The sequence below is a fragment of the Pyrus communis genome, chromosome 1 (assembly GCF_041283825.1).
Source record: "Pyrus communis isolate YQ-2024b chromosome 1, ASM4128382v1, whole genome shotgun sequence".
Classification (NCBI taxonomy): domain Eukaryota; kingdom Viridiplantae; phylum Streptophyta; class Magnoliopsida; order Rosales; family Rosaceae; genus Pyrus; species Pyrus communis.
In genome coordinates this window covers 8,636,792-8,759,501 of record NC_142565.1, presented here as the reverse complement: position 1 = coordinate 8,759,501, position 122,710 = coordinate 8,636,792, and the positions used below count along the sequence as shown (strand labels likewise).

Sequence of the window (122,710 nt, the reverse complement as noted above, 5' to 3'; positions counted from 1 at the left end):
ATTGCATACTAAAATTCTACCCATGAGTCTTGAGTTCGAAATTTTTCTCATTTAAAATATTGTAATGATTCCAAATCATTCCTTGATAACAATATGTAATAAATCAGAGACGGAAAAAATTAATAAATGTCGTGAAATGAGGTATGTATAACAAAACCCTTGGCAGATGGAGGATTTGCACTTTTCTCATCTTTTCCATCATTTATTGCAAACCTCTTCAAAATTTATTGCATATGCAGCTTTATTAGTGACAGAAAATAATTATGCATTTGCATTTAGTATGGTTTGATCTCCACTAATTTTTTTTTTTCCTGACATATAACTATCTAAACCATTAACGTTATCACTCTATTAAATATATATATAATTACTAATTAGCCCATAATAACGGTCTTCATACTTTTCTTTTCTTTTTTAATTTTATCCCTACTAAGAAATAAAAATACTTATCCCTGTATTCCATATTTATTTCCTATCCTTATCAAACATGGTAAATTTAAAAGTTATTTTCTACGTATTGTTCTTCACATACCAAACTCAATAAAAACATATGTTATGGACCGAAACAGCAACGTTACATGACAGTGTTCGAAAGAGTGAGGCTCTACGCGCCAATCAGCCCCGCCACTTGGGTGTTCGATGTTCTGATTCGTTGGCGACCTTACCCTTTTGAACGTGGCGAATTGTTGGATAGCAACATTGGGATTTCGGACAACCTACTTTCCCACCGGATTTGTACTTAAACCACTCGGCTGTTGAGTGGACTGTGGAATCATACCCGTGACCTAGGGGAGTTCGGATCTCCTGTACCAATTTTCCACTGCCAACACAACACTAAGTTGGTGACATCTGTCCCTTCTCTTTAACTCCCATATTGAAAGTAAAATTAAAAAACCAAAAAAATTTAAATAGAAAACCAGAAAAGCCCTCAGGCCTCGGCCACTTCACTCCTCCTTGCCGCCGGCAAAACATCATTTTCATCATCTATTTCTTTCGCCGCGAAGAATTGGGTGTCTATATAAAGTTATAGCTTACTTTGGGTGTTCATGGTGACGGCGGCGACCGCGATGGGGTTTTGGTTGGGCCTTGAAGAATAAGTAATGACTAGTTTTGGGGTGGTGGGACTCATTTGGTGTAGGTGGTGGTGCGAATGAGTTTTGTGGCAGAGGTGGGGCCATTGAGCTAAAGGTTCAAAAGCTAAATATTCTTCAAAAACTGATCGCTCGCCCATTAGTGGGTTATATAATTTAATGAATGCTACAGACTATTATTTGGCCGAAAAGAGGATCAGGTTGGTTGTTTTTTTTTTTTTTTTGGACAAATAATAGATTTTGTTAGATTAGATTTTAGATTAATTATCGATAGGGTTTAAACCTACACCGTCATGCAAGAACTTAACACATTTTCATCACTGTGGTAAAATGTCACTTGCCATCAGGTTGGTTAAATATAGCCTCACTTTTAGTATTTTTGTGATCAGCTCTTCACTCACAATAATTAATTCAATTCAATGACTAGAATTTAATTGTAGTTTAATTAAATTAAGCAATAAATTTAGAGTATAAATTTAAAACTAATAAATTATTAAGAGAGTTATGTTTGACCTTTTCGGTTGAAGATGATATATGAGTATGTGATATATGAATATGAACTAACACTATTCATTCAAAAATAATTTTTTATAGGAGTATAATTTTGGACTAGGATACATGTAGCCTTTCGGTTGAAAATTGTTTAACAGAAATGGGTGTGTAGGGAAGCTTTGTTGGGTAGGGGTATTTTATTTTTCATTTGAGTTTTTACTTTTATATTTTATTTTACAAAGGATAGAGAGTTAAGTTGTAGTAAAGTCGTCACTTAGTACTACGATTTTGTGATATTTTTTTTTTCACTTGTAAGTGAGAGATCTTAGGTTTGATTGTCGCATTTGAACCATATTATTGCGAGCCTATTGTGAGGCTAAATTCACTTCCTCTCTCTTTGTATAGATAATATCGTTTTTTTTTTGTTTTTTTTTTTTTTTAAGCTGTAGTGAAGTCGTGGGACACTTGTAACAACCACAGTGCGGAGAGAATGTGGATAGAGGGGATTTGGAACAGGAGATCCGGACCCTATCCATGGGATGGTGAAGCCACCGCAATGCTCCTCACGAAGTCAACGGTGGCGGGACTTCCTGACCGTTGGATCCGAGACAGTGGACGAGATGGGAATAATTCGCGAGATCGGGTTGAACATTTTTATTCCATCAGATTTTGTGTTGTGGGGCCCCGAAATGCGACTGGTCATGGTACAGATGATGCTTTGGTTGTGGCCTTCCAGAATATCTGGTCCCCATCTTTTGTGATCTTATTGTGATTCCATATATTAATTATCTTTAATGTTGTGGCCTCAAATGCTGGGAATTAAAATACAAAGAACGTTGTGGACTAGTTTTTATATTTTTTTAATTTTTGGTGGGTGGACTAGTTATTCTTTAGCCAATGTTCGATATGGACGACTAGATTGACTAGGCTAAACTAATTAAGGACTCGTTTGGTATCTATTTTCATTTTTAATGTTTAGTTTTTCAGTTTTAAATTTTGAGAACACAAAAAAAAATTTACTTTTTTTGTTTTAATTTTTAGAAGAAAAAAAATTGAAAACGAAATAATTATTAAACGACTCATAACTAGATTGTGTGTGCAATCAAGGGGAAAATATGTAAATTGTCTTCTAGGGCTAGTTTGGGATTCTTTGTACTTTTTTTTTCAAAATTGCTTATGTTGTTCTATACGAATAAACAACTATAAAAAAAAAAGCATGTAAGTGTTTGGTAACCTATAGTGCTAAAAGGGCTTTTACCAAAAAAAAAAAAAAAAAAGGAAACGGAGGTAGGATTGTCAATATGAAAGTTTCATTAAATGATACTATTCACCAACCTCCTATAAAAAAATGCGTTTTTTTTATAAGCATGAGTATAGCTGCTTCTGCTTTGTGCTGTTTTACACCCATGATTTTGAAAAGAAAAACCATTTTTTTTTTATCTACAAACACAATTTTATCCCCAACTTTTTTAAAATACTACTTTCTAAAAAATTTAAGCAACCACAAACAACCCTTTAGTGAAAGGACATGAAAGTTGCCTTGTAACAAAGAAAATTATATCCTCAATAATGCCACCAGTATGATCCATTCCTCATGGTTCTTGGTACACTCTATACACAATGCATTCTCCATTCACCCAATTCACATGATTTACCCAAAAAAAAAAAAAAAAAAAAAAAAAAAGGCCCTCTATTCACATGGACCGGCTTATAGCTATGTGGACTGGGCCCAAAAATATTCTTGTGAGACTTGAACTACGTCCCAAGCCCTTTTCCGAGTGTTTTGGTAAATGGGCCCAACATGAAAACAAAATTGATCACACATATTACCAATTTTTCTCTAGTGCACCCACGGATTCGTACACATTTGAATAGGAACCGTTGGATGAAATCTTGATTGTCAGTAGAAAAATGAATGGTTGAGTTACAACCGGGTCTTTGATTTGAAAATGATGTTTAAGGTTTGGGTTTGAAGAGATATTAAAGCTCACTCTTGGATTTTTAATATTCTATTAGATCAAATAGATTCGGTAGTAATTTAACCACTGCTCTTTCTATTACCCGTCCAGAGCAATATGAAATGCACTACTTTTTTCTATCACGAGATTAGCATGTTAAACATTTGCATTGAGTTTGAGCCTACCCAAGTTTAGAGGCCGTTCTGCCTTTGTATCCAAGTTTGTTTTCTAAGTTACATTTAAATAAACTAACGATTTTATTAAATATCTCAAATCAAATAATTAGATCCACCCTCTAGTTTCATTAACATCTTCAGCTAAAACTCAAGCAAACGCACCAATAAAGTCGTACAAAGAGAAGAAAAACAGAAGTTGGGTACTTTGGTCGGTGGATTTGGAACCCTGTTCCGGTTTCGGTTTCCACTTTCAGTTTAATTTCTAGTTGAAAAGGAACTACCCAACAGTAAGTCGACTTTGCTGAAAACATAAGTACACATTATTTATTATTCGGTACCCCAAGTATTTTAACTAATAAAACTTAATTTTTATATATTTAAATAAAAATCTAACCGTTTAGACATTTAAAATACCAAATACTCCATAACACTAAAAAAAAAAAAAAAAAAAATCTCTTCCACCAAATCCTCCTAACCCACTTTTCAAAATTTGCTGCTGCATGTGGAGCACGCTTTCGTTCCCACATGCACAAATAATAGTGACAGCCTGCAGATGTACAAATTGAGTTTCCCTTTGTATATGCAATTCTAGTACTCAAAAATCTACCTTTAAGGTGTTTGTGTTTTTAAAGAAAGGCTAACTAAGGTGACCACATGGTCCATTTTTTTTATTTTTTTTAATTTAATAAAAAAAAAATCGAGCAGGTGGTGATCTTCCATTTTTGATCTTCCCTATAAGTGCTGCTTACTTTCGATTAAAAGTTCTTACCCTAGATCCCATACATGCTGAAGAATGTATGAAGTCCCATGTCCGAAACTTGACAACTTAAAAACATAATCTAGTGGTTTTACTTCTAATTGCATCGAGACGTTTTATGATGAAATTTCATACATGATGATCTAGCTAGCAGGTGATCATCAAATTAGAGACGACATTAACGCTTGATCCATTAGCAGTGGAAAGATGAACCCTCTCTCAATTTTTGACACTGAGCATGTGGTGATCTACGACATCCACATGCATTTAGTGGCAATGTACGCAGCATTATAAATTGGACCACTGCTAACATACTATTTATTTTTTTCTTTTAAAAAGGGACCAACTGATGGCAGTGCCACAATAATCAACCCTTTCGAGGACTAAGAAGACTCACAAAGACATTTCAACCTCCGTGCCGTGTGGAATACGGGTTTTGAATTCGTCTCCAATCAATGAACCACCTCGTGATGGTTACTGCTAACGTACTACAGACCTGATCATTTCATGATCCGCATGATCTTTAACAAGCTTGTACATCAAAATATATATACGATACCAATTAAGCAGGAATTGTAGCTGGGTTTTAGTGGGCTATCTACCCAGCTATCGCAAGAGGTCCTCATATTACATGCCAAAGTTAACTACTAAGTGAAGAATTATTGAAATTGTGTATATATTTTTCTATACCTAAATTTGTCACATGTATATGCTTTCCTATATGCATGTATCTATATGGGCCCAATTAATTAATCACATCCATGGAATCAAATGGTAATGTTCTTAATTATGTGTAAATATTAATTTGGATGGTGAAAAATGAGAAACAGCCAGTGGCTAGAGAAGTACTTTTCTTTACAAAACCGACTCTATAAGAAATTGTAGAGAGGTATTTTTCTTAAAATTTCGATGTATTCTAAATAAAAACGCTTTTAGTGAAAGAGTTTCTTAAGCGAAAGTGTTTTTAAATAAGTATTTCTAAATGGGCATTCTTGTAAATAAATATTCGTATAATATGTGACAGGCTTTGAGTGGAATGATAATGCTACATCATAATTAAAGGTGGTAAGTATAACTATTTCCTCTCCAATTTTTTTCGCACTCTATGCAGTTACAAGTTTATTATCAATATGCTATATTTGATGTATATGTGAACTTATATGGAGCTTGAAGATTTTCAAATCCATATCAATTTGTATTGTAGTGGCATTTTCTTCGTATAAATACATAATGTAATTAGGATATATATTTCTACACTGTAGTTACAGTTTCATGTACAAATAGTTTTGCACTGTAGTCACAGTTTCGTCATATATATTTTGTCGCATGGACACGTAGAATCACCTAAATTGAGGATGTACTAAGCTAAAAGTTGAATGAAGCTAGGTTTGTGTGTGACAAATAATGTGTTAAGTATTAATATTGAACTTTAGTAGCATTTATATTAGTTTTCTGTTTGAATTTCAATTAGTAAGTTATGCCATTAGGGATATCCTAGTCGTGAGGTTGTGTAGAGTAATGGGTAGGAGTATATTAGATCTAGGATCAAAACTCTCCATGTAACAAAAAAATAAGGGAGATTTTGGATGCGGTCTTTATTTATGAATAATCTTTGATTGAAACCTTGTTGGTTTTTAATTTTTGATCAAGGTTCTTGAAATTAATATGATAATTTATTTCTATGTACGTTACTATATTTTTTAAATTAAAAATTAGAAATTTTAGTTGTTTATATAAATGAGATTTTAAATTAAAAAAAAACCATAATTGTGGGATTAAAAATATTAAAATATAAATATACTAGTGTGTGTATATAAACATGGGTACATTCATCAAAATTAACCAAAAAATTAATTGTATCAATACATGGGTACATTCCTCAAAATCACCAAAAAAAAAAAATCATGCTTAATAACATTAGTAAATTTCTTCGATTAAACTTGGCATCGATACATTTTAAAATCAAGGAAAAAAGAATGTACCCATATAAGTTTAAAAATGGATTAGAAAAAAACTTGAATAGATTTTATATAAAAAATTGTACATTTTACATATAACAAATTGGTATATTTAAGAATGAGTACATTTTAAGATTAAAAAGTTTTACATGAATGGGTACATATAATTAGCATGGGTACATTTAGCAAAATAAAAAGTACAAATAAAAAAAATATATATGGGTACAAATACAAATAAACTTTAAAAAATATGGGCACAAAAAGAAATTAATATATGATTACAAATTAAAACTGAAAAGAAAATTGGTACAAATTAAAAATGGGTACAAACTAAAACTAAAAATATATGATAAAAAAATTTAGTCATAAATATAAATATACTAATTGTAACATTTTTAACATTAAATGAATATATTTAGAAATAAAAAAATATTTTATTATTGAAATAATTAATGATGTTATTAATACCCAAGGATCTTGATCAAAAATTAAAAATGAATAGGATTTTAATCAATGGAGTAGCAAAACGAAGGATAAGAACCTAATTTCTTCAAAAAATAAATTAATACGTAAACTAAAATGCTGGTATTTTATAAGTGTTGTGAGATTTTGTACTTTATCTCAAAGCTCTCAATTACAAAAGACCTATAACGTATGAATATGCGTAGTGAGCAAGAAGCTCCCACGAGTTACATCGTTTTCTAAAAATTTAAATATAACACACATACTTTTATATAGTTCTTCTATGTTGTACTTAAATATATATTGCACTTGCGAATAAAAAGGTAATGATAGGAGACCAAATTTTTAAATAAACTTTGTAAACTAAATGATGTAGCCGTTGATCACTGGATTATCACTAAAGTATTGATTAACGTGCTTATTTTCTATTTGTGACATATTATTTGGTTTGCAAATTTAGCTTAAAATTTTGATCTCCCTAGCATTATCCTGAATATAGTATTGACAACATATTGATCACATATTGACAATTGTATGTTCCCAGTATCGATAATATAACGACCAAAACAATCTCTTATAAACACTAACTCTAGTTTCTAATCTTCACTTTGTACTCTGTTTGTCATAAAAAATCATGTTAGCGCTGAACGGGTCACACCCCATAAAAACCAGCTAGCTAGCCCACCCATGTAAAACTTCCTGGTTCGGACGTGAAGGTTAAACCGTTGAAGTATTAGGGCAGAAAATATATGTTACACAATCGGGACTGATCAATTGGAAGACAAGTAGTTTTTGCTGGTTTCTTTCTTTAAACTAAATAATACAGTAGAGTACTGTACATAAAGGCATGGTATTATTCGGGATCACAGGTTGGCAGGTCATAGTGCTATATATGTTAATTAATCGATTAATTAAACATGAATAAATAGGGAGAGGTATGGCCTTAGCTACGTAGACAGGGGCCATGCCATGTGTAATGTAATGAAGAGGAAAACGACTTAACAGCCTGAGAGAGAGACTGAGAGCCCCAACGGTTTCTCAGAAAAGGCAGGGCGCGCGGGCAGAGAGGGGGAGAGAGAGAGAGGGCATGACTGAATAGAAATATTATTAGTCGCTAGCTAGTATAAATAGACCATTAGAGTGGGGTTACAAATAAACATACTTTGTAGGAGGGGAAAGAGAAAGGAGATAAAAGGGAAAGACAGAAAAGCAAGGGAATGGTGGCTTTGATCAGCACAGCAATAGGCTGCTTCTGCTTTCTGCTTTCTGCTTCTGCTGGTGCTTGAAAGTTGATGCTTGTTAATCCTTATAGTATATGATCTTGTGCTGTTTTAGGGTTGTAGCTGTGGTGCATCCCAGCAAGTGATAAATGTTGCCCCCACAATACTACTGCCTTTTTACACATTTCTAAAGGAATTATTTGGGTAATATCGCCTTTCCCATTCACTTTGATGCTCTTCGGTTGATTCGGTTGCGTCCCCCTTGCCTTACATCATGGTCCCACTTTACCCACACTCACATATGGTGTCTCCCATTAACCTTATATATATTATGTGTTATTTGATTACTTAACACAGCTAGCTAGCTAGCACCCTCCTCCTATATATTATGATAGGATCTTCTATATAATACATATAGGCCATAGCTTCCTATGTATAGTCCTACTCGATCATTAGTGGCAGAGCTAGCATGAGATCATTGGTTGTCCATGAGTTCAACAATTTAAAAAACCTTATGTATATTTGTATGTGTATTGTATTGAACCCTATAAATAGCTAAGGCAAACTAAATACAACCTCCTCCTACTTCTTTTTCTTCTATTTTTCTTTATCATTTATGTCTTCATTTTCTCTCTTCTTGTGTGCAACTCTATTGTGGACATCAAATGCTCGATGAAGTGCCTTAATTGACAAGCCTTGACAATCTTCAACATTACTTTATAGTTTCATATAGCCACCTTTGTCAAGCCTCTACTATGTTGGCATAAGCTTTTAGTAGATGTTGGCAAGAATCGACATATTTCTACCAGGTACTCAATTGAAATGGTCTAATGAAGTATTTTTTGGTAGAAATTATGACCTCATTATTTGAAAATCCTAACTTCATGTCATCATCTTCATATGAAATATGGATGCATGCCGCTCTACATATGGTTTGTGGCAAATAAACTACATATACTATATATGAAGGAATGAAATTTCTAGTTGATTTATATTGTAAAATGGGTTCACACACATAAAATCAATTTGCAATATAGGGAATGACCAACTTCTTATAAACCCTTACAAAGTTTTTCCTTTCACCGATGTGGGACTCTTTTACCTTTACAGTCTCACATCTAACGCAAAATTAGTTGTTACATTGAACTCTCGATGCGAGACTCTCTACGACTGTGTTTAGATGAGAGATTTTCAAGTGTGAAGAGATTGAGCCCAAGTTAATAAAAGGAATGAATTACAAAATGCTAGACATGAAGGGTTATAATTTAAATGCACCATATATAAAACCACAAAAGTATGCAAGAGGTTTTTGAAAATGATTCCCCTTGTCTAACATTTTGCGATTTATTCTTTAATTACTAATTTATCTTTAATCTCCCGAGACCTTGAAAATCTCTTATCCACATATAGCCTAAATATCAACTTTTTGAATTTCAAAGCTTTAATTTGGAATAAAACACACTCTCATGATATATGAAAGGCGGAGCTAGTTTTGCCGCAGTACATTAAATTAGGAATTTTTAGGACTTGGGCTAAGTTTATTTTAACCAAAAATCATGCTATAATTTTATGGAAAATTTTATTTAAACTCATATAACCTATTTATACACCCAACTTAAATTTTAAACGTGAATTATCTTTTCTACCCTATTGCATAATTACCATCAAATACAAGATGAAATTAACAATAAAATTAAATTTTATTAATAAACCCACTCAATAATCAAACTCTATGATCACATCAAACCTTACGATCACGCGATATTTATCATACATTCATTCTAGCTAAACCCTTAAAACGCTCTCATAGAGAAAAATATGATCTTCTCTTGACCAATGGATTATGATTTTGAAGTTTTGAATCCTCCAAGTAAGGTATGAATCGATTTATGCAAGTTTCTTTTCATTTGATTTCAAATTTTTTTAGGATTTAGAAACAAAATTAACGCCTTTTCTATTACACTTGCCCATAAACTAAATCTAAGTTTAAGTTTGTAACAATAAATGTTCAATTTATAGCCTACACTGGAGATGTAATTTTCTTGGCTTTTGGCTGACAACTACAACATGTATTATCCAAAGCCTTCTACTGGTTTATGTGAAAGCAGTTAATCTTTTGGGCAAATAAGATGCAAATTTGACTTAAACATTGACACACAACAAACTATTTTTATGATTTCTAAACTACACGTTGTCTATTTTATATAACTCAACCATTGAATATAATTTATACCGAACTCTAATTAATTAAGCTTGAACTTGACAAATGCAAAAGCAAGGATCAAACATTAGCACCGAGATATATGACACAATTATTTAAACTCAACTTAATTGTATATTTGAGTGACAAGTAGTGCACCATTTCCAGTACCCACTAGGTCCTTGCCCTTGTATATTAGAGTGGCAAATATGTAGCAAAGATTAAGTATGAGACAAATAGGTAAGAGATATTACTCTCTTTACACCTTGAACAAGTTCTAGAATATTGATTTCGGGTTTTTATTTTCTAAATGGGTGTAAAGATAAATTTAGATATTGAAGTGGGTTTATGAGGGTAATTTAGGTAGTAAATTTGGGTTTAAAGTTGTCACATCTCGGCCCGGGGCGGATCACTTCCCCGGCCCGCTCCACCACCGTAGCACGATATTGTCCGCTTTGGGCTTACCATTTCCTCAGGGTTTTGTTTTTGGGAACTCACGAGCAACTTTCCAGTGGGTCACCCATCATGGGATTGCTCTAGCCCCCTTCTTGCTTAACTTCGGAGTTCCTACGGAACCCGAAGCCAGTGAGCTCCCAAAAGGTCTTGTGCTAGGTAGAGATAGGAATATACATATAAGGATCACTCCCCTGGGCGATGTGGGATGTCACAATCCACCCCCCTTAGGGGCCCGACGTCCTCATCGGCACACCACGGCCAGGGTTAGGCTCTGATACCAATTTGTCACATCTCGGCCCGGGGCGGATCACTTCCCGGGCCCGCTCTACCACCGTAGCACGATATTGTCCGCTTTGGGCTTACCATTCCCTCACAGTTTTGTTTTTGGGAACTCACGAGCAACTTCCCAGTGGGTCACCTATCATGGGATTGCTCTAGCCCCCTTCTCGCTTAACTTCGAAGTTCCTACGGAACCCGAAGCCAGTGAGCTCCCAAAAGGCCTCGTGCTAGGTAGAGATAGGAATATACATATAAGCATCACTCCCCTGGGCGATGTGGGATGTCACAAAAGTGATATTAATAGTTTGATTAAAAGTAATATGGGTTTAGAGAGTAAGTTGGGTGTAGAAAGAAGTTACATGGGTTCACATAAAATTTCCCTAACTTTATTTAATGAAAAAGACTTAAATTTTAATGAAAACCCCTTAAACTTTAATAAAAATGACAAAAAAACTTAAATTTTAATGAAAAAGATATAATTTTAATATTAAAAAAAAAAAATTAAAGAAACTAACATGCGGGAACCGCGCGTCCTCACACATACTGTTTATGAAACTTACTACATTGTTTGTGAAACTTAACGATACTACACTGTATGAAACTTAACGGTACTAAACTGTTTATGAAATTTACTACACTATTTATGAAACTTACTACATTGTTTATGAAAGTTAACAGTACTACATTGTTTATGAAAGTTAACGATACGACATTGTTTATGAAAGTTAACGATACTACATTGTTTATGAAATTTAATGGTACTACATTGTTTATGAAACTTAATGTGCGATGGGCAATATGTTTATATTTTATGTTGCTCACGTATGTTTATATTTTATGTTTTTTTTCTTATCATTAAATAAAGTTATTAGATGATTTTTTTTATTAAAATGTAAAATTTTAAACTCTTTTTCATTAATTTTCCTTAACTTTTTAATTGGTTGTGAACTAGATGTGCATACCACGATGATATGGGACAATAGTTACGGTTTTGGAATAATGACAGTATATGTCTGAGGAGGAGGAGGAGGAGGAGGAGTCGAGAGAGGAGGCCGGGTGGGGGACAAAATGCCAGCACCAGAATAATGATGGCGGAAACTGTGGAAGGTAACCACCAACTGTATGTATGTAAGGTAGTCAGAGTGTTGTTGTGCGATTCTGGTTTGGTTAGAGAGAGAGAGAGAGAGAGAGAGAGAGAGCGAGTGGGGCATATTGTTGCATGCATGTGGTCCTAGAAACCCTAGGGCTCCTGCTCATGGCCCTCGACCTAGATAGCTAGCTATAGCTATCCGTAGATCATCGATGATACAGAAAACAGTAGTACGTTGCCCTAATTATCACATAATAAGAAAAAATCCAAAAGATGAATAGTGCTCGAGCAATTAGCAAGAGTTAGCATCACTACTGCAGGAACTGCACTTCTATATATGAATAAACGAAAAAAGAAGAGAGAGAGAGAGAGAGAGGTAGGTTCCCCGACCCCATTAGGATTAGGGGTTCTGAGATGTAGCCTTTAGCAATACCTAGAGAGAGAGAGAGAGAGAGGGCAGGGCGGCACCACTAAGCAGTGAGTGAGTCAGTGATGACCATGCATGCATCATCCCCATACCCTTTCCCTGGAGCTTAATTTTAATTTGATGTATACATGTGACATTTCATCGGAAGTTCTCGGTAAAAGGTTACCAACTGTTTCTGTGAAATGCTATGTATGCATATAAATAATCGATATTTGAAAAGTAAGCCGCTCTACAACGCACATGATATAGGGATATTTACCTAGTTTTTTTTTTTTTTTAGTACATCGATATTTTTACATTAGGGAAGATAGAGTTTGGCTAATCCATATAATATGCAGCCTAATTTGATATCGATTCGTTATTCACAAGATTTGAACCTAAGATCTCTCACTTTTAAATGAAGAATAATACTACCAGACCGTAGTACTGAGTGGTTTCTCACCCTTAAATTAAATATATCCTTATTATTCAAAACATGCTTGACTGGAACTTTGTATTGATCTTTTCTTGTTGAAATCAAAGGATAGATTTTTAGTCCTTGTTCAACTCAAGCACGAATGATGAGAAAGTTTTTAATGTGACGGACATGTTGTGATGTACTAAATTCACTTATTATCATATGGATAGACGACATAGATGATATGTCATGGATCTAAACTATAATATTAATAAATTGATATACATATTATTAGATAAGTGAATTTATAACACTACATGACAGTGTGACATACACATTGAAAATTGTCTCCTCAATCTTAAAAAGATGGTCAATTTTTAACAATTTAAACCCTTGCAATTACAACTTCTTCGCATAATTCAATTCTTTAGAATTCACTTTCGTGGCAGCTTTCTCATAGGCCCATACCACAGACTAGATTTTTCTCTCTTCAAAACAAATATAACTAAACCCGAGGAGAATGATTTATGTGTAATCAATTACTTCAACCCAATACATGGGAAGAGAATCTTAATCCAACATGTCAAACTTCTCCTAATAGCTAGCTCGTTTTGATAATCCTCTAAACATACGAATTAAGATATATAGGCCTGCATTATAAATTTCAATGTTCTAATTAAGAAGTGGGGCTGGTGATTAATGTAAATGAGAGTTGAGAGTTGCAAGCGCAATAAGAATTTTGGAAACCCGATTTCAAGGTCAGGAAAAGTTAATATGAATGTGGTACCCCCCGAAATTTTGTCCAAGCCATAACGTTGAAGATAATACTGGACCACAATAATCAAATATGGCCTCGTACAATTTTTTTTTTTCCAGATTTTTTTAAGATAATATATACTTAATAACCAATTCAACCGAAAGATGACTAGTTCTAAAATGTGTTGTGTCTATTGTGCATTTTTTTTGAGTGCCGATAATAGTTCTCTTTACTTGTTGTAATTGCATAAGTTAATGTTGAGTATAAGTCAAATCATTTGTATAAGGCCGCATGAAAACGATATGCAATTACCATGCACATATAAGATGTAACACATTTAAATATTGTGACAAAAAAAATGTAACCAAACTTTACAAGAGAGTTACCTTATAGCATTAATTAGAAATATCTCACATTAGTGAGCAATGTACTCACTTTTTTATTTTTCCCAATAAAAATTTCACATGTTCTTTTTTTTTTTAAAGGCCAAGAAAAATCAAATAACATTTCATTATTTTTAAAATAATAAAACATGTGTTCATATATTATTGAACAAAATGAAAAGGTGAATACCGATCACCAATGAGTACCCAAATATTATTCTTTATTTTATTTCGTTTAGAGTAATGTTCAAGATTTTTCTTTATATAAGGAATGCTACCTCCTCTTCGGATTGCCTTATTGAAAGTGATCTATATATAGAATGTGGTATTTCTTAGTCCTTTTCCCCTTTTTTCTTGCCAAAAGTCCTTTTTCCCTTTTAGACTACTATAACTTTGTTAAGCATTGATATTCAGATGCAAGGTTAAATTGTCCCGCTCTTCTCGATCATATGTTTTTCTTTTGGTTAGTCCTGACTCGTGAGATGCATTTTTCCTCTCATAAACCAAAACCCTTTTTTTGCTTGGAGATATGAGTTTAGGGTCCTATCTAATTGTGCTTTTGTTGCTATCAATTTATGAATAATACTTGCATTCTCTTTTAAGGGAATGAGTTCATTCCTCCATTTCAAAAAAAATGTATCTTCATCATAAATTTTTTATGATCGGAACTGTTCAATCTGTTAATCTTCATTTGAAGATTATTCCTACAAAAATTCATTCGAATCGAATAGTCATCCAAATATATCACATAAATCAATAGTGTAGGTATCAAGCAACATATTCATGATAAACCATTTTTTTATTTCATACATTTAGAAACGATTTCCTATTCGAATGATTTTTTGTAGAGTTGATTTTCAAATGAAAATTAGAAAGTTGAACGGTTTCAATTATGAAAGTTTTATGGTGAATATACGTTATAAGTAAGTGGGCGAATGAGCTTATCCCCCTTAACAGAGGGAATACAAGCATTATCCTTCAATTATAAATGATCTATTAATCTTTTTTTTTTTGGTCGAAATAAATGATCTATTAATCTGATAATTAAAAATAGGCCTTTTAGCCAAAATAGTCCCTGAAATTTGCATAACACATCACTTTGGTCCCTGAGATTTGAAATTAATAGAATTGGTCCCTGAGATTGTCCACCATCAATCATTTTGGTCATTCTGTGCAAAATTATGCTAAATAAGGATCAAAATGACAAATACGCCATCAATTTAATAAACAATAGGACAAAATGATTTGACAAAAATTAAGGGTATTTTGGTCATTCTATTCTTATTTAATGGAGATTTTTCAAGGAAGCACCAAAATGAGTTGTAAACACGAAAATTCTATACTGAATGAAACGAGAACACGTGTATAAAGTAAATTTGTATTAATTTGAATTTGTAGGTTACAATTTCTGTTTACAATTTTCCTCTGATTCAGTCTTCAAATTTGATGTAGATGCGTGATTGTTGATCCAAGGGTCGCGATGACTTCATCTCGGACAAACGGTTGAACAACTGCTTCAAGTTTTGAGCTTGAAAACAACGCGTGGATGATCTTCACCTCAAGGGTACGGCAAAGGGTAGTGTTTGATGCGGGATTTCATTGCTTCAAGGGTCTTGGTGACTTGATCTTGAAACGAACATTGCTACAAGTTTATAAGCTTGCAACAAAGTCTTGAAGGAATCGGCACGAGCACTTATTGATTCTTCAAGGGAATGCTTCGGCTTTGGTAGAGAGGAAGCTTTGGCTTTGGTTGAATATTCTTCGAAGAGAGCTTTGGCAGCGTATTAGTCTTCAAAGTTTTGGCAGAGGTTCTTCTGTGTAGAGATTTTTCGACCCTATGCTTGTATGAGGACCTTGTATTTATAGGCTTTTCAAGGCTTGCCTTTGGATGTATTTGGCTTTGATTTATGTCCTAATTCATCCATGGGAGAAGAACATGTGTCTTAATTCCCTTGCTTGGCCGAATTTAAGAGCCCTTGTTGCCTATTTTGTGAGCAATCTTCAATTCTTGCTTGTTTTATGAAGATGCTTTAATTAACTTTCTTTCCGGTTTGAGGATTAATTTGGACCCTTTTGCCAAATTTAAGGGAGATTTCTCCCCTTTTGCCGCATTTGGGGGAAGTTTTCTACTTCTTTTGCTTGACTTGTGCCACATGTCATTGATGACTTGTTCATTTGTGATGAGTTATATGCCACGTGGAGCTTTGTGAAGCATCATTTGTATGCAACGAAATTTACATATCTACATGAGTGATGGTGGACAAACTCAGGGACCATTTTTATTGATTTCAAATCTCAGGGACCAAAGTGAGGAGTTATGCAAATCTCAAAGACTATTTTGGCTAAAAAGCCTTAAAAATAGTATACCTGCTAGCTAGGCATTACTTAAGGTCAAAACTTGTGCATAATTTTGAAAGATATATCACAAATTCAATGGGCTTGACTAGTACACTTTTATTTTCAAAAATGGAAAATCCAGACATGTGCACTATAATTTGGTTCACATTAGTATACAACATAATATAGTGAAAGTCAAATAAAACCAAGAATTTCAGGCTCATATTCCACACGGCACGTTCTGGGTCGATTCCTGGCCCTGGTGAATCACATGATAAGGGCTAGGGGAGGCTGAAATGCCTTTGTGAGTTTTTTCCGGCCACCGGAAGAATGGACTGCCGTGGCGAAACTACCAGCTGGTCCCCTTCTTAAAAAAAAAAATAAATAAAACCAAGATTATCATATTAAGAATGTCCTCCATTCAAATTAACAACAAAATTGCTTGCAAAGAGAACCCATGTTTAACTTAATAAACTTCGTCAAAGTAATATGGATGAATTTAAATAGCGTTTAAAATAAAATTATTTGTACAATATTTACTCATCACTTTATTTAATCATTACAGTCGACGGAGAGGGTCGGAATTGTACGAGCAAGATGTGAACGACTCATGAAGCATTGGTCTAAGATTAAGGGGACTCCATCCGACCATATGGTGAGAAGTTTGGTGTAGTGTGGTGTGCCTGATCATCCCCTGGGCGCTTGGCTTGCCCACAGCTTTTGCCACTGGCTGGCAGGACCAGCAGCAAGCACTACACGTACAATCGATGACACCAAAAGTCAAAAACCCCAAACCTAACTATCTATCTGGCAATACAATACAAACGTGTCCTCTCTACGTAGACAAGTGGCCTTCAATTAAAAATAATAGTTAGGTACTCTTTACTGGCAAATTCATCTCACAGTAAATTGAGCTAGATCTTTCTCTCTGGTTCTGGTTCTTATTTACTTAGCACACGCAGAAATATATATACACATATACATATATATACATATAGAGGGAGACAGAGAGAGAGATTGCACCCAAAAAATTATTGAAGAAAAGGACAACCTCACATGACCCAAAACCTCATCTTTCATGGGCCCCTACGTATAAAAATTTCTTCTCCTCCTTCTTCCGATCCCTCTCTCTCTCTCTCTCTCTCTCTCTCTCCCCCGCTCAGACACAGTTTTTTTCTTCTAAACAAGAAAAATGGAAGACGGAATTTGATGTTTTGCTTCTCATTGTAAAGCTTCACAAAAGGTAATTAATTAGCTACTCAATTAACCTGTAAATTTAAACATATATATATATATATATGTGTGTATCCATCTCTCTCTTTCTGTCTCTCTCTATCCCTCTAGTTTAGTAGCATAGTTTGGTCAACACTTATATGCCAAGAAGCTAGTTTACGACTTCCTGACCTTATGGTTGAGCCGTCCATGGCTAATTTAGTCACGTTTTATTAGGGTTTGCGTTTTTCGGCTTTGGTCAAGGAAGGCACCGACCCTCTTTTGTGGATGATGGTCTCAGACTTTGGGGCCTCAGAGATCTGATCAGAAGCACAAAAAGATAACAATTTTCATAAAGGTATAATTTGAGGTGAGCGTTCTTACATGCAAGCCAGTTTTTAATACATAAAATTCCTTATTATTATTATTATTTTATTCAATTATTCATGTCCTACACTAATCAGGTGATAGGGTTTTGGATAATATTGCAAATCATTGTGATAGAATATAACAAGATCATGGACTTTATGCAAAGAGATCAAAAGGGGTATTCTGACAAAGAAGATCAAGATCAAGAACAAGAAGATCAAGAGGAAGAGGAGGATATAATCACCACAAGTAACAGCAATTCTGGGTCCTCACCAAAGTACAAAGGCATCCTTCTTCCTCCGCCTCCTCCGCACTACCACCAGCAGTACGGCCAGCAAAGGCCGTGGCTTGATGCTCAGAATCACAGCTCTCCGGAAGCCATCAACTTCATGGACTTATCACTAAACAAAGATCAGGTTTCTGATGGTGGTACGGACCCGAATTACTGGCCTCCTAATTCTGAAAGAGAGCACATGTTTGACAAGGTTGTGACGCCAAGCGATGTTGGGAAGCTCAACCGCCTGGTCATTCCGAAGCAGCACGCGGAGCGGTACTTCCCACTTGACTCCTCATCGAACGACAAGGGCTTGCTTTTGAATTTCCAAGACCGGACGGGAAAGCCGTGGCGGTTTAGGTACTCTTATTGGAATAGCAGCCAGAGCTATGTCATGACAAAAGGGTGGAGCCGTTTTGTGAAGGAGAAGAAGCTGGATGCCGGTGACATTGTATCGTTTGAGCGAGGGGTTGGGGAATTGGGGAAGGACAGATTGTACATTGACTGGAGGCGCCGTCCTCCCCCTCCTCTTCCGCCTCAACTACATCCTCATAACCATTATGGCGGAGGCAGGCTTTACTCGCTACTGCAGCGGCCGCTGCCTTCTTCTGTGATGTCATCTATGCCTCTTAGACACCACGAACATTTTCTTCACTCGAACAACAATGTTCATCATCCGTACCACCACCAGCATCACAACTATCAGATCATGAATCAACAATATTTACCGCATCAGCTTCATCAATTGCAAGATGGGAGGGATCAACATGTGATTCATCATCAATATCCAATGGTGATCGATTCGGTGCCTTTTTATCAACATGGTAATTATAAGAATAGTGCTACTAGTACCAGTAGTGCTAGTGTTGCTTCATCAGCTGGTAAGAAGCTTAGGCTTTTTGGTGTGAACATGGAATGCTCAAGTAGTCCAATTGAAGAGGATGATCATCAAGAATGTCAGATATTGTCTTCAACAGCAATACCCTATCAACCTCATCATCATCATCTTCCATCATCGACATCTTCACTGGCTTTTCCTCCACTCGAATTCATTAGGTTGCCCAGTACAAGTAGTAGTAGTACTCCACCAGATCATCACTTCCCCTCAAACAAAGGGAAATCTACAACTTCGTTTTATTTGGATCCCTAGAGAGTTTGATCGTTTGCTATGTCAATAACGACTTTTTGATCTTCACTAGTTCAATTTCCTCTTGAATTAAAGGTACCCCAATGGACATGGTCCCCCCAGCGACACAGGTCTAGCTGTAGATCAGCTGCCTTCCAAATAAAGGAGCAATCTACTTCACTTGTCGATTTATTTGGACATATATGATGATCCCAAGCTCGCTAGAAAAGAGTTCATTTGCCGTGAATTAGCAGGAAAATAAATATATAAACAAAAGTGAACAAGCATTTTTCTTTACATCAATTTACACTAGTACCCGAATTTGCAGTTTCAAATTGATCAGAGTACTACTACTACTATTACTACTGCATTTCTTTTTTCCTTATATATATAACTGGTTCGTGCTTGAGCTCTCCAGTATACATACATACATACATACATACATACATACGTACATATATATATATATATATGTGTGTGTGTGTGTATGTGTGCGTCTATTTTTGTATATTAAGGGCACCCTAGGTACTTAGTCCTTACTTTGACTACTACTGCACAATGCACACCTAATTTTCAATATTAGACCACAATTTAAGGAAGAAAAGGCCGATCCACTTTGATGATATAGCTTGCCCGTTAAAGATTGTACTTTTTTATTTGGTCTGAACAAATTAATTGTACATTTATTCTCTAGTAATTCGTAATTACATTGATATTTAGAGGTTCAAACTTTCTTCTACTTACTAGTTTGAATTAATGACTTTGTTATATATTTATATATATATATATATATATATATATATATATATATAGCTGTAGCTGCAACATCCTTGATATATATGAACAATTTAATTAAAATTAGTTTCTTTATTATGTATTACTATTTGCTGCTGCAGCTAATTAGATTAGGCACCCTTTACAGGTAAGGCTAGGTGCAGAAAGCTCATTGATGTTAAAAAGGTACATCTATCATCTATGTTCTTAACTAGTCCAAATTAATCAACTTTATTCAAAGTTCTTCCGGTGTTATATATGGCCAAGGACATATTGTTGTTGCCCTACTTTTTATCACCTTAATAGGTAATTCATATGTTTAATTTTTCTTAATATGTATCCAGCCTGTTTTGACTTTGTCTTGATACTGCAAAAACCTGCAGGTAGATAGAGTTTAATTAGGTGTAAATTAATATAACATACAGTCTGCCTCTATATATATGTGAGTAATTCCTTTTGTAAGAAATTATACTAGTCTAAATAATTTCTTCTGTAAATTAAACAGTGTATTTGTAATAACCTTTGCCAAAAAGAATCAATTATATTTTGTGCAATTCAGTCATATATATATATATGAGAATGTATACATATAATATAAGTATATAACTCTTACTTCCTAATTAGTAATTTGTAACTACTAATTAATCCCATCTCCTTTCGTTAATCACTTCATGCTCTAGCTATATATCTAATCTAGTTTCCAAATTAATATAAACACTGCACTCTAACAAGTTTCCTTGTTCTCTTCACTGGTATGCGAACGTTTGCAGCTGGTAATGGCCTGCCAAAATTGGATTTATAAACTGGTATACGTACGTTTGTAGCTGAGACACAAACTCCTCATTTGTGTCGTTACTTTTATACCCAAAGGCCATTTTTCTTGTAGGGTTCATTTAACAGAACTTATTCTATATGTAACGTAAATTAAATTGTTTGATGTCAGGGCTGATTAATAGAAATGCTGTTTCTGAGTTATCAGTAACAGTAGTACTAGTACTCTTTAACTGTTTGACACTCAAATTTTGTTCAAACAAATGGGGTTTTCAAACTTCGTGACTACTAATCAATAAGAAAATTAGAAAATAATACAACATATATATTTTCCAAAGGAATGGTACAAAGTGGCGGATCCAGGATTCAAATCTTAGGCAGTCCCAATGTTAAAGGTCCAAGTTTTTTAGATAAAAATAGAGCACGAAGTGTGCAAATTTTTTTTTCAAGTTTATCGGACACTTGATGAATGATATCGATAGAATTTGTGAAGTGTTGTCTATGCAACCTGCCAAGATATGCTTAGCAGATATTACATCAAACACTTGATAGGTACAAAAGGACCCGTACAAAACAATCTAAGGGATCTTAGAAGACCGTCACATGTATATTTTCTGAACTCCGAGTGGTCCTAGGACCTAGGTCCAAGTGTGCATCCGCCTTTGTGTACAAACTGAAACTGCATAAAGTAATAGTTTTTCTATTTATTTCGATTTATTTGCAGATTTCCATTGTTATAATATCAATCCCTCTCGTGTAACTAAACAAGATTGTGGTGCCGGCCATGAAAAATCTGGATTATGGTTGATTGTTTTCACAGCTGCAGTTACCCTTAATTGTTCGCAGCTGCTGTTAATCTTCCTGATCAACTTCAACTTGGACAAGGGTCACTGGGTTGCTTATGAAAGCCAAAACCCTAAATTGTTGGTAATATATTCATCTGGCAATCAACCCTAGCAATGTTGCTGGTTAATTTAACGATGCATCAACAACAATCCAAACCTGAAAAATGAAATTTAGAAGCACAACTAAACGTCTATATATCGACATTATGTATAGAAGGAAAAGCTTAATTATAGCAATTGGTGAGTTTGTTGGAACGATCATATACCATGCCAACTAGTAATCAAGTCTAGCAATGGTCTGAGAGTGCCCATCCTATATACGTTATCGAGGCTTAATATTAGAAGGCACAATGGTGATGGTGATGAACATGTCACATGGCTAAAGGTAGATCCACTACTACAAAAAACACTTTGCACGACGAAACAAGTTTGTTGCACAAAGTTCAAATTCATAGCGCAAAACCTTTTGCGACGAAAGTTTGGTCGCGCATGGTTCGTCTCGCAAAGCTCGTGACGATAGAGTTTGCGTGACGAAAATTAATCTTTGTCTTGCAAAGTAGCTTTGCGTGACAAAGATTAACGTCGTGCAAAACTTTGCACGATGAAATATTTAAAATTTAAAATTTTTGTTTTAATTAAAATAAATTAATTTAATATTTTGAGCAACAAAATATTTTGTCGCGCAATGTTTTTGACTTTTGTTTTATTATTTCTCTTATATTAATTGTTTACACAACGAAATATTTGGGATCGCAGGATTTTTCGAATTTTTACTTTTTTAATTTAATTTACTTCTATGATTTTATTTTTTTTAATTACTTTAATTTAAATTGACATATTCAAAATAATATTACATATGAAAAATAGTGATCAAATTATCTAATATTTATAATATATTCAAAATGTACACATAAATTAACAAAGTACAATAATAAAATCATAATACGAGTCTATTGTGGTGTTAGTGGTGGGGGATATGTTTCGATAGTGTCCTAATCCTCACCTTTAGTTGTCAAAGTCTTGACAATTCCCTACAAAAAAAAAAAAAAAAAAAAAAAAAAAAGGTCAAATAACAGAAAAAAAAACAAAAAATTGGCATAATCTCCCCTAAAATTGGTATACCCCAAATCCGATGCCAAATTCCACTTCTCATCTTATACTCGACCCCAAACCCCGCACCAAACTCAAAACTAACTCCAAACACACATATTAATGAAAAAAAAAATTTGGGGAAAATATTGTAATACCTTGAAATTTTAAATATACGAAAATGTGGAGAAAAATCGAAAATAAAGAAATGTAAGGTTATGAAAAATTGAATTGAGATTTTATATTATTTTTCAGGAATTTATATTAATTAATTTGAATTTAGATTTTAATTAAAACTAGTTATAAAGAGTGAAGTTTGGAAACTAATTGTTTAAAATCCATCGACTGTTCGAGGTCACAATTTATATTTTTGAATACAACTCAATCTCACGAACGCGTATGCGTATGCGCAAACCATTCGTGAAAACAGAGTTATAACGAAAGAGTTATTAACGTTTAAAGTTAGGGACATTTTTGTAATTTTGACTTGAACTAGAAGGCTCCAGAAAATCTGGAGCAATGGGAGTGCCACGTGGGTGGCTGAGATGAAAAAGGAAGGAGAGGAGGAAATGAGGGAAAGGAGAGAGGGGAGAATGAGGGAACCGGGTTCCCTTTGACCCGAGTAACCCGACCCGGAGGCATCCATGATTTCCGATGCAATCCATGGTGTTTTCCGGCGAGTTGACACCACTCACTATCAGGAAAACATTTCCCATCGACCCATCTACCATTTCCACCCCAAAAATGAGAAGAATTGGCCTTGAATCGGTGAAACCCGCACTAGTGGGTGCGGTGGTACCTTGTCAAAGAACCACCAATTCTGAAACAATTTATTTCAATTTCCACCACCACAACCCTCATCTTGAGCCCAGGAACAAAGCCCAAACAAGTTTGGGGGCATTGGAGTTGTTATGGAGTAGAATCGAGGACACCTAAATTCTAGGGTTCTGGCGGAATTGAGTGAAATTGGGGATTTTCCCAGCCGAATTGGATTTCGACCTAGGTATGAAAGTTGTTCCTCTCATTGAGATCTACTTTCCTGTAAAATTTGGTAATTTTAGTTAAATAGTTGAATGTTTCGGCGAGTCAAGGCGGCCGACCCCCATGTGTGGCGGCGCGTGGCCAGTGAGCCAATGCCGTCTTTTTACGCTAATTTTGATGTTCTGAATCCATATTTAATATACATTTGGTGTGATTCACTTGTTTGAACCTAGTTAGTGATTGTGAGTTACTTAAATATTTTTCAGAAATGAGTTAGGAAATGGAATGGTGAACTACGAAAGGTTTGATCCCGTTCAAGGGTACGTAGGCAGTCTAACGGGGGTTAGATGCAGCCTTAACATAACCGAGATTAATCTTTCGCTGAAATTTGTCTAAGAAGAGTAATTGGGTGATTAATTTACAAAATTTACCTTATATTCTTGGTAAATGAGTTGGGTTATATATTTTGGGAGTACCTCATAATTGGATAATCAAGAATTAAACTTTTGTTGAGAAGTTGATTTAATAGAAGAAATATGGAGATTTAATTGGTAATCCAAACATATGCTTTGGTAATTAAAATATGATTATAGTGTTATGAGGAATTAAGGAATTTAAGTAAAAAATCGTGATTAATAGTAGCTAAATAAAACGAAGTTTAGTTTGGGCCTATCACCAATATTATTTCCCGAAATAAATATTTCGGGGCGGGGCGTTACAACTATACCTTTTGGCAAGATTGAGAGTGAGTGAGAATGAGAGGAAAGAGTGAGTGTGAGAGAATTAGAGGAGATAGTGAGAGAGAGATGAAAGAGAAAGTGAAGAAAGAGAAGAGAGATTAAGTGAGAGGAGTGAGTGTAGCATCCCACATCGACCAATGGAGAGGGGGTGATGTGCCTTATATGTACTTGCCCACCTCCATATAGCACGAGGCCTTTTGGGGACTCACTGGCTTCGAAAATCATCGAAATTCCAAAGTTAAGCGAGTTCGGGCGAGAGCATTCGTAGGATGGGTGACCCACTAGGAAGTTCTCATCTGATTTCTCAGAAACAAAACCATGCCGGCGTGGCCAAGGCCCAAAGCGGACAATATCGTGCTACGGCGGAGTTGAGACTGGGATGTGACAGAATGGTATCAGAGCAACTCTGCTGTGTGTGCGAGTATGTCAACGAGGACGTTGGACCCCTAAGGGGGTGGATTGTAACATCCCGCATCTATCAATGGAGAGGGAATGATGTGCCTTATATGTACATGCCCACATCCATGAGGCCTTTTGGGAACTCACTGACTTCAGATTCCATCAGAACTCCGAAGTTAAGTGAGTTCGGGCGAGAGCATTCCTAGGATGGGTAACCTATTGAGAAGTTCTCATCTGAGTTCCCAGAAACAAAACCATGAGGGTGTGGCCGGGGCCCAAAGCGAACAATATCGTGCTACGGCAGAGTCGAGACTGGGATGTGTCAGTGAGTGTGAGAGAGAGGGGTTGGGTTTGGGGAGAGGGAAAGAGAGAAGAGAGAAGAGAGGTAAGAGTAGAGAAAGACATTAAGAAAATGGTGGATGAGTTATTTTGGTTTTAAAAGCCGTATCACTTTGCGTGACGAAGGATACAAGTTTGCACAATGAAATATTAGTCGCGAAAGTTCTTAAAAAAATTTCCCGCGTCCCATTATTGGTGCCCGCCCAAATTTTTAGAGTTTTGTGCAATGAAAATTTGGTCGTGGAAAGTCTTAAAAAAATAAATTAAAAAAAAAAAAAACTTCCCACGTCCCATTTTTGGTGTCCACCCAAATTTTTAGAGTTTTGCGCGATGAAAAATTGGTCAAGCAAAGTGTCACATCCCGGCCCCGACTCCACCACTGTAGCACGATATTGTCCGCTTTGGGCTTACCATTCCCTCACGGTTTTGTTTTTGGGAACTCACGAGCAACTTCCCAGTGGGTCACCCATCATGGGATTGCTCTAGCCCCCTTCTCGCTTAACTTCGGAGTTTCTACGGAACTCGAAGCCAGTAAGCTCCCAAAAGGTCTCGTGCTAGGTAGAGATGAGAATATACATATAAGGATCACTCCCCTGGGCGATGTGGGATGTCACAATCCACCCCCCTTAGGGGCCCGATGTCCTCGTCCGCACACACGCGACCAAGGTTAGGCTCTGATACCAAACTGTCACATCCTGGCCCGGGCGGGACCACATCCCGGGCCCGACTCCACCACCGTAGCACGATATTATCCGCTTTGGGCTTACCATTCCCTCACGGTTTTGTTTTTGGGAACTCACGAGCAACTTCCCAGTGGGTCACCCATCATGGGATTGCTCTAGCCCCCTTCTCGCTTAACTTCGGAGTTCCTACGGAACTCGAAGCCAGTGAGCTCCCAAAAGGCCTCGTGCTAGGTAGAGATGAGAATATACATATAAGGATCACTCCCCTGGACGATGTGGGATGTCACACAAAGTCTTAAAAAAAAAAAAAAAAAAAATTCCCACGTCTCATTTTTGGCTCTCATCCAAATTTAAGGATTATGCACAAAGAAAGTAATAAGGTTTAGGCGACCAAATGTGTATTCGTCGCACAAAGAAAGTAATAAAAAAATAAAAAAATAATTTAGTTTAACAATATAAAATATAAAATATAAAAATAAGTAAATAATGGTTAGGCGACGAAATATTGATATTCGTCGCCCAAATTTAAAAAAAATAATAATAAAAACTTATTGAAAAAAAACTATATTTTAAAATTTATAATATAAAATAAATAAAAAAATTGGTTTGTGCGATGCATGTATACATCTACACTTATATGAATAAACGAAAAATCACGATTTAACGATTATTTTAACTCCGATTTTGATGATTTTTTATAGCTACACTTCTTGACCCTGTATGAATACAATGAATGAATTCGATCTTCAATTTAAAATATTTACACTAATGTATACCACAAAATCTTATGTTATACTTAATAAAAGTATAAATAAACTCTAAGTGTTAGTGAATCTACTGTTTTGATGGAATGCGCATTCTACGAAACTAGTTTCAATGATCCAACCATCAAGCTTGTTTATATATACTTCGGGATCACATACGCCAAATGACACGCCCCGACCCCGATATTCCCCGAATACCAGGATAGGCACGTGCTTATCCTGGTATTCGGGGAATATCGGGGTCGGGGCGTGTCACCAAAAATCACAAAAAATAAACATTCAGAAATCAAGTAACGGGACAAAAGTTTTCGACGATTAGAAACGAAAAATCACGATTTAACGGTTATTTTAACTCCGATTTTGATGATTTTTTATAGTTACACTCCTTGACCCTATATGAATACAATGACTAAATTTGATCTTCAATTTAAAATATTTACATTAGTGGAAATGAAAGTATAAATAAACTCTTAAGTGTTAGTGAATCTATTGTTTTGATGGGATACGCATTCTACGAAACTAGTTTCAACGATCCAATTGTCAAACTTGTTTGTATATAATTCAAGATCATATACGCCAAAAATCGCAAAAAACAAACATTTAGAGATCAAGGAATGAGACAAAACGTTTTTACGGTTATAAACGAAAAATTATGATTTAATTTCAACTTCGATTTTGATGTTTTTTACAGCTACACTCCTTGACCCTATATAAATATAATGAACTAATTCGATCGTCAATTTAAAATATATTTTTCTAACAAAAATCCGATCCGAACTACAATAATATATTTTTCTAACAAAAACCTATCCAAACTACAATAATAACTTTAAAGCTACTTAATACATATATATACCGTTCAATTTCTTAAGTGTTATATGTACAAAATAAAAAACAAAAATAAATTGGTTTAGGCGACAAAATATTTGAATTACGTTGTGCAAAGATTTAAAATTTTTTTTTTTAAAATTTTATTTATTTTTGTGAAGACTTTGTGTGACGAAATTTAAGGCTTTGTCACTTATAGTCACTTTGCGCGATGATGTTGTTTCGTCGTGCAGGACTTTGCGCGACAAAGTTTAGAGTTTCGTTGCGCAAAGTGACTTTGGACGACGATGTGTGTTTCGTCGCGCAAGAGTTTTTTATTACTAGTGAAAAGACAAACCCTAATATAATGCACGCTAGTGCACAATTTTTCAAACTTATTTCTCAACAGTTGATTGCTATATATAGACAAATGTCACTGTGCACCGCTCAACACTACTACAAAACCATTTATTAGTGTCACTATGATAACCGACAAGAAACATATAGTATTGTCGGATTTTAAGCAAAATTTGACAGAAAATGAATGCAGTGGCTGATATAATAAGCGACAGAATTGCCGACGTCAGGAAATGAATTTTCCGACATAAAATACTCTAAACTCGACAGAAATTGTGTCAGATAACCGACAAATAATTTATTAATAACGAATAAATAAAAGCATTATCTGTCGGATAAAATCGACATAAAATATATTAATAATAAAAAAAAATAAACCTCTTTCTGAATCATTTCTTTCCCTTTCAAGTTGGCCTCCCCTGCATTCATTGCATTTTCCAGCGAACGGATATCGAGTATTCCTGTAACAAAACAACCAGTGAACGGATCCGTGAGCACCCTACACAAACTACCCCCAAACTTTATCATCCTTGCAAATCAACAGATCTTCGACATGCAAAACCAACACAGTCAACTAAGGGCATGAATCTTTTGGATTTTGATCTGTCTTTTGTCTCTTTTGCGTAATGCAATTGTCACGCCGAGGACCTGAGATCGGCAAAAAAAAAAAAAAAAAAAAAAAAACCCGCGCCCGATGCGCCAATGAATGTAAAAATAAAAATGAAAAACAAACAAAAACTAAACTCCTCTTATTAAAATAACTCCAAAACTTACAGGGTGTACAAAAGCAATAAATTAAAATCCTTAAATTTCTCCTCAGTCACAACCTCAGCTTTTCTAACACCTATCTTGCCAAATAACTCATATGTAAAATAATAGGTGAGGGGTTAGTAACAACCACCGTCACTCAGTGAGTAGAATATATAATATGTCAGTCAAGCGATGCCATTTTACACACTCTAGAAAATACAATATTAATATCAAAGCTTTAGTCACATAATTCCATATCACATTATCCCTTTGTGTGTCCATTATATCCTTCATAAATTATAACTCATCACGTGACCCCTAATGGTCATTCTACCCTAATGTTTTATCCCTTGGATTAATGCAACACCAAAGTTCTCATACTTCATGAACATCTCAAACAATTCACTGATCAGATATATATATAATAACTCTGAAAGTACTTCACAAAATCTAACATGCTTGACTTGAAATAGAGAGATATTTAAAAATAGCTCAAAACCCATGATATCTCATGGTTTTTGTTTATCAGAAAATAAGAATATTTTAAACACATTACATAAAACACTCACCTCAATAATCCAAATTTTGACAAGACAACCTAACTAACATCTCTACACACCTCAAACTCTCTAACCCTAAACTCTTTTGCTTCTCTCTACGTTGAACCTTCGATGCATGCTCTACATGTTTCCTTGAGATGGGAAAACAATGGAGCATGGCCTCCTATTTATAGGAATGCTATGCCGACTAACCCTATGCTCTAATTGGAACAAATGGACAGCTCCTCCTATAAAACTATGAGTCACAAACACGTGTTGATTGCATGCAAAATTGTTGACACCTCCTAATACTAGGATTGACACCTTTGCTCAATAGGTTTGACACCTCCTATTTGCATGGAATACTACCACCAAACAGTGACATTAGCCAATGGATAAAGGTGTTCAAAACTAACATCTATTTTAGAAAGCCTAGTAAAATCCAACGGGCACAAAGTACTACCGTAGCTCTATTACAAGAATATGAGTGAAGTACCCAAAAACCTTTTATATAAGAAATGATTAGATATATGTATATATAAAAGAAAACCCAATAAAATAAATATATTTGTCCTTGAAAATAAATAGTATAAATATATTTGTAAAACAAAAATAAATTACGGGTTCTTACAGCCGTATCCAAGCTTTGGAGTCCGCTCTTGTGCATACATCAGAACACGGATGGGTGTAAAAATCATAGCACAAAAAAAACTTTGAAAATAACATCAGAACCGAAGTTTGGGGGTGATTGCGTTTTTACCTAAAGATGGGGGAGTCTTGGACGATCCGCCATGGATCTAGAACTTTTGGGTGTTGGTGCGCCTCCCTTTTTGTAGATCCGTGTACTCTCGCAAAATGAGATTTTTACCCTTGACTTAGGGGTTTCGCTACTGAGATCCAGTGCAAATGATGGCTTTCATGAACAGGACCAAGAGCCATGGTGGCATGGATTACAGTTTCAGATCGAGAGAAATGGAGGTGAAGGGTTTGTGTTGAACAACAATGAAGACTAGATTTTGTGTAGGCCAAGAGTTATGAAGACATTTGTCATGGTTGATGGATGAACGGCTATGGCTTCTACCTAGGGTTTGTGTTGATTTGAGAAAGGGCTTTGAGAAATGAGAATTGAGAAGACCTCTTTCAGTTTCTAGAAAGAGAAGGACCTAGGGTTTCTAATTACACTTGGAAATGAAAGCAATGAGAGAAACTTATAGCTTTTCATTTGGAATCCTAGGGAGATCTTTTTCTTGATGCACGACACGTGTGCGCATTCTAAGCTTCTGGGCTTACCAAGGACACTGTGAACATTCGTGGAAGGAGAGAGCCGTATGGGCTTTGGGCTCAAGATCATCGCTAAAATGAGAATGGGTGTAGCTACTAGGGTTTTGCTTTGTTCGTGTCGGTTATAACCGTCAAAATACTAAAATAATAACCGCCAGAAACTAAAATAATAAAATATATAATTTATGTCGGTTATAATCGCCACCATTAACTTAAAAACCGCCGGAATATGTTAAAAATATTTAAAAAAAAAAAAGAATTCAAAAATACTGGCGGTTATAATAATTTTATGGCGGTTGCATCCGACACTAAATATCCGTCAGGAATTTATGTCGGATTTAACCGTCAGGATTTCATTGTTATCTGACACTAATTGAATGATGTGTCAGATATCTTTTATCTAACATAATGGCTTATTAAACCGCCACCATTATCCAACACCTAAAGCTAATATTGTAGTAGTGCAATTATGTTAAGTTATGCTAAGATGCAAGCATAGTAACTCTTTTTAACCAGGCACAAACTTGCATGGACCACATTAGGGTTCTAGCCTACTTTCTCTTTTAAGATTGTTATCATAAGTGTAAGGATGGAAGAGAGAGATGCTTGTGGGACAATATCCTAGCGGATAGGATGTTGGATTTCCACCTATGCATTCGGAGTTCAAACTTTGCTCCCCCTAAATTATTTAAAAGTTGCCTACCCTCTTCCTTCTCCTCTTATTATACATTAATAATTTTCTTTTTTGAGAGAGAGAGAGAGAGGGAGACTATTGAGGGCAAGATCCTAAAAGACGTTAGAGACTAGTCGGGCGGTGGCTAAGGCCTACCACCTAGATGGTTGGTAGGTCTAAGCAGATTGAAGTAAATTTATTATATATCGTATAAATTGTGTCTATTTATACTTCAAAAAATATAATTGTATTAAGATACATCAATTGCCAAAAAAAAAAAAAACATAAAAATTATATGGGTAAATTACATTTTCATACCTCAGGTTTGGGGTCTATTTCAATTCCTTATAACATCTTTAAAACATTTCACTTTCATACCTTAAGTACTATTTTATTTCAAAATAATATCTCCATTACATCTTCCATCCATTGATCTATTAAATGTGGACGTGGCTGCCAAATGTCTGCCACGTGGAAAATAAAAATATTTTTTTAATTTAAAAAAAAAAACTTGAATTTTCTCAAGAAAAAAAAAAAATTTGAAATAGACCCCATCCCATCTCCTCGCAACCACCCCCCCCACAAACCCATAACCCTTTCTCCCCACCCACACCCACCTAGCTCGTCTTCCCCCTTCCGCCCGCACCCCCCACGGTGCGACCTACCTCGACGTCTCCCCCCCCTCCCCCCCGGCTACCTCACCCTGTTTCCCCCTCCCCTTAGAGACCTCACCCTGCTTCCCATCTCCGGAGACCTAACTCCCTGCGTCTGACCTCGCCCAGAACCTATATCTCGACCCGGGAAACCCATCTCGTCCAAAACCCGACCCCCACCCTCCTCTCATATGCAACACCCACCCTCTTCTCCTGCCCCCATCCGTGCCCTGCTCGTCGGCAAGTCGGTCGGCTCCAACAACGAGGTATGCATTTAATTTTGTCCTTCAAATTTTGGATTTTTTTGGTGCTTGGTTGGTGGTGGTCTGGATAGAGTTAGGTTTGCTAAGGGTGGGTGGGGTTGCAGGTGAGAAAAGGGAAGGTGGGGCTTTGCTGGGTTTCTTGATGGGAAGGGAGGTGAAGAGAGTGGAGGAGAAAGAGGTGGGTCGACGAGGGGTGAGAGGGTTTAAGGTTTCTGGGTTTGTTTGCTGGGGTGGGGGGTTGCGGGGAGCTAGGTTTCAATATTTTTTTTAAGATTCAGGTGGTTTTTTTTTAAAATAAAAAATTATTATTTTTTCCACGTGGTGTGCCACGTTGGCAGCCACGTCAGTACTTAACGGATCAATGGATGGAAAATGTAACAGAGGTATTATTTTGAAATAAAATAGTACTTAAGGTATGAAATTGAACTGTTTTGAAGATGTTGTAAGGAATTGAAATAGACTCCAAACCTGAGGTATGAAAGTGTAATTTACCCAAATTATAAAGTATAGGAAATATTGAAAACATGGGGGACATGCATATAGTGAGAGTTCAACCAAGTATTCAACAAGTGTCTTACATTTTATTAAAAATATATAAAATGCAAATGAAGTTATCAATTTTCTGTATAAGTGAGAATTGCGGATTAGACAAATTCCTAGAATGGCTAGGTGGGTGCCTATGCGGAGATCTAGGAGCCCTTTCTTAATTTTCAAACACCTAAGGATTAATTAGGACGATAGTCAACCGCCTAACTCCTAGGTAGGCGTAGATGGTTGTAGGCGGGAATTTTTAGAACAACGATGGGGGGTTATGTTAAGAATTGTATAGTAACTTAGTAAGGGCCAGTTTCGGATTGCTGTGCTTTTTTACTAAATTGCTTATGTTGTGATTTAAAAGTAATCAGCTGCAAAATAAAGTAGTTGAGCGTTTGATAGATTGTATTTTTAAAAGTGTTGTGAGTATGAAAATCAGTGTAAAAGCTGTTTCTAAAAGGATAAATAATGCCATTGTTTAAAATTAATGAGCTTATTATAGTTTGTTCAACAAAAAAAAGAGAGCTTATTACAATAATTAAAAATATTCTAACGGCTTAACTCCGCTTTTTATTAAAGCAACTTTTAAAAGCAATCTGCATGCTACTTTTAAAAGCTGCTGTTTGGAGGTCATTACTTTTAAAATAAGCCTTATATTTAATTTTTACCAAACATTTTTTTACTACTTTAATTTAAAGTGAAGCAATTTTTAATGAAAAAAAATAATACCAAACTGGAGCTACGTCTTCAAATGTTTACGGTAATTAATAAAAAAAATAAAGGTGTTTATAGTGAATTAGATGATACATCATTAGATTTGTTAAAATCTTAAAAAGAGTATTTGCATTTCCTTTCTATAGTGATAATGAGGTAAATATTCTTAACCATATGCATGATTAAGCTCACAAATCCAATCGAACAAAAATAAAACCTAAAAAATCCAACAAGAAACAAAAAACAAAGAAGCTCAAACTAAAAGCGACACCGTTTACGAGCACAAGTCAGCGAAGGCCCAAATTTTATTTCTTTTATCGAAGCCGAAGCCCAAACCCGGAAACAGGAAGAACCAGTGTTTCCAGAGTGCCCAGAGAGAGAGGGGCACAGAGCGCCATGGAGTACAGATGCGTAGAGTGCGGCGGTCGCATGACGACTCTGTTCGTCCAATACTCTCCCGGAAACATTCGTCTCATGAAATGCGTAAATCCCTTTTCCTTTCTTTTCTTTTCCTATTTTATTTAATTTTTTCTGTATTTTTTGAGTTTTTCTGCTGCTAAATTGGTTAGGTTTTTCTGTGAATAGGGTAATTGCAAGGCAGTTGCAGACGAGTACATTGAATGCGAACCCATAGTAAAGCTCCTATCTTTTTTTTTCCCTTCAATTTTCTCCTTCGAAATTCAACAAATTTGATACTTTTTGATTTGTTTGCCCTGCCAGATTATTCTAATTGATTTGATTCTGCACAAGACCAAAGCTTATACACATTTACTCTATAATGTCATCGATCCACAAGCTCCTTCTTTCCAGGTACTGAAAATTATGCTGCTTTTTGCTTCTAGGAATTTACAGTTTTACTGTTCCTTTGAAAATTTGGGTCACCAGGAGTTGCTAATTTTATTTTCTGGATACCCTTTTCAGGGTTTATTGTGGAAGTCGACTTTCGGGTTTCTTCTGCTGGATGCTTGTATCCTTACCGTGCTTATCAGGATTGTGTTTTTGGAAATTTATATTTTGATTCTTTTTACATAATATGTGTTTATATATGTTTTGGGTGCCTTAGCAATGTGTGTAGATAGGAGTCTCTTTTTGGAAAGAAGCAAGGAAGAATGGGGCTTGTCCATGAGCTTTGCCTCGTTACTTTGGAGATTTCAAAAGGTTCGTGGGTACATTATCGGATTTCGTGGGGTTTATACGCATGTAGTATGATTTATGTTAAATTTTAACAGATGGGTTGAGAATTTTGGCATTTCAGTTTCCTATTAATAAGAAAAGGATGTTCTGATTTCAGATGCTGATGGATATCGTCTTTGGAAATATCATGTTTCTTTCTACATTTTTACTTGCTATGAGGATTCTTTTCAGCACATTCCCTAGACCACTCAGGTAACATTTCCCGTGTATACTTCCCAGGATGGCAGTGATTTCTATGAATATTTTAACTGAGGCGCTTTATTACCTGTCTATATGGAAACTTGTTCAGGAAGCATGCCTGTTGGGTAAGTCGATAAAATGGGGTAAACTGAACTAGAGAGTTCCTTCTAGCATCTTTGATTTGCAACCGCTCAGAAAGTTAAGAGTGATAATGGGTACTCAAAATTATGCTGAGCTATGAACAAGTAGGAATTTAGTCAGGCTTAAGTTGGTATGGTTAGCACGGTTTAAAGTTTAGCGAAAAGATATAGACCACATAAGAAGAAGAAGAACAAATTATGACCACCCGTGAGTCATGGTGTGAAAGATTCACAACTGGAGCAACCTTTAGTAGTGAGATAAGTCATTGTCTTGTCTCAGTGGATATATACATATATACAACCATAAACATATGAGTGTGATATTGTAAATTCTGGTACAGGTATAAAGAGCTTCTGCTTGCAATATTTATTTCAAGTTACTTCAAGATGTTTCTTATTGCAATGATGGTATGGTTTGCAAATTAAATAAATCTGTTTTCTCTTTTCTCATATTTGAACTTTCCTCAAGAATACTTGGTTAGACTCAACGCATATCTAATTTGAGCATGTGTTCTACAGGTCTGGGAATGTCCTTCTGTGATTTTGATCGTTGATTTATTTGTTTTATCATCCAACACTGTGGCACTCAAAGGTCAGATGACAATGTATTTACGGTCCTTGACATGTTTCCAAAGTTAGCGTTTTCAGTGCATATTTCATTAACCAACCTTTATCAGCGAAGTATCATCTTGAATTTGTTACGGAAAATGCTACTGCTAGATGCTCATATATCTGATTACTTTAGTTTTAAGGACTACACAATGTTTTACGATATAAAATAGATGTTCTGCCTTGATTTGATATGGAGGTGCGCATTAGCTAACATTAGATCTGCTTAGTATTTCTCAAATTCTATGGTGTGGAAGACTCTTACTCTGAGAACGACCGATTGCAGCTGAACATCCTTCATCCTTTCTCCTTTTTTTTTGAAACAGTAATAACTCAGTCAGCTATGAGTAGATGTATAGCGGCCTGCTTCAGTGCTCATGTGGTAAAGTTTTTGGTCACACAAAGGTGCTGGAGTTGGGAACTTTTTAGATCTTAAATCATTGGTTGCCTAACTTTCTCTGTATTGAAACGCATAATTTTTGTTTTGACTTTTGTATTCTCATTTATTATTCTTTTGAACAAATAGATCAATATTTTCTGCGAAGACAGCGGTGGTGTTAAGACTGGCTGCTGTAAAATGTGGTGTAAATATGTAAGATGTGTGTCACAGTTGTGAAATAGAGTGCAGTTTTTTACCATTCTACTATAAACTTTCAGCTTTCAGATTTTATTGTGGTTCTGAGTTTTTACCATTGATTGGAAATTGAAAGGAACTTAACCTTGACGGGGTGTCCAAAGGAACGAAACTTACCTATAGCTGGAGTGCCATTGTGGCGGTTATTCAAACCAATCAATCACGGCTAGAAAGTTAAAAACACATGGCAATGCTTGATTAGCTTGAGATAAAACGTCCAATTGTAGATGAGTTTCGGCCTTCAGGGAGGGTGGAAAAGAGCCTCGACATATCCAAATGCCCTAAATCAGTGCTCTAGTGAATTTTCCTCCTGTTGCTCCCTAACTAAAGGAAAGCGGAAAAACAATTTTTCTTATTGTGTGGTTTCAAATACTAGTTCGATACCGATTTATTCCTCAAACCCTTACAAAAAATATATAACTTTGTATTAAAAAAAATATATATATGAGAATATACTGCACAAAATTCCATTGAAATTGAAAGGTTCTAAATAAACAACGTCAACTGCAATACAACATGAAAGGAGTACAGGAAAAGCAGAAATGCTGCACAGGAACGCAGCAGCTGATACAGGGAAACTAATCAAAGCAATATTTACATAAGATTGGTGTTTAATTCTGAAGGTTATCAAAGGATTAAACCAATCATAATCATCCGATTTTGATAATGATCGTAATTACCACTCCATTACGGATGGAACCTCAAATTTCAATACCAACAACCAGTACATCAACATTAGTGTCTGGTTATTGTAACATACTTGAGACTCCAGAAACCATGTCGCAGCAGATCCTGTATAACGCCATTTCCAGAATAAACGACTGTGGAAGGAAAGCCTGAGCACGAGGCTAGAACTAGAGCTTGGTGCGAAGTATTATACCATTCCCCGTCGGGGGACTTGATAAGTGGTGTTGAGGAGATGCTTCAATGAAAGAAACCTACAGTTGCCTGCTTCAAAGACTCGGTTTTTGCTTTCTTCTGGGGCAGATGAAGAGCAATGCAATACTCTGCAGCTTCCTTGACCTGCTAGTAGAGTTGACAGAAATCAAACTGAGTTGAGTGAAACCAGAAAATAGCCTTCCCAAAGCTTCAATACAAGAGCTTTTATTAACTATTTCAGCTTTGATTGCTCACCTTGTCTTGTGATACAGCTTTGCAGTCGGATTCTTCTCGGAGCAACTCCCAGTGGATAGAAGCGAATGGACGATGGTTGAAGACAGTCTTGCTGAGGTACGTGTATGGCTTTTGATGAAGAGTGTAGATAATTTGAAGACAATTTTGCTGAGGTTCGTCTGACTTTTGATGAAGAGAGAACACTATTTAAAGACAATTTTGCTGAGGAATATTTGTAGTTTGGTTGACAGGAGACACGCGGTCTCCAAACAACTGCTGCTTCTGAGAAAAGACATCTTTGCTTAATCTAGACCTGTCGAAAGAGAGTAGCTTTCCAGATGACATCTCAAACACTGGCTTCTGCTGCTGTTCTTCGAACTAACATGTTCACCTAACAAGCTTTGAAGTTTCTAAAACTAAGGAATGCTTAAAAACGGCCAAAAAGAAGAGGAACAGGCTTAGGGAACGTATGTCGGTTGTCACGGACATGATCGTCCAAAACTGGCAGAAGAAGTTTCTAATGCCTACAGTTCCTGAAAGGTAGACTAGGGTGATGCTTTACTCTTGCTAGAGCTCTTGGGGTTTGCAAGTCCCCTATTGCTGTTTGCCAATAACTAAGATCATGCGGTTCTTCGATAACTAAGATCTTGCTGTTCTTCGATAATTAAATCTTGTTGTTCACTAGCTATTCTTGAGTAACTAATACCGACTAAACCTATGTTGCTGTTGCTATCTTAAGACTCGTGCTTGTGACTCTGGTAGATTAGAGTCACTAAAAGTAGGGTACGTTGTTTCTTCCCAGGATACTCAATTACTAATCCTGGTCAACAATGATAGATCAAGAACTTTATGGGAAAAGAGTTTAAATCTCCATATCATCTGGAGATCGCAACTCATCATTGCATCCAATATAGTTATTGGGATGCACACCATCTCCCAGTTCCGTGTTCATTGGTGACAGCAGCAAGTAATCTTGTAACGGATCAAACAGTGGACCCATACATTCATGTGGTTGGAAAAAAGCCTGGATTAAGAATCATAACGAGAAAACGTTAGAAGTTTTGATCATATTAGAAAGTTCATATAAAATTAAGAAAACAACATTCAAAGACCATATTCTCACCTCTGAAAACATTTCCTCTGTAGCTCGATCGTGATCACCATTAAGTTTGCTAACTTGTTCATTGGGATCACAGGTTGAAATATTATTCTTATATTCAAGATAAGAAGTATTATCTGGAATTAAAGATTGCCGCCTTGTGCAATCACCATAGACATAGGAAACATTTCCCGGCAAAGTGTGTAATGGTGCCTGCAGTGTGGGTGGGCAGTAATCCTGTGGTTGATGTGGCTGTGAAGGCTGATGTGGATGCGGTGGCTGGTGTGGCTGTGGTGTCTGCTGCAGCGGTTGAGAGGGTGAATTCAGAATTTCTCCCATCTCAGCACACAACTGGTGGATTAAGAATCACAAACAAGCAGGTGTTAAATTTTGGCAGGTTTTGCAAGTTCATACGAAAGAATGCAGAAAAAGCATATGATTATCTCACCTCTAGAAACATAGCTGGATCATCGAAATCCGAGAATTTCCAGACACCAGTTTCATCATCACCATCATCAAAGCTCAAGCTAACTTGGCTAATCTCTAGCTCTTTTTCTCCCAGATGTTGCACTGGCTCTGTAAGCACATCACTTACAACAGCTTGATCGTCTTCAGAATTCGCTCCTGAATCAGCTAATTCGCCCCAGATTGGATAACCCTTCGGCTTCTTATAACTAGCTGAATTGTTCTTCAGGCGGCAGAGGACAAGGTCCATCTGCTTGGTGGGTTTAGAACCCACCTGCATTTCTGAGAGATAATACTCATGGACTACCCAATCGGTCTTCTTTGCTTTCGGCACACGACCTTCGTAAAAGGTCAGAATCCTCTTCTTCCCAATCACAGCTTTGGATTCTTCAGCCCTGATCTCACGCTCCTTGCCTGTGATCTTGTAAAAGCCTTGATCCGTGGCCCGGTTGCAGCGAGTGCTGTTGATGTACTTGTAGTCGGGCCGGCTGAAGAAGAACCACTCCTTCTCATGATCTTGTGGGAAGAATGCTGAAATCCAACAACAAAACAAAATGTTCAAAATTTGAAACCAGTCCACTCCAATTCTTGAGCGACAAGCGATAATACTACTCTTAAGTTTATACTAAGGGGAGGGGGAGGGTTTGCCCGGGGCGCAATGGTTTGAACCCGGGCAATCCACCCTTGCACTCCAATTCTTAAGATACAAAAACACAAAAACTGAAAAGATCATAAATATATGCATACAACAGCATCATACAAAAGAAATAGAGCACTGGAATCACAAAACAAAACAAAAAATGGAAACCCAATTCAATTCTGGATGAAAAAGAAGAGAAAAAAGGAACAAGATTGTAAATTTGCATACACAACATCAGAATCCATCAGAAATAAGAAAAGGGTAGTGAAGAAAAAGTGAGACAGATTAGTGGGGTTACCAGGAAGATCGCAGGGCTCGTACTTGCAGACATCGATTTCAGGGATGACGTGACGGAAATGGGAGTCTGTGCCCTGTATCTTGTTCTTCAAGTAGTAGCTGATCAGCAACTCATCAGTGGGGTAGAATCTGAACCCAGGTAGTAGGATCCCATTCACATGCACTGCATCTCCTTCTTCAGTTGTCATGCAGCTGCTGATGCTGCTACTGCTCATCTCTCTCTCTCTCTCTCTCTCTCTCTCTCTCTCTCAACTTTGAACTTTGATTATTGATCGGTGTTTTGGGTTCTGTGAGGAAGCAGCATTTGAGCGGAGTCGTATTTATATACCCTCATCAAAGACCCCACTTATCCCTCAAAGCGCTGGACTATTGAAAGTTGACTAGTATTTTTTCCGAGTCTTTGAGCTTATGGTGCAAGTTCATCTTTTGCTCCCTATACTTTTGGGGTTTCTTTCATTTTGGTCTTCCAATTATTTCTTATCACAATTTCTTTAATTCCAGTAATATTGTAATCTAATTTAAATTATGTTGTGATCAATTTTAACTTGGGTGAGAAGAGGTGAGCAAATTGTTTTCACTAACTTGGCTAAACTAAACAATATGATTTTACAATATGAGTGGTCGTTTTGTTAATTAATTTGTGTTGTGGTTGTCTAAAAGGTTTTCTCGTTGACACAAGCAACTCTAGATTTGTTACAACCAAAAACTGTTTGAATCCTATCAAATTTTGTAAGGGTTGAAGTGTTGTCCTTATCTTACCACACAATATTAGAAGTTTAGGGGCCAATTTGGAACAAAAAACGTTTAAAGATCCAAACAGAACAACTACCAAAATTGAAGGTGCAAATATATAATTAAGTCTTGAACTTCCAATGCAAGTTTGACCTGAGTGTTGGACATGGCTGCATCATATCAACGTACTCTAGAATTCAAGAACTTTCTAGAATCTCATACGTGGAAAATAATTGTTTTTTGACGGCAAAGCATTACGTTAGTACGTCTACCGTGCATGTCCTTGTGGAGTGACAACAATGTTGTTACAGATTTCGAGTTTACATCCAGCTTAGCTGTAATAATACTACACAATGTTGTAGAAAAAGAAGAGTTTTGTATGTTTTTATAAAGGACCGCAACAATATCGATCTTTAGATTTTGAGGGTTCTAGGCGAGCCTTTAAAGTGAGGTTCTAAAGTTCTCTAACTTCTCACACTTTGTACGTTGATATGTATAAAAAAGAATTCGTTAAATACATAAAATTTCTCGAATTTGCAAAATTCGAGAGATTTTGGTATGAAACGGTACACGATTGTCAACAACGGTGGGAGTACGAGCAGCCGGATCCACGTATTCGTGTATGGAGTCGTCGGCCGTAATGGCGCTGTGTTTGATTTTGGATACGACGGGTTGGCGTCGATGCGGGTCAAATGGTGAGCTTCTGCATATCCAAATGCCCTAAATCAGCACCCTGAATTTTCCTCCCGTTGCTCCCTAACTAAAGGAAAGAGAAACATTTTCCGTATTCATGGATTCAAATACTAGTTCGACCAATTTATTCCTTATTTCCCTGGTATAAAAATATAAGGACGTATAAAAAACCACGAGGAGAATATAATAAACGAAATTCCAAGAAATTGAAAGGTTGTACATAAACAGTATTAATAACAATACAACATGAAAGCAGTACAGGAAAAGCAGAAATGCTGCACAGAAACGCAGCAGCTGATACAGGGAAATTAATTAAAGCAATATTTACACAAGAAAGGGTGTTTAATTCTGAAGGTTATCAAAGGATTAAACCAATCATAATCATCCGATTTTGATAATGATTGTAATTGCTACTCCATTAGGGACGGAACCTCAAATTTCAATACCAACAACCGGTACATCACCATTGGTGCCTGGTTATTGTAATATATTTGAGACTCCAGCAGCCATGTCGCAGCAGCAGATCCTGCATAACGCCATTTCCAGAATAGTCGAACGAAGCCTGAGTACGAGGCTAGAACTAGAACTTGGTATCAAAGTATTATACCATTCCCCAACGGGGACTTGATTGATGGTTTTGAGGAGATGCTCCAGTGAGAGAACCCTATAGTTGCCTGCTTCAAAACCGTATGCTTCAAAGACATGGTTTTTGTTTTCTTCCCGGGCAGATGAAGAGCAATGCAATACTCTGCAGCTTCCCTGACCTGCAAATGGAGTTAACAGAAATCAAATTAGGTTGAGTGAAAACAGAAAATAGCCTTCCCAAAGCTTCAATACAAGAGCTTTTATTAACTATTTCAGCTTTGATTGCTCACCTTGTCTTGTGATACAGCTTTGCAGTCGGATTCTTCTCGGAGCAACTCCCAGTGGATAGACGCGAATGGATGATGGTTGAAGACAGTTTTGCTGAGGTACGTATTACTTTGATGAAGAGAGTACATTATTTGACACATTTTTGCTGAGGTTTGTATGACTTTTTGATGAAGAAAGTACACCATCTGAAGACAATTTTGCTAAGGAATACTCGTAGCCTGGTTGACATGAGATAAGCGGTCTCCAAACAACTGCTGATTCTGAGAAAAGACAACTTTACTTCATCTGGACTCGTCAGAGGAGAGTAGATTTCCTCATGACATCTCAAACACTGGCTTCTACTGCTGTTCATTGAACTAACATGTTCACCTAACAAGCTTTCAAGTTTCTAAAACAAGGGAATTCTTAAAACGGCCAAAAGGAACAAGAATAGGCTTAGGTAACCTACATCGGTTGTCCTGGACATAATGCCTACAGTTCCTGAATTGTAGATAAGGGTGATGCTTTACTCTTGCTAGAGCTCTTGGGGCTTACAAGCCCCCTATTGCTGTTTTTCAATAACTAAGATCTTGCTGTTCTTCGACAACTAAGATCTCTGTTCTTCGATAACTAAGATCTCTGTTCTTCGATAACTAAGATCTTGCTGTTCTTCGATAATTAAATCTTGTTGTTCACTAACTATTCTTGAGTAACTAATACTGACTAAACCTATGTTGCTGTTGCCATCTTAAGACTCGTGCTTGTGACTCTGGTAGATTAGAGTCACTAAACGTAGGGTACGCTGTTTCTTCCCAGGATACTAAATTACTAATCCTGGTCAACAATGATAAATCAAGAACTTCATGGGAAACGAGTTTGAATCTCCATCTCATCTGGAGATCGCAACTCATCATTGCATCCAATATAGTTATTGGGATGCACACCATCTCCCAGTTCCGTGTTCATTGGTGACAGCAGCAAGTAATCTTGTAACGGATCAAACGGTGGACCCATACATTCATGTGGTTGAAAAAAAGCCTGGATTAAGAATCATAACGAGAAAACGTTAATAGTTTTGATCACATTAGGAGGTTCATATAAAATGAAGAAAACAACATTCAAAGACCATATTCTCACCTCTGAAAACATTTCCTCTGTAGCTCGATCGTGAACACCATTAAGTTTGCTAACTTGTTCATTGGGATCACAGGTTGAAATATTATTCTTATATCCAAGATAAGAAGTATTATCTGGAATTAAAGATTGCCGCCTTGTGCAATCACCATAGACATAGGAAACATTTCCTGGCAAAGTGTCTAACGGTGGCTGCAGTGTGGAGGGGCAGTAATCCTGTGGTTGATGTGGCCGTGGTGGCTGATGTTGCTGTGGTGGCTGCAGCGGTTGAGAAGATGAATTCAGAATTTCTCCCATCTCAGGAAACAACTGGTGGATTAAGAATCACAAACAAGCAGGTGTTAAATTTTGGCAGGCTTTGCAAGTTCATACAAAAAAATGTAGAAAAAGCATACGATTATATCACCTCTTGAAACCTATCAGATGCAGCTCGAGCATCAAAATCCGAGAATTTCCAGCCACCAGTTTCATCATTACCATCACCAAAGGTCAAAATACCACTACCAGGTTCACCACCATCGTGATTACCTCCGGCAAACACATCACGCTCTAGCTGTTTGAATGCCAGAATTTCTTCTGTGTCGGAAACCATATGATTCATTGTCGCAGCTTGATTATCGGTATTATAGGTACTGCAGCCACTGGTACCAGGATCAACCAATTCGCCACTGCAGACTTCAGGAGCATTTCCAAGCTGTGGTGGGAGATGAGGCTGAGGTGGCTCAGGAAGAGGAAAGTGTGAATTCAGATATTCACCTGCTGGGGGACATAACTGCCACTGCAAAATTAAGAATCACAAAACAAGCAAGTATTAAGTTTCGATATACTTTTGTGCTCCATATTATCAGGTTTACATCAGAAAATATTCAAAAAGCTTGTATATTTTTCTTCTTAATAAAATAGAGGACTAGGCGAGATTAGCTCATGTCCGTTATGGGCACAAAGTGCTACGCTCAGTAATGAAGGAGAGAGGCCCAACACATCTAGAAACCTCCTTCCAATCCCGTGTTTATTAAAACAACAAATAAATAAATAAATACAGATAAATACATACCCAAAACTCTTGAATCATGTCGCGTAGAGATTGATTAAAATCAGATGAGCTGCCACCACTAGGTTCACCATCATCTTGATTTCCACTACCAAGCAGATCATGTTCTAGCTGTTTGTATGCCAGAACGTCTTCAGTGTTTGGAGACATATGATTCGTTGCAGCAGCAGTAGCAGCTTCATCATCTCCGGAACTAGAGGCAATGTAGCCACGGTTACCAGTACCATCGGCTAAATCACCACGGATCAAAGTAGCCTTAAGCTTCTTCTTATTAGACTTAGAATCAGCTGGTTTATACTTGAGGACGCAGAGAACAAGGCCCCTTTGCTGATCCCTCGGCTGATGGGGACTAGAACCCCGTTTAGACTTAATGCAAATGTACTCGTGCATTTTCCAGCTGGTCGTAACGGATTTAGACCTACGACCTTCCTGGAAGGTCTTTTTTCGGAAGGTTAATGTCCTCTTTTTGCAAGTGAAATGCTTCGGACCGACATCCCGTTGATCGCCGTTCATCTTCCAGAAGCCTTGCATTGTTTTCCTTTTGAAGCGAGGACTATTGTTGGAATTGTAATCACACCAGCTGAAGGAGTACCACGCCTTAGCTTGATATGGAGATTCAGGGAACATGCTCTCTGCAACACAAAGTGAGATACTGAAAATTTGAAACCAACTCACTTCAAGGACTTGTTTGGTGACTAAAAATTCAAATGTATTGGATAATTCATTAGAATCAGGGCTCGTTCGGTGCCTAAGATTGGATCGAATTGGATAATCACAATATTTAAGCTATGTTGATGGAACAAATGAAGAAATTTTGTCCAATTTGAAAGTAGAAGATGGATTACTCATAACGAAACTTCATGCTTCGAATCCCCACAAAATGAGTAGGATTCGTAGGGATAAGTTTTCTTCATGTCTAATCCATCTAATCCCCTAAAAAGAAAAATCGTTCACCTCTTGCTTCACGAGCGAACGAGAAAAAGTGAGATAGAATCATGGGTTACCAGGCAATTCCCAAGGCTCGAACTTGCGGTGATCGATGACAGGGAGGAAGAGGCAGGCTTGAGAGTTGTGATTTTTCATCTTCTTCCTCAAGAAGTCGGCCTTTTCATCTTCAGTGGGATGGAATCTGATCGCAGCCACCATGTCCGGCACCGATTGTGTGGTGGTTGTGGTGGTCATGGTAGTGCTGCTGCTGCTGCTGCTGCTGCTGCTGATGTTTTTCATCCCTCCTCCTCCTTTAAATGCTTTGGAAATTTGGAAACCAAGATTATCAGATGTTTTTTGCCTTCAGAGAACAAAGCAGACGTAGCAGAGCAAGTGAAGTGAAGTTTGTATTTAGAAACAAAGTCACCCAATTCAGTCAGTGCAACTGTGCTCTTTGACTTCCATAGACTCCCAGGTCTTTGAGATGATGACGATGACGCCAAACCACTGTTGTGTTAACACGTTGGGCAAGAATGTGCCAAATTAAATTTTCTTTGTGGTGTGGAAGTACTAACGTTAAAATTAAATGATGTGTTATTAATAGAAAATAAGAACATATATCAACGCTTAAGCAGTAGATTAATTGTCAATTTTCATGTCATTTAATCTATAAACTTTCGTTTATAAATTTTGTTTTTCTAACATTATTTATGTGAAAATGACATTGAGTGTGGATTTCACCCTCTTTCTATCATGTCTTTTACTTTGTAATTTGTATTTGTTTGTTTTTGTTCATTCGAAGAATTTCACCCAATTCTCAGCTGTCATCAATCAGGGCACTGGACTTTTGAAAGTGACTAGTGTTTTTTTTCCAAGTCTTTGAGCTTATGGGGTAAGTTCATCTTTTGAAAGTGATTAGTGTTTTTTTCCAAGTCTTTGAGCTTATGGGGTAAGTTTTTCCAAGTCTTTGAGCTTATGGGGTAAGTTCATCTTTTGAAAGTGACTAGTGTTTTTTTCCAAGTCTTTGAGCTTATGGTGAAAGTTCATCTTTTGTTCCCTACACTTTTGGGGTTACTATCACTTTGGTCTTTCAAATTTATTTTATTGGATAATATTTTAATTTAATCAATTACAGTATTACAGTATTACAAATTTTAAATTGTGGTTGATGAGTTCATTATTCATTACTCTAACTAATTTGGCTAATCACAATTATGATCACAAACGATGTTAATATTTTAAACCTTGACTAAACTAATCTGATTACAAACGATATTATTATTTAGGGTTACAAACATTGTATTTTGTTCTTTACAAGAATATTCCTCTAATTCAATCTCAAGTGTTGAGTTTTGATCCAAGGGTGGCAAGCACTTTGATCTTGAATCAGGATGAGATTTCTTCAAGGTCGTCAAGATTTGATCTTGAATGAAACGAGATCACAAGTGGTTTCATGTGGTGGGTGTCTTCGGCTTTATGTGAATGAACCGGCACGTGTATTTGTTGTGCTTGTTGATTCTGTACGAGTTTGATGAAGAACACAAGTGTTTGAGTATTTGGTGTTTGTTTTGGCATAGGCAAGCTATTGAGTCTTAGTTTAGAATTCTAATCTGAATCCCGTAATATGTGGGATTGATTTTCTAATTTATCTAATTTGAGCTAATTACTTAATGTCACATCCCGGCTCTGGGCGGATCACTTCCCAGGCCCGCTCCACCATCGTAGCACGATATTGTCCGCTTTGGGCTTACCATTCCCTCACGGTTTTGTTTTTGGGAACTCACGAGCAACTTCCCAGTGGGTCACCCATCATGAGATTGCTCTCGAGCGCTTCTCGCTTAACTTCGGAGTTCCTACGGAACCCGAAGCCAGTGAGCTCCTAAAAGGCCTCGCACTAGGTAGGGATGGGACTATACATTTAAGGATCACTCCCCTGGGCGATGTGAGATGTCACACTTAATGTAGATCTTAATTAAATAAGAAAATTTGAATTTAGGAAATTTAACCATAATTAATATAATTAAATTAAATTAGAGTTAATTTGTCCCGTTTTGTATTTGATTTGATTTAGTTTAGACTTACAGTTATTAATTAAATTAGAATAAGCAATTTGAAAAATTAAATCATAATTGAGTGGATATGATCAAGTAGGTTAACTTGCTCCTTTATTTACTTGATTTGATTTGTTTGGCGGAGGTCTCAGATGTTGACATGTGTCACTTTTGGTGACTCGTCTGGCTTTGATGAGTCACATGCAATATATGCAATTTGGCGAGACCTATGAACCTGGAAAGAGCCGGTTGCTTTTTGGTGTGCCACATAGCCCAACCGAGTCAAAATTTAATTTGGAGGTGAACATTCACTTCACATAAATTTCGATGTCCAGTATTTCAATATGAGTATTCGTTTTGTTTTTATTTTTATTTTTAACAAATGATATTATCTACACTAAATAGGATGAGGGAATGAGCTAAGCCTTACAATAAGCTAACAATAATGTGGTCCAAATTTACCTTTAACTATTATTTGTTTTGTTAATTACATTTGTTTTGAGAAAAACTAATAAAAAGGGCTTGAAAAATTTGAGTTTTAATGATAAGGACAAAATAAAGGGTAAAGTGAATAGTACCAGGATTGAATTTTTAGTGTAAAAATATGGTTTTTCGTTAAAGTGAACAGTACCGTGGGCTTTTCGTTAAAACTCCCTTTGTTTTATGTTTGTCCGAAAAGCTTTCTTGTTTACATGGGTGATGGTGGATTTTTTACAACAAAAAACGGTATGAATTGAACATTTACTTCGTAGGTGAACATTTAATTCACATAAGTTTGGATGTCCAATATTTCAATATGAGTGTTTGTTTTGTTAATTACATTTGTTATGTGTTCGCCCGAAAAGCATTTTTGTTTACATAGGCGACGTTGGATTTGTTACAACTAAAAACCGGGATTAATGTTGTCCTCGTTTTAACATGCATTTTTAAAAGTTTAGATGCCAATTTGGTACAAAAAAAAAGGGATTTAGATCTTTTCCGATCCTCTTCTGGGGATCTCAGGACTAAAAAGATAAAATAAAAATTAACGCGTTAAAGGACGATGATGGGATCCACTAATAATGATATGACGCAAGCATGTTTGTGACTTGGGTAAAACTTGCAATGGAGGCTCAAGACTTCATTATATATTTGCACCTTGAATTTTAGTAGCTGTTATGCTTGGATCTTTAAACCTTTTTTTGGGATTTGGATCCTCTCCGAATCCCCTTCTTGGGGATTTCGGGAATCAATGTACAAGGACCGTTTATCAAAGATCGTGCGATCATAATTAAATATTTTTTATATTTTTAAAAGTAAAGCAATCTCATTTTACGTAAAAAGTATTTAATTATGACCGCACAATTTTTTATGAACAGTTCTTATGTCTTGATTCCCGAGATCCCCAAGGAGGGGATCCGAAGAGGATCCAAATCCCAAAAAAAAGATTTAAAGACCCAAACATAACAGCTACTAAAATTCAAGGTGCAAATATATAATGAAGTCTTGAGCTTCCATTGCAAGTTTTACCCAAGTCACAAACATGGCTGCGTCATATCATTATTAGTGGATCCCATCATCGTCCTTTAACGCGTTAATTTTTATTTTATCTTTTTAGTCCTGGGGTGGTGGGAATCTTACGATTCTTCTCTCCCGCCCCCACTCTCCCACTTTTTTCTCGAAAGATGAACTTCAGTAATTTTTAAGAGAATTGAGATTCATTCTAAATTTTGGTGTTTGTAGTCCACAGATTAAAAGATTCTGATCTTTCAACTTCAATTTTAATGTTGTTATTAAACTTATTTTACTGACTCATCTTATAAAAATCTAAAAATTTAAAGAGCCCGAATCTCTTTCTTTAAGTGGTCCAAATTGTGAAATTGTGGGGTTCTGGACTTTGAGATCCAGAGAGAATTGCAACTCATTTTTTGAGGGAAACATATACATTCCAGAGATTTCAAGATCATTCTAGACTCTAATACGTGGGAAAATAATTGCTTGTGAAGGCAGACCACTACGTCTACTGTGCAAGTCCATGTGGAGCAATGTTTTAAAAAACTAACATTAAAAGTAGTCTGGCAATTATCATTTAATATTACAGTCTGGTAGTATTTTTCTTTATTTGGAAGTGAGAGATCTTAAATTCAAATCTCGTGGATGGTGAATTCAACACCAAATTAGGTTGTCCATTATATGGTTTAGCTGAACTCTTATCCTCTTAATGTAAAAATATCAATGAACCAAAAAAAAAAAAAAAAAAAAAAAAAAAAAACTAGTCTAGCAATTTTTTGGTCGGGACCATCAGGAAAATGCCTCTGCCCAACATGAGTGGACTGTAGAGTAGCTTAGGCATTTGGGAGGCGATCGTAGGCGATGCTAATTAGAGATATAGTAATAATAACAATAGTTAAATATTTAATTGTTTGGTGTGCTTGCTTGATTGTTTTACAAGGTATTATATATATATATATATATATACACACACACACACATATATATATATATATATGTATGTATGTATAATTTTTAGTACCGTGAGACTATTGCCTAGGCGAGTCTATCATTAGCTTCGCCCTTGCCTTATAAAATATTTGTGTAGTGACAAGAATGCATATGTCGAGTTTATATCTAGCTTAGATGTAATAACAGTACACGTGGTATTTATGGGTGATTTATTGTCACATGGAATGATCATCCTTGACTAGGGTTACAGTTGAGTGTATTAATCTTACATTGGAAAAAAGAGCCTTGTATGTTCTTATAAGGAATTAAACTACTTCACATGTTGCTAATTACTTTATGCTAGAACCTCAATTTTCTATATAATTTGGTGTATGAACCTCAGCTTTTCTTTGACAACAATTTGAGAATGGTCTATACTTCATACCGGTTTGGTTCGACCCGTTCTCAAATAGTCTGGAATCACTCGACAATGGGCAACAAAATAACTCTACGTTGCTAATCGTGAATGTCACTCAACGTAGGATGAATCACTCAACACTAATTGCAAAATTGCAGAGAATATGCTTATTTATTGATATGGGAAAAACTTCCCTCTTTTCATTCATTGAAACAATTGAAGCGATTACAAAGTTCCTAACAAGCTTTGCAACAAAATGTTGTCATCTCACCTATGCCACTGGCTAAAACTATTGTTCCCAAGACTACACTACTAGAAATCATCACAGCTGACACCAATAAACTCAATTAACAAACAACTAAACACATTAACTCAAAATAATTATTCAGTAGCAACTAGCTATTCCAATTATACCTGAATGTCCTAAATTATTTTCTCTTTCCAATAGTGACAGATGTCTTAAATTCAATTCGAATATCCTTTCCTCGTTTGCAAAAAGAAAATGATAGGTATTATTCACACAATCATTTTTACCTCCCACACACTTGTTAATTTTTGACTATTGATATTCTTCAAATCATCCGATCCGACAACTAGAGATTGAGAGGGACGTGTGATAAGTAAAAATAGGCGTGTGAATAACACCACCCAAAGGAAAAACAGTTGTAAATTTGCACTCATTTGATGTGGACTTGTGCTTCTTTGATTGCTGAAACTATGGACACTTGATTGCAGCCAAATATCCTTTCGGTCTTTTTTTTCATTACCTGGGTGTGACATACATAGATAACACAATTATGTTACGTTAATCCATAAACATGATCTATATAGACACATAAACTCATGGATCCATACATCTCGATCGAAAATGAATCAATAGAAAATAAGGAATTGGAATTGATCGATATATTTCTCGAAACAAACGAAAATGAAACGAAAGACGAAACATAAATTGTGGAGATGGGATTTGAAATTGTGACCTCAAGGTTATGAGCCTTGCGAGCTACCACGCTTCTCTACCCCGGAATGCATAGAAGAACTGAGAATTAATGGACAAACAAGGATTGAATGCGCCCCTCTACCATAGTGCAGTTTTGAGCATTATTTTGGTTAAGTTTAACTTGATTGGAAGTCGGAAGGAACTTGACCTTGATGAGATGTCCAAAGGAGAGAAACTTACCTAAAACTGGATGGGTGATGACTTAAACCAATCAATCACTTTAAGGAGAAACTTACCTAAAACTGGATGGCGGTAACTCAAACTAATCAATCTCTTTAAAACACATGACAATGCTTAATTGGCTTAAGATAAAACATCCCGAGTAACGATGAGTTTCAACCTCTGGGGAGGGTGGAAAAGAGCCTCGAAGTATACAAATACCTAAATCAGTACCCTTGTGAATTTTCCTCTTTTATTGCTCCCTAACTAAAGGAAAGAGGAGAAACAATTTTTTCTTCTTGTGTGGGTTCAAAATTGAGAAGAGAATAGTCACTTAATACTACGGTCTAGTGGTATTCCTCTTCAAAGAGAATAATCATTTAATACTACGGTCTAGTGATATTCCCCTTCACTTATAAGTGAAAAGTCTTATGTTTGATTATCTCTAAAGATGAATTTGAACTACAATATTACTAACTCATAATGAGGGTTAGCTCATCCCTACCCCTTTAGTTAGATAATATCGTTTATTTAAAAAAAAAAAAGAAAAAAAGAGAAGAGAATATAACACACACAATTCCACGAGATTGAAAGGTTCTAAATAAAAAAAAAAAAAAAAAAATTAACAACAATACAACATGAAAGGAGTACAGTAAAAGCAGAAATCCTGCACAGAAACGCGGCAGCTGACCCGGAAATTAATTAAAGCAATATTTACAAATGATGGATGTTTAATTCTTAATGGTATCAAAGGATTATACCAATCATAATCATCCGATTTTGATAATGATCGTAATTACCACTCCATTAGGGATGGAACCTCAAATTTCAATGCCGACAACCAGGACATCACCATTTAGTGTCTGGTTATTGTAATATATTTGGGACTCCAGCAGCCACGTCGCAGCAGATCCTGTATAACGCCATTTCCAGAAGACACGACTATGGAACGAAAACCTGAGTACGAGGCTAGAACTTGAACTTGGTATCGAAGTATTATACCATTCCCCATCGGGGACTTGATTGATGGTTTTGAGGAGATGCTCCAGTGAAAGAACCCTATAGTGGCCTGCTTCAAAGACTCGGTTTTTGTTTTCTTCCCGGGCAGATGAAGAACAACGCAATTCTCTGCAGCTTCCCTGACCTGCAAATAGAGTTAACAGAAATCAAATTAGGTTGAGTGAAAACAGAAAATGGCCTTCCCAAAGCTTCAATACAAGAGCTTTTATTAACTATTTCAGCTTTGATTGCTCACCTTGTCTTGTGATACAGCTTTGCAGTCGGATTCTTCTCGGAGCAACTCCCAGTGGACAGACGCGAATGGAAGATGGTTAAAGACAGTTTTGCTGAGGTACGTGTTACTTTGATGAAGAGAGTACATTATTTGACAAAATTTCGCTGAGGTTCATATGACTTTTTGATGAAGAAAGTACACCATCTGAAGACAATTTTGCTAAGGAATATTCGTAGTCTGGTTGACGTGAGATATGCGTCTCCAAACAATTGCTGATTTTGAGAAAAGACATCTTTACTTCATCTGGACTCGTCGGAGGAGAGTAGATTTCCTGATGACATCTCAAACATTGGCTTCTACTGCTGTTCTTTGAACTAACATGTTCACCTAACAAGCTTTGAAGTTTCTAAAACCAGGGAATTCTTAAAACAGCCAAAAGTACCCAATAAAAAAAAGGGCCAAAAGGAACAAGAATTTGTTACCCTTATAAAGTTATACAATTAATACATAAACGAAGGAGTGACAAACCTGATTCTAATTAATCATGGTACTCGAGCAAGGAAGGAGAAAAGGCACGGCAACTCCAATGTCTTCTATAAACACCTAGTCGGATACAACTACTCTATGGGAAACAGTATGTTGTGTGTTCTAGGGCTTATAGGGACCGGTGTTTATATAAGCTAAAAGCTAGGGTTCCATCCATAAAGGAAACCTAAACTTACTTTCTTAGCCTCCAAGTAAAGTATCATAATCATATTCAAGTAAGGATTCCATCAATCCTATTTCCAATATAAGACACCTTATATAGGATTGATATCTTTAAGAGATCAAATCACAATCAACATTATTCTTCAATATTACATTCCTATTACATATAGTAAACCCACTTAAAGGTTGATTTAAATTGGATAAATCCAACATTCTCCCACTTGGTTTACCAAATGTAACATTCACGTTTATACTTGAGATTGGAAACTAATGTCACTTCAGTGGCCATGTAATAGTGATTAAATCTTGTCCTTAATGCAGTTTCTGTCAAATGCATTTCTCAACATGGAACTAACAAGGTTGTAAGGTTGACACAATCCAGAACCTTCAAAATCACACATGCTAAGATCCTCATTCACATGAAACACAAATTATGAACAAGAGATGAAACTTTTAAACCAAAAACCAAAATGTCTTACTTTATATCACCTCAGGTCCAGCTCATGCTTCTTTAAAGCCTTAAATCGGCCAACGCAGATATCCTTCATCTAATGAAACCAACATAACCTGCAAGTGTGAATGCATCTCCAAAACAATCATGCATCACTTTCATTAGACCAATAACAAGACAAACAATGTTTGTAGCCAACGAACACAACTGAAAATATCAAATCGGCACACGTCCAAGTAAAATATCCCAAAACTTCATAAAACAAATTAATTCAACACTTGTGAGTAAGGTGATTTAACATGTTTTTAACACTGATCTATGCACAATACCAATTACTTTCATGGTGATTTCCAACACCTGCAGGCAGATGGAAATCCTCACAGTTGACACAATGCAAAAACCATTCCATGCCATTTAATATACAATTTGATAACAATTTGATATCCGATATATATTTCATTAGATAATTGACTAGCACATAATAATTGTGACTTTAATGAATCCAACTGAAGATTAAAATGAATACATGGATTATATACAGACCTTGTACGTCATCTGCAAATGTAAGGCATTACTAACATGAAACTCAAGCTCCCACTAATCTGCAACATCGTTACTTAATTTGCAAATCAATACTTAAATCATATTTTTGAAAATATGACTTTGGGAATAGCCTTACTTAGTCAATGAATGCACGTTACCTCAATGAAAGGTACAACTAAGCACAAAAGCATTTACCACTGTTACACAAAAACATGCATCCAACAACCATCTTATATATATATATATATATATATTAATAATTCCACATTTATGCTAAGTCCTTATGAGCCCCAAAATTCTTTATAAAGATTAACAAATAATCAATCGAGGAATTCAAATGATTGCAAAAATGTACACATATACGAAGTATCCATTCATGCAACTTAAACATATTATTGTCATTCGAGTTATCAACCAAAACACAAATTCATGGAAGATAGAATAACGCTTTAATAGTATTATGCAAGTCCACTTAATGGTCAAAATTTAAGAACAACTCCCACTAAGTTTTTAGAGTTTATACTTGCAAATAAGTTAATGAGTGTGAAGCCAAATTTTCGTTCGCTAATTCTCCCACTTGGGCAAACACTCTTTCAAATATGTACCTAAATAAAATTGCTTTATATTTTAGACATAATAAAATAGACATTACAACCAACTTAAAGTTGTCAAACAGAATTTCAGCGAGTTACACTTACCTTAGAATTTATCATAATTAATTTATAAGCTTGGTTGCAACCAAAATTATACATATCAAAATAGACAAACTAATCTTCATAAAATAAAAATATAAGGCGTTTTGGGTCAAAATAGTAGTCTAAAGTGACAACTCAAAAAACCAACGCAATCTGCCAGTAAAACTGTATACGAGCATGGGTTACTGGTAAATTCACCATAATTAAAATACACAGCAAAAAATTACGAAAATTTGCACACATTGTAGACATATATATGTTTAACATATCAAAAATTCAGGTCATTTGGTAACCGTTAGACATGTCATTCATCCGATTTTAATCAAGACACAATCTGCCAGAAAAATTATGTTCATCTATCATGAATCTAAACATCTCTAACAAATTCAAGTTCATGTTATTTCAATTTCGATGTCCAAAGGAATCTCAAGTGATCAAATTTCATCCTCTAAATAGACATCACAGTTCAAACTGAAAATATTTACAAGCATTATACTTAAACAATGCGTACCTTAGCAATCCTTGATTAACCTTCATGGGTTCATTACTATGCATCAACAAGTCTCATGAAGAGATAAAAATACGTCATGATGCAACCGATTTTCATGTCTTAAAACCACAACCTCTAATGGGGCTTATAGTGAAAATATTTGTAATTGAAGATATGGAACTTTATTCCACAATAAACTTCATGAAACTAGATTAATTTACACATGCGGGCAAGAAAATTAACTAGTTTCTAGTACTAGATTATATGTCACAAGAGTACCTTCATGAAAAACTTCAACACCTGTGGGCAGATGAAACTTTCACAACTTCTGTAAAATAAAACCCATACTATGCCATCTTAATTAAACTAAAAGAAATAATCCACACATGCGGGCAAGAATATTATCTGTTTTATTCTAATTAAGATGCAATGTTGACCGAAGCAAATCAAAAAACACAATCCCATTGTCAACTAAGCCGTTGTGGCTTGCTTAGCTAAAAAGGCATTGATCAACCCCACCCTGAAACAATACAAGAGTCAGGTGGATTAATTAACTGTAAGTGACAAAATTATGATAACCTAATTCGAGCTTCGAGTCTTGCCAACAAATGACACTAATTCCTTCCTTCATGACTCCCTTTGACATTAAATTAATCTCAAGAAACCTGACAACATACTTGAAAGAGATTAATCACATATGGAACAAGTTTTATTCCACCACAACAATGTCAATACTTATCATTATGGAGTCAATTACTTAAAATAGAAATACTTTATGTAGTGGGAAAGAACAATACATTCCTTTAATTTAAAAGCTAAATCGCTCAAATGTTTTTCTTAAGTCAAATGGGTTTCTTTCCTTTTATATATTTATTTTCGTAGTACAAAACTACTAAACATAGCATTAAAATCATGCATTAGCTTTGTAAATATTAAATTAAATAAAGGAACAATCAAAATTATTTTCTTCCATGGAAAACATCTCAAGTATATGCCCTACATTAGCCTTGAAAAGTTTCTTTTCTTCTCCCCCTGTGACACGTAAAATTTACTAATCAAAGCACTGTTTAAATTCTTTAGGCATAGAAAGAACCACAAACAATAATACATGTTTGAAAATTCATGCTTATCAATTAAGTCACATACTTTTAATGGATTACATACCTCATGCCTTCATGTGTTCACTACTTCTTTGTATACATATATATAATCACATGACCAACCATAATTCTCATACAAGAATATACAAAATACAAGTGAGAATTGTCAAATAATTACTGGAAACCTCATTCATTTAGTATTCTTGTCCTTGTCACTGGATGCTTTCTGTCATTCTTAGTCAATCCACAAACTATGCATCCATTTTTCATAGTTAACTAGTCATGTTTGATTAAATGACTACTGAGACAGGAAAACAAAATTATAAACAAAACTAGTTGATTAGTCATGCAAATTCCTTATGGAGTTAATATCATTATAAACCTTACTTGAATTAATCCCCGATCATACTTAAGCACTAGTATACTGTATTACTAATCTATACATTTGTTTCTTTACATAAGATCATCTCAAGTTTAAAGCAATATAGAACACAATCCCTTTAATAAAACACACCATATGTCAATTTTGCTACATGTTTGCATACTTAAAATTGAATCCATGTTGGATATTTCCGACAACAACCAATGACATGGCTATTTAATTCAGTCTACATATATTTCCTACACATAATCATGTAATGCAACTAAAAAAAAATTGATTTTATGAGTTTATTTTACCCATTCAAAAGGAAAACAGAAAACCTGCAATGATCCGTGAGGCATTTGAAGGGTGGTTAGTGTCCCCTTGTCGCCTGTCCGCCCAGGACGCACCTCACACAGGTGTTCTCGCGCGTGGCAGTAAAAAAACCTGCCCTAAACCTGCGGCTGGAGCTTTTGATTCCAGCAAGCTTGCTCTCATGTGGCATTAACAAAATTAGCCGCGAACAAACAAGATAGATTTGACATTTACATACTTGGGCATGTCTGCATATGCCATTGGCCGACACTTATGCAATTATTTCTTGTTCAATTGGAGTATCACCTCAAGCCATTTTGTAGAGAAAATAATAGAAATTTATGGCTACCAAATTATATCATAACGGTACCTTGACTGGAGTAATAATTTAGATAAATTGCAAAACCTTAAATTTATCATTGCTCTTCCTGATCGAACTGAATTATATTAACATATACAAGATTAAAAATTGATAATCTCAATTCTTAGTCAAACACATAAATAATATGCCTATTTTTATACAGTTGCCAAACATAAAATAATTGGATCCATATTCATGACATACTTAACTGAAACATGGTTTTCAATGTATGAGCTTGCTCTACAATAATTAGCACATCACTCATGCAAGTATACCTTTATCTTATTACCAATTTAAGCTTTCAGGGATCAACCCAAATATATATCAACCAAAATACCATAAACCATCATGAAAATCAGAGTCAATGAAACAAGCCATTTTGCTTTGGTAGATGACTTCGTTCTGCTTGCAAATTGGAGGGGACTCCAGTAAGGTAAAACAAATATAGAGATCATCAGTGGCACATGGTAAATCATTCCAACCAAAACATTAGCATGAAAATTGAAATAGAACGAAATCGTTATTCTTCTCAGTGCCTTGTTCGTGGTTTTATACTTGTGACTTCATGTGTCCCTAACGCAAGCTATTTTCCATGACTTAATATGGCTGGTCAAAAGGAATCACTTTGAACTATATTTGAAATAGAAAAATCTCACATGGTTTCCATTGTAAAATAGTTATGATACCATGATTTATATATAAGGATTGATACCTCGATTTTTTTTTTTTTTTTTTTTTTTTTTTTTTTTTTTGGATTTGTGCCTTAAAATTATTAAAAATTCTTGACTAAACCCGTTATATAACCTATTAACAATCATCAATTGTACCGATTGAAACAACATGGTGGTGTTGCCAAGTATACGCAATCATAACTTGGATTAAAAACGCAACTCATAAAAATATTATAATGTCCAACCTAAAACCTAATAGGTTTTAATCATATAACCAGTGGCTTTGATACCAACAATTAGTCTTATAAGGTTATACAATTAAAACACAAACGAAAGAGTGACAAACCTAATTCCAGTTGTAATCATGGTACTCGAGCAAGGAAGGAGAAAAGGCACGACAACACCAATGTCTTCTATAAACACCTAGCCGGATACAACTACTCTATGGGAAGCATTATGTTGTGTGTTCTAGGGCTTATAGGTACCCGTGTTTACATAAACTAAAAGCTAGGGTTTCCATCCATAGAGGAAATCTAAACTTACTTTCTTAGTCTCCAAGTCAAGTATCATAATCATATTCAATTAAGAATTCCATCAATCTTATTTCCAATATAAGACACCTTATATAGGATTGATATTTTTAAGAGATCAAATCACAATCAACATTATTCTCCAATATTACATTCCTAGCTATTACATGTAGTAGACCACTTAAAGGTTTATTTATATTGGATAAATCCAACAGAATAGGCTTAGGTAACCTACATCGGTTGTCCTGGACATAATCGTCCACCACTAGCAGAAGAAGTTTCTAATGCCTACAGTTCCTGAATTGTAGATAAGGGTAGGTGGTGCTTTACGCTCTTGGGGTTTACAAGTCCCCCATTGTTGTTTTCTGATAACTAAGATTTTGCTGTTCTTCGATAGCTAAGATCCTGCTGTTCACTAGCTATGTTGATGTGTTTCTTGAATAGCTAATACCGACTAAACCTAATTTTCTGTGTTTCTTACTCCACTGTTGCTGTCTTAGACTCATGCTTGTAACTTCGGTAAATTTCAGTCGCTAAAAGTAGGGTCTATTGTTTCTTCCCAGGATACTAAGTTACCAATCCTGGTCAACAATGATATCATTGCATCCAATATAGTTATTGGTATGCACAACATCTAGTTCTGTGTTCATTGGTGACAGCAACAAGTAATCTTGTAACGAAGATGGATCAAACAGAGGACCCATATATTCTTCTGGACTAAAGAAGCCTGGATTAAGAATCATAACGATAAGGGTTACGTTTCGATGTAATTTTTGTGCTGCACATTAGAAAGTTCATATAAAATGAAGGAAACAACTTCTCACCTCTGAAAATTCCTTCATCTGTAGCTTGAATTGGAACGCCACTAGCCAGCTTGTTAACTTGCTCGTTGGGATAATTGGTTGAAATATTATTCTTATATTCAGGATAAGAAATATTATCTGGGAATAAAGATTGCTGCTTTGTACAATCACCATAGACATAGGGAATATTTCCATGCATAGTGTGTAAGTTGTGAGTGACAAAGAATATGTGGTCACTGTTTATTGACATACAAGTAACTTGGTCAATCTGAGTTAATTATTGAGAAAATTATGGAGCCTTATTTGGTTAGGTTTAGGAGTCCTTATTTAGTGCAATTAATCATGAAAACCTTAATTAGTTGACATCGAATTTGTTACCATTTAGGACTATAATGAAATTCCTTTAATTAGTTAATAAGCCAGATTAAAGGGATGAGCATCTATATATTAGGAGGTCCCTGCACTCACAGTAATTATCCTATCTTGTGTTAAAAACCCTATCTGATAGCAAGGACTCTCGGCTGCTTAAGTGTAGAAGACTCCTTTTGAAACCCTAGCAGTCATGGCGTCTTCTTCCTCCGCTTTTAAAGATAAGTTTATTTCCCTTAATTATTTGATTGGTTTATTGTAATTATTTATGTTTTATCTGTGATCCTAGTAACTTCTTGTTTTTCAATTACCTCTTACATGAACTGTAATATTTTATATATACAATGTAAGTTGTGAGTGTCAAAGAACATGCGCTCACTGTTTCTTGACATACAAGTAACTTGGTCAATCTGAGTTAATAGTTGAGAAAATTATGAAGCCTTATCTGGTTAGGTTTAGGAGTCCTTATTTAGTGCAATTAATCATGAAAACCTTAATTAGTTGACATAGAATTCGTTACCATTTAGGACTATAACGAAATCCCTTTAATCAATTAATAAGCTAGATTAAAGGGATGAGCATCTATATATTAGGGGGTCCCTGCACTCACAGTAATTATTCTATCTCATGCTAAAAACTCTATTTGATAGCAAAGACTCTCGGCTTCTTGAGTGTAGAAGACTCCTTTTGAAACCCTAGCAGTCATGGTGTGATATCCCATCCCTAAAATTATTATTTTATTCTTGACGTATTTCGAAGATTTGATTGGGACTAGTTCTTTATTTCTCCAAATTTGAGAAAAATAAAGTGAGGGTTACTTTAGTCATTTCCAATTTTCTCGACCTTTTCGGTCAACTCTTGAATTGGTTAGGTAGAGTTCGATTCCATGAGCGCGTAGACGTAAACAGATCTTATTTCCGAGTCCAAACGGAGAAGTTAGAGTCGTTTAAAGTTGGTGGCATATATGTTATAAATGGGAGAGAAACCTCCAGAAAAAAAGAGGGGGGGGGGGGGGGGGGGGGGGGGGGGGGGGGTTTCAAAAAAATGGAAAAATGGGTGCTGCCTAACCCGTTTTAGGGGGAAATTTGACCCATAAACCCACCAAACTTGACCCGCTTGTATCTTTTTCATCCGAGCTCCGTTTTGGATGATCTTGGTGTCCATGGAAAGCTCTTACGAGCCCTACATCTCTGTGATGTTAGATTTTCCCATTTCTTTTCCATCTTTGCAGCTCGAGGTCGCAAAGTCCACGACTTTTCCAGCGATTTTATCATTTTTCCGGCGATTCCGGCAACGATTTTCTTCGAGTGAGGTATGAAACTTCATCTACTCTTCATAATCTTCAAGTGGGTATGCTTAGTTTGTGCTTTCATATTCATTTTAGAGTTGGGTGTTTAGAACCCTAGAAATCCGGTTTTCTCTGGTGAAATTGGACGGTTTCCGGTTAGAATTTATCGTCGGCCTAGTTGTGAAAAATGTTTCCCTTGTTGAGCTCTAGCTACCACGTAAATTTGAGCTCATCTAGTTAATGTTGAAATTCGGGGTTTGTAAACCCTCCATCTTGACTTCCACCACGTGTGGCGGTGCGTGGGATCGTTCACGAATGTTGTCTAGGTTTCAAATACCTTCTAGTGACCATGTGAACCTATGTCTAGCTTGGTTTCCAAAGATTCAATTGTTTGGTGTGGTGATCAATTTGGACCGCCACTTGTTTGTGTGATTGACGACAATTCGACCATTGGATCAAAATGAAACTTTAGTATGTTATCATAAATCAGGTTTGCGGATTGTTGTGGACCCCATCGTTGACCGAGAATTGATTTTTGGTCAACATGTCTCAGAATGTTCTAAATGATAAAATTAGTACTATGGGAGACTTAAGTGAAGTCTAATGGGCCTACATTGGTTAGAGAGTGGCTTGAACATATGTGATATGGTTATTACCTTGATTTCTTATATTGGTATCATCTGTGAATTTGATTTAGTCTTATAATGTGATTCTATTGAAATGTGAATATATATATATATATATATTTAGCCATAGACCTATGTTTATCAAACATGATTTGGCTTGTGTACTGATGATGATCGTGATATGTGAATTAACGTGCATATTCGAAAGGTGGTTGATTTACATAGATGGTATGATATGATGAAATGTGAGTGATTTTAATTTATGTGAATATGAAATGATTTTATAATCATTTTTCCTATAAATTGTTAATTTTCATATTTAGCCAAGGATATTGTTATATGAAGTGGGATTTGACGTGCATATTGGAAATATGGTTTGTTTTGTATGATTGGCTTGATTTGATGAAGGTGAGGGCTTGTGGTGGACCGTTAACCCATTGTCACGGGGTTTGTTGTTTTGAAACACGTGTCAATGCTCGTTTCATTATTTCATTTCTTATTTCGTTGAGCCTTTATAATTTGAGCAACTTGATTCATGTGTTGTTTCATTGATTGGTGGTTATGCAATGTACTCCGCGATTCCGTTGAGTGATGGTCCGGAATCGTATCTTGGTTTGGATTCCGTTGAGTGATGGTCCGGAATCCTTCCTACTCCACTCCGCGATTCCGTTGAGTGATGGTCCAGAATCGTATCCTGATTTGGATTCCGTTGAGTGATGGTCTGGAATCCTTCCTACTCCACTCCGCGATTCCGTTGAGTGATGGTTAGGAATCGTATCTTGGTTTGGGTTCCGTTGAGTGATGGTCCGTAATCCCTCTTACTCCGCGATACCGTTGAGTGATGGTCCGGGATTGTATCCACATTAGTTCATTGAGTTTAGTTGAGATGGTTGCAAAGGTATAGGCTTTGGATAAACAGTGTTGCCCTAATTCTACTTTCATTGTGTGTAGGTGAATATGGGTGTGAGATTTTATGGTTGTTTGAAATGAACTTTTGGATGTCTGGGTGACTCCCTCGGAGTTTTCAAAAGTTGGGTATTGATTTATTATGAAAGATTTATATTCAAGGTTTATAAATTATGATTAATGGCAAGTTTTATTATTGTATCACGTGCTTATTTTATTGTCCCTCACCCGAGCCTCTCAGCTTGTCTGGGTGCTTAATTTGCCTGTGCACCAATCCCATAATATTTGGCATTGACTTTACATATGATAGGTCTGGGTAGATTATGAGAAACCGCTTGATATTTTGGTTCCGTTGAGTGGTCCGGAACCCAATGTTGTTGGATTCCGTTGAGTCGTCCGGAATCCTTGCTCTTACTCATTCTCATAAGGTTATCTTAGAATCCTAGATTCGAGTGAATGAGAATTACCCACAATGGATCTTGTGAATACAACAAATTAGAATCACCATGTTATTATTCATAACCCAAGTAGGGAATTATGTAGAGTTCTTTAATTAAATTCATGAAATGATCTGTTTTCTCACTAATTGATTAACGTAATTAAATATTAATATTGTGCTTCGTGATTCCTTGATATGTTACAAGCTATGTATTGAGATATAATGTTGGAAGTATAGTGATTGGTATGATGAAGTGAAATGTGATTTGACTTGTGTATTGGAAATGGTTGTGACATGTGATTGAAATGCATATTGAATTGCTTGGGAGATGTGAGGTCTAGTAAATGACCAATAACCCATTGTGATGTGGATTTGTGCTCAATATTGTTTCGTTTCGTTGAGTTTCGTGAATTAGGTAACTTGAATCATGTCTTGTTCCTTCGAGCCGTTGTTATGCTTCTTGGACTTCCGTTCAATTCGGTTGGGTGGTTTGGAACTGAGTTCTGTTTGGATTCCGTTGAGTGATGGTCCGGAATCCCCTTTGGAGCCTTGGTCCGTTGAGTGGTCCAAAATCCCCTTTTTCAAAGATGTAGTCTTCAACTGAATTGTGTTGCTCTAGCCTTGCGTTTCAACTTGTAGTATGTGTTATTGATGATGTGATGATTGACATTATTGATTGATGTGATTATGGAATGACGTTGGATATGAGTGATTATCATGAGTATTTTAGTTGATTAATATTTCTAGAAAATAAAGTGTACTTTGTTAATTCTTAACTATGTTACACATTATGAAATGCGATTTTATGTGGGAAACGTGATGATTTATGTGATGGATGAAGTGGAAAGGTTAATCGTCATGTGGGATTGTTATGTTGGATATCATGGTTATTGTTATGATTAGACTTGTTGATAAATGTGGCTAGAGAATGGTATTGTGCTTCGTTGGTTCTTTGAAGTGATATATGTTGTGAATTGCGGTATCATGTTGCGATATAATGATTTATATATAGTTGGAGGGGAAATCATGTTTTTCAGATGGGTTTGTTATGTAACCCTGAGTCTAGTATTTTCATGCTTGTCAAGTTCTATTGAGTGATTGAGAAATGTTATACCTTTCGACTTAATCGGACTGTGGTATATGTCAATTATTGTGCATGACGAACTACGAATGGCTTGATCCCTGTTTAGGGTACGTAGGCAGTCTAACGGGAAGGTTAGATGCAGCCATAAAACATACGAAAAATAACTATACGATTCAATTTTTGAGTTGTGCTTGCCCATATCCCGGAGGTGGGATATGATAGATACGGATTTTTTTTTGGTGACGTCACGTGTCAATTCTAGACGTATGTCGGAATTGGGGCGTGACACATGGCGTCTTCTTCCTCCACTTTGGAAGATAAGTTTATTTCCTTTAATTGTGTGATTGTTTTATTCTAATTATTTATGTTTTATCTGTGATCATAGTAACTTCTTGTTTTTCAATTACCTCTTACATAGTGTGTAACGGTGGCTGCAGTGAGGAGTGGCTGTAATCCTGTGGTTGATGTGGCTGTGGTGGCTGATGTGGCTGCGGTGGCTGCAGCGGTTGAGAAGATGAATTCAGAATTTCTCCCATCTCAGGAAACAACTGGTGGATTAAGAATCACAAACAAGCAGATGTTAAATTTGGGCAGGCTTTGCAAGTTCATACAAAAAAATGTAGAAAAAGCATACGATTATATCACCTCTTGAAACATATCAGATGCAGCTCGATCATCGAAATCCGAGAATTTCCAGCCACCAGTTTCATCATTACCATCACCAAAGGTCAAAATACCACTACCAGGTTCACCACCATCGTGATTACCTCCGGCAAACACATCACGCTCTAGCTGTTTGAATGCCAGAATTTCTTCTGTGTCGGAAACCATATGATTCATTGTCGCAGCTTGATTATCGGTATTATAGGTACTGCAGCCACTGGTACCAGGATCAACCAATTCGCCACTGCAGACTTCAGGAGCATTTCCAAGCTGTGGTGGGAGATGAGGCTGAGGTGGCTCAGGAAGAGGAAAGTGTGAATTCAGATATTCACCTGCTGGGGGACATAACTGCCACTGCAAAATTAAGAATCACAAAACAAGCAAGTATTAAGTTTCGATATACTTTTGTGCTCCATATTATCAGGTTTACATCAGAAAATATTCAAAAAGCTTGTATATTTTTCTTCTTAATAAAATAGAGGACTAGGCGAGATTAGCTCATGTCCGTTATGGGCACAAAGTGCTACGCTCAGTAATGAAGGAGAGAGGCCCAACACATCTAGAAACCTCCTTCCAATCCCGTGTTTATTAAAACAACAAATAAATAAATAAATACAGATAAATACATACCCAAAACTCTTGAATCATGTCGCGTAGAGATTGATTAAAATCAGATGAGCTGCCACCACTAGGTTCACCATCATCTTGATTTCCACTACCAAGCAGATCATGTTCTAGCTGTTTGTATGCCAGAACGTCTTCAGTGTTTGGAGACATATGATTCGTTGCAGCAGCAGTAGCAGCTTCATCATCTCCGGAACTAGAGGCAATGTAGCCACGGTTACCAGTACCATCGGCTAAATCACCACGGATCAAAGTAGCCTTAAGCTTCTTCTTATTAGACTTAGAATCAGCTGGTTTATACTTGAGGACGCAGAGAACAAAGCCCCTTTGCTGATCCCTCGCCTGATGGGGACTAGAACCCCGTTTAGGCTTAATGCAAATGTACTCGTGCATTTTCCAGCTGGTCGTAACGGATTTAGACCTACGACCTTCCTGGAAGGTCTTTTTTTGGAAGGTTAATGTCCTCTTTTTGCAAGTGAAATATTTCGGGCCGACATCCCGTTGATCGCCGTTCATCTTCCAGAAGCCTTGCTTTGTTTTCCTTTTGAAGCGAGGACTATTGTTGGATTTGTAATCACACCAGCTGAAGGAGTACCACGCCTTTGCTTGATAAGGAGATTCAGGGAACATGCGCTCTGCAACACAAAGTGAGATAATGAAAATTTGAAACCAACTCACTTCAAGGACTTGTTTGGTGACTAAATACTCAATTGGATTGGATAACTTATTAGATTCAGGGCTGTTCGGTGCCTAAGATTGGATCGAATTGGATAATCACAATATTTAAGACATGTTGATGGAAGAAATGAAGAAATTTTGTCCAATTTGAAGGTAGAAGATGAATTACTCATAACTTAATGCTTCGAATCCCCACAAAATGGGGTGGATCCATCTAATCCCCTAAAAGGAAAAATCTTTCACCTCTTGCTTCACACATACCTTGAATTATATGAGATTCCAACACCATCCAATTCTTGGCACCGAACTAGTAAAAGTGAGATAGAATAATGGGTTACCAGGCAATTCCCAAGGCTCGAACTTGAGGACATCGATGACAGGGAGGAAGAGGCAGGCTTGAGAGTTGTGACTTTTCATCTTCTTCCTCAAGAAGTCGGCCTTTTCATCTTCAGTGGGATGGAATCTGATCGCAGCCACCATGTCCGGCGCCGATTGTGCGATGGTTGGGGTGGTCATGGTAGTAATGCTGCTGCTGATGTTTCTCATCCCTCCTCGTTCTCCTTCAAATGAGTAAATCAGAAGAAACAGAGCAAGAGAAGTTTGTATTTAAAAAAGGGATGTGATATCTACGTAATCTCTTTTTACTTTTTCCATATTTTTTTAAATAAATGGTGAAAGTTAAACCACATAATTTTATATAAGTGGTGAAATTTTTTATTATTTAAGTTATTAAATTTTTAACACATATATCCCATTATTTGAGTAACATGTACCATTTCGTATATCGATCTTGAAAAAATCTCTCCATCTTTTGCTCCTTACACTATTGGGGTTTCTTTCATTTTGGTCTTTCAACTTTATCTTATATAATATTTTAATCCAATCTAAATACTGTAATACATATTTTAAAGGGAATTTAAAAAAAAAATTTCCAGTACTGTTCACTTTAACGAAAAATTATATTTTTACACTAAAAAGTCAATCATAGTATTATTCACTCCACTATTTTATTTTGTCCTTATTGTTAAAACTCAAAGTTTTCAAATCGTTTTCATTATTTTTCCGTATTTTACATTGTGGTTGATGAGATTTCTGGCTAACTTGGCTACTCACAATTATGAACACAAACGATATTATTATTTTAATCTTGACTAAACTAATGTGATTACAAACAATATTATTATTTAGGGTTACAAATGTTGTATTTTATTCTCTACAAGAATATTCCTCTAATTCGATCTCAAGTGTTGAGATTTGATCCAAGGTGGCAAGCACTTTGATCTTGAATGAAACGAGACCACGAATGTTCTCACATGGTGGGTGTCTTCGGTTTTAGTGTCGATGAACTAGCACATGTATTTGTTGTGTTTGTTGATTCAGTACGAGCTTGATGAAGAACACAAGTGTTTGAGTGTTTGGTGTTTGCTTTTGGAAGAGAGCTTTCTGGTTTTCTCTAAAGGTTTGGACTTGCTTTGTGTCCTCTTTCTTGAAACTGACCCTAATATTTATAGGCGAGCAATTGAGTCTTAATTTAGAATCCTAATATGAATCCTGTAATTTGTGGGATTGATTTTCTGATTTATCTAATTTGAGCTAATTATTTAATTTAGCTCTTAATTAAATCAGAAAAATTTTAATTTAGTAAATTTAACCCTAATTGATATAATTTAATCAAATTAGAGTTAATTTGTCCCCTTTTGAATATTATTTGATTTAATCTAGACTAATAGTTATTACATAAATCAGAATTAGTACTTTAAGAAATTAAAACATAATTGAAGGATTTGGTCGATTTGGTTTAATTTGCTCTTTTTTACTTGATTGGATGGAGATCTCAGATGTTGACTTGTGTCACTCTGGTAATTCGTCTGGTTTTGATGAGTTACATACAATGTGTGTAATTTGACGAGATATATGGTGTGCGCCACATAAGCCCTAGCGAGTCAAAATTTTATTTGTAGGTGAACATTTATTTCACGGAAATTTTGATGTCCACAACGTGTTCCTATATAAATGTCCAGTTTGTTAATTACATTTGTGTTGTGTTCGTCAGAAAAGTTTTCTTGTTTACATAGACAATGCTAGATTTGTTACAACAAAAAATCGTCTAAATTGAACAGCACACACAAATAATTCTATCAAATTTTGTAAGGGGAGTGGTATTTTCCTCGTTTTACCGTGCATTTTTAGAAGTTTAGAGGCCAATTTGGTATAGAAAGAGGTTTAAAGACCCAAACAGTAAAATTCAAGGTGTAAACATATAACGAGTATGATATCTGCATACTCATTTTTACTTCTCACATATTTTTCTAATTTTTAACAGTCGAATAAGATGAATTAAAATAAATCAAGAACAAAACTTAACAACGAGTATATAAAAAATAAAAATAAATATATAGATAGCACATCAATTATATAATCAAGTCTTGAGCTTCCAAGACAAGTTTCACCCAAGTCACAAACATGACAGCGTCATATCGTTATTAATGGACCCATCATCGTCCTTTAAACACATTAATTTTTATTTTTATTCTTTCATCCTGGAGTGGGAATCTTATGATTCCTCTCCTTGGGCCCCCTCCCCCTCTTTTTTCTTGTAAGATGAGCTTTAGTAATTTTTGAAGGGATTTGGATCCCACCCGAATTTTCCTTGTGAAAATTGTAGGTATTCTTATATTTTATTTCTTCATAATATATCGTACGGTTAAAAATTATTTTAAATTATTTTATTTAAAATTAAATGCAAACAGGCTTAACAAAAACTAGCTGCACAATATATGATGAATAAATAGGATATGGAGATCTCTAAGATCCTTACAAAAATGATGGGGATCTTTTTAGAGAAATTGAGATTCATCTTAGATTTATGTGTTCAGAGTCCACGGATTAAGAGATCCATACAATTCAAATCCAAACCATTCAACTTCAATTTTAATGTCCTCATTAAATCTATTATACTGGTCCATCTCATAAAAATCTAAAAATTTAAATAGCTAGAATTTCTTTCTTAAACGGTTCAAATTGTGAAGTTCTTGGGTTCTGAACTTTCAGATCCGGATAGGATCTCAACCCATTTTTGGAGGGAAATACATTCGAGAGATTTCAAAGATCATTCTAGACTCCAATACGTGGGAAAATAATTGCTTGTGAAGGCAGAGCACTGCGTCTACTGTGCAAGTCCTTGTGGAGCAAGGCTTTAAAAAACTAGTATTAAGACTAGTCTATCATCCAACATGAGTGAATTATAGACTAGCCTAGGTGTATGGGAGCGATCCTAGGCGTCTGAGGTGTTGTAGATGTGACACCTACACGTTTGAATTTTATTTTAAACAACCCTAACTCAAAATGACATGTTTTGAGCAAGATTTTTATAAAATTCAAGCTAATTTTATTTTTCTTAGTTTCTATTGGTGTATTATGATTTTATGATGCGAATTAGAAATATAATAATAATAATAATAATAATAATAATAATCAAATATTTAACTGTTTGACATGCTTGTTTGATTGTTTTACAAAGTATTATATATATATATATATATATATATAATTTTGGGTACTGTGAGCCTATCGCCTAGGTAAGACTATCATTAGCTTCGTCTTCGCCTTTTAAAACATTTGTGGAGTGACAAGAATGCAGATGCTGAGTTTATACCTAGCTCAGCTGTAATAACTGTACACGTGGTATTTATAAGTGATTTATTGTCAAATGGAATGATCATCCTTTACTAGGATAACGGTTGGTTGTGTTAATCTTATATTGAAAAAAAGAGCTTTGTATGTTCTTATAAGAAATTAAACTACTTCACATGTTACTACTTAGTATTACGATTTAGTAATATTCTTCTTTACTAGTATTTTGAGATCTGTTTTCAGCTTTTCCAGATTGAAAGAAGGCTATTAAAGGGTAATTGAATGAAAGGTTTTCTGTCATATTGTTCTTGACATGGAATGAATCTGAGGTGGATGAAGTGGGATTGCAAAGTTGCAGATGATTCAACTCTGTGTTCTGTTTTTTGGTTTCATGGCAGTGATTGCAGATATTGTTCCAATCTCAAACTAGGTTTCCCCAGTTGAGATTAAGGGGGAGTATTAAGTATACAAATTAGCAATACAGTTAGCAATACAATTAGTAAGTTGATTACAGTAGTAAGGCTTTCTCTTATAAAAACATAGGCGCGTAATCTTCATTTTAGTTAGTCAATACAAATCCTATTTCACCCTCTAAACTCTCTCTCTCTAATATCTCTGTGTTCATTCTTCTGTTCATCCTTTCTTGTTGATTTTCCCTTCAATTTCCAAACATTGCAATGTAGTTAACATGTAACTCATCATTGCATCCAATATAGTTATTGGTATGCACAATATCTCCCAGTTCCGTGTTTATTGATGGGCTGCAGAGGTTGCTGTGGTTGAGGCAGCTGATGTGGCTGTAGTGTGTGGTGGGGCAGTAATCTTGTGGTTGATGTGGCTGTAGAGGCTGATATGGTTGTGGTGGCTGATGTGGCTGCAGAGGCTGATATGGTTGCAGTGGCTGATGTGGCTGCGGTATCTGCAGTGGCTGCGGCAGTTGAGAAGGTGAATTCAGAATGTCTCGCATCTCAGCACACAACTGGTGGATTAAGGATGACAAACAAGCAGGTGTTAAATTTTGGCAGGTTTTGCAAGTTCAATTAAAAGAATGCAGAAAAAAGCATATGATTATCTCACCTCTAGAAACCTATTAGGATCATCGAAACCCGAGAATCTCAAGCCACCAGTTTCAACATCACCATCAGCTAAGGTCCAAATGTCATTGCAGTCCATAAGACAAGAACCATGTGGAGACTCATTTCTATTAACATCTCCTAGCTCTTTGTTTCCCAGATGTTCCACTGGCTCTGCTATCACATCACTTACAACAGCTTGATCATCTTCAGAATTCGCTCCCGAATCAGCTAATTCGCCGTGGATCGGACCACCCTTCGGCTTCTTATAACTAGCTGACCTGTTATTCAGGCGGCAGAGGACAAAGTCCTTCTGCTTGGTGGGTTTAGAACCCACCTCAGTTTCTGTGAGATAATACTCATGGACTACCCAATCGGTCTTCTTTGATTTCGGCACACGACCTTCGTAGAATGTCAGAGTCCTCTTCTTCCCAACCACAGCATTGGATTCTTCAGCCCTGATCTCCCGCTCCTTTCCTGTGATCTTGTAAAAGCCTTGATCCGTGGCCCGGTTGCAGCGAGTGCCGTTGTTGTACTTGTAATCGAGCCGGCTAAAGAAGAACCACTCCTTCTCATGGACTTCTGGGAAGAATGCTGAAATCCAACAACAAAACAAAATGTTCAAAAGTTGATTCTTGAGATACAAACGATATTAATACTCTGAAGTTATACTAAGGGGAGGGGGGAGGGGTTTGGCCCCATGCACTCCAATTCTTGAGGTACAAAAACTGAAAAGATCATAAATTTATGCATACAACAGAAAACAAAAAACCAAAACCAACCCAAGTCAATTCTGGAAGAAAAAAACAGAAAAATCGAACAAGATTGTAAATTTACATAAACAACAGCAGAATCCATTAGAAATAAGAAATGGGTAGTGAAGAAAAAGTGAGACAGATTAGTGGGGTTACCAGGAAGATCGCAGGGCTCGTACTTGCAGACATCGATTTCAGGGATGAGGTGGCGGAAATGGGAGTCGGCGCCCTGTATCTTGTTCCTCAAGTAGTAGCTGACCAGCAACTCATCAGTGGGGTAGAATCTGAACCCAGGTAGTAGGATCACATTCACATTCTCTGCATCTCCTTCTTCAGTTGTCATGCTGCTGCTGCTACTGCCACTGCTCATCTCTCTCTCAACTCTGAACTGTGATTATTGATCAGTGTTTTGGATTGTGTGGGGAAGCAGCGTTTCAGTGAAGTTGTATTTATATACGCCCATCAAAGGCCCACTTATCACTCAAAGCACTGGTCTTTTGAAAGTTCTTTATTTTTTTCCAAGTCTTTAAGCTTATGGTGTAAGTTCATCTTTTGCTCCCTACACTTTTGAGGCTTCTTTCATTTTGGTCTTTTAACTTTTTCTTATCGGATAATATTTCAATCTAATTTAAATTGCACTGTGATAGATTTTAATTTACGGTTTTTACTTCATAATTATTTGCTCTAACTAACTTGGCTATTTGTAGTTATGATTACAAACAATATTATTACACTAAATCTTGACTAAACTAATGCGATTACAAACGATATTATTATTTAAATTCTAACTAAACTAATAATATGACTAGCGTTCACGCACGCACGCACGCACGTGAGCGCGTGCAAAAAGCATTTTTTGAATCACGACGTGCTACGCGCGACTTACACATTTTTTTATTAAATGTATTTATATGCGCGAATTGCTTCAACAGTTTTTTACGACAAAAAGAAAGTCAAAATATTTGGACTAAATGAATAATATTAGTCTATACTAGAAGAAACTCCCCACAAACCAATCAAAGCAGCTGAATTCATATAATAAAATCAATCTTTTAATTTCTATCTACATTCTATTGAATTTACATTAAAGATAGAGAAAATAATATTTAATAAACAACTGACTGAATCACATTATTGCTAGCCCATTGTGAGACTAAGCCCACCCAGATAACGTCGTTTGTTAAAAAAAAAAAAAAAGATCATTTGAGAACTAATTGAATCACATTATTTTGCGCATGCGAAAAACCTTTTTTTATAACTGGCACTACGATCCTCTTAAGTGTTTAAAAATAAAGAAAATAATATTTAATAAATAATTGATTGAATCACATTATTGTGCACGTGCAAATGACTTTTTTTTAAAATGTTTTGAACTTGTTTAAAAATAGAAAAAAATAATATTTGATAAACAATTGATTGAATCACATTATTGTTAGCCCATTGTGAGGCTAAGCCCACCCCCTCACCCTTAGTGTAGATAATATCGTTTGCTTAAAAAAAAAAATCATTTGACAACTAATTGAATCCTATCATTATGCGCGTGCGAGAGACATGTTTTTATAACCGGCACTACGTGCCTCTTAGATGTTTTGAACGCATTTAAAAATAGAGAAAATAATATCTAATAAATAACTGATTGAATCACATTATTGCTAGCCTATTATGAGGTACTGATTATAATTAAAAAAAAATCACTATACCAAAAATAATAATTAATTGTTTATATGACAAAAGTACCCGTGCATTATTTGATACATTATATTTGTAAAGACCCGTCCCGAAGTGATATATACTTTAATGCCCGAGTGTGTAAAATGATGACAATGCTCTCGAGGTTTAGTGACGTGGATGTACATATTTTGGAATTAATTTGTTTGTCTCCCTAGTGTAATTAAATAGTACGCATCATTAGCAACTCATCGACGCATATTGGGATCGAATCAGGTTCGTAACGAAAGAGATACGAATGTTATAATGTAATTGGGTCAAAATAGGAAGACTAAAACCTAAACCAATCATTTAGGTTCCTATATTTTTGGGTCCAATTGAATATTGGACTTAAGTTGATTTTTGGACCAATTATACCAATCCAATTCCCTTGCCCAATCCGGATGTGGGTGCACATAAAAAAATCCCATCCTTTCTATTCTTGTTAACCAATCAAAAGCTTACACACACATACACCCACACGGCACTGTCATCTTCTTTCTCTCTCCACACTCTCCTTTCTTGATTCTTCCCTGTCCGTACACTAAAACACCACACGACTTCATTTAATCGACACGGATCGACCATTTTAACACCACCATCATACTCCTCGTAAGATTATGAGTTCATCCATACCCATAGGTCAATGAGTATACTTCGGGAAGCCGAGAATCCATAAGCTCCGGCGAGGAGCTAAATTGCTCCGTTGTGATCATGGTGGTTTCACTGAGATTTAATGCTTAAGGAAGTCTTAAAACAACTTCATAGAGACCTTGGGACAATTTTGGAAGGAATTGGACGTCAGGATAGGTCAGTTCCTCGAGTTACAGGTTTGACCGGAATATTCAAGAAATATTCCGACCAATTCCGTCGGTATTAGGACCTCTAAGAGGTAAGATGATGTTCTACTCGTTCAGGGTTTCGATTTGATATAAGATTTGTGAATTTTGGTGTTGAAACGGAAGAGAAATTAAGATTCTAAGTTTTTCCAGAAATTGGTGAAGCAGCGGTGGCCGGCGTTGGAATCCGGCGGACCATCAGAGAAGAAAGGAGCATATTCCGTCAAAGTTGACGGAATATACCAACGACATCAGGTAAATATAACGGCAAATTCCACTATTTGACAGAATATTCCCTAACAGCGTTACGGTTTCCGTCCAAGGTGCCAGACATGTGCCTGCGCGTGGCCAGCACGTGATGGCGAGTGGGATATCGGAATTTTTTTTCTAAAAATATGAGGATGTTCATGGTGTTGATTAGGTCACAATAGTATATTCAAACACCCCAAATGAGCAACGTATGAGAAGTTATTATACGGTTTTATATATGTTCTTAGTAAATTAATGTTTAAATAGTTGTTTCACATAGGTGAGACGTTTCCAGAGGATGAGCATAGCCAGGCAAGACTTGGGGGCTACGACCCTGCTACATACTAATAAGTTGGCTTTTGGTTTTCTATATATGTATATATACTTTACATTTTCCCAGAAATTGCTTTAAATAAATTTACATTTTAAATGCCATGTCAATTGCATTACATTTTAGAATATGCATTAGTATAGATATGCATGTTGTTGCTTGATGCTACGGACATTCAGGTAAGCTTTAGATGAGTATATGTTGATGATGGTAGAATGCATGGTTATGATTATACGTTGATGCATTTAGAGCTCATTATCCTGCACCTCGTTGTTAGTGCTTCCGCCCGTGGCTAGGGCACAATCCTTCACATGATGTTCACATCCCGCACCGCACGCTCACCTTGGATCCAAGTTTCCGACCGTGGCCATTTCATAGTCCTTCATGTGATGTTCACCTCTCGCACCGCACACTCACCTTAGATCCAAGTTTGGTGCACAGCCCTGTCGTACAGACCACATTAGGTGGTTCTGACTCGTAGGTGACCGGCGATTATTCGCACAGCCTTCACATGATCGTAGCACTTGAACGTACTTATTTACACCCAGCCCTATCGTACATACCACAATAGGTGGTTCCGACTCGTGTGCAGGCATACATGATGAACTGTAGGTTCAACCGTACATGTCACGTTAGGTGACTCCGGCTGCCATATCATTGACATTGATTTATTTTACCTGGCTTACTTATTTCATTGCTGAGATACTTGACATGGCATATACTTGGTTTTCACTGCTCCCGAGCATGATTTATATATATGTACATATTGTTATTTTCTGGGAAATTATATGGGTTTTATGGTGAGGGGTTATTATGTTTAGAAAGAGAAATGTGTTTTCAAAAGCTTTGTTTTTACCCATTCACATTTTCTGTTTTGCGCGCTTCCAGGTTTAGCTGCTGAAAGTTCATATTGATGAGGATTCTTGGCGAGTCTCAATATAGGTGGCTACCTCTGAGGATATAATCCTTACCTACTCTACTGTACTTTACTTATGCTCTGACATCACATGTGAATGAGTTCATTCCCGCTCACCAGTGCACTCTGGTATTTAGGCACTCTTAGGTTTAAATTTATTCACACTTTCCACATCACTACACTTTATGGCTTTGTCACCTTCTAGGTGTCGGCCATCACAGCTCGATTCGGAGTCCTAGTGGACATGCTGGGTCGGGGTGTGTCAATATTGGGCTACTTTTGAACTTTTTTTTGTCTTGAAGGTATTTTTGTCCAAAATTTTTTAGTGAAGTTGTGACCCCAAATTGGGATGCTGGCTTTATATATACAAATTACACACAATCATCCCATTTCAAAAAAAAAAAAAAAATGAAAAGAAAAAAAGAAGATGATTTTAACTTCTTTTATATACGTATTGCAATATGAGTTGTTGTTTTGTTAATTCCACTAGTAAATTCTATCAAATTTTGTATGAGTTAGCGTTGTACTCATTTTACCACGCATTTTACGAAGGTTAGGGGCCAATTTGGCAAAAAAAAAAAAAGGTTTAAAGACCCAAACAAAATAACTACTAAAATCGAAGGTGCAAATATAATTGAGTCTTGAGCTTCCAATACAAGGACATTCACATTCTTCTGCCCCCCTTGGAAGTTGCAAATATTAAATTATTTTGTTGTGTAGTGGGAATCTTTTGATTCATTTTCTGCCCCTCTTCTAAGTTCAACTTTAGGTATTTTGGAAGGGAAACATATACATTCAAGAGAATTCAAGAACTTTTTAAAAACTAATCTGTGAGAAAATAATTGTTTGTGAACGCACAGGATTACGTTAGTATTTGACCAAAAATCATACAGCCTTACGTCAGTCCGTCTACTGTGCATGTCTTGCGTGGTGACAAGAATATCGTTCTAACAAGTGTCGAGTTTACATCCAGTTTAGCCTTAATACTATTACATGTGGCATCTATATTTATTGTCATATGGAATAATTATTTTTAAGGAAAATTAATGAAAATGACTTGAAAACTTTGAGTTTTAACGACAAGGACAAAATAAAAGGTAAAATGGATAGTACCAGAATTGTCTTTTTAGTGTAAAAATATAATTTTTCATTAAAGTAAACAATTCCATGAGTTTTTCGTTAAAGTTCCCTTATTTTTAACCGAGTATGAATTTTATATTGGAAAAAAAATTACTCTGTGCATTCTTATAAAGAATTGAATCACTCCACGTACTACTATATAATAGAATCTCAACTTTATTGTATTTTCAGATATGTATCACTTGCAACGCAACAATGGTTTTATAATGAATTTCTCGAGAGGTGAGTTTGTCCAACAAAAACAAATATGTGTTGCAGTCTTATTGGATTAGGAATGTGATAGTGTAAATTCTAGCGTATTTAGGAGTATCTTGTATATTTCCTTTAGTAGTTTAATTCCTATTAGAGTTGTAGGGTAAGGATTTAACCTTCCCTACTACTATAAATAAATGCACAATTAGGTGATACAATACACACCTCATAATTACATCTCTATCTTCTCTCTCTTGCCGCCGGCTCTTCTCCCTCTTTGTTCTTTATACAGTTTAGTCAAATAGGCCTACAACACGTTATCAACACGTTATGGCAAGAAGCTAAGGAACTGAAGGATCGTGGAGGAAGCTTTCTTCTACAAAATCAAAGGCTTTCAATTATTTTTTCCCAATTAGATTCTTGTAAAATAAATTAAGATATTTGAAAAAAAACCTTGAAGCATGAAAACTGTCACATCCCGGCCCAGGGCGGATCACTTCCCCGGCCCGCTCCACCACCGTAGCACGATATTGTCCGCTTTGGGCTTACCATTCCCTCACGGTTTTTGTTTTTGGGAACTCACGAGCAACTTCCCAGTGGGTCACCCATCATGGGATTGCTCTAGCCCCATTCTCGCTTAACTTCGGAGTTCCTACGGAACCCGAAGCCAGTGAGCTCCCAAAAGGCCTCGTGCTAGGTAGAGATGTGAATATACATTTAAGGATCACTCCCCTGGGCGATGTGGGATGTCACAATCCACCCCCCTTAGGGGCCCGACGTCCTCGTCGGCACATTTCCGGCCAGGGTTAGGCTCTGATACCAATTTGTCACATCCCGGCCCGGGGCGGATCACTTCCCGGGCCCGCTCCACCACCTAGCACGATATTGTCCGCTTTGGGCTTACCATTCCCTCACGGTTTTTGTTTTTGGGAACTCACGAGCAACTTCCCAGTGGGTCACCCATCATGGGATTGCTCTAGCCCCATTCTCGCTTAACTTCAGAGTTCCTACGGAACCCGAAGCCAGTGACTCCCAAAAGGCCTCGTGCTAGGTAGAGATGTGAATATACATTTAAGGATCACTCCCCTGGGCGATGTGGGATGTCACAAAAACATTCTCTATGATGCATGAACCTCCTATATTTATATTTTCCTTTCAATTATATATATATATATATATATATATATATATATATATTGTATATATGTTCATATATTTTGTCAATATATATACTTGTTCATGCAATATGCAATATGCAATTATGCTATATGGAATTTGTGAGTCAAAGCATCAAAATTAATTTAGAAGCAATTAGGGATTTTAACCCAAAAAATTCGAAGAAAAAAAAAACTGGGATTTATGCGGCACCTGTGAAATCCCGTTTTCGGATTTTACTGTTATAATCTACGTATTTGTATTATTGAGATTTTATATTATTTTTCGAGAATTTATATTAGTTTATTTGAAATTAAATTTGAATTAAACTAGTTACAAAGAGTGAAGTTTGGAAAATTATTATTTACTCGTTGATCTTTTGAGGTCACAAGTAATGTTTTCGAATAGGTCTCGAAGCCATGAGCGCATATGCGAAAGTCGTTTGCGAGTCCAGATTATATGGTATAGTTACGGATGTTTGAAGGTGTGAAACTATAAATTGTGGGAATTATTTTAATTTCCACCTAGGGATAAAAAGGCCCAAACACTTTTGGGATTAAAGGACCGGCCATCTTAAGTGGAAAAAGGACCAATGAGAAAAGGGGAGAAAGGAGAGGGGCTAGCAATCAGAATGAGGTAAGGAGGGAAAAGAAGGGGGACGAATCGGAGAAGGGTGTGGACGAGTGCCCCGGGGGGGGGGGGTCTGCGGTCTTCTACTCTCTTCCTATTTTCCTACCTAAACTCAACTTCTCCAACCACTATCATTTTCGATCTGCTTTGTTTTGTTCATTGATAAGGTGATAGTGATACCCCCGTCATTTATCAAGTCTCATCCTTGGGTTTTTGGTTTCAAAGAGAAACCAAACGAGTTCTTAATCCAGCTTCAGCAGCATGGTATCTATAGTTTCTAGCTTTTCGAGTTCAGATTATTGGGATAACGTTTTCCACTCTGGTTTCTTGTCATTGGATTTGGATTTGGATTATTGAGTTCAGATTATGCGATTTTGTGTTGAAACATAATGATATATATGATGGATGAAATATAAACCTTGACTGTCTTGCGGGTTGTTATGTAGTTTGAATCGAATAATTCATGCTTGTCAAGTCCAAATGTTTGATTAAGGAATGTTATGCATTTTGGCTTTAAACAGACTGTGTTATATGTCGAGTTATAGCGATGGTGAACTATGAATGGCTTGATCCCTAATGAGGGTACGTAGGCAGTCTAACGAGGAGGTTAGATGCAGCCATAAAGTATACAAAAAAATTATTTGATTTTTGATTCTCGAGTTGTGATTTGCCATATCCTAGAGATGGGTATGTTAGATATACGAGTATTTGGTGATGTCGCGTGTCGATCCAGGACGTATGTCGGGATCGGGGTATGACAGAACCGCTGCCGCACCACTCTGGAAACACTGCTGGACCACTGCGTTAGCCTGTAGCCCAGCTGCGTGGAGACAACCTTGGGGCAGTGTCGTTCTAGACACCTCGGATCGATCGCAGCAGCCCTTTAGGCTTGTTGCCACTAAATTGCAACCAGACTTCAGCCTGGGTTGGATCACACGCACGAGTTTGAAGCCCTGGCCTACATCCTAGCATGCCTGAAGCTTGATGGGCTTTGTCCATTGTCATGACCCCATCTGCTAGCAAGCCTTTTTGCTTGTTGGGCTTTGCCTTAACCCCGACCCGTGACTACCATAAGCCAGCTTAGACGGTTGGGCTTATCCTTACAGCCCAAAAACTGAAGCCAGCTTTGCTGGGCTCTGCATGCATGTCCCTACGCCGACTTTCGTGCTAGGCCCATGTCTGCCCGCACCAATTTTGACCCAAAACAGCAGTAACTTTGCTGCTGGGCCCATCCCAGTTACACGGCCCGTGGCCTGTAGCCATGTTTGGGCTGCTTCGCATCCATCTGAGGCCCAATATGCCTTTTAAGGCTTTGCCCTACTCACGGTACCCAAGCCCACCATAATTAAGCTATGGTTTTTCAAATCTAATGCTATTTTTTGCATTCTCTATAATTTTAACCCAAATGTTATTATTATTTTTGCTTCTACGATCAAACCTGAATGGTTACAATCTATTGAATTAATTAAAGTGACCATCATTCCATTAATCTAACAATTAATCCAAAATTATTGGCCTGAAGCTCACTTTTTGGCTATTAACGATTCAATAAATTATTTCGTTTCTTTGAACCGTTGACTATCTTTCATAGTCCCGATGCACTCAGACATGGGTTCCTAAAGCAATCCACAATTTCACTACACTTTATTGTATGTTGTATTCTGTGTTCTTGCTCCACATCAACTCCAACAGGTTCTATGGAATTGTTCCTCACAAGTTCAACCGCCTTAAGTTTCTGTTCGAGCTCGATTTGAGCAACAATTAGTTAGCCGGAAAGTTCCCTCAGGTGGTTTTCTAGTTGCCGAAGTAGAAATCCTTGGATCTAAGGTTCAACGAGTTTGAAGGGACGGTGCCAAAAGAGATGTTCGACAAGGACTGCCATTTTCATCAACCACAATCGGTTTCGGTTTGATTTGCCTTATAACTTCGGGAACTCGCGGGTCTTCGTCATCGTCCTCGCCAACAACAAGGGGGTGGGATGGGAATGGGGGTTTTGGGTTGCAGGGAAGGGGAAAAGGTTGGGGAAGGGGATGGGGGGTTTCTAGTTTTCATTATTTTTTTTAATAGGGTAATAAAATAAAAAAATTTGCCACGTGGCACAAATGTGGCAACCACGTCAGCTTTTAATGGATCAATAGGTGGAAAATGTAACGGATGTATTATATTGAAATAAAATAGTATTTGAGGTATGAAAGTGAAATGTTTTAAAGATGTTGTAAGGAATTGAAATCGATCCTAAACCTGAGGTGGTAAAGTGTAATTTACCCCCAAAAACAATGTGTCGAGAAGGGCTCATTAGAGCTTAGGACCACCAAAAACTCAAGAAAAGCGTTTATAGCTTAAACGATTTAAAAGAAGCTAAATACCAAAATCTAAAATTAAGCTTTTTACGTGACAACTAGTTCTTAATCTAATTATTTTTCTCTTCTTAAAATTAAATCTCAAATTCGAATTCTCCCTTGCCTCATTCATTGCTTCATTTAGTCTACTACACTAGCAGCCATAACATTGAAATAGGATAAAACATTTACCACGGTTCAAAATAGCGCCATGACGTTAATGCTACATAACATTTAGTGTTACATGTGTTTTAATTGATTTCCACAACTGTTTATAACGTTTCTTTTCAACCTTTCTATGCCACTCAGTGCTACTTACTGTTAACGAAGATTACGAACAAGTAAAACGAAAAAACAATACAAAATACTCCATTCAACATCCAAATGTTGGAAATAAACCACATTCACAAGAATATTTTCTTTTGATACAACATTCTCAATGACATCATAATAAAAGCAACAATAACAACGATACAAGTTTTGGTGTTTCACACTTAAAAGTAGGTCATTGATAAGTTTAAGACCTTCTGATTAATCATACAACTTTTCTTTTGAAAAATAAATGTTACTACTACTCCGTCAAGGATGGAACTCAAAGATTCTATTTACATAACCATGGCATCACATTAGTGTCTGGTTACGTTTATACATCAATTGAGTCTCCAGCAGCCATGTAGCAGCAGCTCCTGTATAGTGAATGCGGAACAAAGCAAATCCGCTTTTGACCGAAAACCATAGAACTTGGTTGTAACTGAAATAGTGTTACCGTGGACTACTTGATTTATCGCTTAATGGAGATGCTTCCGGGAAATTGAAAGAACCCTTCAATTCGTTGCACATTCCATGCCTGCTTCGAACGGTAAGAGCAGAAAGCAATACAATGCGCTAGCTGCAGCTTCACTGTCCTGCAAACACAAAATCAAATTAACTACTTCAGTGAACATATCAAATAGCTTCTCGGAGTGAAGGGATAAACATATGGGCTTTCATTTAATGACGGGAACAAAGCCAGAAAGTATTCACTTCACGTTTTGAGCTTGATTTCCTCACCTTGTTTCGTGACACTGCTCTGCATTCGGATTCTTCTTGGAGCATCTCCATGTGGGCAGACAGGGATGGATGTTGGTGGATATTGCGGTTGTGTGTTGTTTGACTTGTAGGATAGAGAGCTACTCGTCTGAGGAATATCTGTAATGGTGTTGAAAGAGGAAGTACCATCTTCAAATAACGCTTGTGAGAAAAGACATTACTACATTGTCTGGACTCATCGTGTTCGGAGAAGGGTAGAATTCCGGTTGAAGAGCTACTCGTCTGAGGAATATCTGTAATGGTGTTGAAAGAGGAAGTACCATCTTCGAATAACGCTTGCGAGAGAAGATACTACTACATTGTCTGAACTCCTCGTGTTCGGAGAAGGGTAGAATTCTGGACAGCATTTCAACCATTTGCATTTCCTGGTGTTCCTTTGTACCAACAAAAGTTCACCTAACAAGGTTGAAGTATACAAGACTTGGGGATTCTGTGACACACAACAATGATTTGGGACATAATTGCCCAAAACCAATGCTGTGTGTCAAAGACAACATAACTTATGTTGCGGTTCCTGGACATAAGTGTCCGTACCTACGAATAAGTTCCCAGAAAATCTGGTTGCAGAAATGTCGATAACTGCGAATGTTTTTGAATTATTTGTAGGAGAATATAACGGTGTAGCAATGTGAGTTGGAGACACATTCTCACAAGGCACTCTTGATATTCTCCTACAGATAAGAAAATCATTGTTCATTAACAATATTGGAGTGTTTCTCCAATAGCTAATGCAGAATAATCTTTTGCACGTCAGTGGAGTAACTCGGCGTTAGTATCACTGGGTTACTCCACTACGCCCATCATACACCCATCTCAATGACTCTTGTAGGTTGGAGCCATTGGAAAGAGTGTACGATGCCTCTGTTATTCAAGAACTTTGTGGGAAAAGAGTCGCAACCTCCATATCTAGAAATTGCGACTCGTTGCATCCAATATAGTTATTGGCAAGCAGAAGCTCTCCCACTTCTGAGAACAACATTGGTGATTGCCATGCGTAATTTTGTAGCTGATCAAATGGTTGAAAGGGTAAACCCAGATTTTCTTCTGCCTGAGAATAAACCTGGATCAAGAATCATGACAAGCAAGTGTTAAGTTCTGATGTACTTCTGGTGCACCATATTAAAAAGTTCATATAATAAAAATAAAAAAAAATTCTCACCTCGGAAATCCTTTCATCTGTAGCTCGATTATAAGAATTAAAAGCGCTGTTGATAACTGGTTCTTTTTCGTAATTGGTTGCAATATTATTCTTATTAGTAACATAAGAAGTATTAACCCCAATTGGAGATGGCCAGTTACTGAATTTGCCACTATGGACGCCCGGAACATTTTCCAGCTGGTGTGGTTGAGACAGCTCAGGAGGAGATAAGGGCAAATCCAAAAGTTTGTCTAGCTGATTAAACTGCCATATTAAGATTCACAAGACAAAGCAAAGTGTTATATTTTGATATACTTCTAGTAATTCGTTTTACCAAGTTCACATAAAAAATATTTAAAAAAGCGTCTTCATCTTTACCTCCTGCATATCATCTACTGCATGGCCATTAAAATCAGATGAAATACCGCTACCAGGTTCACCATCATCATGATTGCCACTGCCAAGCACATCACTTCCTTCTAGCTGTCCGCGTGCAAGAATTTCTTCTGTGTTGGGAATAATATGATTCGTTGCAGCAGCTTGGTTATCAGAATTATAGGTGATGCAGCCACCAGTACCAGGATCAACCACTTCATGACTATAGATATCAAGAGAATGTCCAAGATGAGGTTGTTCAGGAAGAGGAAGGAGTGAATTGAGACATTCTCCTGCCGGAGCATATGACTGCCACTGCAAGATTGAGAATCACAAACAAGCGAGTGTTAGTTTTGATACATTTCTCGTGCTCCATATTAACAGGGGAAAAAAATGTTCGAAGAGCATTTTTTTTCTTTTCTTGTTAACAAAACAGAGGACTAGGCGAGATTAGCTCATGTCCGTCAAAGTAACAAAGTGCGACTCTCAGTCACGAAGGTGAGAGGACCAACACATCCAAAAACGTCCCTCTGATCCTCTGTGATTATTAAAAGACAAAACAATACAGATAAATACATACAAGTGGGGACATGAAACCAAACCTCTTGAATCATGTCGCATAGAGATTTCTTAATAAAATCAGATGAGCTGCTGCCGCCACCAGGTTCACCATCATCTTGATTCAATGCAGCAGCAACAGCAGATTCATCATCTCCGGAACTAGAGGCAATGTAGCCACGATTACCAGTACTATCAGCAAAATCACCCCGGATCGAAGTACCCGTATTAGACTTAGAATCAACTGGCTTATACTTCAGGACGCAGAGAACAAAGTCCCTTCGCTGATCCCTCTCCTGATGGGGACTAGAACCCCGTTTAGGTTTAATGCAAATGTACTCGTGCATTTTCCAGCCGGTCGGAATGGATTTAGACTTACTACCTTCTTGGAAGGTCTTTATTTGGAAGGTTAATGTCCTCTTTTTGCAAGTGAAATATTTCGTGCCCACATCCCGTTGCTTGCTGTTCATCTTCCAAGAGCCTTTCTTTGTTTCCCTATTGAAGCGACGACTATTGATGGATTTGTAATCACACGGGCTGAAGGAGTACCACGCCTTAGCATGATGTGGAGAATCAGGGAACATGTGCTCTGCAACACAAAGTAAGATATCGAAAATTTGTAACCAATTCACTTCAAGGCCTTCTTTGGTGAATAAAGATTAAATTATATTGGATGATTCATTAGACTCATGTCTCGTTTGGTGCCTAGGATTGGATTGAATTGGATAGCTCACAATATTTAAAGCTATGTTGATGGAAGAAATGAAGAAATTTTGTCCAATTTGAAGGTAGAAGATGGATTAATCGTAATGAAACTTAATGTTTCGAACAGATAAGTTTTCTTCATGTCTAATCCATCTAATCCCCTAAAAAGAAAAATCGTTCATCTCTTGCTTCACGAATACCTTGAATTATATGAGATATCCGCACCGAACGAGTAAAAGTGAGATAGAATAATGGGGTTACCAGGCAATTCCCAAGGCTCGAACTTGCGGACATCGATGACAGGGAGGAAGAGGCAGGCTTGAGAGTTGTGACTTTTTATCTTCTTGCTCAAGAAGTTGACCTTTTCATCTTCGGTGGGATGGAATCGGATCGCAACCACCATGTCCGGCACCGATTGTGCGGTGGTTGTGGTGCTGCTGCTGCTGCTGATGTTTCTCATCCCTCCTCCTTCTCCTTCAAATGTTTTGGAAACCAGATTATCAGATGGTTTTTTGCATTCAGAGAACAGAGCAGAATAAGCAGAGCAAGTGATGTTTGTATTTAAAAACAAAGTCACCCAATTCAGTGCCACTGTGCTCTTTTGGCTTGCAAAGACTTCCTAGTCTTCAGATGAAGCTGCCAAACCAAGTTTAATTTCTTGATGGTGTGGATCCCACCCAGATTCCTATCATGTCTTTTAGTAATTTGCATTTGTGTTTCTGTTGTTTCGAGGAATCTCAACACCACCACCCCCCCCCCCCCCCCCCCCCCCCCCCCCCCCCACACACACACACACCACTCAAAGCAATCGTCTTTTGAAAGTGAATAGTGTTTATTCCAAGTCCTTGAGCTTATGGTGCAAGTTCATCTTTTGCTTCCTACACTTTAGGGTTTCTTTCATTTTGGTCTTTCAACCTTTTCTTATAGGATAAATTTTCAAGAGTAGTGCTATCCACACTCATTTTTATTTCTCACATACATTTTTTTATTTTCGGTTGTCGAATCGAATGAGTTGAAGAAAATCAATAGGAAAAAATTAACAAAGGTATGTGGAAGGTAAAAATTGATGTATGACTAACACTTTCCTATTTTCATTTTAATCTAAATTACAATATGACAGATTTTAAATTTCGGGTGATGAGGAGAGAGTTCATTGCCATAACTAAATTGGCTAGTTTCAAATCTACACAGTTATGACTACAAACGATATTACTATCCCAAACGAATGTATTATGAACGATGTTATTACCTTAAACCTTGAGTAAACTAAATAATATGATCTTAATTTTTCTTATATATGTGCGTAAACACGAAAATTCAATTAACGAATAGCAAAAGAACTTGTGTATAAAATAATATTTTTATTAAATGAATGTTTAGGGTACAATCTCTGTGGTTTATTCTTTACAAGAATATTCCTCTTATTCAACCTCCAGTGTTGAGATTAGATCCAAGAGTGGCAAGCACTTGATCTTGAACGAAACGGGTACACAAGCGGTTTCACGTGGTGGGTGTCATCAGCTTCAACGTGAATGAACTGGCACGTGTATTTGTTATGCTTGTTGATTCTTCACGAGCTTGATGAAGAATACAAGTGTTTGGGTTTTTGGTGTTTGTTTTGACCATAGAGCTTTCAGGTTTTCTCCAAAGATTTGGACTTGCTTCATTTCTCTGGAGTCATGTTTTCTTGAAAATAAGGTCAGTATTTATAGCGAGCGATTGAGTTTTAGTTTAGAATTGCCAATTTGAATCCCGTAATTTGCGGGATTAATTTTGTCATTTGTTCCAATATGAGCTAATTATTTAATTTAGCTCTTTAATTAAATCAATCTTTAATTTTGAAAACTAAACCATAATTGATTTAACTTGATCATACTAGAGTTAATTTGTTCCCTTTTTGTATTTGATTTGATTTAATTTAGACTAATTGATTTAATTTATTCATTATTTAAATCAGAATCAGTAGGTTTAAGGAACTAAACCATAATTGAGGGATTTGATTGATTAGGGTTAATTTGCTCTTTTTTTTTTACTTGATTTGATTTGTTTGACAGAGCTTTCAGATGTCGACATGTGTTACTCTTCATAACTCATCTAGTTTTGATGAGTCAAATGTAAATATGTAATGTGTGCAATTTGGCGAGGCCCATGAAGTGCACCACATAAACCCTAGCAAGTCAAAATTTAATTTGTGGGTGGATATTTGTTTCATCAAAATTTTGAGGCCTACGACGTATTTCAATGAGTGTTCTTTTTGTTAATTACATTTGTGTAGTGCTCGCCCGAAAAGTTTTCTTGTTTACATAGGCGACACTAAGATTTGTTACAAACCGTATGAATTGAAGAACACACGAGTGAATTCTATCAAAATTTTAAGGGATTTGTTGTCCTAATTCTACCATGCACTTTTAGAAGTTTAGGGGCCAATTTATTAGCCAAAAAAGTCTAAAGACCCAAATATAACAACTACTAAAATTCAAGGTGCAAATATATATAATATAATTCTTGAGCTTCCAATACAAGTTTTACCCGAGTTACAAACAAAGCTGCGACATATGACATATCACTATCAGTGGATCCCATCGTCTCTTAACGCGCTAATTTCTTTTAATTACCTTAAGCTCTTTCGAACAAAGAGCATTTGGTGTCGTCTAGATCCACTTAGAGACTCGGGTTATCTCAGGACCTCACAAGTTCATGAGAAACGCCTGTGAGGATATTCAGGGACTCTCCGATTGTCTGGACAGGTTATGATAGTAGTGGGTTTTATTGGGTGCAGACGGTTTGTTCAAAAGTTCTTTTCTAGAACAGTTTTAACCCAGTTGAAATTTTGGTAGGAAAAGTGTAGCAATGTCATCCCAAGGAAGAAATGTTTGAAACCCTTTCTATTTTCCCTTATGCGTCGTCGTTTCTTGCTTTTACTAATGTTAAATGAAACTAGCATTTTTGGATGTTAGGGTTCTTTAAACCACGTGTTATCATTTACTCTTTCAAATTTAAAAGGATTAATCTCACTAAGTGGACCTTTTTACTCTTTCTTTAAATAACCTAAATCTAATACAGAAAATTCCCAACCCTAACCCTAACCCAAGTACCGACCTAAACCTAAATCTAAAAGAGCGAGGCAGTCATGCATTATAAACTTGCACACTTCGAGTCCCAACCCTAAAGCCAAACCCCACTACCTGTTGCCGTGTCGTCATCATTCAGGCCGTCGCCTTCAGCCGCTCACCTCGTGTTGCTCAATCAATTTTTTGTCTAAATTTTCTTGGGGGATCCCCCAAGATTTGAATCCTGAATCTACTACTAATGTCGTCTTTTATGATCGTTTGAGTGAGGAGCATTTGATGTGGAATCTGATCGCAACCACAATTTCGGCACCAATTATGCGGTGGTTGTTGTGGTTGTGGTGGTGGTGCTAATGTTTTTCATCCCTCCTCCTTCTCCTTCAAATGCTGCTGGAAATTTGGAAACCAGATTATTAAATGTTTTTCGCCTTAGAAAACAAAGCAGAAGAAGCAGAGCAGGTGAATTTAAAAACAAGGATAATTCTCATTTTACTATCATGAAATTTTAATTCAGCCAATTTTTTTAAAGGGAACTTTCATGAAATAGCTTAGGCTAAGTTTATTTTAATAAAAAAAAATCATGCTATAACGTTATTTAATTAAAAATACTTAAATTTTAATGAAAAACCTTTAAATTTTAATAAAAATGACAAAATAACTTAAATTTTAATGAAAAATACATAATTTTAATATTAAAAAAAATCTGATGCGCGGACCCACGCATCTTCACACAAACTGTTTTTGAAACTTTCTACACGGTTTATTAAACTTACTACAATGTTTATAAAAATTTACAACACTATTTATGAAACTTACTACATTGTTTATAAAACTTACTACACTGTCTATGAAACTTAACGGTACTACATTATTTATGAAACTTAACAGTATTACATTATTCTCTCTCCTCTTCTTGAATTTTCTTGGCACATTCTCACCTTCCAAACACATTTTCTTATTCTAATTTTCTTCGATACTCATCAAATTTTCTCTATATCTCTTCAATTTCTTAACTTTCTATACCAATTATTTAATTTTCTTCTATTGTCCGCACATCTGCAGCTTCCTCTTCTCCTCCACCAAATGCAAATGATGTGCCCTACAAACACAACACTTTTAATAATAAAAAAGTTGGGCACAATGGGTCGAGTTCAGATTAGTCTGATGAGTAGGATGATCATCATGCTTGTCGTCACGGTGGCGGATCACGTATTGACACAGGTGTATGGAAATTGTAGGCTTTGTTGGTCTTCAATCAATAGGACTTTGAGGTCCATTTGGATGTTTGGAAATTAGAGATTGAAATAGAGTTGAATTCTAAGATATTTGAAGAGAGATGGACATTTGATTGCAAAAATATTACCGACTAATGGTTTGAAAAAAATGGTTTGAAAAAAATCTTTCCTCATATTGTTCTTCTCTATGAGTAGTGGATCACGTACTGATAGAGGTGCAGGGCTTGCACGCGCTTTTGTTAGGTATTTTTTTTATTTTTTTTATTTTTCTTGTCCTTGTCATTAAATAAAGTTGGTTGGTAGTTTTGGTTAAAACTCAAAGTTTTGAAGCCATTTTCATTTGTTTCCTTCTTTTTTTTTTTTAAATTATCCACGTGGAGCCACAGTGACACATGGATGCTCAGTAATCATTTACGTGGGAGCCATGTCACACTTTAACGTACTAATGGTCAACCTAACAGAATATGAATATGGGATAAAAACGTAACTTTATGTACGAGACTTGGATGAAAAAATTTCATATATGACAATTTAAAATTCACGATACTTTAGGTAGAAAGTTAGAATTACCTTAAAAACAAATTCACCAATTAAATTAGCACTGTGGAGGATAAAAGAGGATAAAAATACCCTTGAGGCATACCTGGATTCCTACGCCCGAGCAGCGGACAAACATCCCTTAAACAAGTCAAAATTGCCCAAAGTAGGTAATAAATTCAAAACTATTTCATCCACCCTCATCCTATATTCTCCACAAGGTAATTATTCCATAACCCCCAAAACATTTCTTTTATGTTAATTAGCCAATTAATGGATTTATTACCTAATTAATCTATTAATGTTTAATTAACTACAAATTAAACCCAAAAAATATCACAAATGGCCGGTCCCTAATCTCCTAATAGGGCCGGCCATATCCCTATAAATAGTTCTCCATTCTCTCCAAAAACTACTTCCAAGTCTCTTGCAAAACTATACAAAATTCTCCAAACACTCTTCCCTCAAAATTCTAACTACTTCCAAGTCTCTTGCATCGGAGGTTCTTCAGCCAAAGCCCCCCTCCCAATTCATCGTGGGCGTGTGAGGATCTTTGGCTTGACCAAAGGTGTGATTTTTTTTATAGGTGCAATTTTGTCCAAGAAGGAGAAGGCGGAAATTTGCATCCACAAATTGGTGCTTTCATTGAGAGTTGAGTCCCACATTTGTAGAAGACTCTCGCATCCAACAGATGGGACCACGGTAGCCACCCACGGCGAGGTCCATAGTGTCACCACCACGACCCGAGCCGTGCCATCCAAGGCGGCTCATGGCACTAAGGCTACGGCCCAAGCCATGTTACTCCACGCCCAATGCGAGCCCAAGCCTCGCACCTGCATGCATCATACGCCAAGCAGCCCACTTTAGTGGCCGATCTTGCTCCCGAGGCCTAGCCTGTTCCCGCCGAGCAGCCCATTCCTATGGCCTAGCTTACTTCTGCCGAGTAGCCCATTCTCGTGGCCCAACCTGCTTCCGCCGAGCAGCCCACTTTTGCGGCCCAGTTTGTTTTCGTCGAGCAGCTCACTCTCATGGCCCAGCTTATTTCCGCGGCCTAGCCCACTCTCGTGGCCCAGCCTGCTACTGCTGAGCAGCCCACTTTTGCCGCCCAGCCTGCTCCCGTGGCTCAACCTACTCCCGCGGCATTCCAAGCAGCCCAAATCGGCCCAAGACTATCTCAACCATCCAAACCAACCATCGAGCCAAGGGTATTTTTGTAACATTCCACATCGCTTAGGGGAGTGGATCCTATAAGCCTTATATGTATATTCTCATCTCTATCTAGCACGAGGCCTTTTGGGAGTTCACTGGCTTCGAGTTCCATTGGAACTCCGAAATTAAGCGAGTTCGCGCGGGAGCAATCTCAAGATAGGTGACCTATTGGGAAGTTGCTCGTGAGTTCCCAGAAACAAAACCATGAAGGTGTGGTAGGGGTCTAAAGTGGACAATATCGTGCTACGGTGGAGTCGAGCTAGGGATGTGGTAGGGGCTCGGGCTGGGATGTGACATTTTGGTATCAAAGCCAATCCCTGGCTAGAAGTGTGCCGACGAGGATGTCGGGCGCCTAAAGGGGGTGGATTGTAACATCCCACATCGCCTAGGGAAGTGGATCTTGTAAGTCTTATATGTATATTCTCATCTCTACCTAACACGAGGCCTTTTGGGATCTCATTGGCTTCGAGTTCCATTGGAACTCCAAAGTTAAGCGAGTTCGCGCGAGAGCAATCCCAGGATGAGTGACCCACTAGGAAGTTGCTCGTGAGTTCCCAGAAACAAAACCGTGAGGGTGTGGTAGAAGCCCAAGTCGAATAATATCGTGCTACAGTGGAGTCGAGCCTGGGATATGGTAGGGGCCTGGGCCGGGATGTGACAATTTTCACCATGTTTCTCAGCGGATTTGGTATTTCCCAATTCAAATCTCGTGCTCGGAGCCTACCACACTTCCACTGCTCAAGGAGGCATATTCCTTCCAAGCTCTTCCAATCTAAATGGCGAACAACACTTGTCTCGACAAGTCATAGAGTTGACGAGCGCCCTTGCACAACAGACAACCTTGGTGAATCAACTCTTGCAATCGCACCGAGATCGAACGTGCCCCAAACGAGGTGCCCCGAAGAAGGACAAGGGCAGACGAACTTCTCCATCAGCATCCCGGCAAGCAACCACTTGACCAGTCACGAACCTAGCGTTCCAACAGAGTACATTCCCGACTGGACCCCCGAGATAGCGTATACTCCCGTTTTAGTGCGTGAAGGAGCGTGCACTCTCAGTTAGGCCAACAGACAAAGATACACTCACGGTTGGGGCCACAATCCAATAATCAACATGAGCAACCTTCAAGGCAAAGTGTTCATTCACGGCAAGACCCGTAAAGAGCATCCTCCACCTCACATCGGAGTAAGCAGCACAGCGAATGGAGATAATCAGTCACTTAATCCGACTCAAGTTCAACCAGCGGCCTGCGAGTTACCCGCTCGCCTGCTAGGAACATACCACACCCACCGCAGCCGAGGCATAGACAAGCCAAACACATGGAAGAGCAGCCTAGACCAGTAGGTCACGACCGAGGGCAGCCGAGAGCTCTGCCACCCTTAACAAAGGAAAATTCAGGAAGAAGTAGAAAGGCTTCTGACCAAGCGATTACGCAATTTCCTGTGCAATGAAGTTATTGACAAGGTGCTCCGATGAAACTTAACCAACATAAGTGAGTCATCTTTCAATAACAAGATCGAGCAGACAGGACTACCTCATATAGATTGCTGGATATAAAGACTACTTATATTCCGAAAAATGTAGCAGCTCAGCCTAATGGCACGTAGGGGGCAGACGAGTACCAGAAGGACACACCAACCTAACTACCAAGAACCGAGGGCAGGCTAAAGATTATTTCAGTTGTCCTAGCAGTTTAGCTTTCCTCAACTGTACTCACGACAATGATTTCCATGCTCTCCGGTGCGAGAGGATAAACTAATTGTTCTCCAGTGCGAAAGGGTAAGCCAATTCCCTGTGCGAGAGGGTAAACCAATTCCTCGACATCCAAAAGGGTCTGCTCTCCACTACGAAAGGATAAACTAATTGCTCTCCAGTGCGAGAGGGTAAACCAATTCCCCGACATCCATATGGGTTTGCTCTCCAGTGCGAGAGGATAAACTTCTAATTGATCTCCAATGCGAGAAGGTAAACTAATTGCTTTCTAATGCAAAAGGGTAAACTAAATCCTCGACACCCATTTGGGTAAGCTCTCCAGTGCGAGAAGTTCACATAGCTTAAAAGATCGAATACTTAAAGATCAACTAGGCAACAAATGATTAGCATCCACTTTTGCACTTAACAGTTCGCTCATCCGACATTTCATCTTTAACAACTCCGATCTTGGCAGCTCCATCCTTGATTACTCCATCTACAGCAGCTAAGAAATTAAACTCAAGCAGTTTCCTCATTTTTGCCAAGCAGCTCAGACGTAGCAGCCCAAACTGTTACCCATGCCACGCCACTTCCTCGGCCCATGCCGAGCCAATCCTTGGCTTTAATCAAGCCGAGCAATACAAGCAATGGACCCTACCAAACCACTTCCTTGGCCCATGCCAAGTAGACTCCTGGCCCCTACCAATTGACGTGTCGCACCACCCTGACAACTGCCCACGACAACACTATCCACAAAGAAGACAAAAAGAATGAAATTTCTCTTACATCAATGCAGCACAAACAAAATGAAGAAAGCAATGAAAGACGGTCCTTTGCACGGGCAAGATGTAGAAGATTGCTAGAGAAGGGGGAACAAATATCCTTTAAGCTCTCTTTCTCTTGTAGGGTAGAATAAATCGCTCTTCAAAGTTGATTTAATAACTCACTTAAGGTCTACTTAAATAGGCTTTGAGAGAAATTTATTTCTCTTTCCTAGAATGATCTAATTTCATATTAAAGAAGGAATCTACATCAAAATAGAAAGCAGTCCAAAGTTTGCTAAAGTAAGAAAATCTCTACACCTGTTGCCCTTTTCTACGAGCAGCCCAATAGGTATGGGGGCATTTGTGGAGCCAAAAATAATCACAAGGTGACACGTAGATTTATGGATAGAAAAGGATAAAAATACACTTAAGGCATACCGGGATTCCTACGCGTGAGCAGCGGGCAATCATCCCTCAACCAAGTCAAAAGTGCCCAAAATAGGTAACAAATTTAAAACTATTTCATCCACCATCATCCTATATTCTCCACAAGGTAATTATTCCATAACCCCCAAAACATTTCTTTTATGTTAATTAGTCAATTAATGGATTTATTACCTAATTAATCTATTAATGGCTAATTAACTACAAATTAAACCCAAAAAATACCACAAATGGCCGGTCCCTATAACTACTTCCAAGTCTCTTGCATAACTCTACAAAATTCTCCAAACATTCTTCCCTCAAAATTCTAACTTTGGCATCAGAGGTTCTTTGGCCAAAGCAGCCCCCCCCCCCCCCCCGGGGCCCCCCAATTCATCGTGGGTGCATGAGATTTTTTGGCCTTGACCAAATATGTGATTTGTTTTGTAGGTGCAATTTTGTCCAAGAAGGAGAAGTCGGAAATTTGCATCCACAAGTGCCACTGTGCTCTTTGACTTCCCAAAGACGCCCCAGAAGGCGGAAATTACTTCTCCCATATTTTTTTTAATTTTTTAATATTTTTCTATCAAGTATTAGTGGTGTGTCAAAAAATATTTAAAAAAATAAAAAGGTGGGCGAGAAATAATTTGGAATGTGTGAATATAATCTTTTTTTATTTATTTATTCTTTTCTGCATGATTATTTTCTTTCCTTTTTTATCGAAATAAATTTTATCAGCAAACAATAGGAAATTTTTTAGTAGAACAATGTGGTATATAACACCTCTCACAAAAACAGTAGAATCTATAACATTAATTTTATTTTGAATTATCAAAAAAATTATAAATTAATGCGACTATGCAAAGAGAGAAAATGAACATGCAGAAGTTATTTACAAAATAAGTGTGAAGATCAATAGTAAAAAAAATACTATCTAACCCAATCTCTAAATTCCTTACTTATATGCTCCTCTTCCCTTTGCTTTACTATACACCATGCATATGAAGCAAAGCAAGAGACATCCTAGCTAGACTCTAAGATTTGAATCAAAGACATGTTTTTTCTCCAATTAAGAAAACATAATTTACCTTAAAATACTTTGGTTCCATTTTTTTCTATGGAAATATTTCAGATAGAAGTTACAATAGCAAAAGAATTTTTTCTATGGAAATATTTCAGATAGAAGTTACAATAGCAAAAGAAGGGACATAGATCAATCACCTTACTGTGTGTACATCATTGGCTTCTAATTCAAGTGGTCTATTTTCTAAATCTTAAAATTCTTACAAGTTTTGAAGTTTTATTACTAAACTCCTAATAGACATCAGGAGTGAATCCTTTGATTTCTAAGAGACCATATGGTTTTGGTAACTTAGTACTACGGTCTAGTGGTATTCCTCTTCATTTGTAAGTGAGAGATTTGAGGTTCGAATTTTGTGGATGCTGAGTTCGCAACCTATTAGTCCCCCATCTTTAGTGCAAATATATCGTTGTATAAAAAAACAGACCATATAAAGTTGAAGTTAAATCTAGCCAAACTAAGAAGTGAATCCGAATTTGAAAGAAGAAAAGTAAGGTGGACAAGTAAATATGATGAAGGCTCAAAGTCGTAGAACCAATTGAAAATAGGTGAAAATGAGGAGATCAAACAAATAGCCTGGAATCACTCGACCAAGGACAACAAAATAACTCCATAATGCTAATCGTAAGTGTCACTCAACAACGTTGGAGAAATTGCAGAGAATATGCTTCTCTTTTGCTATGGGAAAAACTTCCCTCATTGAAACAATTGATGGGAATACAAAAGTTCCTAATAAGCTTTGCAACAAAATGTTGTCATCTCACCTATATATGCCACTAGCTAAAACTGTTCTTCCCAAGACTACACTACTAGTCTACTAGAAACCATCCTAGCTGATACCAAACTTAAAACTCAATTAACAAATAACTAAACACATTAACTCAATAATTATTCAGTAGCAACTTGCTATTCCAATTATATCCAAATGTCCCAAATGGGTACATCTCTTTCCAATAGTGATAGAGATCATAAGTTTGATAAAGAGTGATAAAGATCATAAGTTCGATTCGAGTGTTCTCCACTTGTTTACAAAAAGAAAAAAAGGGTTGTAAATGTGCATTCAGTTGATGTGGACTTGTGTTACTTTCTCATGGATCGCTAAAACTATGGACGCCTGATTGCAGCTGGATATCCTTTTGATCCTTTTCTCCTTATTTGGGTGTAGCATAACATACACAGTTGTGTTACAAAAGGGATGTGCTATCCACACACTTCATTTTACTTCTCACACACCCCTTGATAATTTCTGTCCGTTGATCTTCTTCAATTCATCAGATCTGACAGCTGAAAATTAAAAAGGTGTATGAGAAGTAAAATAGGATGTGTGGATATCACACCCCTTACAAAATCACAAAGTTTTTTAGCATTATTTTGGTTTCAAGTTTTAACTCGATAAGTCAAACAATTTTTTCTTCTTATGGGCTAAAAAATGAGAAGAGAATATAACCACAAAATTCCACTGAAATTGAAGGGTTCTAAATAAACAACATTAACAACAATACAAAATGAAAGGAGTACAGGAAAAGCAGAAATGCTGCACAGGAACGCAGCAGCTGATACAGGGAAAATAATTAAAGTAATATTTACATAAGATGGGTGTTTAATTCTGAAGGTTATCAACGGATTATACCAATCATAATCATCAGATTTTGATAATGATTGTAATTGCTATTCCATTAGGGATGGTGGAACCTCAAATTTCAATACCAACAACCAGGACATCACCATTTAGTGTCCGGTTATTGTAATATATTTGGGACTCCAGCAGCCATGTTGCAGCAGATCCTGTATAACGCCATTTCCAGAATAAACGACTGTGGAACGAAAGCCTGAGTATGAGGCTAGAACTAGAACTTGTTATCGATGTAACAATACCATTCCCCATCGGGGAGACTTGTTAAGTGGTTTTAAGGAGATGCTTCAAAGAAAGAACCCTATCGATGCCTGCTTCAAAACTGTATGCTTCAAAGACTCGGTTTTTGTTTTCTTCCGGGGCCGATGAAGAGCAATGCAACTCTGCAGCTTCCCTGACCTGGAAATAGAGTTAAAAGAAATCAAATTAAGTTGATTGAAAACAGAAAATAGCCTTCCCAAAGTGTCAATACATAAGCTTTTATTAACAATTTTAGCTTTGATTGCTTACCTTGTCTTGTGATACAGCTTTGCAGTCGGATTCTTCTCAGAGCAACTCCCAGTGGATAGACACGAATGGATGATGATTGAAGACGATCTCGTTGAGGTACATGACTTTTGATGAAGACAGTACAATATTAACAGACAATTTTGCTGAGGATTATTTGTAGTTCTGTTGACAGGAGAGTCGCGGTCTCCAAACAACTGCTTCTGAGAGACATCTTTGCTTCATCTGGACTCCTTGTAGGAGAGATTTCCAGTTGAAATCTCAAATACTGGTTTTTCTGCTGTTAATTTGAACTAGGGAATGCTTAAAAACGTCCAAAAAGGACAAGAATAGGCTTAGATAACCTACATCGGTTGTCCTGGACATATCCACCAGAACTAGGAAAAGAAGTTTCTAATGCCTAAAGTTCCTGAAATGCAGATAAGGGTGTACTCTTGCTAGAGTTCTGTTAGAGTTCTTGGGGTTTACAAGTCCCATATTGCTGTTTTTGACAACTAAATCTTCTTGTTCACTAGCTATTCTAGAGTAACTAATACCAACTAAATCTATGTTACTGTTGCTATCTTAGACTCGTGCTTGTGACTCTTGGTAGATTAGAGTCACTAAAAGTAGGGTATGTTGTTTCTTCCAGGATACTAATTACTAATCCTGGTCAACAATGATAAATCAAGAACCTAATGGGAAAAGTGTTTAAATCTCCATATATCTAGAGATCGCAACTCATCAGTGCATCCAATACAGTTATTGGGATGCACACCATCTCCCAGTTCCATGTTCATTGGTGACGGCAGCAAGAAATCTTGTGACGGATCAAACGGCAGACCCATAAATTCATCTGGATGAAAACAATCCTGGATTAAGAAACATAACGAGAAAATGTTAGGTTTTGATGTAATTTTTGTGCTCCATATTGGAAAGTTCATAGAAAATGAAGGATACAACATTCAGAGACTGGTTCTTACCTCTGGAATCATTTCATCTGTAGCTAGATCTTGAACACCATTAGGTTTGCTAACTGGTTCATTGGGATCATTGGTTGAAATAATATACTCAGGTGGCTGATGTGTGGAGGGGTAGTAATCCTGTGTTTGATGTGGATGCGGTGGCTGATATGGTTCTGGTGTCTGCAGCAGCTGCGGCGGTTGCGGCGGCTGAGAGGTTGAATTCGGAATCTCTCCCAACGCAGAACACAACTGGTGGATTAAGAAACACAAACAAGCAGGTGTTAAATTTGAGCAGGCTTTGCAAATGCAAGTTCATACAAAAAATATGTAGAAAAAGCATATGATTATCTCACCTCTTCGAACATATCAGATGCAGCTGGATCATCAACATCCGAGACTTTCCAGCCACCAGTTTCATCACCACCATTAACAAAGGTCAAAATGTCATTCCAGTTTATAGGGCAAGAACCGTCTGGAGACTCAGAGCTATTAACATCTCCTAGCTCTTTGTATCCCAGATGTTCCACTGGCCCTGCAATCACATCACCTCCAGCAGCTTGATCGTCTTCCGAGTTAGCACCTGAATCAGGTAATTCGCCGCGGGTTGGATCACCCTTCGGCTTCTTATAACTAGGTGACCTGTTCTTCAGGCGGCAGAGGACGGAGTCCATCTGCTTGGTGGGTTTAGAACCCACCTCAGTTTTTGTACAATAATACTCATGGATTACCCAATCGGACTTCTTCGCTTTTGGTCCACGACCTTCGTGGAAGGTCAGAATAATCTTCTTCCCAATCACAGCTTTGGATTCTTCAGCCCTGATCTCCCGCTCATCTCCTGTGATCTTGTAATAGCCTTTATGCGTAAGCCGGTCGCGGCGAGTGCTGTTGGTGTCCTTGTATTTGGGCCGGGTGAAGAAGAACCACTCCTTCTCATGAACTTCTGGGAAGAATACTGAAATCCAACAACAAAACAAAAAGTTCAAAATCTGAAACCAACCCATCCAACTCTTGAAGAACAAAAATCACAAACACTGAAACAAGATCATAAATTTCTGGGTGCCACAATATTATACAATAGGAAAGAGATCTGGGTTGGCTCTTCAAAAGGGAAAGTAAATCGAAATGGAACACAAAACAAAATATTACTTTTTTTATACAACACAAAACGATATATTGAAATTGAAAAGATCATAAATTTATGCATACAACAAGAAGCAAGAAATCAAAACCAACCCAATTCAATTCTCAATGAAAAAAAAAAATTTGAAACAAGACAGTAAATTTACATAAACAACAGCAGAATCCATTGGAAACAAGATGCATGGCTAGTGAACAAAAAGTGAGATAGAATAATGGGTTTTACCAGGAATATCGCAGGGCTCGAACTTCCAGACATCGATTTCAGGGATGACGTGGCGGAAATGGGAGTCCGTGCCCTCTATCTTGTTCTTCAGGTAGTAGCTGACCAGCAACTCATCACTGGGGCAGAATCTGAACCCAGGCAGTCGGCTCACATTCACACGCACCGCATCTCCTTCTTCAGGTGCGATGCTGCTGCTGCTACTACTCATCTCTCTCTCTCTCTCTTTCGATCAGTGTTTTGGATTGTGTGGGGAAGCAGAATTTCAGTGAAGTTGAATTCATAAACACTCATCAAAGGCCCACTTATAACTCAAGGCACTGGACCTTGGAAAGTGGAATAGTGTTTTTTCCAAGTCTTTGAGCTTATGGTGCAAGTTCATCTTTTGCTCCCTACACTTATGCAGTTTCTTTCATTTTGGTCTTCCAACTATTCCTTATCACGGTAATATTGTAATTTAATTTAAACTAAGTTTTAATTTGGGTGACGAGAGTATACTACTCTAGCTAATTTAGTTACACCTAATTTTACACGATTTTATTACAAGTCATATTACTATACGCAACAACATTAAAAGGTATTAAAGAGTTTATATGTCGAACATAATGGTCTGAACAAAAAGGTCTCATCAAAACAAGACAATCTTCCACTTGTTTTTCATCACAACCAGAAAACTATCTGAATTGAAATGCACACATCATTTATTTGAGGTTTTATTTATCAACCAACAAATTATACAATTACAAAAATACCAAATGTGTAAATGTTCTTAAAACCAATAATTTAATCTTGAGATAATATAAACAGACATACAAACATAGTAAGTTTTCCTATATGGCCACCACCGCATAAATATAACCAATCAAAACCATTGGGAACCTAAACCATTTATTAGGTTGTAATGAATTGTCCTCATTTACCACATTTTTTAAAATTAGGGGACCAATTTGGTTCAGAAAAAGGTTTAGAGACTCAAATAGAACTACTACTAAACTCAAGGTGCAAGTTTATAATTGAGTCTTGAGCTTTCAATGCAAGTTCTACCTTAAAACGCATTAATTTTCGGTTATTCTTATTTTGTCCTGTAGTGGGAATCTTATGATTCTTACCTGTCCCCTCTGTTAAGTTGGGCTTTATTAATATTCTCCAAGACAAACGCTAGCTAGCACGACTCGCCTAAAAAATACTTTTAATGGTATTGTCTCTTTCTTCTTCAACTTGCAACCAAAAAAAAAAAAAAAAAACTTTTAATGGTATTTGTTTTTTGTTGTTGGATTAATAGTGGGACCAGTCTCAACATTAATTATGGCAGCTCAGTGAGTCAATTACACACGCTTAGCGAGTTTGGACAGAGTTTTGTAGCACTCCCCTTTTTTGGGTTCATGCAAAAGTTCGTGAAGATTATAAGACTTTTGGAGACTTGGTTCCTTTTCTTCATTTGTTGGGTGAATAACTATTTTCAGTCTACACTATTTGGATGTGCATAACGAGAATGCTTCAACAGTTGTTTGGTTAATGAAAACATGGGTTAGGGCAATGGGTGGAACACCCCCAGCTCCTATACTAACTAATTAAGACAAAGCCATGAAGTCAATCATTGCTCAGGTATTTCCAAATTCACATCGCTTTTGTTTATGGCATATATTAAGCAAAGTTCTTGTTTGAAGATCATTTATATTGGATGCCTACTTATATGAGAGACTTTTTTTGCCGAAATGTCTACAACTCAAAGCTCTGAAAGCATAAATTCTTTTTTTGATAAATATGTGAACGAGAAAACTACTTTGAAACAACTTGTTAGAAAATACATGGTGGCTTTGCAAGATATGCAAGAAAAAGAATCATGAGATGATTTTAAAACATTGGATGAAAAACCTGTTTTGAAGTCTCCATCACCTTCTGGAGCACAAATTTCTAGAGTTTACACACATAAAATTTTAAGAAGTTTCGAAATGAGGTTTTAGGCGTTGGACGATGTTATTATTAAAAGTGAATGAAGATAATGTGCTAAAACCTTTTAAAGTTAAAGACTTTGAAAAAATAGAAAAACTAATAAAAATAACTTGAAAACTTTAAATTTTAACGATAAAGACAAAATAAAATATAAAGTAAATAGTACCATGATTGACTTTTTAGTGTAAAAATGTGGTTTTTCGTTAAAATAAACAGTACCAATAGTTTTTTTGTTAAAGTTCTCTTAGAAAAAAAATATGAGAGTTCATAGTACTTTTTTTTTTTGGGAAAACGAGTTCATGGTAGGGATGCAAGAAAAGAGGAGAAATGTATGAGCCCCAATTTTGGGTTACTGAATGAGGATATGAACATGACTAATGGGTATTGAAGTGTAAAGGGTAAAATGAGAAAGAAAGCTTGATGAGACAGTGGAGTCAAAGTGTCAAACTCTTCCTTTGACATTGATGATGAAGTTTGAGTTCTCCATCCTAATTTCTTTTCTTTTTTTAAGAAGTGGGTCCTGACATCGATAAAAAAAATTTAAAAATTATAATAATTTCTAATCATTGATCAAATTTTAAGAATCCGAATCATTTGATTTGTAGTTTTGAAAAAAGAAATTCAAAGAGAATCTCTTTCTGTATTTCATAACCACTTTTTTGTTTTTTAATGATATGGGTCCTAACTTGTTTTGAGGATGGAATGGAAGTGCAACATGTCTAGCAAGCCCGGCTAGCAATTCCTATATATATATATATTTTTTTTTTTGTGAGAAACATATATAGAGAGAATCACGAACACTCTAGACTCTTTGATACATAAAAGTTGTAAAGCCTTGCTTACTAAAAATAAGAGTAATGTTAGAGAGACTAAAATTTTAAATTAAACTTATAAACTAAATTATGTGTCAATAATAGAAAATAAACACGTTAATCAACATTTAAGTAATAATCTAATTATCAACAACTATATCATTTAATTTACAAAATTTAATTTAAAATTTTTATCTTCCTAATCTTTCCTTGGTTGTGAAGGCAGAGCATTACGCCACTACATTATCATCATTGCATGTCTATGTGGAGTCAAAGGAATGTAGTTCAAGGTATAACAGATCCGATTTTATATTTAGCTGAGTTAAGAATTGCATAAGTGTATAATTTAGATGATTTCAACAACTGGTATGCTAAAGTGGAACTTTTTCTAACCGTTATACGAATCTCATGTCGAAGAAAGAATAGTTTATATGTGCTTATAAGAGCATCTTCAATGTTGACACTTATATATAAAATTTAAAGCCACATTTACATTCTCGTTTTACATTTTCAAAATGTAAATGTGAATTTTATTTCAATAGAAGAGATGTAATTTTGAAATCCTACTATCTCTCTTAGACCAGCATACGCAAATTTGATATTCCTACCAAGGTTTATATTTTACATTCTGTCTATTAAATAGCTTATGACCAATCAAAAATGTAAAGTACCTATTTTATGGTATTTTGTATCTCACGTTGGAGATTCTCTAACAAATAGTCTACTAATCATACTACTAATTAGATTTTACACATAACCTTAATTTTCTTTATGATTGAGAGTGAAAATCACTTACAATGCTACAATTCATAATGACTTTTCAGAATGCGAGTATGAATTTAATCGTCCAACAAAATAGAGATAAATTTCATTAGACCAATATTTTTTTATACAACAATTTGACAATGGTCTAGACTTTGTATTGGTTTGACTACCATAAATTTTTTATACTGCCAGTTGGTAAGAAATTTGTAGCTTGAATAATCTACGAGACATTGCTAACGACCACAACTTAAAATATTTCAAATTAAGTTATTCATGTGACATTCTAACTCTTAGTCTCATCATTCCTACTCAGATTCGAATTCTCTTTGCCACATTCATTGATTCATTGTCTCATTGTCTCGTTTGGTCTACTACATTAGCAGCCATGACATTGAAGTACCCGAAACCAATAATCTAATGAAAAAAAATAGGATAAAACATTTACCACAATTCAAAAGTAACACCATAACATTAATGTTATATAGTATTCAATATTATGGATAGTTTAGTTGTTAGATTTGATTTTCATATTTATTTAAAACTTTTATTTTCAATCTTACTATACCAATCAATGCTACTTACTGTTAAAAAATATCGCAAAAAAAAAAAAAAAAAAAAAAAAGTAAAACGAAAAAACAACATAAAATACTTCATTCAACATTTTTTTTTTTTTTTTGAACGAACTTCATTCAACATTCAAATATTGGAAATAAATCACATTCACAAGAATATTTTTCTTTCGATACAACATTCTCAAGTCATATTAATAAAAGCAAACACTCCTTAAAGACCCCACTTATCCCTCAAAGCACTGGGCTTTTGAAAGTTGGCTGGTGTTTTTCCATGTCCTTGAGCTTATGGTGTAAGTTCACCTTTTGCTCCCTACACTCACGAGGTTTCTTTCACTTTGGTCTTCCAACTATTTCTTATCAGGGTTTTGTTTTTTTTTTTTTGGGTGCGAATAATATTGTAAATTACAATTAAAATTATAATGTGATAAATTTTAGGGTAAAGTACAAAAAACTACCTAAATTATTGGTGTCACGACACTTTCATAACTCATCTTTTAAAATGACAATATCATACATCATCTTACAAATTTGTGCCAATGTCATACCTCTGTCAGTTTTTCTGTTAATTTTTCTATTAAGTGCTAACGTGACTAAATAATGGGGCCACTCACTAATCCAACTAGATTAAAATATAATTATATATATATTTTAATAATTAAAAATTAAAAAAATAAAAATAATTTTTTTATATTAAATTGTGGATCCACCCTCTCTCTCCTCTTTTTCTCTCTCATCTCTCTTCTCTCTCTCTCTGGACACCCACCTGCATCCCCAAAACCTTCCCACCCTTCCCACGCATCCCCCCCCCAACCTTCCTCCCTCTCAATCACCTGCCTCGTCGTCAACCACAACCTCCTCTACGTCGCATCGGGCCACGAGAAATGCCTCTAGATCTCTGCTACGTCGAGCTTGAAGATTTGGCGGGACTCGGATCTCCACTGCGTCGAGTCGGTCAAGGCGCATGAGGACTCCGTGAATGCGTTAGCAGTGTCGAACAACGGGACGTTGTACACCAGGTTGACGGATTGTCAGATCTGGGTGTGGTCCAAACTGTTCGGGGAAGACGGAGAAGACAGGAGCGGGGTGGGATCTGGGTTGGGTGGTTCTAGTTTTGAGTTTGGAGCGGGGTGGGATCTAGGTTGGGTGGTTCTGGTTTTGAGTTTGGGGAAGACGGGGAGCGAGGGGAAGAAAGAGTGAGGGGGATGAAGATTTGGGGGGTGGGGACGGGTGGGAAGGGTTTGAGGGATACGCGTGGGTGTCCAGAGAGAGAGAGAGAAGAAAGAGGTGAGAGAGAGAGGGTGGTGGAGGAAGGTTTGGGGGGGAAGGGTGGGAATGGGTCAGGGGGGTCGAGTGGGAAGGGGTTTTGGGGATGGAGAGAAGAGAGAAAGACGAGAGAGATGGGGGGGAGAGAGAGGATAGAGAGATTTAATATAATTATTTTTAAAATTTTTAAAATTTTTAATTATATTTTAATCCAGTTGGCTTAGTGAGTGGTCCCCGTATCTAGCCATGTCAGCACTTCACAGAAAAACTGACGGAGGTATGACATTGACACAAATTCATAAGATAAGGTATGACATTGTCATTTTAAAAAGATGAGGTATGAAAGTGTCGTGACACCAATAGTTGAGGTGGTTTTTTGTACTTTACCCTAAATTTTAACTTGGGTGACAAGAGGAGAGTACACTGTTTTAACTAACTTGGATACGATTAATTTTACATAATTTTAATTACAAGTCATAGTCACTTAGTACTACAGTCTATTGGTATTCTTAGTTACTTTTAAGTGAGAGGTCTTAGGTTCAATTCTCGCCAAATGCGAATTTGAACCATATTATTGCTAGCCCATTGTGAGCTAAACCAAACCCCCTCTCCATTATTGTAGATAATATCGTATGTTAAAAAAAAAATTACAAGTCATATTGCTATTCTAAGCAACAACACTAGTTATAGGCACTGTTTTAAAAATCTTTGCCTAGTGCTGCCTAGGCGTTTGAAAATTAAAAAATGGTGCATAGACCTGTTAAGGCGTTTGCCTAGCTTGCCCAAATCCGCCTAGACCACGACTCACTTAAACAAAAAATAGATAACTTTTTTTGCATTTTATTTTTTTCAATAAATTATAAGAAACTTGTTGCATACTTAAATGAACACACATTATATCCTTGTTCCCCATATTTTCGTTATGTTCCAATACTTCATAATATATATATGTCATTCTATTTTGTAATTTATAATGAAATTATATGTATTTAAAGTATAAGCAGACACTTATTTACACGAAATATAATAAATTTACTTAAATCCGCCTAGTCTATCTAGGCCCCAACCCGCCAGTCGATTAGCGCTTAATGTCTTTTAGAACCTTGAGTATAGGAGAGCTTATACGCTTGGCGTAATGGGTTGAAGAATAAGGTCTTATCTAAACAAGACAATCTACCAGTTGTTTTTCATTACAACAAAAAACCGTCTGAATTGAATTGTACACACCTTTTATTATTTTTTACAAGAAACGACAACGAGATTTTATTTATCAACCAACAAATTACACAATTATAGAGATGCCAAACGTGTAATTTTCTAAGGACCAATAATTTGCTCTGGAGATAATTTACACAAACATAAAATATAGTAAATTTCCTAAACGGCCGAATAAGAACCAATAGAAACCATTGAGAACCTAAACCATTTATTAGGTTGTAATGAAATGTCCACATTTTACCACATTTTTCAAACTTAGGGGAACAATTTGGTTAATAAAAAAAAAAAAAAAAAAAAAAAAAAAAAAAAAAAAAAGGGTTTAAAGACCCAAATAGAACACCTACAAAAACACAAGGAGCAAATTTACGATCAAGATTAAGTAATGTTGAACAAACAATATTATCTACACTAAGAACGTAGGGAAGTAAGTTAAGTCTCACAATGGGCTAGCCATAATAATGTGATTCAAATTCGCCTTTGGTAAGGATCGAACTTAAGATCTCTTAGTTACAAGTATAGAGAATACCACTAGACCGTAGTACTAAGTAGTTAAGTATTCTCTTAATTACAATATCTTTAAAGGGAACGATGGTTTGTTTGATTTTGCAGCTGCACATGGAATGCTGAAACAATGGACGCCTAATTGCAGTCGAATATCCTTTCTTTTTCTCCCTAGTTGGGTGTAACATATATAACATAACATGTAAACAATTAACATTGTTGGTACAGAACTCATATATACATACAGAAAGAGAAAAGAATAGGCAAATTACCATTCAATATTAAAGGTTCTAATAAACAATACACAAGGATATACTTATATATAGAAAGGTTTAAGATCTTAAACTACAACCATATATTTTGATAATCATTCCAATTATACACAAAATCACATCTTAAGTATCGATAATACGTAGACTGATAGACTCCAGCAACCATGCAACAACAACTGCAGGACAAATAGAAGCATTGCCATTAAGGCGAGAACTACGACTTGGTTGAAATGTTATTACGTGGAGGACTTGATTAACGGCATCAGGCAGGTATTTTTGGGAAATTGAAAGAATGTTTTCAATTGCTGCTAGCTACCTCTTCCTTTTATTCGTAGCTTGATTATCAAAATTAGAGGCAATGCTGCTATATTGTTTATCCTTATCATTGGTTGAAATATTCTTCTTATCTGTAAGATAAGAATCTTTATCCCAACATGTAGGTTGCCAATTGTTGTAGCCGTTGTCACAAATATCGGCATGCAGAACGCTTCTTAGATATTTTTCTGGTTGAACACATGGCTGCAAGATTAAGAATCACAAACAAGCAAGTGTTGAGTTTTTAATCTACATATTGTGCTCAATATTAAGAAGTTGATGTCAAAAAAAATGTTCAAGCATGATTATTCTCACCTCCAGAATCATGTTATCTGTATATTGATTTTCCAAATCAAATGCATTGCAGCTAACCGGCTCATTTTTATCATTGGTTGAAATATTATTCTTGCAATTAACATGTGAATATTCATCTCCGATTTGAGGCTGCCACTCTATGCATTCATCATAAAAAATATTGGCATCCATAAAATCTTCGAGTTTTGTGTATGTTGGTGACTGTTGTGCGACATGTAACTGAAGTAGATCCATGTCCTTTTGTGGCTGAACACATAACTGGATTAAAAATAAAAAATAAGAAGGTTAAGTTTCAATAAACTTTTGTATTATTAAAGTTAATATTCGAAATATTCAAATAAGCATGTTTATTCTCACCTGTTGAGACATATCATCTACAACTTTATTTTCGAAATCAGACACGGTGAAGCTACGAGGTTCACCTTCATCACAGGTTGAAATATCATTCTTATCGGTATAAGAATAATTATTATCTCCAAATGGTGATTGTATTGTATTACAATCATCACTAGTGCCATTGGCTTGCAGAACAGCTCCCAGCTGTATGTTTCCTGATGATAGGAATGTAGAGGAAAGGTTATCTAGTGGTGTCTGTTGCGGTGTTTGAGGGGGTGAATTCAGAATTTCTTCCATCTCAGCACACAACTAGTGGATTAAGAATCACAAACAAGCAGGCGTTAATTTTTAGCAGGCTTTGCGGGTCCATACAAAAAAAAAATGTAGTGAGTGTGATTATCTTACCTCTAGAAACCTAGCAGATGCAGCTGGATCATCCAAATCCGGGAATTTCCCGTCGCCAGTTTCATCATCACCATCATCAAAGCTCAAAATGTTAATACAGTCTATAAGACAAGAACCATCTGGAGACTCAGAGCTATTAACATCTCCTAGCTCTTTGTATCCCAGATGTTCCACTGGCCCTGCAATCACATCACCTCCAGCAGCTTGATCGTCTTCCGAGTTAGCACCTGAATCAGGTAATTCGCCGCGGGTTGGATCACCCTTCGGCTTCTTATAACTAGGTGACCTGTTCTTCAGGCGGCAGAGGACCAAGTCCATCTGCTTGGTGGGTTTAGAACCCACCTCAGTTTTTGTACAATAATACTCATGGATTACCCAATCTGACTTCTTTGCTTTTGGTCCACGACCTTCGTGGAAGGTCAGAATAATCTTCTTCCCAATCACATCTTTGGATTCTTCAGCCCTGATCTCCCGCTCATCTCCTGTGATCTTGTAAAAGCCTTGATGCGTGAGCCGGTCGCGGCGAGGGCAGCGGCTGTCCTTGTATTTGGGGCGGGTGAAGAAGACCCACTCATTCGCATTAACTTCTGGGACGAATGCTGAAATCCAACAACAAAAGAAAATGTTCAAAATTTGAAAAAAACCCATCCAACTCTTGAAGAACAAAAATCACCAACACTGAAACAAGATCATAAATTTTTGGGTGCCACAATATTATACCATAGGAAAGAGATACGGGTCGGCTCTTCAAAAGGGAAAGTAAATCGAAATACAACACAAAACAAATTTTTTTTTTTTTTTTATACAACACAAAACCACATATTCAAATTGAAACGGAACCACTTCAATTAACGAAGTACGAACGATATTATTACGTATGTTATACTAAAGGAGTGAGGAGGGTTTGAACGCGTTCCAATTCTTGAGGTAAAAACAAAAACTGAAAAGATCATAAATTTATGTATACAACAAAACGCAAGAAATCAAAACCAGCCCAATTCAATTCTGAATGAAAAATAAATAATAAAATTGAAACAAGATAGTAAATTTACATAAACAACAAAAGAATCCATTGGAAACAAGATGTATGGCTAGTGAAGAAAAAGTGAGATAAAATAATAGGTTTACCAGGAATATCGCCGGGCTCGTACTTGCTGAGATCGATTTCAGGGAAGACGCGGCGGAAATGGGAGTCCGTCCCCTCTATCTTGTTCTTCAGGTAGTACCTGATCAGCAACTCATCGGTGGGGGAGAATCCGAACCCAGGCAGTCGGCTCACATTCACACGCACTGCATCTCCTTCTTCAGGTGCGATGCTGCTGCTGCTGCTACCCATCTCTCTCTCTCGATCAGTGTTTTGGATTGTGTGGGGAAGCAGAATTTCAGTGAAGTTGAATTCATATACACTCATCAAAGACCCACTTATCACTCAAGGCACTGGACGACTAGTGTTTTTTCCAAGTCTTTGAACTTATGGTGCAAGTTCATCTTTTGCTCCCTACACTTATGCAGTTTCTTTCATTTTGGTCTTCCAACTATTCCTTATCACGGTAATATTGTAATTTAATTTAAACTAAAGTGTGAATAAGTTTTAATTTGGGTAATGAGAGGAGAGTATACTACTCTAGCTAATTTAGTTACAGTTAATTTTATACGATTTTATTACAAATCATATTACTATATGCAAGAACATTAAAAAGTAAAAGAAAGTTTTTCTTCACAACCAGAAAACTGTCTGAATTGAATTGCACACATCATTTATTCGAGGTTTTATTTATCAACCAACAAATTATACAATTACAAAAGTGTCAAATGTGTAAATGTTCTTAACATCAATAATTTAATCTCGAGATAATTTAAACAGACACACAAACATAGTAAATTTTCCTATATGGCCACCACCGCATAAATATAACCAATCACAATCATTGGGAACCTAAACCATTTATTAGGTTGTAATGAATTGTCCTCATTTACCACATTTTTAAAAATTAGGGGACCAATTTGGTTCAGAAAAAGGTTTAGAGACTCAAATAGAAGTACTACTAAACTCAAGGTGCAAGTTTATAATTAAGTCTTGAACTTTCAATACAAGTTCTACCTTAAACGCGTTAATTTTCAGCTATTCTTACTTTTTCCTGTAGTGGGAATCTTATGATTCTTATCTGCCCGCCCTCTTAAGTTGAGCTTTATTAATATTCTCCAAGAGAAATACTAGCTAGCACGACTCCGCTAAAAAATACTTTTAATGGTATTATCTCATTCTTCTTCAACCTGCAACAGAAAAAAAATACTTTTAATGGTATTTATTTTTTGTTATTGGATTAACGGTGGGACCAGACTTAACATTCTATCCCATCCTCAAAACAACCTGGAACATTATTAAAAAACAAAAAAAAATAATAATAATAATAAAAGTGGAAGTGGTCATGAAAATTTAAAAACTCAAAATGCCAGAACATTCAATTAATACTGGGACGCCTTCTTAAAAAAAAAAAAAAAAAAAAAGTTAGTGCAATTCAATTCATAAGGTTTTCTGAGCAAAATCATCTTGATTAAAATAGACGTTTAGAACTAGGATCACGGAATGCTATAACAATGCTTGAGCATTTTACGCATATGCAGGAAGAAAATCCCAATTTCTTTTGTGCAATGGAATTCAACACTTGAGAAATGTTTTTTGGGTTGATGCAGAAGGTCGTGAAGACTATAAGACTTTTGGAGACGTGGTTCCTTTGATACTACATACCTCACAAATAAATATAAGATGCCATTTGCTTCATTTGTTGATGTGAATAACCATTTTCAGTCTACACTACTTGGATGTACATTGCTTGCTAACGAGACCACTTCAACATTTGTTTGGTTAGTGAAAACATGGGTTAGAGCAATGGGTGGAACACCCCCAGCTCCTATACTAACTTGTTGGATTATGTGGCCAAGTAGCCATATACTTTAGATTAAACAAACCAAAAGTGAGGAACACCTTCCTTGTTTTGGGGAGAAAAAAAGGGAAATGTTTGGTTGCTTTTGAAAAAGGTTTTGAAACAACACCCGTGAGTTTTGGCCTTTTTCAAAGGCAGATGGAATTGGGTTTATTAGGCTTCTTCTTTTGCAACTTGACGTGTGCTTGTTTTTTGGAGAGAGGGCAGAGGGCAGAGAGTAGAGAGGTGTGCACCAGAAAAACAGAGAAGAAGAAACAGAGGTGTCGCAGCCCCTCTTTGAAGAGAAGAAGAAAGTGCTCCTCTCTTTGGTTAGAAAGAAATTATTCATTATATTTCTTTCTCTATTTGTTTCTTTGGTGTGTGAGAGTTATTGGGTGTATTGGGCTTTTGGGTTGTGAGATTGCCAACACTTTGTAAACTCCCATTTGGTTGATAGTGGATTATTGGGTGAGCTCCTACTGCTCCGAGGACGTACTCCAGTTACACTGACTGTGGAGGAACCTCGTTAAAATATTGGTGTTATTTTCTATATTGTTCTTGCATTTCATTTGATATATTTTCTGTGGGTTAGCTTGATTTGGTTCCGCGTGGTTTGGTGCTATCCTAGCACAACATAACTAATTAAGGCAAAGCCATGAAGTCAGTCATTGCTCAGGTATTTCCAAATTCACAACATCACTTTTGTTTATGGCATATATTAAGTAAAGTCTTTGTTTGAAGATCGTTTATATTGGATGCCTTTTTTGTCGGAATGTCTACAACTCAAAGTTCTGAAAGCATAAATTCTTTTTTTGATAAATATGTGAACAAGAAAACTATTTTGAAACAGTTTGTTAGAAAATACATGGTGGCTTTGCAAGATAAGCAAGAAAAAGAATCACAAGATGATTTTAAAACATTTAATATATAAAGTTTTTTTTGTCCCAGAATCATACTTAAAGTGTTAATTTTGGAACAGTCTCATACATTTGTTAGTCTGGCTATTAAGTCTTTTATTAATTGATGACATAGTGCCCATGTGGACAATGACTGGACGCCACGTGTCATTAAAAAATTTAAAAATTAATTTAAAAAAAAAAAAAAACACACACACACACACACCCAAAACCCTTCGTCTTCCCCCACCCTCCACCCCTCCATCCCCTCCACCATTCTTTCTTTGGATATATAAAGCCTACCCGTCTCTCACATTTTTTCCACATTCGAGACACGCACAAACATATTTTCCTTTTCATTTTGGACACTTTCTCTGTGATTTTCTCGGAAGCCAAACGTTCTCAACAATGGCCGATCAGCTCACCGACTTGAGTGTATGAGACTGTCCCAAAATGGAAGACTTAATAGCTAGACTAACAGATGTATGAGACTGTCCCAAAATTAACACTTTATGTATGATTCTGGAACGAAAAAAACTTTATGTACTAAATGTTGAAAATCACGAAACTTGAGTGTAGTAAATTAGTATTTGCCCCTTTTTTTTTTTTTTTTGAATGAGCCTCATTCAACATTCAAATGTCGGAAATAAATCACATTCACAAGAATATTTTTCTTTCGATACAACATTCTCAAGCATACACTCATTAAAGACCCCACTTGTCCCTCAAAGCACTGGACTTTCGAAAGTTGACTAGTGTTTTTCCATGTCTTCGAGCTTATGGTGTAAGTTCACCTTTTGCTCCCTACACTAATGGGGATTCTTTCATTTTGGTCTTCCAGCTATTTCTTGTCGATTTTTTTTTTTTTTCTCTTTGTACGAATAATATTGTAATATAATTTAAATTACAGTTAAAATTACAATGTGATAAATTTTAACTTGGGTGATGAGATGAGAGTACACTGTTTTAACTAACTTGGATACGATTAATTTTACATAATTTTAATACAAGTCATAGCCACTTAGTAGTACAGTCGGTATTCCTCATTACCTTTTAAGTGAGAGGTCTTAGGTTCGATTCTCGTCAAAGGTGAATTTGAACCACATTATTGCTGATTCATTGTGAGGCTAAACTCACCCCCTCCCCATTAGTGTAGATAATATCGTATGTTAGAAAAATTACAAGTCATATTACTATTGTACGCAACAACACTAGTTATAGGCACTGTTCTAAAAATCTCTGCCTAGCACCGCCTAGGCGTTTGAAAATTAAGAAAGAGTGCCTAGACCTGTTAAGGCGTCCGCCTAAACTGCTTAGGCATCCGCCTAACTTGCCCAAACCCGACTAGGTCGCAACTCCTTTAAACAGAAAATAGATAACTTTTTTTTGCATTTTATTTTATTCAATAAATTGTAAGATACTTGTCATATCCCCGCCCAGACCCCCACCACATCTCAGGCCCGACTCCACCGTAACAAGATATTGTCCACTTTGGGCCCCAACCACGCCCTCACGGTTATGTTTCTGGGAATTCACACGAGAACTTCCCAATGGGTCACCCATCATGGGAATGCTCTCGCCCCCAACTGGCTTAACTTTGGAGTTCTGACGGAACCCGAAGCCAATGAGCTCCCAAAAGGCCTCGTGCTAGGTAGAGATGTGAATATGCATATAAGGCTTACAAGATCCACTCCCCTGGGCGATATGGGATGTTACAATCCATCCCCCTTAGGGGCCCGACATCCTCGTCGGCACACTCCCGACTAGGGATTGGCTCTAATACCAAATTGTCACATCCCGACCCGGTCACCCACCACATTTCGGGCCCGACTCCACTGTAGCATGATATTGTCCGCTTTGGACCCCTACCACACCCTCACAGTTTTGTTTTTGGGAACTCACACGAGAACTTCTTAGTGGGTCACCCATCATGGGAATGCTCTCGCCCCCAACTCACTTAACTTCAAAGTTCTGATGGAACCTGAAACCAGTGAGCTCCCAAAAGGCCTCGTGCTAAGTAGAGATGTGAATATACATATAAGGCTTACATGATCCACTCCCCTGGGCGATGTGGGATGTTTCACTTGTTGCATACTTAAATGAACACACATTATATTCTTGTTCCCCATATTTTCATTATGTTCTAATACTTCATAATACATATGTCATTCTATTTTGTAGTTTATAAAGAAATTATATATATTTAAAGTATAAGCAGATACTTATTTACATGAAATATAATAAATTTACTTAAATCCATCTAGTCTGCCTATGCGCTTGCTTAGGCCCCAACCCGCCGTCCGACTAGTGCCTAACGTCTTTTAGAGCCTTGAGTATAGGAGAGCTTATACGCTTGGCGTAATGGGTTGAAGAATAAGGTCCTATCTAAACAGGACAATCTACCAGTTGTTTTCTTTACAACAAAAAACCGTTTGAATTGAATTGCACGCACCTTTTATTATTTTTGACAAGAAACGATAATGAGGTTTTATTTACCAACCGACAAATTACACAATTATAGAGATACCAAACGTGTAATTTTCTATGGACCAATAATTTGCTCTCAAGATAATTTACACAAACATAAAAAGTAGTAAATTTCCTAAACGGCCGAATAAGAACCAATGGAAACCATTGAGAACCTAAACCATTTATTAAATTGTAATGAATTGTCCTCATTTTACGACATTTTTCAAACTTAGGGGACCAATTTGGTTAAAAAAAAGGGTTTAAAGACCCAATAGAACTATTAAAACACAAGGAGCAAATTTACGATCAAGATTAAGTAATCTCTTAATATAATTTTTTTTTTTTTTTTTGTTGAACAAACGATATTATCTATACTCAGAGGTAGAGGAGTGAGCTAAACTTCATAATGGGCTAGCCATAATAATGTGATTCAAATTTGCCTTTGGTGATTATCAAACTTAAGACTCTTATTTACAAGTAAAGAGGAATACCACTAAACCGTAGTACTAAGTGGTTAAGTAATCTCTTACTTACAATCTCTTCATTAAAAAAAACACCTTTTGATTAAAATTACGAAGACATCATATAAAGGGAACGATGGTTGGTTTGATTTTGCAGCTGCATATGGAATGCCGAAACAATGGACGCCTAATTGCAGTCGAATATCCTTCTTTTTCTCCCTAGTTGGGTGTAACATAGATAACATGTAAACAATTAACAATGTTGGTACAGAACTCATATATACATATAGAAAGAGAAAAGAATAGGCAAAATTCCATTCAATATTAAGAGGTTCTGATAAACAATACACAAGGATATACTTATATATAGAAAGGTTTAAGATCTTAAACTACAACCATATATTTTGATAATCATTCCAATTATACACAAAATCACATCTTAAGTATCGATAATATGTAGACTGATAGAGACTCCAGCAACCATGCAACAACAACTGCAGGACAAATAGAAGCATTGCCATTAAGGCGAGAACTACGGCTTCGTTGAAATGTTATTACGTGGAGGACTTGATGAACGGCATCAGGCAGATATTTTTGGGAAATTGAAAGAATGTTTTCAATTGCTGCTAGCTACCTCTTCCTTTTATTCGTAGCTTGATTATCAAAATTAGAAGCAATGCTACTATATTGTTTATCCTTATCATTGGTTGAAATATTCTTCTTATCTGTAAGACAAGAATCTTTATCCCAACATGTAGGTTGCCAATTGTTGTAGCCGTTGTCACAAATATCGGCATGCAGAACGCTTCCTAGATATTTTTCTGGTTGAACACATGGCTGCAAGATTAAGAATCACAAACAAGCAAGTGTTGAGTTTTTAATATACATATTGTGCTCAATATTAAGAAGTAGATGTCAAAAAAAAATGTTCAAGCATGATTATTCTCACCTCCAGAATCATGTTAACTGTAGTAGATCCATGTCCTTTTGTGGCAGAACACAAAACTGGATTAAAAATCACAAATAAGAAGGTTAAGTTTTAATGAACTTTTGTATTAATAAAGTTAATATTCCAAATATTCAAATAAGCATGTTTATTCTCACCTCTTGAGACATATCATCTGCAACTTTATTTTCGAAATCAAACACGGTGAAGCTATGAGGTTCACCTTCTTCATCACAGGTTGAAATATCATTCTTGTCAGTATAAGAATAATTATTATCTCCAAATGGTGATTGTATTGTATTACAATCATCACTAGTGCCATTGGCTTGCAGAACAGCTCCCAGCTGTATGTTTCCTGATGATAGGAATGTAGAGGAAAGGTGATCTAGTGGTGTCTGGTTTTGTGTATGTTGGTGACTGCTGTGCGACATGTAACTGTAGTAGATCCATGTCCTCTTGTGGCTGAACACAAAACTGGATTAAAAATCACAAATAAGAAGGTTAAGTTTTAATGAACTTTTGTATTAATAAAGTTAATATTCCAAATATTCAAATAAGCATGTTTATTCTCACCTCTTGAGACATATCATCTGCAACTTTATTTTCGAAATCAAACACGGTGAAGCTATGAGGTTCACCTTCTTCATCACAGGTTGAAATATCATTCTTGTCAGTATAAGAATAATTATTATCTCCAAATGGTGATTGTATTGTATTACAATCATCACTAGTGCCATTGGCTTGCAGAACAGCTCCCAGCTGTATGTTTCCTGATGATAGGAATGTAGAGGAAAGGTGATCTAGTGGTGTCTGGTTTTGTGTATGTTGGTGACTGCTGTGCGACATGTAACTGTAGTAGATCCATGTCCTCTTGTGGCTGAACACAAAACTGGATTAAAAATCACAAATAAGAAGGTTAAGTTTTAATGAACTTTTGTATTAATAAAGTTAATATTCCAAATATTCAAATAAGCATGTTTATTCTCACCTCTTGAGACATATCATCTGCAACTTTATTTTCGAAATCAAACACGGTGAAGCTATGAGGTTCACCTTCTTCATCACAGGTTGAAATATCATTCTTGTCAGTATAAGAATAATTATTATCTCCAAATGGTGATTGTATTGTATTACAATCATCACTAGTGCCATTGGCTTGCAGAACAGCTCCCAGCTGTATGTTTCCAGATGATAGGAATGTAGAGGAAGGGTAATCTTGTGGCTTCTGGTGCGGTGTTTGAGGGGGTGAATTCAGAATTTCTTCCAACTCAGCACGCAACTGGTGGATTAAGAATCACAAACAAGCAGATGTTAGCAGGGTTTGAGAGTCCATACAAAAAAAATGTAGAGTATATGATTATCTTACCTCTAGAAACCTAGCGGATGCAGCTGGATCATCCAAATCCGGGAATTTCCCGTCACCAGTTTCATCATCATCATCATCAAAGCTCAAAATGTTATTACAGTCTATAAGACAAGACTCAGAGCTATTAACATCTCCTCGCTCTTTGTATCCCAGATGTTCCACTGGCTCTGGAATTACATCACTTCCAGCAGCTTGATTGTCTTCCGAGTTAGCACCTGAATCAGCTAATTTTCCGTAGATTGGATCACCCTTCGGCTTCTTATAACTAGGCGACCTGTTCTTCAGGAGGCAGAGGACAAAGGAACCCACCTCAATTTCTGTAAACTCATGGATTACCCAATCGGTCTTCTTTGCTTTCGGCCCACGTGCACGACCTTCGTGGAATGTCAGAAACCTCTTCTTCCCAATCACAGCTTGGGATTCTTCAGCGCGGATCTCCCGCTCACCTCCTGTGCTCTTGTAAAAGCCTTGATATGTGGTCCGGTCGCGGCGAGTCTTGTTGATGTCCTTGTATTTGGGCCGGCTGAAGAAGAACCATTCCTTCTCATGAACTTCTGGGAAGAATGCTAAAATCCAACAACAAAACATAATGTTCAAAATTTGAAACCAATCCATCCAACTCTTGATGAACAAAAAAACACAAAGACTGACACACGATCATAAATTTTTGTGTGCAACAATATTATACAATAGGAAAGAGATATGGGTTGGCTCTTTAAAGGGAAATTAAACGAGATCAACACAAAGCAAATTTAATTTTTTTTTTTTTGATAAAACACAAAACAATATATTAAAATTGAAACCAACACACCTCATGAATTTATGCATACAACAAGATCGTCAATAGATAGAAACAGAGCACTAGAATTACTACAAAAAAATGAAAATCGAAACCAACCAAATTCAATTCTGAAATGAAAAAAAAAAAAACCGAAAAATCGAAACAATATAATAAATTTAAATAAACAACATCAGAATCCACCAGAAATAAGGAATGGCTAGTGAAGAAAAAGTGAAAAAGATTAAAGGGTTTACCAGGAATATCCCAGGGTTCGTACTTGCAGACATCGATCTCAGGGATGACGGAGCGGAAATGGGAGTCGGTGCCCTGTATCTTGTTCTTCAAGTAGTAGCAAACCAGCAACTTATCAGTGGGGCAGAATCTGAACCCAGGCAGTAGGATCACATTCACATGAACTGCATCTCCTTCTTCAGTTGTCATGTTGCTGCTGCTACTGCCACTGCTCATCACTCTCTCTCTCTCTCTCTCTATCACACACACAACTTTTGAACTGTGATTCTTGATCAGTGTTTTGGATTGTGTGGGGAAGCAGCATTTCAGTGAAGTTGTATTTATACACGCTCATCAAAGACCCAAAGCACTGGATTTTTGTATTGACCAGTATATTTTCCAAGTCTTTGAGCTTGAGGAGTAAGTTCATCTTTTGCGCCCTACACTTTTGGGGTTTCTTTCATTTTGGTCTTCCAACTATTTCTTTTCACAATAATATTTTTATCTAATTCAAATTACCGTGTGATAAATTTTAACTTGGGTGATGAGAAAAGAGTATACTCCCCTAGCTACTTTGGCTACGGTTAATTTTACACGAATTTAATTGTAAGTCATATTACTATTCTAACAACACTAACAAGGATATGAGAGTTTCAATGCTGGTGTAGTGGGCTGAAGAATAAGGTTCCTATCTAAACAAGAAAATCTACCACTTGATTTTCATTACAATCGGAAACCGTCTAAATTGAATTGCACACAACCAAGAATCGGTAGAAAGATTTAATTAATCAACCAACAAATTATACAATTACAGAGGTGCCAAATGTATAAATTTTTTAAGAACTAATAATTTAAACTGGAGATAATTTACACAGACATAAAAAACAATAAATCTCCTATATGGCCAGCACCACATGAATAAGAACCAAAGAAAACCATTGAGAACCTAAACCATTATAAAGTTATATTGAATTGTCGAGAAATTTTTCAGAGTCTTGAGAACAAAGTTTAAGACATTAGATGTCATAATACAATTAGTTAAAGATTCTATGAATTGTCATCATTTTTCCACATTTTTAAAAGTTACGTGACACATTTGGTCCCAAAAACCAAAAAAAAAAAGGTTTAAAGACCTAAATGTAACAACTACCAAAACTCAAGGTGCAAATTTATAATTAAGTCTCGAGCTTCGATTACAAGTTCTAGCTTTAACGCGTTAATTTTTAGTTAATTTTATTCTGGCATGTAGTGGGAATGATAAAATCGAGAGAACTCAAGAACATTCTGGAATTTGATACATGGAAGTTTGGAAAGCCTTGCTCGAAGGCAGAGCATGATGTCACTACGTCGACCGTGCATGTCCATGTGGAGTCACAATAATGTTGATTAAGGTATTATAGATGTCCAATTTGGAATAGGATTCTATCGGATTTTTCTTTGTAAGAATTTTGAGAATTACTTTATCGTGTTTGTTTATCTGTTATTCTACAATAAAAATATATTTTGAAAATTTTATTCAAATCAAACAGAAATAATATCGGATGAAAATTAACCGCACGATATACGATTAACAAACACAATAAAATGATTCCCGAATTCTTCATAAAAAAAATCCAAAGAGAATCCTCATCTGTGAAATTTATAGACGTTGCGGTAATAGCTTTGAGTGGGAATCAAGTCTTTTTCACTTTGTAATTTGTAATTTTTGTTTTTTTTCTTATGAGGAATCTCACTTTGTAATTGGAGATTGAAAAGCCAGCATTCAAGCTTGCACCATTTTTTTCTTTCCCTGATGATGACCATTCATTTTTCTTGAGTAGCGCGTCAATTTAGTAACCACATATATTTAATTTTTGAATTGATTTATTGGCATAAATTGAGGGTTCGAAAATTGTTGGATCAAATTTATGGATCATAATTGTGTTGAACGTTGTACCAGGAAAGTGCTGAAGAATAATTAGTTTGAGATTGTACACACGAAATCCTGTGACAAATGAAACAAGAACACATGTCCAAATAATATTTGTATTAATGAATTTGTAGGGTTACAATCTCTTTAATTGAACCCTCTGATTCGATCTCTAAACATGTAAAATGTGTATGTAGGGGTTGTTGATTCAATGGTCGCAATGACTTGATCTTAGATGAACTATTGCCTCAAGGATTTGGCTTGTGGCAAGGGAAAAACCGACACGTGTGGTGCTTGATGATTCTTCACAAGTTTTGATGAAGAACGTAGATGGCTTTCTAAATTCTTTTGAGTATTTGGGAATTTGGTAATTGCTTGAGAGATTTAGAGTTTCAAAGCTTTAACGTCTGGGCGTGAAAATGATTTATAGACCCTTTCTTTGTCCTGAAGCCTCCTATTTATAGACTTTCCAAGTTTTACCTACAATTTAACTGGGGCCTCATTCGTGTCTTTGTTTGTGATTTGTGATTTTACTCCTTCAATTAATATTTGATTTAATCAAATAAAAATTAAATTAAAAAATCAAACAAATCAATCTTCTCAATTTAGCATTTTCATTTTATTTAAATTAATTCATTAATTAATTTGTTAATTTAAATTAAAATCAAATATCAATTTCCATCAAATATCGTCCATCCTCGCATGCCACGTAAGTCCTCACATACTGAAATTTAATGTATTGGTGAATATTTATTTTTACCGAAATTTACATGTCTAGAGAGAGTGTTGACAGAAACTTGTAATTTGGGAACAAATTTCTTCTAACACAATTTCACTGTTACTCGAAAAAAAGAGGGTTTTATTATTTAAGTTTGGACCCATTCATGATTAAGTAATGTTTTAATTACAATCTTTTGTAATGTGCAACAAGAGAAAACACTCTTTGATTAAAATTACGAAGAAATGTCATGTTTGATTTTCTAGCTTGCCTACCTATCCTTTTTTAGGAGAATCAAGTCGACTCGTAGTTCAATGAAATTTGGATGGCCATTTAGATATGATGCTTGAAGTGTTTAGGGTAAATTTGGTTGTGGTTGTGTCTAGAATCTAATACTAGACTACCTATGTATCTTTTGTGGGATCAAACCGATCAAAGTGGATTTTGGTGAGGCTTTTTGCCATTTGAGTGCGACTTTGTGCCGTTTTAATTTTAGAGCGACTTTGTACCTTTTTAATTAATTGGATATTTAACGAAAATTTGTAGTGGTACAAGTCCAATAATTTGAGATGGCGAGTTCATCGTTTGAGAAAGAAAAAAAAATTGCGAGTTCATGGACCTTTGTGCTTTGAGTTGATTTGTGTCCATTTTATTTTATATGCCGTCGGAGTTGTCTCCTCCACACCCATTATATTTGTATTTGATAACTGGGTTGATTAAAATTATTTTTTAGGCTCGATGCCTCTTCCATTTTTGAGCCCAACACTTAACAAATAGGCAAAAATGATGAGATCAAACGATAGCCTGATCACTTGACCAAGGGGATCAAAATAACTCAACGTTGCTAATTGTGAATGTCAGTCATCAACGTAGGAGGAATCACTCAACTCTAATTGCAAAACTACGGAGAATATGCTTCTCTTTTGTTATGGGAAAAACTTCCCTCTTTTCGTTCCTTGAAACGTTTGAAGGGATTATAAAAGTTCCTAATAAGCCTTGCAACAAAATGTTGTTGTGGATTCAAATTTCCATCTTCTTCTTCTTCAAGAAAATTGCACCTACAAAACAAATAACACCTTAGATCGAAAATTGCACCTACAAAACAAATAACACCTTAGATCAAGGCCAAGAGCCTCACGCTCCCACGATGAATGGGGTTGGGGGGGGGGGAGGGGGGGCTTTGGCCGAAGAACCTCCGATTCCAAAATTAGAATTTTGAGAAAAAAAAATGTTTGGAGAATTTAGATAATTTTGCAAAAGAATTGGAATTGAGTTTTGGAGAAAATGAGATGGTTTATATAGGGTGTGGCCGGCCCCATTGGGAGGAGGAGGACCGGCCACTTGGATGGTTTTTTGGGTGAGATTCATGATTTATTAGCTAATTAATAAATTCATTAGGTAACAAATCAATTTATGAGCTAATTAATAAAATTAGGAAGGAATAATTTAGGGGTTACCTTGTGGAGAAGATTTGATGAGGATGGCTGAAATAGGTTTTAAATAAATACCTATTTTGGGCACTTTTAACTTGATTGAGAGATGATTGTCTACTGCTCACACGTAGGAGTTCCGGTGTTCCTCAAGGGTAATTTTGTCCTTTTCAACCAATTGTATTATGATATGATGTACCTACCGTGTTTCCGGCATATTGAAAAATCTCTTCAATTTGTCCTCATTTTACCACATTTTCGTAAATTTAGGGGACCAATTTGGTCAAAAAAGGGGTTAAAGACCCAAATAGAACAACTACAAAAAACAAAAGGTGCAAATTTAATCAAGTCGTGAGCTTCCGATACAAGTTTTACCTTAGTCACAAATAGTGGATCCCATCAACGTCCTTTGGGCGTTAATTTATTTATTTATTTTATTTTGTTGTGTAG

General features: G+C 36.5%; 10 protein-coding genes across 27 annotated transcripts; 2 read left to right on the top strand and 8 right to left on the bottom strand.

Moving 5' to 3' along the window:
• Positions 1-17,289: 17,289 nt before the first annotated feature.
• LOC137721097 (B3 domain-containing transcription factor NGA1-like) lies at positions 17,290-19,724 on the top strand. Of its 6 annotated transcripts, none has more exons than XM_068460211.2 (3): positions 17,290-17,683; positions 17,890-18,022; positions 18,117-19,724. In XM_068460211.2, the coding sequence occupies exon 3, from the start codon at positions 18,171-18,173 to the stop codon at positions 19,443-19,445; it is 1,275 nt and encodes a 424-aa protein (XP_068316312.2). In that variant the 5' UTR covers positions 17,290-17,683; positions 17,890-18,022; positions 18,117-18,170; the 3' UTR covers positions 19,446-19,724. The 6 variants fall into 6 exon arrangements, with proteins under 6 accessions (XP_068316312.2, XP_088552237.1, XP_088552234.1 ...); XM_088696111.1 differs by having other exon boundaries at positions 17,413-17,683; positions 18,157-19,724; XM_088696108.1 differs by having other exon boundaries at positions 17,413-17,683; positions 18,124-19,724.
• Positions 19,725-33,688: 13,964 nt separating this feature from the next.
• On the top strand, positions 33,689-36,150 carry LOC137721131 (protein ARV 2). Its single transcript, XM_068460244.2, has 9 exons — positions 33,689-33,860; positions 33,963-34,010; positions 34,098-34,187; positions 34,299-34,344; positions 34,453-34,535; positions 34,669-34,763; positions 35,233-35,299; positions 35,411-35,483; positions 35,827-36,150. The coding sequence occupies exons 1-9, from the start codon at positions 33,774-33,776 to the stop codon at positions 35,934-35,936; spliced, it is 699 nt and encodes a 232-aa protein (XP_068316345.1). The 5' UTR covers positions 33,689-33,773; the 3' UTR covers positions 35,937-36,150.
• Positions 36,151-36,585: 435 nt separating this feature from the next.
• Positions 36,586-40,042, bottom strand: LOC137721192 (NAC domain-containing protein 91). Its single transcript, XM_068460297.2, has 5 exons — positions 39,750-40,042; positions 38,795-39,342; positions 38,371-38,697; positions 37,269-38,271; positions 36,586-37,157 (listed from the first exon to the last, which is right to left on the bottom strand). Exons 1-4 carry the CDS (start codon positions 39,961-39,963, stop codon positions 38,110-38,112), a joined length of 1,251 nt encoding a protein of 416 aa, XP_068316398.2. The 5' UTR covers positions 39,964-40,042; the 3' UTR covers positions 36,586-37,157; positions 37,269-38,109.
• Positions 40,043-41,357: 1,315 nt separating this feature from the next.
• On the bottom strand, positions 41,358-45,602 carry LOC137721187 (uncharacterized). 2 transcript variants are annotated; one of them, XM_088696073.1, is made up of 6 exons: positions 45,215-45,602; positions 44,214-44,842; positions 43,566-43,937; positions 43,163-43,468; positions 42,049-43,063; positions 41,358-41,937 (listed from the first exon to the last, which is right to left on the bottom strand). In XM_088696073.1, the coding sequence occupies exons 1-5, from the start codon at positions 45,435-45,437 to the stop codon at positions 42,887-42,889; spliced, it is 1,707 nt and encodes a 568-aa protein (XP_088552199.1). In that variant the 5' UTR covers positions 45,438-45,602; the 3' UTR covers positions 41,358-41,937; positions 42,049-42,886. The 2 variants fall into 2 exon arrangements, with proteins under 2 accessions (XP_088552199.1, XP_088552203.1); XM_088696077.1 differs by having other exon boundaries at positions 45,165-45,305.
• Positions 45,603-58,411: 12,809 nt separating this feature from the next.
• LOC137721188 (uncharacterized) lies at positions 58,412-66,754 on the bottom strand. Of its 9 annotated transcripts, none has more exons than XR_015963748.1 (6): positions 66,464-66,713; positions 65,454-66,082; positions 64,806-65,177; positions 64,568-64,708; positions 59,470-59,586; positions 58,412-59,372 (listed from the first exon to the last, which is right to left on the bottom strand). XR_015963748.1 is itself a non-coding variant. In XM_088696082.1 (5 exons), the coding sequence occupies exons 1-4, from the start codon at positions 66,669-66,671 to the stop codon at positions 64,571-64,573; spliced, it is 1,347 nt and encodes a 448-aa protein (XP_088552208.1). In that variant the 5' UTR covers positions 66,672-66,713; the 3' UTR covers positions 58,412-59,586; positions 64,568-64,570. The 9 variants fall into 9 exon arrangements, 3 of the variants coding, with proteins under 3 accessions (XP_088552208.1, XP_088552216.1, XP_068316395.2); XR_015963758.1 differs by having other exon boundaries at positions 66,387-66,689; XM_088696082.1 differs by having other exon boundaries at positions 58,412-59,586.
• A 3,533-nt stretch (positions 66,755-70,287) lies between these two features.
• Positions 70,288-72,063, bottom strand: LOC137721191 (NAC domain-containing protein 55). The gene is made up of 3 exons (XM_068460296.2): positions 71,743-72,063; positions 70,836-71,425; positions 70,288-70,737 (listed from the first exon to the last, which is right to left on the bottom strand). The coding sequence occupies exons 1-3, from the start codon at positions 71,954-71,956 to the stop codon at positions 70,417-70,419; spliced, it is 1,125 nt and encodes a 374-aa protein (XP_068316397.2). The 5' UTR covers positions 71,957-72,063; the 3' UTR covers positions 70,288-70,416.
• Positions 72,064-81,469: 9,406 nt separating this feature from the next.
• On the bottom strand, positions 81,470-85,617 carry LOC137721279 (uncharacterized). Its single transcript, XM_068460384.2, has 6 exons — positions 85,211-85,617; positions 84,289-84,833; positions 83,690-84,001; positions 83,333-83,575; positions 82,135-83,233; positions 81,470-81,989 (listed from the first exon to the last, which is right to left on the bottom strand). The coding sequence occupies exons 1-5, from the start codon at positions 85,407-85,409 to the stop codon at positions 83,042-83,044; spliced, it is 1,491 nt and encodes a 496-aa protein (XP_068316485.2). The 5' UTR covers positions 85,410-85,617; the 3' UTR covers positions 81,470-81,989; positions 82,135-83,041.
• A 10,784-nt stretch (positions 85,618-96,401) lies between these two features.
• Positions 96,402-99,771, bottom strand: LOC137721186 (uncharacterized). Its single transcript, XM_068460292.2, has 5 exons — positions 99,406-99,771; positions 98,396-98,994; positions 98,061-98,291; positions 97,102-97,949; positions 96,402-96,990 (listed from the first exon to the last, which is right to left on the bottom strand). The coding sequence occupies exons 1-4, from the start codon at positions 99,611-99,613 to the stop codon at positions 97,773-97,775; spliced, it is 1,215 nt and encodes a 404-aa protein (XP_068316393.2). The 5' UTR covers positions 99,614-99,771; the 3' UTR covers positions 96,402-96,990; positions 97,102-97,772.
• Positions 99,772-106,780: 7,009 nt separating this feature from the next.
• LOC137721351 (uncharacterized) lies at positions 106,781-109,576 on the bottom strand. 2 transcript variants are annotated; one of them, XM_088696059.1, is made up of 6 exons: positions 109,258-109,576; positions 108,130-108,728; positions 107,746-108,033; positions 107,389-107,646; positions 107,167-107,277; positions 106,781-107,103 (listed from the first exon to the last, which is right to left on the bottom strand). In XM_088696059.1, the coding sequence occupies exons 1-6, from the start codon at positions 109,538-109,540 to the stop codon at positions 107,071-107,073; spliced, it is 1,572 nt and encodes a 523-aa protein (XP_088552185.1). In that variant the 5' UTR covers positions 109,541-109,576; the 3' UTR covers positions 106,781-107,070. The 2 variants fall into 2 exon arrangements, with proteins under 2 accessions (XP_088552185.1, XP_068316549.2); XM_068460448.2 differs by having other exon boundaries at positions 106,781-107,277; positions 109,258-109,573.
• A 5,596-nt stretch (positions 109,577-115,172) lies between these two features.
• LOC137721405 (uncharacterized) lies at positions 115,173-118,525 on the bottom strand. 3 transcript variants are annotated; one of them, XR_015963736.1, is made up of 5 exons: positions 118,227-118,525; positions 117,192-117,757; positions 116,814-117,104; positions 116,399-116,714; positions 116,168-116,299 (listed from the first exon to the last, which is right to left on the bottom strand). XR_015963736.1 is itself a non-coding variant. In XM_088696067.1 (4 exons), exons 1-4 carry the CDS (start codon positions 118,438-118,440, stop codon positions 115,510-115,512), a joined length of 1,278 nt encoding a protein of 425 aa, XP_088552193.1. In that variant the 5' UTR covers positions 118,441-118,524; the 3' UTR covers positions 115,173-115,509. The 3 variants fall into 3 exon arrangements, 2 of the variants coding, with proteins under 2 accessions (XP_088552193.1, XP_088552191.1); XM_088696067.1 differs by lacking the exons at positions 116,168-116,299; positions 116,399-116,714 and adding an exon at positions 115,173-115,716 and having other exon boundaries at positions 118,227-118,524; XM_088696065.1 differs by lacking the exon at positions 116,168-116,299 and having other exon boundaries at positions 116,327-116,714.
• Between the last annotated feature and the right edge of the window lie 4,185 nt (positions 118,526-122,710).

Coding starts and splice junctions, on each gene's coding strand:
- LOC137721097 (XM_068460211.2), top strand. CDS start 18,171: ATGGACTTTATGCAAAGAGATCAAAAGGGGTATTCTGACAAAGAAGAT.
- LOC137721131 (XM_068460244.2), top strand. CDS start 33,774: ATGGAGTACAGATGCGTAGAGTGCGGCGGTCGCATGACGACTCTGTTC. Junction 34,188..34,298: donor CACAAGCTCCTTCTTTCCAG/GTACTGAAAATT, acceptor TACCCTTTTCAG/GGTTTATTGTGGAAGTCGAC. Junction 34,536..34,668: donor TACTTTGGAGATTTCAAAAG/GTTCGTGGGTAC, acceptor TTCTGATTTCAG/ATGCTGATGGATATCGTCTT.
- LOC137721192 (XM_068460297.2), bottom strand. CDS start 39,963: ATGAGCAGTAGCAGCATCAGCAGCTGCATGACAACTGAAGAAGGAGAT. Junction 39,343..39,749: donor CGAGCCCTGCGATCTTCCTG/GTAACCCCACTA, acceptor GTTGGATTTCAG/CATTCTTCCCACAAGATCAT. Junction 38,698..38,794: donor ATCCAGCTATGTTTCTAGAG/GTGAGATAATCA, acceptor TTAATCCACCAG/TTGTGTGCTGAGATGGGAGA.
- LOC137721187 (XM_088696073.1), bottom strand. CDS start 45,437: ATGAAAAACATCAGCAGCAGCAGCAGCAGCAGCAGCAGCACTACCATG. Junction 43,938..44,213: donor ACATGATTCAAGAGTTTTGG/GTATGTATTTAT, acceptor TTAATTTTGCAG/TGGCAGTTATGTCCCCCAGC. Junction 43,064..43,162: donor CAGAGGAAATGTTTTCAGAG/GTGAGAATATGG, acceptor TTCTTAATCCAG/GCTTTTTTTCAACCACATGA.
- LOC137721188 (XM_088696082.1), bottom strand. CDS start 66,671: ATGAGAAACATCAGCAGCAGCATTACTACCATGACCACCCCAACCATC. Junction 66,083..66,463: donor CGAGCCTTGGGAATTGCCTG/GTAACCCATTAT, acceptor TTTGTGTTGCAG/AGCGCATGTTCCCTGAATCT. Junction 65,178..65,453: donor ACATGATTCAAGAGTTTTGG/GTATGTATTTAT, acceptor TTAATTTTGCAG/TGGCAGTTATGTCCCCCAGC.
- LOC137721191 (XM_068460296.2), bottom strand. CDS start 71,956: ATGAGCAGTGGCAGTAGCAGCAGCAGCATGACAACTGAAGAAGGAGAT. Junction 71,426..71,742: donor CGAGCCCTGCGATCTTCCTG/GTAACCCCACTA, acceptor GTTGGATTTCAG/CATTCTTCCCAGAAGTCCAT. Junction 70,738..70,835: donor ATCCTAATAGGTTTCTAGAG/GTGAGATAATCA, acceptor TTAATCCACCAG/TTGTGTGCTGAGATGCGAGA.
- LOC137721279 (XM_068460384.2), bottom strand. CDS start 85,409: ATGAGAAACATCAGCAGCAGCAGCAGCACCACAACCACCGCACAATCG. Junction 84,834..85,210: donor CGAGCCTTGGGAATTGCCTG/GTAACCCCATTA, acceptor TTTGTGTTGCAG/AGCACATGTTCCCTGATTCT. Junction 84,002..84,288: donor TATGCGACATGATTCAAGAG/GTTTGGTTTCAT, acceptor TCAATCTTGCAG/TGGCAGTCATATGCTCCGGC.
- LOC137721186 (XM_068460292.2), bottom strand. CDS start 99,613: ATGAGTAGTAGCAGCAGCAGCATCGCACCTGAAGAAGGAGATGCGGTG. Junction 98,995..99,405: donor CGAGCCCTGCGATATTCCTG/GTAAAACCCATT, acceptor GTTGGATTTCAG/TATTCTTCCCAGAAGTTCAT. Junction 97,950..98,060: donor CAGATGAAATGATTCCAGAG/GTAAGAACCAGT, acceptor TTCTTAATCCAG/GATTGTTTTCATCCAGATGA.
- LOC137721351 (XM_068460448.2), bottom strand. CDS start 109,540: ATGAGTGTATATGAATTCAACTTCACTGAAATTCTGCTTCCCCACACA. Junction 108,729..109,257: donor CGAGCCCGGCGATATTCCTG/GTAAACCTATTA, acceptor GTTGGATTTCAG/CATTCGTCCCAGAAGTTAAT. Junction 107,278..107,388: donor CAGATAACATGATTCTGGAG/GTGAGAATAATC, acceptor TTAATCTTGCAG/CCATGTGTTCAACCAGAAAA.
- LOC137721405 (XM_088696067.1), bottom strand. CDS start 118,440: ATGAGCAGTGGCAGTAGCAGCAGCAACATGACAACTGAAGAAGGAGAT. Junction 117,758..118,226: donor CGAACCCTGGGATATTCCTG/GTAAACCCTTTA, acceptor GTTGGATTTTAG/CATTCTTCCCAGAAGTTCAT. Junction 117,105..117,191: donor CATCCGCTAGGTTTCTAGAG/GTAAGATAATCA, acceptor TTAATCCACCAG/TTGCGTGCTGAGTTGGAAGA.